Raw genomic sequence first — 144,179 nt, forward strand, 5'->3', positions numbered from 1 at the left:
CAATTCTTTTCAGTCAGTAAAGAAAATAATCATAACCATATCTAGGATTTTTGGCATAGCAGTGTTTTATTCATGAAAAGTCACAATTATACCCCCTCCCCTATTCTGGTTTTTATTGTGATTTGGTGATTGACCTATTCTAGCAGCCTCCTGCACAAAACATGGCCTACATGAGACCAATTTTAGAGCACCTCAGATATTTATCATTCTTGCCCACTTGGATCATTTCATCATATAACGTGACAGATCTGGGATTTCAGGCCAGCTCAGTAGGATACAACATTGGGGAATTCCTGAGGTAAATTTGTTCATTCTGGTCCCATTTTCCTTTCCAAACTTCTTTTCCATGAGAAAAGGATTTCACTGGATTTCTACTATAAAAAACAAATGTAATTTCTTTCTTGGAGCAAGATGTAGGAAAGGCCACCAATTTGGGTGGCTTTAAAAGGGGATTGGATAAGTTTTACTAGTCCTGATGGTTATATGCTACCTCCAGTATCACAGGCAATATGCCTTTGTATGCCAGTTGCTTAGCAACACAAGCAGGAGGGTGCTATTGCACAGCCCTCATATCCTTATTGTGGGTTTTTGACAGGCATCTATTTTGCCACTGTGAGAATAGAGTGCTGGAACAGATGGAATCTTGGTTTGTTCCAGTATGATGCTACTTGTATTCACATGGGTTGCAGCAGTTGTTCTTCAGCTTGTCATTCATGCCCATTCCAAGTAACCAGGAAGCTGGAGGACTGTGGAGATGCTAGCACTGTGGCTCAAGAGCTCATCAAATTCAGACACAGTCTTCCTCCCCTGTATTATTTACCTGGGAAGTGCTGCTCACTTCTTCCTCAAACAACACAATTCTTCCATTGACCCAAGAATGGCAGTTGCTGTATTCTGCTGGAATCAGCTAGCTGCCATGGGTAGTGAGACACTGAATTAGGCCTCCTCCCCTTGCAGATCTTAAATACATGTGGCCTTATTTTAAATCCATCTCTGTGTCTCGTCTCATTATTCCACCCTCCATTTCCACAATGGTGGTTGTTGTATTCTGCTGGGATCTGTGAACAGCTAGCTGCCATGAGTAGTGAGACACTGAACTGTAAGTGTCAGTGTGATAAAAAAAAAAGCAGGCAAATGGAATGTTGACCAGGGGAGAGTCAAGGCAACAATTGCTGTGGGAAATGGAAGGTGGGGAGAAGAGGCGTTAAGAGAAGGGGCCGTTGTAAAAGGGCGTGGGAGAGAAAAAGAAAAGGAAGAAGGTGGTTTTGGGAAGAGGGGAGATTAATGAATGACTGAGTGGGGAACTGAGAGAAGGATCACCAAGGGACAGAATGGCTGTGAGAGGTAGGGAGAACCAGGGGGCCAGTTATGTGAAAGACAACTCAGAAGTATACAGTTGCCACAGAAATAGTTAAGAAACAGCAAATGAAGGGACAAAGAGTGATTCAGGCCCTTTCTACACCAAAGGATTATCCCAGGCAAATGAAAGGGTCGTCTCTGCTTGCTTCCGGGATCCCCTGTGTGTCATTTGGATGCACAGGGATGATCCCGGGACGATACCTGGAAAAAAGGCAGGTGTAGAAATGGCCTCAGGATTCGACCATTTTTGTCTGTCTCTTCTGCCAAGACTCTTGTTCACGCACTGGTTATCTCTCGGTTGGACTACTGCAACCTCCTTCTCTCTGGCCTCCCCTCATCTCACATCAGTCCGCTGGTCTCTGTCCACCACTCTGCCGCTAAGATCATCTTCCTGGCCCGCCGCTCTGACCATGTCACTCCGCTTCTGAAATCTCTTCATTGGCTCCAAATTCACTCCAGAATCTAATATAAACTTCTCCTGTTGACCTTCAAAGCTTTTCATGGTCTAGCTCCTGCCTATCTCTCCTCTCTCATCTCACGCTATTGCCCCGCTCGTGCTCTTCGCTCCTCTGATGCCATGCTTCTTGCCTGCCCAAGGGTCTCTACTTCCCTTGCTCGGCTTCGTCCATTTTCCTCTGCTGCCCCTCATGCCTGGAATGCTCTTCCAGAACACTTGAGAACTACCAACTCAATCACAACTTTTAAAACACAGCTAAAAACTTTTCTTTTCCCTATAGCTTTTAAACTTTGAGTTTGTTCTGACTCTATACTGTTAGCTTCACCCTTCCCGGTGCCTGTTTACACTTCCCTGTGCCTGTTTGCATTCTCTTTCCCCCCTTATTGTTTACTACAACTTTATTAGATTGTAAGCCTATGCGGCAGGGTCTTGCTATTTACTGTGTTATCTGTACAGCACCATGTACATCGATGGTGCTATATAAATAAATAATAATAAATAATAATAAAGGAAAATATATTGCTATTGATAGTTATTCGTTTGATACACCAAAAAACATTCTTGATATACCAATGTGTTTGTCTGAATCTTTCCTCACAGAGTGATTGAAATGCATGGGTTCATTCCAAACAGCCATAAGAAATCACTGAAAGAATTTAGGGACTATCTTCAGATCAAAATCCCTGCAAAAGATACACATTTGTTTTTCATAGAAAACACCTCCAAATCACAATACTTCCTTATAGAGTGTTTTAAGAGAACAACTCGTATGACCCCTAACATAGCAGTTTCTAGGGATCATCTCCAAATACACAAAGAAATCAGAATGCAATAATAATAATAATAATAATAATAATAATAATAATAATAATAATATCTTACATTGGACTCATACAAGCACACAAACCTGAAAAGAGCACGGCACTCAAAACTGCTCATATGGGAACAAAGTTAGTACCACCAGGAGAGGCTTAATCGTTTCCAGCCTTCCCTTCACTCTTCCCCACTGCAGTTAACTAAGCTTTCCCATCTTACTTTAATAGCTGTGAGGGGAGAGATTCAGGAGAGAAATGGCTGGAAAGGGAGGAATTCCACCTCCCCTTGCCATGCATCATGGTCTCGACTGCTTTCTTTGCTGAAAAGAAAAACAAGAAAGAGAGCTGCACGTTTCACAATTAATGTATAATTTTACTCTCAGGCTGCTGCCCACAACCCAGCCTTGACACAGAGCTTCTTCACATGAGCAATTTATTGCACACTCATGATTGATCACTAACGGAAATTTGCATGTCCTTTTCATGACATCGTCAACCTCCAATGCCTCTCTTGCCATTTTCAACCGGGAATCCACCATTCTATAAAACCCTTAAAATGGGATTATAAATTGAAATTGCACTATAAAGCAGAGCCATCTTCTGGCGGTAAAAATGAAACATATGGGAAGGCAAAAAGAAGGGGGGGAGCATGTGCATTGTGCTGATTGTTAAATGTAATAAATAAAAACCCATAAAGACTCCAAAAATCAAAGCCCCAGTAAGACTGTGGGATTTTTGTGAAATGTGGAGAAGCCTATAGACTTCCCAGTGATATTGCCTGAGGGAAGTGGGTGGATGCAAACTTTGCCTGGTTTGGTTTGTGAGATTTTCATTCTGAACCCTGTTGCTTTTCTCAATGGTGGAGTGCTTGCCCCTGCTCCCCCTTAGTGATTCTAATCACATTGGGGAGGGGGGTTGGATGCCCAAATAAGGCTTAAAGGTACATATGAAGCAAATTACAGTTTATCGGAATTTAGAGAGGGAGATTCTTCAGGCCTATACCACCACATGGCTAAAATAAGGTACAGTGAAAATGTCATTCATTTCTTCTTGAACAGGCATATGTGAATTTCTATTCCTCCTACGTATCTTTTCTAATCTTAGTGTTCTGATCCCCCAGGACAGTTAAGTCATCTCTTTTCTTCCCCCACTGCCTTTATCAGGCTCTTCTGTTCCACTGGGAGAAAAACTATTCCAAGTTGCCAATCGTTTTGATCTCTAGGAGGATTAATCAGTAGTCTAAAAGAAATTAGATGACTATTGATGAGCCCATCTCATAAAAGTGAGTGTCTATATTGAAAATGAAATCCTTTCCCCCTCTCCTGGGAGAATATGCCATTGTTCAAGCACTGTCCTACACCTCCAGTAGCTTTAAAACTGAACACAGTTTCAAAGTGCAATATTATAAATGACAGGGGATGAAGTTGTTGTGTGCTACTTTAAATTAGTAATTATTTCAGCTTGTGTGCTATATAGGAACAAAAAAATACAGGAAAAATTACTTTCATTTGCCTTGAATGTCACGGGAAGGTGGAATATAAGTTTACTTAATGCATCAAGCATTTGTGGGCCCTTTAAAAGGCTGTTTTATGGGTCTTCTAACATTGCTTGGACAGACTGCAGCAGCCAGGATACTGAGCGGAGTGCCTGGCTGTGCACATATTACACCGTTGTTGAAGCAACTGCACTTGCTAGCTATGAGCTACTGAGCCAAGTATAAGGCCTTGCTGTTGATGTATAAAGCCCTGAATAGGTTGGGATGAGGTTAACTTACAGATCACCTTTTCAAATACAGACCTGTATGATAATTAAATCAGGATGTTGGGGAAATCTGTCTGACAGATAGGATTTGGTGAATTTTCCTAGGTTCCTGCCCAGGCTTTTTTTTTCTTTTTTTTTTCTTTTTTTGCAGAACCTGATTTAATCTGCAGCAACTTGGACTAGTTCATGGATTATTTTGGCATTTTGTGCAATTGTTATGCAGGTTCCACAACAGTGCAAATCTTGGATCAATTTGCGCAAATTCGGCTGTAATGTGCACAGATTGTTCAGAAATGTGTGCAATTTGCTCATAAATTTGTGCAGATTGCAGAACCTGCAGGAAAAGGGCACATAAAAAGTTCCCAGAGTTTGGGGGAAAGTCCACAGCTCTGTTTGCAAATACAAATCGTGCTGTATGTACCACAGAACTCTTTCAAGGAAAAAAAGAACCAGATTCCCCAATGAAGGACATCTTATTCATTAAGATGTTTGGAGAAGGCCTTCCTGGTTGTACCGCAACATGCAAATTGTGATCTCATAGTAACCAGAAAGCAAGCCTTTTCTGAGGTGGCACCCACCTTATGGAATGACCTTCATAAGAAGCCACCCATAGCATGCTTTAGGTACCAATTAAAGACCCATTTCTTTACCAAGGACTTCCTGAGTGAGAGTGCAGCCCAATTTGTTTGCTTGTAATTATGGCATGGTATTTATTTTAATAGGGTTTAATGTTTTTATTAATGTTTTATATAAATGTTTTAGCAAATATTATGCATTTAATGTATTTTAATGTATATTTTAATGTGTTTCAATGCATTTAATTTTCTTGTAACTGCTTAGAGATATTTTTAGTTATGGTCAGCAATATATAAATCTATTAAACAAACAAATAAATAACTTAACATTTGTTACATAATTAATATCACAATTACTTGTTGTGCTATTTGTGTGACCATGTATGCTATTTACCATCTAAATTAAAGGTGTGCTAGAAATTGGCCATTGTTTTTGTGGGTCCATTCTCCACACACAAAAATGCAGGCCATTTTTTTGGCCTTTTCAATGGAGAGCAATAGAATTTCAGGCTGGATTGAGGGGGTTGTTGCTTATCTTACTTAATAACTGTATGAGGTGGCAGATAGTTTTTATTATTTTCTTCCCTTTAACATAACCCCCACACACACACCCACACACCCCTTCCAGAGCAGTATGTAGCCTCCGAGACCAGTGCATTACTTCCTAGAATGCCCCTGGGAGAACACTACAGCATGACTTCTACCCATGGGCATTCTAGGAAACACAGCCGGCCAAGGAAGCAGTGATATCCACAGAGAGGAATCACTAGACTAATGTAGCCCAAGACTCAGACCTTCTTCTGTCATAAAGCGAGGATGAGGACATAAAGAATAGGAACAACTGGGTGCACAAACCCTCCCTAGAAAAAGTCTCATAAGTCTGAATATCCAAGAACAAACCAATCCAGGAACTGAGCTTCTGAAGGGGAAAGGTGGTGGTGGTGGAATCTACTGTTTCTGAGGCACAAAAATCTACTGGGCCAAGCATTCAGCACTACCTGCCTGCAACTCCAGTGCAGTTACTGCTGAATGAATTCCTATGTCCAATTATCTAGTCAGAACATTTTTTTTTTAAATAAAGCTGTTTTTGTACTCTCTAAACCTTGCTTTTGTACTCTCTAAACCCCAATCCTGTTGATCCCTTCCTCTCTTGTGTATGGATTGTGCAGCTTTGGAGAGAGAGTTCAGTATTATTATATAGGATTATGTTGTAGTGTTGCTTTAATTTTATGATAGTTTATGAATGCCAGTGCTGTAGAAAATTACAAAAAATGGGGCAGATCACAAGGGAATCAGTAATTTAATTTTGCAGACTTTCTGATACACATAAATAAATATATAGTTTTATATGCCTGTTTATGTGCCAAAATGTTCAAGATCAATGAAATGTTCTTTCTAAAAAATAAGTGCACCAGCACATTTGAATATAATTTCTGCTAAACCCTATATTTCATGATTGTGATGTTACACGCTATTATTTGGAATGAAAGGAAATTTAATGCAAATTCTATATGCAAACCAAACTGGTGTTTTGTGATGTCAGCATGACACAACAGCCAACATCTTTTCTAAGCACTTATTTGTGTGCAAGGCAATTATGAAGAATGAGCTGCAGGAAAACCTATTTGTACTAGAGGATATTTTTATGAATTCATCCAGCCATATATCTCTGGGATTGAAACCTTTATGGACAAAATTCATTGAAGAAATTCCTGCTAGTCCTCTGCTAACATTACTTTTATGCTGTAGCTCATCATTGTTTAGAGCTAGTCACTAAGGGCACAGTCATATGCATGTTTAGATGTGGGGGGAAGTCTTACAACTCGCAGCATTCCTCAGTCACCATGGCTAGATGAGAATGTGAGAGTTGGGAGATATTTTTCTGTCTAAATTTGCATAGAATTGTGCTATAAATCTTTCTACCTCTAACATCCCTTCCTTGACATTATTTTCAGGGATCCACATATGGGAATGAAAATGGTCACATAATCCCTCCACTTCTCACATTTCCTTTAAATGAAACCTGAACACCCACACAAAGTACTCCAAAGAAAATGTCCAGCAAAAATGTAAGGTGATTTCGTGACTCCCTTTATCCCTGAAACTACTTACACATTTTTTGCTTTTCCCGTTTCTTCAACACTGCCTCGGTTTTGGTATGATAACAAAAGCAATGTTCTTCTTGGTAACTGCCAGTAGGCAGATACAGTCCTTTCAATGCAGCCTCTCTCTTCTAATGTGCTTCTGAGTTAGGGGTGCAAATCCTCAGGCCCGTGAGGCCAAATTTGCATTGCATTGCATTTTTGCATTTGTATCCCACTTTTTTTCCTCCAAGGAACTGAAAGCGGCATACATCCTCCTCCTCCTCCTCCTCCTCCTCCTCCTCCTCTCCATTTTATTTTATTGTGGTTTTAATTTTTGTGAACCGCCCAGAGAGCTTCGGCTATTGGGCGGTATAAAAATGTAATAAATAAAATAAATAAATAAAATTATTTTCACAACAACAACCCTGTGAGGTAGGTTGGGCTGAGAGTCTGTGACTGGCCCAAAGTCACCCAGTAGGTTTCCATGGCCAAGTGAGGACTAGAACCCAGATCTCCTCACACCCTGTCCAGCACTTTAGCCACTACACTACACTGGCTCTCCAAATTTGGCCTGCTTTAGGTCCCAATATGCTCCCTCCACATGTCCCTGCCTCTTTCACTAGACGCCCACTTCTTTTCCTCCAACCACTATTTGTTTAGCGGTTTTCCAACTTTTGTGCAGTACTAAAAAGTTGGAATGCCTCTCTTATACCTTAGTTACTGGCAAGAAGAGATTTAAACTAAAATAAGCTTATATTTTTGGTATTGTAGCCCCAGCCTTTTTGCCTTGCTTTGGTCAAACTCTTTTGCCTTTGGCATATTGGAATACAGTCTTGTGAGATTCCTCCAAATGGAATTTGGCCCTTGGGATGAAAGAGGTTCAGGGCTCCTGATCTGCATCATGATGATGTTGCATTATGCAAATGACTGGGCTGGTGGCTGCTGAGAGGAGCACTACTGCCACCATCTGCCCTATATTTTGAATTGGTTTTGTCCCACCCACTGTGAAATGCCCTCCCCCTATTTGAATAACAAGAGATTGCGTAGAACCTGTTCTAGGAGGCCTATCTGCTCCCGTACCAACACAACACAAATGCTATGGTGGGCCATGGGAGAGGGCTTTCTCTGTTGTGGCACCCTGACTGTGGAATGCCCTCCCTATGGAGGCCCGACTGGCACCTATGCTGATTTTATTCCAGCGCCAAGTAAAACCATGGCTTTTTAACAAAGCCTTTAATGGTTAAATTCACCAAGCTTGCACATTGTTTAACTGTTTTAATTGTTTTTACTGTTTTAAAATTATATACTGGTTTTAGCTTGATTAATGGTTTAATTTGTTTTTAGCTGTGTATATTTATTGTTTTATATTGTATAATTTTATCTGTATACTGCCCCGAGATCCTAGTGATATAGGGAAAGATACAAATGTTTTAAATAAATGAATAAATAATACCCCACAGGGCCATCCACCAATAACTGCCCTGTGCTAAGGATCAGAAGTGTGAGGAAGCAAGGCAAAGAGAGAGAGGGAGAGGAAGAGAGATGGAGAGGGAGAGAGAGAGAGAGAGAGAGAGAGCACAGCTTGCTCCATCTGGAGTGACCTGCTATGGAGGTCACTCCAGATGGCATGACCACCAACAGCACTGATGACTTGTTACATTTCAGTGCTGCATGATTGTGATGTTATTAATGTATTTTGGTGTTACTTGTAAGCTGTCTAAGAAGGAATGGTATCTTGAAAAATATACTCATTATAGTTTTGATATAAATTATTTCAAATAGTTATAATTTTCACCAGCTGTGAAAGCAGAGACAAATGGGGGCAGGGGGAGACAGATCTCATGCCAGCCCTATAGTTCTTTCTGGCAAAGTACTTGCAATTTGACTGTTTAAGGGAGGTGATCATCAATTCACTTCCTCCCTCATAATCAACTGACATATTACTTCCAAATTAACAATATGAGAAGAAAAACATGCAAAATGAACTCTAAGAAAATAATTGTATCAACTTAAATTAGAGAAAGGCAAAGTTAAAATATCTGCTATTTTTACAATGTGAAATGATTTTATTTCATAAAGAAATTCAGGGACATATCAATCAAAGCTTTTCCTCATATTCTATAAAAGGGATTAAATATAGTTTTGTAATTCTGAAGAATCCTACAGTGTCCTATGGATCCCACCCATATTTTTTGCTGCACAGTAAAGGAGGAAACTATGTTAAATGTACTACCATCTATCATCAACTTGATGTAATTTTCTTTTCTTTTTTGTTTGTTTGCCTGTTTGTCTTTATATTTGAAAAATTGATAAAATCTTTAAGAAAAATACAATTTGATTAGAGAGGTAGAGGGTTTCAACTGCACATCAAAGGTGATTTGGGATAAATGACATTGTTAAAGGCGCAAGCTAAAACATGATCCACTTACCACTCTTGTAAATTTGTATCTACTTACAAGAGAGGCAAGGCCTGATTAACATCCAGGAAACATTTTCTTCACTCTAGTGAACTAGACTGCATTACCATCAGTGATATCATCACTACATGATCCCTATTTGGCTAGAATCACTCAAGGAAGTGGAGATCAGAGGGATAATTGATAATGAAGCAGCCCCAGACCAAGGAACAATGGCTATCAGCACTGAAATATGGGAAAGCATAAAATGTGTACAGAAGCAAAATGTTCATTCTGGAAATGTTTGCCAGCAAACATCCCTAACCTTTGCAAATATGAACATTATAACATGGGTGCGAGTTTATTTATTTATTTATTTATTTAAGTATTTTTATGCCGCCATTCAGCCAAAAAAGGCTCTCATGGCGGCTTACAAAAGTATTTCTTCACAGTCCCTGCCCACAGGCTTACAATCTAAAAGACATGACACAAAAGGAAAGGGGATTGGGAGGGAGGAGGAGGAGGGGGAAAAGGAAAGCAAATTCAGGCACTACAATCTTAGTTGGAAAGTTCAGCAGTTACAGGGGACAGCAGGAGGGAGGGGGCTCTCAGCTGGAGCTGGACCCAGGCACGGTGGAGAGGTGCCTGGCTGCTGCTTCCTCCCTCACTGGTGGCCTCTGCAGTGACAGTTGGTAGCAGGAGGGAGGGGGCTCTCAGCTGGAGCTGGACCCAGGCACGGTGGAGAGGTGCCCGGCTGCTGCTTCCTCCCTCACTGGTGGCCTCTGCAGAGACAGCTGACAGCAGGAGGGAGGGGGCTCTCAGCTGGAGCTGGACCCAGGCACGGTGGAGAGGTGCCTGGCTGCTGCTTCCTCCCTCACTGGTGGCCTCTGCAGTGACAGTTGGTAGCAGGAGGGAGGGGGCTCTCAGCTGGAGCTGGACCCAGGCACGGTGGAGAGGTGCCCGGCTGCTGCTTCCTCCCTCACTGGTGGCCTCTGCAGAGACAGCTGACAGCAGGAGGGAGGGGGCTCTCAGCTGGAGCTGGACCCAGGCATGGTGGAGAGGTGCCTGGCTGCTACTTCCTCCCTCACTGGTGGCCTCTGCAGAGACAGCTGACAGCAGGAGGGAGGGGGCTCTCAGCTGGAGCTGGACCCAGGCACGGTGGAGAGGTGCCTGGCTGCTGCTTCCTCCCTCACTGGTGGCACTCTGCAAGTGCGGCCTAGACTTCCTGGTTGAGCCGCGAGCTCAATTGAAGAAGCTGAGGGACCGTGGGCGGATGCAGGTAAGGGAGAGGGGGGAGGGGTTTTACTGGGCCCTGCCGCTGTCGCCACATGGGCGACAGCGACAGTGGCAGGGCCCGGTAAACCCTACTTACCTTTCTTGCGGAGCTCCGGATCGAGGCGAAGGATCCGCCTTCACCTCGATCCTCTTCGCAACGCTCTGCCGGCTCCCCAATCCTCTTCGCCTCTGCTTTAAGGGGAGGCGAAGCACCCCACTCCACTTCTAATTCGCCAGTCCGATTAGAAGCGGAGCACATCCCTATCAGAAAGGCTATATTCTTTGTGGGGTTGGTAAGATAAGCTAACACATTCAGGGGATGCATACATGTGTCGCATGGGCGACAGCGGCATGGCCCGGTAAACCCCACTTACCTTTCTTGCAGAGCTCCGGGTCGAGGTGAAGGATCCACCTTCACCTCGATCCTCTTCGCAATGCTCCACCGGCTCCCCAATCCTCTTTGCCTCCGCTTTAAGAGGAGGCGAAGCACCCCGCTCCGCTTCTAATTCGCCAGTCCGATTAGAAGTGGAGCACATCCCTATCACAAACGCTATATTCTTTGTGGGGTTGGTCAGATAAGCTAACACATTCAGGGGATGCATACATGTGTTATGTATTCCACTTCTGTTCCTAACATGCCGGCTTCTCTAGCAACATATAGAAGTTGCAAGTTTTTACATGTGTTCCTGCCATCACACAATTACCAACCACTCAAATCAGGCCAGTACAAATTAACGTAACACAACTCTGGGTTTAGTTGTGTTTAAAGCACAAAGACAGACGTAGAAGTGTGTTACAAAGTTAACCCATAAAGGACTTGGTGGGAAAACGTTAGGGTGAGAGGTAGGGAGGAATGTGGCTTCATAGAGTATATGACCAGTTTGTTCAAGATTTACAGAGATGAATATTATTCTTTTCACTTATTTGTAGGGGAATAGTGCACATACAGATTTGTACTTGTAAGGAAATTAGATAAAGTGAGGAAATTAAAAGAGAAAGGAAGACAGGCTTCACTTCCTGAAGTTCACAATCATTTTGTAACTACTGGTCATGAATTCACAATGGAGTAATCAACCCAGTCTACATTGAATAGGAAACCACTGTGCACGCTAATATAGGCAATGATGAGGAACTAATGGCAGCTGGAGCCATATTTAGGAATCCTTGAGCTCTTGTGGTTGGAATGTATTTGCAAAAACAAAATATAGGTTGGAAAGCAGTGAAGAAATGCCCTCTCTTTGAAATCTGGGGGAGGCCTGCACCTGTCCTTCTGATATTTTGCAGGTTTCCCACCTAGGGACATTTTTATACAAACTGCATTACACACATACACACACACACACACACACACACACACAGAGAGAGAGAGAGAGAGAGAGAGAGAGAGAGAGAGAGAGAGAGAGAGAGAGAGAGGGTGGAGGGGAAATGAATCACTCTCCAGCTCACCCCCAAATTTGTAGACTTCCCATCCACAAAAAAATGCTGCACCTACCATTCTGAAATTTTGCTGGTTTCTTAACTAAGGTCACCTCTATGCTTTATGCCATTTCTGTAACAATTGCAAATTGGGCTGTTTTCTGAATCACAGTCTGAACCAACCCTTGTGGTCAGTTTACACCACTAATTATAACCAGTAACAGATAATTCACTGCATTTGTGTCAATTTTTTTAACATTTAATCTGAATTGAAGTACAGCAGGATTAGTATCAAAGGATAAGACAGATGACTGACAAATTTTGCTTAGCATAGAAAGTCTGTCTCATTACTCTTACCTGCATTTTCAAAAGGCCTTGAGAATTTGGATTATTAGGAGCATTAGAAATGTTCCTGGATTCATCTAAGTTATCATAATTAGAAGAAGAATAAGGACAAAACTATGATGAACCACAAAGCAGGAGAAGTATTTTTCATAACATTTCATTTCATTGGCACATCAAAACAATATTAAAGGATTAAAGGTCTGTAATTTGCTTTTTCATACCTTCCCCACCATATATACTAGTTTGCCAAACATTTTCTGCTAACTAGCTCCTGCCACATCTGTAAGTTTTCTGTCACAGTATTAAGAAAGGAACTTGAAAGTCTACTGTTAGGGCTCATCAGACAACTCTCCCCTCAACACTATCAGTGAATGCATCACTTGGAAGCAGAAACCGATCTTCCAGCCATGGCCGCCAATGTGCCTGATGTTACACCTGCCCAGAAACTGCACAGTTGCCATTTAGTGTGAGAGGCTGACAATGCATATGACTGAGAACCTTGATTAGCCAGTCAAGGTTAGGGTTAGCTGTTGTGATTCCATTAACCTTCATGTGTGGTTGAGGGGTAAAGAGATATGATGTTTCCTCCATTTGTAAGGATTCCCATTGACACCTTTTTTTCTTTTTAATTCTCTTCCTACTAACCTTTTCTGTGATCTAGCCTAGGTCTGAAACCTAGGCTATATCTGCACTACTACTTTCAATTGGTATTAAAGTGCACTGATAACTGTTAGGGCACATTACACATTCCATATACCACTTTTATAGTGTTATTTCCTGCTTTTTATTCCACATTATCCAAAATAACATAACAAATGTCATTAGCAGGATCTACACTTCTGCTATAAAATGGTTTATAACAGTATTGACAACTGTTGGTTGTTTTATTATGGTTTTAATTTTTGTGAACCACCCAGAGAGCTTCGGCTATTGGGCGGTATAAAAATATAATAAATAAATAAATAAATAAATAAATAAATAAATAAATAAATGTTGGGGCCCAGGACACACTCCATATACAGTTTTCAAACTGTTTTCAAAGTGTCATATCCTGCTTGGTATAGATCTGACCATTGCATGTCTTACGAGGTATAAATCCTTAAGAGTTATATAGCGTTACCATGATGGGATTGTAATGATTTTACACAGTGTATAGATCTGCCCGTAATCTGCTGCAGCTCAAGAGAAGTACTTATTCTTTCTGCTTTATGTCTCTATCGATGCACTCAAACTCAAGCCTTATTCTTACATGTCTTGCTTTTCCTAAACTGCACTGAGGTCTAATTTAAATATTATATGCCCCTAACCCCACATAGGAGATGCTGCAAGGATATTCCCAGTGGCAGTATATCATGTGATGATTTGAGCACAAGATTTTAAGGCCACTTAGGGTTACAACCTGTGCTTGTCTAGAGAAAAAGCAGCCCTACAACTCTCAGCATTTTTCAGACAGCCATGCTGGCTGGTGAATTCTGGGAGCTGTAGGACCTTTTCCCCAATTGCCCAAATTGGTTCAGCACCTTGGGTAGCTGTTTTAGGGTTCTGACTGAAGCCCAGAATAGATTCACAGTCCCCCTGACATTGGAACCACCAGTTTCCACTGCTGCAGACACTGAAAACTATTAGGGATAGGCAAATGGTAAAAGGATTTTTTTAAAAAAATGTTTGTCCACATTACGCACCCCATCCCACAGAGACAGTTTTTTTTTTCTATATCCATTGTCAGAACGAGGGAGCAATAATGCTCAAAATGACCTGTTCCAAAGCTTGACAGTTTGACAACAGTATATTTCATTAACTGAATTGAAAGAAGAATTGAATTTAAACATCAATTTGAAGCAGGAAAAAATTGAATGCAGAGGAGACCCTATGGTGTTTTGTCGTTGACCGGACATGTAACCTCAGGCACATCCCTTAACCTCAGTGTAGAGGAATGAACTGAAGCAAACAAGTGCTTTGTGAGGCTGAAATTAATATTTGAAGAGGACTTTGATTTATTCCCACATGAAAGGAGCTACAGAAGTGCAAAGCAGTATTTAAATATGCATGACATATTGAATTTAAGAAAAACAGGGCCTGGCCACAAAAAAACCCCAAGTATCTTTGCCTCTGTCCCAATCAAAGCTCTCATTCTACTTGGATAATAGTGCAGTATAAAGGTTTTGTTTTTTGTTTTGTTTTTAAACTTATTCTCTATGCACAGGCCTAGCATACGTTTCCACATACTTTACATTCTATGCATGTCGACTCAGATGTAAGTCCCACTGAGTTCAACTGAGTTCAGCAGAGTTTACTGCCAGTTACGTGTGTATAAGATTGTAGCCTTGGTATACATTTAGAACAATACAGAGCATGAATAAAATTCATTTGCAATTTTCGCTTTCAGTCTTTGCCAGTGTGAAATGGAATAAATACCTAAGCACAAGATGTATAATCTGATAAGCACCTTGTTTGTTTATAATTTCTATATGCCACCTTTCTTCTAAATGACACATAATGCAGCTAACAAAAAATATTTATAGAAGAACCATACAATCTAGAAATTATTAGAATATCACAAAAAATACATTAAAATTAACTAAACACACACACATAGACAGGTGCAGGCTTAATTTAAGGCACCAATGTTTCTAAACTGCACTTCTGAACAGGATGACGTAAACCTCTTTCCAAACACAGAGGGAGAAGGAGATAATTGAAGCTTTGAGCCAGTATATCTGAAGAAGCACCTCTCCCTGCATAAACTGACCCTTAATTTGCAATGATCGTTGGAATCCCTGTTATATGACCCACCACTTAGAGAGTCTATGTAGGCAGGCACTCAAGACAGGGTCTTTTCCATAGTGGCATCTCTTATTATGGAACTTCCTCCTTAGGGGTGCTAAATTGGCATCCTCTTTACTGTGCCTTAGATGGGCAGTGAAGACAGTTTTGTACCATCATATTTGAATGGTGTTTAAGTTGCTCTCTGATTTTAATGTAATTCTGTAAATTTTTTACATTAATTTTATGGTGAAGGGTTTTTTTTTTTGTTCCAGTGATTTTGTGATGTTTTGAGTCTTTTTATTCTTTTATTTGAAATGTATAGAGCCTTGAGTGCTTATGAGACAGAAGGCTGATTCCTCAAACCACTGAAGAAAAGTCCCAAGCCTTAGGAAGTACTAACCTAATCTCAGATCATGGTGGTATATGGTGAAGGTTTTTTTGGTTTGTTTTTTGTTCTAGCGGTTTTGTGAAGGTTTGAGTCTTATAGTTTTGTTTGGCTTGTATATAGCGTTGAGTGCTTGTGAGATAGATTCATCAAGCCACCGAAGAAAAAAACTTAGCCTTAATAAATACCTACCAAATCTCAGATCATGTTGGAATATGGATCAAGGCCAGATAATGATCAAATGGCCAGGTTCATATGAGTCAGTATCCCAAGGAAGAGGAAGTCCAAGAAACTACAGTTCCCAAAGATATTAGCAGAAAAGGCTTTGAGGCCCAAGTAAGGCTGAAGAAGCATTCTTTTTCCTCCCCAAAACCAATGTCCCTGCTGTTGAGAGATACATTTAAGGGGAAAGGATAAGGTCAGTGAAGGGTTTTTTTAGAAAAGCACTCAGAATGGGCCATTTCTTTCTGAGAAAAATTAAGAGTTTTGTCCAAGAATTCATTGAAAAACATAGAAAGCTTAGAAAAAAATGCAGCCACTTCAAGTTGAGACAGAGCAATTTCACAAACTCTCATCTTAATTCATTAGACTTTTCACTTATCCTGAATAATAAATATGGCATTCAAAACGAAGGGTGGAATCCTAAACATGTTGAGATAGAAGTCCTACAATTTACAGCATGGTCCAGCTGGACTTCTTTCTGCCCACACTTGCATAGGATTGCACCCTAAAGCACCCCTACCACCACAGTGTGTTCTTCTCCCAATTGTTTGGAATCTTAATGTATCTCACTTTTTTTACTTCCTCTGCATAGCCCTGCTCCTGTCAACGCTTCTTCATTTCACATACACACACAATAATTCTCTTTCTATGGATAGTTGGTGGGAAGGACCGGAAAAAGGTCAATTCAGACTGCTAGGCAAACTTTTCCTGAGCTTTTCTTCTTCAAACCTCTGGACATTTTGCTGCAGACTTCCTGCTCCCAGCCATAAATTGGAGTGCTGCTAATCAAGTGGTTGGAATTCAGCCTGCAGAAACATTCTCAGTAGGTGGAATGCATCCTTTGACCTTCCTCTACCCTCCACCGACACATAGTACAAGCGTGATTTTCATTGACGAAAGCTGCAAATTATTTTATCTGAGCACATCTCACCAACTTTTACCAAAAAGGACAAGATTCTCCTGAGAATAGCCATCTATGCCTGTGCAGGACTCCTGCCCCATTTGCATATCACCCCATATATTAAGAAAACTCAGCTAGCAACATTATATATGAGATGAAAGGAAAATCACAGTGGCTGTGTTAGAAGCAAAAAGAGAAATCTAGCTGATTATTAATCAAAGACATTTCCTCTCATTCAGTTTATGCTAGTTAAAGGCAGATGCATCTGAGAAATGATTATCATTGAGAATCAAACCCTCAAAGTAGAGAGAATGACTGGGTGGTATAAAATTAAAGTCACAGCAAAGCAGAATCTGATATCAATCCATTCCAGTGTCTGTTGTTCTTACAATAGGAGCATTTTAAGGAGATTCAAAATGCCACCTACTCCCATGGAGTGTTTCTTTCCCAATCATTCAGTCTACAATTCCTATAGCTAAATGACTTCATCTCTGAGAGCAAGATAAACTTTAAGTTGATTGCAACCATAAATGTGTCAAAAATCAATAGGTATTCAGGATCATTAAATATCATGTACAAAGATCTTTACTTGAATTCGAGATGCTCTGCAAATATTGACAAAGTGTCATCTCAGGTATTTTAAATATCCCAATCACAGAATGTTCACTTGATAAAAACAAGCAGACTGAGAGTGGAGGACAGGCTGTGTAAATACCATATTTGCATTTCTGGGCCAAGGCCATGAGATAACAGATCCTACCTCTGTCCCAACCCTTCTGCAATTTTAATTAATAGCGTACATATCTGGTGCCATTCCTAACAAACTAAAAGGTATTGGAAAAGACCAAACACTGGCCAGTGTTAAAATAATTAATTTGTAAAAGGAAGAAAAAAGAAGACCACTATTTTTGAAATTGATTTCAAAGCTTGAATGCCAAATGAGTTAAGAACATAACAACATAAGAAATACCGTGCTGGGTCAGACTGAGGGTCCATCTAGTCCAGCACTCTGTTCACACTGTGGCCATCCAGCTGTTGACCAGGGACCAACAAAGCAGGACATGGTGCATCAGCACCCTCTCACCCACATTCCTTAGCAACTGGTGCACCCAAGCTTACTGACTCAGATACTGGAAGTAGCACATAACCTTCAGGGCTAGTAGCCATTGAAAGCCTTCTCCTCCAGGAATTGATCCAACCCCCTTTTAGAGTCATCCAAATTGGTGGCTATCACTACATCTTGTGGTAGTGAATCCCACAATTTAACTATGTGCTGTGTGACGAAGTACTTCCATCTCTCTATAGGTTGAGCTAGAGTGGATCATGATAATCGTGATAAGGGACACTCTTAAAAGTCTTTTCTCTGAAGGTTCAGCCTGACAACTGTTAGCATTAGCTAAACAACACACATGTACCCACTCCAGATCACGGCCTTGATTAAAAAATTATCAGGGGACCAGGTTCATGGATGAGAGAACCAGCTATCTGCTTTGTCCTAAAAGTATCCTTCCTGGAAATGCACATACATCATGCTTCCAAATAAATGTTCTTAACACTGCAGCCTAAACCATATTTCTATTGTGCAAGTTGTAGCAGAAATAAAGAGAACAGACTACTGTGTTAGATGGGAAATGACCACATTTATTTAATGATTAACTAAGATCTGCAAAGGGATGAAGGATAGTGGTTTTGAGACATTAACTTACTCATGAGAGGTCAGGTAACAGCCTATGAGCATTGTAGTGGGAAATAATGAAGTGTGGGAAATAATGAAGTGGACACAAGATTGGAATTTAAACAGGGCCACATTTATTAATAGATCTGCAGAAAGGGAAAACCTAAGCAGCCATCTTCTCTAATCCAGCCTCACGCCATTGTTTTATCAGGCGAAACATTCACAGTCTAAGAGTGGTGCCTCAATGTTCACCATCTCCCTGGCTTCCCCCCTTTGGGGTAGGGAGACCTTCCATGTCACCCCTTTGTCCCATGGGGGTCTGAGTGAGTCAGAAAGGTTGGCCTCAAAGGTAACACTTATCTCCACCAGCTGGGCCACGGGGCTCGCAGCTGGGGAGCCTCAGGCATTACCGATCATTGCAACCTGCGTCTGAATGCTCACCGACCCTAACCTGCTCAAGATGCCCGCACATACCTGCCTATCAGCAAATGTGACCAAATTGTTAAAATACCAAATTTCTCCCTGCCTGTCTTACGGTGTGAAGTGAGTGAAAAAGCTCATAACCAATGAAAGATTATGAGCAAAAAAAATCCTACTTGGCCCCCGTAAAGGACTACCAGCAAGCCCACATTGCCTACAGGGAGGGAGGGAGCCGTGCTTCCAAGAGGCGGAAGAGGGGAGAGGTGTGAGCCAATTTATGGGCTCGGATTCCACCTCCCCCCTCCGTTGGCACCATGGGGAGGCTGCCAATGGTATGCCTCCATGCCTCGTCTCCCACCCCCACCCACAATAGCCTCCCCACGGCCAGGCTGCGCCAGGCATGGAGGTCAGGCATTTTAGGGAAATCTACCTCCATATTCAGTGGAAATAACCCTATTCTCCACTGAAACAAACTAATGACCACTCTTAACTGTTCTTGTCATTCCTTTTGTGGGTTAAATCCAGATTGTTACAGTGATTTTACTGCAGGTTCTTTCCCCCATTTCACATAAGTAAGGATGTTCAAGTCCCATAGCTTAACTGCATAATTCAATTTAAATTTGCATCGAGTATAAGGCTTTGAAACTACAATAGCTTTGGATTTGAATTAGCATGATCCAAGATATCTGCTCTGAAGACATTTTTCATGGGTACTCGGAAGATTCAGTAAATATATATAATCCCAGCGCAACTTAAATTGCAAAGCCAAGTTTATTTTATACTATGCATTTTATCTGCAAAACCTCTGTGTTTATAATGTATTATTCTTTTAGCTAAAATGCCTGTATTTTCTGTGGATATGTCTATGCATGTTTCTTTTATGATTGTACAATATTTATTTTTAAAATCCATAAGAGGTTTCCTATAGCAAACACTGAAAAACCAGAACACCAAGCAGTAAGTATTGAACCAACAGAGCTACAGCTCTGGCAAATATTTATTTATTTATTTATTGCATTTTTATTTACATACAAGGAGTATTTTGCAGATATAATGCCATGTTTTGTGGCATTGTATCAGCAGCTTGCAACAAATAGGATATTTCACCAACATTGCAGTATCTACTGATAGTCACCATAGTCAGATACATCACAACAGTAGATGCTCCAGAGAAATGAAAACAGATGATGTGTGGCAGAAGCAGGAGTGTGACAGTAAAGGAAACATTTCACTTAAATGACACCCTGAAGATTTTGGATACTCCGGAGTGAGCTCTTTATTGCAACCATATGTACGATACGTGTCACACCACACCCTACTCATAGGTGAAAATGAAAACTAGCATCATATGTCAGGGCTGTAAAACCTCAGCCCACGGACAGAATCCAGCCCACCTGGGCTCCCAATCCAATCTTTTGGAATTGCTCTAGCCATGGAAGCCCTCTGGTTGACTTTGGGTCAGTCACAGACTCTCAGCCCAGCCTACCTCACAGTGTTGTTGTTGTGAGGATAAAATGGAGGAGAAGGAGGATTATGTGTGCCACCTTGGGTTCCTTGGAGAAAAAAGGTGGGATATAAATGCAATAATAGAAATAAAATAAAAATAATTTATTTATTTATTTATTTATTTATTTATTTATTTATGTATAACTTTAATATGCCACTCCATGACTAGGCAAATTCCAGAATGATGAACAATAAAAACAACAACAATAAAACACCATATTAATTTAAAACAGAGTGCCAATAAAAACAATGGTCAATTAAGGAAGGCTCCTTGAAATAAAGATGTTTTCAGGAGGAACCGACAACAGGACGCTGTTGGTTCCTGCCTGAACTCCTGAGGGAGAGAGTTCCAGAGAAAGTGGGTGTGCTATTCGGGAGGCCTGATGTATTCAGGACGCAGTCAAAGCAGATTCTTTGGATTGCCAAAGTGAAACTAGACCACTTGTGAAAGGAATGACAGTTTATTGATAGAAAATGGATACAGAATAACAATGCAAAGAAAGCTCACACGTCTCTTCAGCCTATGGAGCTGGCAACTCCCAGAGAGTGGGCATTTGCTGCGGCCCCAAATCAACAACAAACAGAGATCATCCCTTTGAACCCCAAATTCTCCAAGTTGGTGTCCACGTTCTCCATGGAGCGAAGCCAAATTGGTCCTATTTTGGCATTCCACCCCTATTATTGAAAGTCCAAATTTGCCACTTGTTAATGGAGTGGCAAATTCTGGGAGACATTTTCACTCTGCCCAAGCTCCAGCAATGACAGTCATATCAAACAGTGATAATGGTTTATAATAACCAATAGCGTGGCATGAGTTTCCCACTCGGTCTGAACTTATATTATTATTATTATTATTATTATTATTATTATTATTATTATTATTATTTAATTTATTTATTTATATAGCACCATCAATGTACATATAGGGCATCCAGTCTTTTAGCCTGGATGAAATCTGCAAAGGTTTCCATTTCAATCCATGAAAAAACATAGTGCCATTTATGTGTGTCCCTAGGCAGAAAAAAATTTGAACCAGGAGTCAAGACTGTGTGTGCCCAGTCCTACCAAGTCTTACTTAAGAGGGAAAAGGGAACAGATTGCTTCTCCCCCGCCCTAGACTTTAGTAGCCCTTTTATGCAAATTTAAACTGCTATGTACCAAACAAATCACTACTAATATTGGTGATGACAATATCCATACACTTGCATCCATACACTCTCAGCTTCTGGATTGGGTTTTTCAGCCTCCTTCTCCTCCTCCTCCTCCTCCTCCTCCTTCTCCTCCTCCCTTTTCTTTTCTCCTGTTGAATCATGCCATTTAAATGCAAGAATAAAAAGTTAGGACAATGACAGATGATGTTGCCATTTCTCATTTTGAATTATCCTTTACTTCAAGCACACTTGAAAAGATTGGCATTCTAAAGATAAACCAGGACATCCTGAGTTAACATTTTACAAACAAAATATTAGAAGGGATAATAAATCTCGTATTTCAGAGTTGGAGCACAGACTATATTTTTAGTTTGCTTATTTCTTTCCCTATACTGTGGGTGGGCAACTTGTTGCTATCCAGATGTTCTGACTTACAACTCTCATGATCCTTCACCATTAGCTAGGCTGGCTAGGACTGATGGCAGCTGTAGGACAAAACATCTGGAGGAACACAAGTTACTCACCCCTGCCCAGTACTATGGCGTACCTGCAAGCAGGCCTAATGAGAAGAACATACAGGTGAACATACAGTATAAGGGAGCCCTGGATCTAAGTCTCTAGCCCTCATGGGACAAGAGATGGGAAGCAAAATGTGCACTATTATAAATTATCAAAATGAGACTTGTCCCACTTTTCAGTGGTTATAGCTGGAGTCACACACGCCTAGAAAATAAAGGACATCTGGGTTGGTTTTATATTTAGGGTATCCCTGCAATAGAGAAAAGCTGGAGTCACACATCTGGAGAATGGAGGATTTCTGGGTTCATTTTGAAGTGATAGTTGCCCAGAGAAAATCATCTAGAATTTTATTACAAAAGGAATCAGCATGGAGGGACATGGTGTTTTGTTTGAGAGTTATGTCAATCCTAAGTATAGCCCACTCTTATTCAGAGGGTATGAGAGAGTAGTGATAAGTTGCCCAGCATTTAGTCCAGTGTTGTTTTCCAGTCTCTTGCTGTGTTGGGTTTTTTTCTAGGGAAATTAAATTGGCAGGGCTGTTAAGGTAATTAATTGTTTTTCTACCCATGGGGAAGGAATAGGGAGATTGCTGTGGCAGGATCTACACCATGGGTGGGAGGGTGCTGTTGCACCATGTCCTGCTTGTTGGTCCCTGGCCGATGGCTTGTTGGCTATTGTGTGAACAAAGTGCTAGACTAGATGGACCCATGGTCTGATCCAGCATGGCACTTATGTTCTTACTTCTTTAAAACAGTTTATAACAGAAATGACAATTGTTGGAGCCCAGGACATGCTACGTATACAATTTTCAAAGTGTCATAACCTGCTTGGTGTAGATCTGGCCTGTGTGAGAGTTGCTACTGCTAATATTTAAGGGTACAATAATATGCATGTTTAGACAGAAAAAAACCCCTACAACTCCCAATATCCTTCCAGCCAGCCATTCTGGCTGGGGCATGCTGGGAATTGTATGATTTTTTTCCATGTAATCATGCATAGGATTACACCATAAATTGATATAATTAGGTCAAAGGCTTGAATCTTTTTCACTTAATAAAGAAAAGTATGTCTGCTTTACTACTGCTGATAATAATTATAGCAATGTTATAAGACATAAATAAATAAAGACTACAAATGCTCTTAGAAACACATTGCTTGGTTATTGTTTTTAGCAATTTAATCTTTAATTTATTTGAACACAAACATTTACACTTTGGTTGTTTTAAATCTCAGATCTCTCTTTGATACTGCACGGTCTTACACTTCCTAGCCTTAGATCAATCAACAAAAGACCTAAAGGAACACAACTGGTATACAGCTCATGAAACCCAAGTTCTTTGCATGGTTTAGGGTTGCCTTTGGGGAATCGTTGGGTTCTTGTGCTTTTAACAGCTGTGTGACAGACAGAAATTCAACAGGTTAAGTCTTTTCTACCATGGAAATATAATTATAAGGAAAACTTTTACTTGTTGACATCTTACTTTTTATATATATAAAATAAAGATGGTTACCACTTCAGCCTTATTATACTTACCAAAGCAAAGAGGTGGTGACCTGACCCAGTCTTCCCTGCTATTGCATCATATATCTATTTAAATTATGGTAATTCTTTCTAATTTTGCACCTATATACAATTATTATTATTATTATTATTATTATTATTATTATTATTATTAATAATAATAATAATAATAATCTCAGGTGCCATCTCTGCCATCTTTTGAGGGTGAGGCAGCCCAGAAAATCCTCCTGACACCCTTGTCAATAGGAGTTACCTAGACTTATTTGCTCAACAGAAATCTTCTGTGCTATTGCTGACAATCTGCTTACGACACCTGGTGGTCTACATTGGGTTGGATGATACATTGTGGAGGGTTTGACGAGGAGGAGGAGGAGGAGGAGATTTATTTCTTTATAAAAGAACAACACTCAAAGCAACTAATGTCTACATTGGAAATGCCACCTGGTCCCCCACCTACCCCAGAATGGCACATGTTATTATACACCAGTTTGAAATGACAGTCCAATATGATTTCAACAGAATTGGATGGTAAATATTGATTTTGCTGCATGCATCCCTCTTCATATACACAAAAGAGGCACAAAAAAGTATTTCAATGCATAATAATAAACATTTGTAAAGAGCTGATAATAGTTGTAGCTTAACAGATATTTACAGCTCTACTGAAGGGGGGATAATAATAAAAATGGATGACTTGTTTTGACTACTTAAAAATATCTTCTGTTTACAGCCCATTGTATTATTTCTTTAGCATGTGGCAAAGAGAATCCATGAGATGACAAAGTGTTGTGCAACTCCTTGCACTTAAATAAAGATGAGATAGTAGGTGCAAATGCAGTAATTATAAGTACTGCATTCTTGCGACAGCCTGATGTACTCAATCCCTGTGTAGCCATCCCTCTTGGGCAGCCTAATCCTTTGGATTTCATGAAGCTGAAGCAGTTTAATTCCATGCTTAGCATCTGGAGTAGAGATAATGAGATCTGCCCTACTTAAGGAAGCAGCTTCTATCGCCTGCCTCCTCTGACCAGAAGTATCCACAGTGTGTTGCACAAGGGATCATCCATTTCCCCCATGCCCTCTCCTTGTCCTATCATAGAAGCATTTCATTTATTACTTAACTGGAGCATTTCTTTATCCCACTCTTCAGCCAAAAAGACTCAATTTAGAAACACAACAAAACAAGGCAGCCCTTGCCTATAAGTTGAGAACAGGGTTGGGCAACCTGAGGCTTTAGTGCTGCATTTTGCCCTCAGCCTGTGGCCCACAAAACCTATCTGCATGCTATCAGTTCAGACCTCTGGCAAGAGCTGTCTGTCGCTTCCCAGTCAGCCCACTGCATGGGAAGAGAAAGAAATGCAATGGGGTAACAAGAAAAGAGAGAAAGGGGTGACAGTGGTGGGGAGGCCTGGGCCTCCCCACCACTGTTTCGGCCCCCCACACAAGGAATATCTAGTCCCCGACAGTTTACCCATGAAGAAATGTGTCCCCCCAACAGAAAAAAGCAGCCCTCGGCAGAAAACCAAACCAAACCAAACCCAGGTTTAGAATCTAGAACACACTGTAGAGAAGAGAGACGGCATGAGGAGGGAAGAGGGAAGTAAGCCAATGTCCTTGGCTTGGTGGTAGAAACAGATGATGTTATAAATATCTTACTCCTGGATAGAAAATGATTAGTCCCAGACTTGGAAAGATTTGAAAGGAACTCCCCATACCCTAATCTAGGGATGTCAGAAGAATCCATTCCGGGAGAGGGGTAAATTTGCTTTCAGGAGCTTGCCCTCCCCCCTCGAAGACTCTGATCCACTTACCTGAGACCTGGCCTGTCTCAAACTGAATTGAGTCAAGTCAGCTTGAAGATTTTTGGGTTTGTTTTTTTTTTGCCATTACAGTTTTAAAAGATGTGATTTACAAAAATTCTGGCTGTAATTAGCATAAATTGCAGCCATAAATATGTTTAATTTGCACAAATTAAAGTTGCAATTTGTGCAAAATCAAGCATATTAACAGGTGTAATTTGTGAAAATCACAGTCACAATTTGCATGAATTAGGTAAATTGCAGCTGGAATTTGAAAAAAAAAAATTAAAAAAAAATCCAAGAAAATTCCTGGATTTTTTTTTGAGGGGGGGGGGGGGGACTGAAGCTTGGATTGCAAATGTAAGCCATGTTGGGGACTCTGAGGAATCCAGTTAGACCAAAAAGGGCTAGATTTTCCTATGATAGCCATCCCTACGCAACTCTTGAATATTTCATGAATATTTTTCTCCTCTTGTAAACTTAGAGTAAAGTTATTTGTTCACCACAACCTTCTCCTAAATTCTTCTGCATAAAAACAATCTTTCATTGAAATGTGTTTAGTTTATAAGCTCTTAGCATTTATTCCATTAAAAAAATTACCATAAAAGGCAAAAAATAATGTGAAGTTAGTTTTCCATATGTACTGAAAAAACTTGGATTGTCCTTGTTCTGGGCTTCTGAACCTGGCAGAGATTTACTCAATAGACTAAATCGCCAGAGAAATGCCTGGCTCCAGGGCCAGGCCAGGTTGCTGTGCCCGCCTGCTGCACCCGGCTGGCCAACGCACCACCTGTCCCAGAAGCCTCCAGTCTCGTGAGACTTCTGAGATGAGTTCCCAGAAGTCTTGTGAGACTTGAGACCTCTGGGACAGGTGGCACACTGGCTGACTGGGTGGCAGGCAGGTATGTTGGTGGCTGCGGTGGGTAGCCTGACCTGGCCTGGCCGTGGAGCCACGGCAGCATTGCTTGGCCTTGGAGCCCTGGCCTGGCTCTGGACTGTGGCGGTGGCCGCGCCCAGCCCTGGAGACACAGCCTGGCCCTGGAACCACGGTTGTACCAGCAGCAGCAATGGCTCAGCTACTTTTCCAGGGGATAAGTAATTCTTCCTCCGCTTCTTTACCTGGACTTTGTGTGTGGGTAAAAATGTAAGCCTGCAATCCACTACAGACTTACCCCGGAGTAAAGTTCCATTGAACATCATCATCATCGTCGTCATCATCATCATCGCCTTGGTTCAGACAACATGCTAATCCATGCTGCTTAACCACAAAATGGTTAATGGAATGCATTAAGGTCAATGTATTCCGTTAACCATTTTGTGGTTAAGCAACATGGTTTAGCGCAATGGTTCCCAAACTTTTTCAGGTAAATGCCCCCTTGGTTCCACAAACTCATGGCCAGTGCCCCCTACCCTACACTATAAAAATCATTATTCAGAATAACGGTTTTCAACGACCCACTAAGGAAGATAATAACAATAAAATTCAAAACAGTAACAATTAATTGAATACTTTATTCAAAATCCAATTGGTGTGCCCCGCCACGCTGGTTGCAAGCAGAGGCATTCTCTCTCTTTTCCCTCCCTCCCTCAGCAAGCCTGGGGTGGGTGCTTCCCATTTAGAGGGGATTCAAGGAGCTGAAGGACTTTTTTCTGTCTAAACATGCATAAAATTGTGCCTTTAACTTTTCATGTCACACTAGCATGAATACAGGAATCAAATAGGATTTCCTTCTTCAGTGGAACACACTTACTTAGGAGTAAGCACCATTTTGTTATAGGAAAAGATAATGTATTTTAAATAAAATTTAAAAATAATGATCTGCCACCTGGTACAGAGTTTTCCTATGGAAAACCTGGCTGGGGCTGAAGTAGAGGGGCACTAATTTTACTGTACTTATTGTCTTTAAATATGGTTAAACCTTGCTATTCTATTTCTACAATTCATATTCTCCTGTCTTTTCTTCACCCTCTCTTCATTTTCAGGCTGAATCCTATGCACATTTACCTCAGAGTAAGTTCTATTGATCTCAGTGGGGCTTACTTCTGAGTAGACATACTTAGGATTGTGCTGCAGGCTGCAGCTCTGTTTTTATGGTGACACAAGATACATGCATACCATGTTTACCAAAAGCACACTTGAAAAAAGGGGGTTGGACACCCTGAAATAAGCAAGGGCAGATAGGAATTGTTTCAGCAAGCATTCTGAAAAAAGGTGCTGCTGAATCTTCTTTAGCCAGGAAGGATCTGGGGAATTGCAATTCTCACTCCCTCCCCCTTTTCTTTTCTCTCCCAATCCTGTTGTAGTCCAGATTTTTTTGGGGGTGGGAGCACACAGAGAGACTCACAGCATCTCTCTCTCCCTCTCTCTCTCTCCAACCCCCCTCCCCACAAGCCTCACAATAGCTGCCGGCTAATTAGGACAGGAGGGCAGCAGCTCAGAGGGGAGATGGCCCCAACTTGCAACTCCTGATGGGGGAAGGGAGTCTGGTGATCCCTTGCAGCAGCACAAGTAGTCCTGCTCCCCAGCCAGCCAGCCAGCCACTGTTCTTGGCAACTGCTCTGCCGCCTCCACGTGCTCCTTCCTTTTCCCTGCAGGGCTGCTGCTCCAGCCTTGTGCAGCAACTATCGTGAGAGGTCTGCCGGGGCAGCTTGTAGGAGGGAGCAGCTCTAGCCGAGGGAGGGAGAGAGCAAGCGAGCAGGCGGCAGTGGCTCCAGCAGGAAAGAAGCCCTAGGCCCTCCTAGGCAGGAGAAGAGTGGGCAGAGCAACTGAATTCGCTGCTGATTCGCTGTGGGCTTGAGATAGGAGGAGAGAGCGGCTGCGTGAGTGAGAAAGTCCTTCCTGAGCAGGAGCGGTGTGGGGAGAGCAGCTGACTTTGCCAGTCTTTCTTTCTGGAGAGACCACCTTGAGTGCCCCCCTGCCGCTTCTTTGCCTGTTAGTGCCCCCTTGCCGTCCCTTTGCCTCTTAACGCCCCCCCCCCTATGCAATACCACCACACCCAAGGGGGCGGTACCACCCACTTTGGGAACCACTGGTTTAGCGTGTTGTCTGAACCAGGCCATAATTTCTTACCCACCTCTCCCTCTGGATCAAGGCTGGGAACTACATCAAATATAAAAATACTATAAAATATATAAAGCTGATTAAAAACATATAAAAGATACTACATTATTAAAATAACAACCAGACATTTTAAAATTTGACTGGGTAGGCCTGCCGGAAGACATCAAATGTAATAGCACTTACATCTGAGTAGACATATATATATAGGACTTCACTGAATGAGTTCTAGGTGAAACTAATTTTATTTATTTATTTATTTATTTATTTATTTATTACATTTCTATACCGCCCAATAGCTGGAGCTCTCTGGGCGGTTCACAAAAAAATAATTGCCTGCGTTTATATTTGTGCTGTGCCTGGTGGCTCAGATAAAAATGCATTCACCTTTTTCTAAAGGCCTAGTAATAAATTAAAGATTTTTTAGTTGAGTAAATCATCTGCCCCTTTACTGGTTATATATATTTGCATATTACTGAAACCTCACTATAAGCGATTCTTTTAGATATTGAAGAAAGCATGAGAAAATGTTAATAAACAAAAGTACCCATCTGTTGGACAGAAAGGCCATCTTTTAAAGTTTCTTTTTACAGTAATACACCAGAAGCAAGAGGTTTTATTTTTTTAAAAAAAGCTATCCCTTAATTACAATGCTTCATCACTGTTGTGATGAAACAGGAATTTCACCAGGTGCTGCATATATACAAATGACACCTGCTGAAATTTCTATGCAACTGTTAAAGATACAAGAGCCCTGTCTTTTTCATATGGTCACCCTATTCAGCCAGTAACCAAAATGTGTATTTTCCCTTCTTCCCTTACCTGTAGGCAATCCAAAATCAACATCCTAGATGGCCTTAACAAAATAAGAGAGTAGCCCATTCAAACTGAGCACTTGTACCAATAACTCTAGACATTCCAAACAGGATAGTGGCTAATAGTTTATTCTTAACTGTAAAAATCTTATCTAAGGAAAAGTATATATACAGCGGCTATTTTCTTTCACCAGGAAAATATTTAACACTGGTGATGTAAGACTTTCACTGCACCCTAGACCAGAGGAAAACATTATGAAGTTCACACATGTAGTCACAATGTAAAATCTTCAAGAATATTATTATTATTATTATTATTATTATTATTATTATTATTATTATTATTTAAAAAACAGTTGTATTTTGCCTTTTTGTCTTTAAAAAATGTCCTCATAAATCTAAAATCATTACAAAGGGATAAACAGGCTGGGTCCCTGAAAAACAACCACAACCCAAAGCCTATATAAAATATGTATGGTGATGGGGTGTGGTGTGGGGGCATTTGTGCCACTAGAAGCAGGCCACACAGATTCACATACAAAAAGCCAAAATATGTCTCAAATGTTACTCAACAGAGATAATCCTGTGCATGAACTGTACCTGAATTGTCGTTACTGTCATTTGCATTAGCAGTGATTCACCTGCTTCTCATGTCCCTGTGAAATCTTTGAAAACGCTGGGCCCTTCATCTTTCTGTCAGAGGCTGTAAAGATTAGTTAAAGTTTCTCTTTAAAAATGAGCCCTATTTCCATATGCCAATTCATGAATTGCATGATGGGTTATTCAAATTCATAGAAGCACTACTGGCTCACAGATATGAAGCAGTCGGTTTCTGACTTTTGGGTGGCTGTTTGTCTATGCCATCCAAACCTGGGTTACTACCAGCAGCACTATTAAAAATGCTGTTAAAATACTGTATTGTGCATTCTTCATCTGGAAAAAAGTCCATATTTTCAATAAAATCTGGGGGTAAGCTATATACATATTAAAAGAAACAGAGGGCAAAGTTTCATTCACTGACCTGATGACACACCCATTTTATTCGACTGAATATTTATTTATTTATTTATTTATTTAGAATATTTATATACCGCTCCCCATTGAAAAATTTCAAAGCGGTGTACAAGGTAAAATGAAAATAAAAACAGAATAAAACAGTTAAAACAAAATTTTAAAAGGAGCAAAAAACAACAACACAGAAATCCAAGGCTGCATGTTAAAGAAAGGCTTCTTGGAATAAAGATGTTTTCAGGAGGCGCCGAAAGGAGTACAAGGTTGGAGCCTGCCTGACCTCCAGAGGCAGGGAGTTCCACAGGAGGGGCGCCACCACGCTGAAGGCTCTTCCCCTGGTGGATTCCAATCGGAGGATGGATCTAAGTGGAACCACCAGGAGCAGGCCCTCGGATGACCTCAGTGACCGGGCAGGTTGGTAAGGGAGAAGGCGCTCTCTCAGGTATCCTGGTCCCAAGTTGTTTAGGGCTTTGTACACAAGTACAAGAACCTTAAACCTGGCCCGGTAGCGAATAGGCAGCCAGTGCAGTTCCCTCAGCAGAGGAGTTACATGCTGGAAAGGGGCAGCTCCAGACAACAGCCGAGCTGCAGCATTCTGCACTAGCTCCAGCTTCCGGAGCAGCTTCAAGGGCAGCCCCACATAGAGCGCATTGCAGTCATCCAATCTTGAGGTTACCAATGCCTGTACCACCGTGGTCAAGCTATCCCTGTCCAGGAGAGGCCGTAGTTGGCGAACCAACCGAAGATGGTAAAAGGCACTCCGAGCCGTGGCAGCTACTTGAGCCTCCAATGACAGAAATGGGTCTAAGAGTACCCCCAAATTACGAACCTGTTCTTTCAGAGGCAGAGCAACCCCATCCAGAACAGGCAATGAGCCTGTCTCCCGGACTTGGGAACCACTCACCCACAGGGCTTCCATCTTGCTGGGATTCAGTCTCAGTTTATTTGCCCTCATCCAGCCCATTACTGAGTCTAGGCACTGGTCCAGGACTTGCACAGCCTCACCTGATTCAGTTGTCACAGGGAGATAGAGCTGAGTGTCATCAGCGTATTGATGGCATTTAGCTCCAAATCCCCCAATGACCGCTCCCAACGGCTTTCCACTATACTCTGAATCTAGGTCAATATTTTTGAATTATTGTTGCCCTTGGTAGAAACATAGATGTAAAATAAAAAATAAAAATGATGTTTTATGCCAACAGAAAAATGAGATTTTCTATAGGGAACTGAATTTCCATATGAAGGACATCATTGCAGCAAAAAAGGGACAAAGATGCTGGTTACAGTCAGGTTATTTCACATAGTGAAGGATAATAGTTTGGACTTCCCTATGACTTGTTTAAACATCTGCTAATGTAGTGTTGCTGCAGGCTTAGAGATCACACTTCTTGGAAAGTAACACCGGAATCCATGTGCTTGTGGATTGATTGTGGGTGCTACTCCCCTGCATCCTGCCACTCAGCGTAAAGGCAATTTGTACTGATGATACATAGCAAAGAGAGCCAGTGTGGTGTAATGGCTAAGAGTGTTGGACTAAGAGTTGGGAGATCCAGGTTCTAGTCCCCACTCAGCCATGGAAACCCACTGGGTGTCTTTGGGCCAGTCACAGACTCTCAGCCCAACCTACCTCACAGAGTTGTTTTTTGTGAGGATAAATGGAGATGAGGAGGATTATGTCTGCCACCTTGGGTTCCTTGTATGAAAAATTGTGAGATATAAATGTAATAATAAATTAAAAAAAATAAAGTGCTATGTAATCATCATCATTAATAGGACAATTTCGTTGACTATGGCTCTTTGCACTCTTTAAGTTTTGTGAACTGCCCAGAGAGCTTCGGCTGTGGGGTGGTATATAAATGTAATCAATCAATCAATAAATAAATACTTTTTTAGTGTAGGACAGGTGGAATTGGGGGATAATATGGACTCTAGAATATCATTTGAGGATGTGAAGAGTGAGAAATGATAAAATGAGACACAGAAATAGGATTAAATATGGGCCACATGTATTTAAAGATCTGCAAAAGAGGGGGAAGGCCTAAGCGGGCATCATCTCTTACCCAATCCACAGGCCATTGTTAGCATCAGGCAAGCCATTCACAGCCTGAAAAGTGGAGCCTGGTGATTTGCTACCTCATGGGCTTCCCCCTCTTGGGGTAGGGAGGCCTTCCAGTGTCACCACCACCCTCATGCTGCAGGGTTGGTGGATGAGTAAATCATAATGACAATTAATAAGGGTAGGAGATGGAATTTATAGGGGATCATTTTAGAATGCTATGCAGTTGTCCAAAATGCTGACCTCTGGTAACCTATGACTGCGAGAGCTGGACCATAAGGAAAGCTGAGCGAAGCAAGATAGATGCTTTTGAACTGTGGTGTTGGAGGAAAATTCTGAGAGTGCCTTGGATTGCAAGAAGATCAAACCAGTCCATACTCCAGGAAATAAAGCCAGACTGCTCACTTGAAGGAATGGTATTAAAGGCAAAACTGAAGTACTTTGGCCACATAATGAGAAGACAGGATACCCTGGAGAAGAGGCTGATGTTAGGGAAAGTGGAAGGCAGAAGGAAGATAGGCCGACCAAGGGCAAGATGGATGGATGATATTCTGGAGGTGACAGACTTGACCTTGGGGGAGCTAGGGGTGGCAACGGCCGACAGAAAGCTCTGGCGTGGGCTGGTCCATGAAGTCACGAAGAGTCGGAAATGACTGAACGAATAAACAACATATGTCCTCCATGTCATGAGTTTACCTGGGCTTCTGTAGTTGTCAGGAAGTTGAGTTATTCAGGAATTTCTGCTTCTTCATATTGAGAAGCACCTGAATTTTACATCATATCTATATTTAAATTTATTAGAACAAGTCATAATTTCTAAACATATCCTTCTTAAGTCCTTCTCTCTTCAGTTTAAAGAAGCATTTGCAGTAGAATAATGAAAAGAATAATGAATATGAATTATACAGGGACATTTTTAAAAGTAACTTCTTTTGAATACTTAAAACCTTCTAAAAAGTTGGGTTTGAAAGACATTATCATCCAAAGAGCTTCATTTCTTTTCATAATAAGGGAAATCATTGAAAAATTGTAGAAAAGAAATGTGTCAGTTATATTACTCTAGGCACTGTCACTCTCTTCATAGATACATTTTAAATGTAAAGGCTCCAATTCCTATGCAGCTCATAATATGAAAACTAAAGTAATTATAAGTTTGTGTCTGATAAGTGACTTAGAACTAAGTTGGATCAAGTTAGAAAGTGAACTACTTGATCTGTAAAGCTTCATGTCTCAAATATATCTAAAAGTAGCATCAGGGTGAAGAAAATGGACGGCCTGCTCTGACACTTAGTTTGAGAAACGGTTGACCAGACATACATGGAAAAATGCAGGCATTTAATATTTCCCCTCCCCCCCTTTATTATGAATTTAACAAAGCAGAACAAAAAATAAATCATGTAAATGGAAAAAAACTACATAATTTTTTTCATCAGATATACCATTCATAAAAACAAAGAAGAGAGTTTTGCATAGGTTTCAAGAGAAGCAGGCTAAAGATCCATGTACACTCACAAGTGGCATCTATATCATACCCATTCAAATGTTGATAGCATTGTTAAGTCCTTAGTCCATTGCATTATGGGAAGTGAGAATTTATCCTTCCAATGTAATAGTATAAGTCTTTTAGCTGTCATAAGGGCGCTAAAAATCCATTTGCGCTGATCATGTGTTAACTTCCAAGAAGCTGTTAGGTAGTTTAGGAGGACATGCACATCATTCCATATTAAAGATTGCTTCAGTACAAAGTTTATCCTTATTATGACCTCCTCCCAAAAGGGGAAACTATTGGGCACTGCCAAAACATGTGAATTAAAGAAGCATTCAGTGCATAACATCTCCAACAATTATGCAAGTTAGACAAACCCTTAAGCAAAAGTTGTTGTGGAGTCCAATAAACCCGAAACATTTGTGATTTTTTTTGCTGATCAAAAGAAGCTTCAGATACATTCCTGTTGTATACCATGGGTATCATATTGATTTACTAATACTAAATGCTATGGATCATAGGTTGACATGCCTATTCAGCTGCTATAAGTGTTTCTAACAATAATGGAAGATCTGAAGCAGTAAAACTGGCCAGATCAAACCTGGATTCCAGCAAGAGTTGCAATTCCAAGTATTGCTATTCTGCCATAGTAGGTAAATTATGTATAACACATAAATCAGGACCAAAGTAAACACCATTTTATCCATCCATGTTAAGAACATAAGAAGTGCCATGCTGGATCAGACCAAGGTTCCAAGGTGAGATCTGCTTTCTCTGGATAACTCTGATAAGGTATGTCTCTAGACACAGAAACTACTGTGGAGGAGATATTGGCTTTAACCTTTAAAATGATCAAAGGTTTGTCTCCTTGGACTGAACTCTCTGTGTTGTTGTATATAAGGATATAAGAAGTATCATGCTGGATCAGATCAAGGGATCCATCTAGTCCAGCACTCTGTTCACACAGTGGCCAACTAGCTGTCCAGCGGGGACCAACGAAGCAAGACATGGTGTATCAGCACCCTCCCACTCACATTCCCCAGCAACTGGTGCACACAGGCTTACTGCCTCAGATACTGGAGATAGTACACAACCATCAGGGCTAGTGGCCATTGATAGCCTTCTCCTCCAGGAATTCATCCAACCCACTTTTAAAGCCATCCAAATTGGTGGCCATAACTGCAATTAGTTGTAGTGAGTTCCATAACTTTACTATGCACTGGGTGAAGAAGTATTTCCTTTTATTTGTCCTGAATCCCCCCCCCAGTTCTAGTATTTTGAGAGAGGAAGAAAAATGTCTCCCTATCCACATTCTCCATGCCATGCATAATTTTCTACACCTCTATCATGTCTCCCCTTAGCCTCCTTCTCCAAGCTAAACAATCCCAGTTGTTATAACCTTCCTTCATAGGGGAGATGCCCCAGCCCCTTAATTATTTTAGGTGCCCTTTTCTGCATTTTTTCCAGCTCTATAATATCCTTTTTTAGGTGTGGGGACCATGTTCTCCAAAAGAACACTTTCTTTCCAATTCTTAAATCTGGATTTTCCCATAAAGTCAATTTTGCATGAGAGAATGGATCAAATTGTAGTTGATGTGATGCTATACACTACACTGCTCTAGTGGCCAAGAACTGAGTGCCATCCATTTGGGAAGAGGATCTAAACATAAGGATTCCAGAACTGACCAGGGTGGAAAACCTAATTGAACTGGAAAGGTGTGGTTAACCAAACCCACCTTCTTTAAGATGTGCATAACAAAGAGCATTCATTACTCCCTTCCACCCATTCAGTCTAGCCCTCAAAAACCTCTGTAGTGTACAGCCATCTACTCTTTTATTTTACTGCATTCCCCCCCTACAGGATATGTCTGTAGAAAGGTGGAACATGAATAAATGAAGATCATAATCTGAGGTCCTTCTCGAAATGCTATCTCCAAACTAGGCAAAGCAGGTGGAAATAAGAAAAATGACTTTTTCTGTAGCAGCCCCTCAATTGTGGAATGTGCTTTCTGGAGAGACCTGGCAGGTGCCTTCTTAAATGACCTTTCAGTACCAGGCAAAGTAGGAATATTCATTACTGGGAAATCCATTTCATGTTCCCCAGCATGCCCAATTCAATTCATATTTGCTGGGCAAGCCACAGTTTTTTTCCTGAACTCCTGGAACGTTTCCATATTTTTTATCTGCAAAAAAAAGAGTAAAAGCTGTGAACTGGCCCAACTCCATACAGCACTTGCTAGGGGCAATAAATGAAACAAATAGCATAGTGCAGGGCAGGCAATTGGAGGAGTCCAAATATGTGTTTATAAAGCAGCTCACCTCACCTCACAAAACTCTGTCAGCAACTGCAGAATGCCTATTTAGGCTATGCATGCGCTAGCGGTTGCTGTTTGAAGCTAATAAATAAATTTTGGCCTTAGAGATGGATTTTTTTAAAAACCTACTGTGTACTGCAGAGAGTTCATTATCTTAAGATTCATTCTGTAAAGGATTGACTGCTGTGTCTGATTTGCTTATATCATAAATCATGTGCACAGTGGATCTCTACTACATCACTACCAATATTTGGAATTTTAAAATTCAGGGAAAACAAGAATGGTGAGAATTTCACAAGCATCCTGGAATCAGATGCAATCAGCATGGTGACATCATTCTGTTCTAGTGGTCAGGTTCATAGGAGTAATCCAGGAAGAAGAAAGAAGCAGTAACTTGAAGTAAACATGCTGCACATTTCAGGTGCTTTCCAGAAAAGAAATAGAAGATACTTTACTACATCTAAATTATTAAGGGTTAAATAGTCTGGAACAAAACCTGTTAAGAAAAGGCACTCTGACTTTATACCCCATGCTTCCCCAGGATTAGAAGCTAATTGTCTAGTGATAGCAAGTACCAATGCTTTCTGTTTTGGATGGGCAAACTTACCTGCACTCACCTTGGTGGGCACTTACCCCACCAACACTGCCTCCCGCAAATCTCTTCTGAGATTCAGCTTGGCCTGGCAAGCATTCGGCATGCACTTGGCATCCGCCTGCCCATATGCCAAAATTGCACACATCCCCTTCCTGCATCAATGGCAGCCACATTTCCTGAATGCATCAATGGGGCCTTTAAGGCCCTTATTGGCTGGGGGAAAGTGAGTAATTTACAGAAGCTCCCAAAATTGCACAATTCCCCTGTTGCATCAATGGCTGCTGCCATTGATGCAGGAAGGGGCAGTGCAGGCATCCACACTCATGCCAGGAGTGCCCAACTGGACCCAAGGGACCGGATGTGGGGTGTTTGTGTGTTGGACTTCCAAATCCAGTTGGGCCCTCACAGCATCCCTATTGTGAGATAACTCAATGTGTTGAACTGTGTCGATTTCATACTCAATGTAAACCCAACACCCATAGGAACTCGAAAGCCAATTGCATTTTATCCAGCTATTTCTTCAGCATGAAGTTCTTCATTCTTCACCTAGACTCACCACTACTAGAAATACTGTGATACCACTAAGGTCCCATTTCCCTCAATTTTGCCTGTATCTTTGCATTACTGCAGCTAGGGGACAGATCCAGATTTGGTTTCTTCTACTTCAAAGCTGACCCAGTCAATCACAGTCTGACTCCATAAAACAAAATGTTTGAGAAAATTGACAAAAGAAGGCACTATTTGCACATGCACCTATTTTTTTAATGTTAATTTGCAGAACATGGAACAAAGGTATACATAGGCGGTTTACTCCTTTTCCCCCTTGGGCTGTAAGGCTATATTATTGCAGAGAACATTTGAAAAACTGTCTTAATGCACAGATAAAAATGACACACCTCCCAAAAGAATACGAAGTACAGGAATACAAAGTACAGTGAAGTCCCCTCCCATCTCTCTCTATATATACACACACACTTTCAAAGTCCTCCTGGCTCTGAGACCTGAATCTACCTTAATCTTCAACACACTTTGAGCTCTGAGGAAAAGTCAAGTTTACATCGACTTTGACAGGAGCTTTCATCTTGTCAGACTTTGCTGCTTTTGTTCAAGTTGAGATCCTTCGAACTACAAATGAATTCAAATTTGGTTCAATGAAAATCATGGCATTAGAAATAACCATTTTATTTTTTATCATCTATATCTACATAAAGATGATATAGATATATCAATATAGATGTGTTTGCACCTATGTGTCAAAAATCGTGTCTATGGAGTTTAAAATGTTATTTAATTGGGTATGTGACAAACTTTGGTAAGCAAGGTTTAATTCCTACATTTAAAAAATTAGTTGTGAAGATTAAAATCTGATATCTTACATACTCAGGAGACGTCCATATGCACCTTTGTGTGTAAATGTACTTACATATTTTGATTATTCATAACAAATATAAGATTTAAATAGGATTATGGTGAGGATCCAAACAAAACATGTTTTATTTGCATAAAATTCTTATCATAGAAAAGTCTGCTGTAGTATATTTCCATTTTATCTAGGGCATTATTTCAGTTTGTTTGTTTGTTGTTGTTTTGTTTCTAAAGATATATACTGACAAGCTCATCAAAGGCTAGTCAAAAGGCCCAAACAATTATAAGCAGTAGGTGTGTTCTATAACTCAGCGATAAGCAAGAAGACAGCTGTAGGGTTATCAACACTATGTGCCTATGAAAATCTCTAAATAGTAAGCACCTTTGCTGATAGAAAAAAGTGCCTCCTTCGAGATCCAGCATCTGATATTTTATTATAATAAATATGCAGCCTGGGTATTTCTTTCCCAGAAAAAGAGAGCAGGAGAGAGAGAAAAAACCAATTCAGCACAGCTTATAAATATTATTCATCACTAAGAAATTAGAAGCAGCTTGTATCAAGTTCACCTTTCAAATGCAGATCCATCATTTGTGATAAATAAAAATGCCATTTCCTTTGGAGACAGATGCATGGCATTGGCTGCTGTGACTATCATGAGAAAAACAACAATGCACAGAGCCTTTTGATAATTTTGTTTTCCTTGCTGTTTCTGTAAATGTGAAAAGCAAGTGTTAAACCTTGTTCAATGTATCAAATATGTATTGGCACCCCACACTTCCTTTACTGACATGTTGTCCAAAATCCTAAAAGGAAACAAGGTACAGCAGAATTATTTTTCATAACAAGGCAATGGGAAGATGTGTTATATCCATGGAAAAAAATAAAATCTTTTAAAAAGGAAGAAAAGGATAGTGGGGAAAGGTATTAGGTATTCTAAAACTTAAAATGATCACTTTATTTATTTCATTTCAGTGCAGCCCAATAGTCAAAGCTCTCTGGGCCATTCACAAAAAAATAAAACCATAAGTACAGCATAAAATATAATATGAAAACTTAAAACCACAATATAAAACCATGATTGCATCAGGATTTCTAGTAGCCTAAATATTCATCCCCTAGGCTCTCAGCTTCAGCATGGACCCAATATTATAGCTATATGGGGTGCAGCTGGGGGTGAAGGGAAATGATATTAATAGGTAGCATGTGAGTACTTTCTAGATATGAAAATGCTTTGTGTCTTAAAGAACTTTGGCAGTCTACGATGGCATAGGAATTGGTGAACTCCGCCAATGAGCATGGGCGGGGTTAATGTGTAGGTTTAAGAATACCTAATACCTTTCCCCACTACCTTTTTGTGGAGGCCCCAGAAAGCATGATTTTCCATCCCACCCCCTGTACCAATCTTAATGCAAGGTACCTTGCACTAAGAGGGCCTTTAAGGCCTTGATTGGCATGGGGATGGGTGGGAAGGGAAAAACACGAGATGTCTCCAAGGCTGGGGAAATTGCCTACTTCCTCCCTCTACTCTAATGGTGGCCACCATTACAGTAGAGGAAGAAAATATGTGATTACTCCAGCCTTGGAGAAATCCCATGTTTCTATCTCCTTGTGCCACCAATAGTGGCCTTAAAGGCCCTGATCGGCATGGGGGAGAGAAACACATGATTTCCCCAAGCCTGGGGGAAATTTCGTATTTTCTCCCTCCACTCTAATGAGCCTTGTTTTACATCTTTACATTTTTGAAATGGCAAAAAATATTTATTTTGTAGGAGAAATTCTGGTGGTCTTTTAAAGAAGTACTGAACATAGGCGCAGGTTCCTGCAATACCTTGCAACAGTACTCCTTAAATTAACCCACTATAGTAGGTGTAAAGAAGATCAGGAGATAGACATTAAGAATGATTGACTTCACCGAGACTCACAAACACAATGAAACTGTTATAACTTTAAAAACATTTATTAAAACAGTTTAAGAAAGTTAAAGTCAGATTCACAAACCTCCATTCAGCAAAGCAAATTAAAATAACATACTCACAAGTCTGGCAGATTTGGAGAACAAGACAAACACAAACAAAAACAGACAAACACAGACTCTGTGAAGGAGCTCTTCTCCATAGAGGAACTCCCATCTCTTCCAGACAAGAACAAACCATGCCTGAGGGAAAGGGAAGACACCTTTGTCTTGTGTATCCAAACTTAAATACTCTTTTCAAAGACAAAGATCTCCCTCCTAATGCATATTAATTTATTCTGAAATGGCTAAATCTATTGGTCCACGCCATTAATTTAGACCATCCTCTCCTGAAAACCTCCTCCTCTTTATCGGTTAGTTGTTTATGACAATGAAAGGTCAAGTTCCCTGTTCTTGTGGTTGTGTGGCTCTTATTTTTCCAACCACAACCCCATCCCCACCTTTCTTTCACCCTGGACTCTTCCCCTAGTTACAGTTAGTACATGTCACAAGTTCTTATGACTAACATCTTTTGAGCAATACCAAGTTGCAAGTTCTCTTGAGTTATGTCATTGAACAATATTAAATCATATTTCCAAATCATTTTCTATCAGGCCTTATCCAAACTAAAGCATCCAAACCCTGATACAGTGTTCTATGTGTGTATGCCTACTTGCCCATTTAATATCAAAGCATTACCCTATCACATATACACCCATTTAAACCCATTCCATGCCCCAAAAAGCTTCTTTCTCTATGCTATGCCAACAAACTTTTGTAACCCTAATCTTACACATATTTAGTAAAATCTCAAATGAAGAAATAATTTTACACTTTATTACATTCCTATACTTTCCAATAGCTGAAGCTTTCTGCCTGGTTCACAGCGTTGAATGCTGGTCAAGCAGTGCACGGAAAGTTGAATGCAAGTCTCCAGAAAACTGTAGTTATCTCTCCTTCAAGAAGAGGTAGATCTCGGTACTACTACCTCAAAGCATCTCTCCACTCAGGGACATGGAGAGTATGTAGTATCTTCATACAATATTGTGAGCCTCTGTGCATGGATCCATATCCCCATGTGTTACCAGCCATGTGTGATGTCTCATATTGCATTCAGCTATCCCTGGAGAATATTTTTTTTCTGGAACTGCAGACAATTTCTTGAATTGGATAACTTTATGTTTGATAGAACATGCATGGAAGAACTCCGTACATAGGCATTAGTTCAAGTTTACTTGTACATGTCTTTCACCGAAGAACTGTGGGAGACAGAATTTGGGATGAAAATAATAATAATAGCAAAGCAAGAAGGACCAAGGCAAAGTCATAAAATATGGACAGACTTTTCTTAAATCATGGAAGACAGGAAAATTTGAAAGACTGATAACCCTCAGAGAACTACAAATCATATTTTCTACCTACCCACCTCAGCCTATCAATCTATATTGTTAGCAGAAGAAGGATCATTTATGACATTCTGTTGCCCTTAGCAACAAGTCATCCTTGGGTATTTTCTTTCATTATAAGTAAAGAGCAATATCAGCTTTTGCTTCACTGGTATAAAGTATAATTTAAAAGTCATTGAGACTGTAGTGAGATACTGTTTCCTTTAACAGGGGTGTCAATAATTTAAAAACCTAATTTACTTTGTTTTTAGAAATGGCAAGCATTTTTGCCTGCACATTATGGCAACCTTTAGAAAATGTAACCAAAACATTCAGCTAAGGCCTATAGCTTTCTCTGTATACTCACTGGTGCTACAGGTGCACTTTAAATGTCTTTAAGAATAGAGGAACATTATATACAAAAAGTACTATGCCCTGGGTCAAGGGAGCAACATAGAATTGTAGTCTGATTCTATAGCCAACTATGGATCCACCTAATAGTTGTTCCATCTAGCCCATTTTTAGCTAGTTTGCTAATCAGAATGAAGTGCCATGCTGGATCAGATCAAGTCCAGCACTCTGTTCACACAGTGGCCAACCACCCATCGGCCAGGGATGAACAAGCAGGACATAGTGCAACATCACCTTCTCACCCATGTTCCCCAGCAACTGGTGCACACAGGCTTGCTGTCTTGAATACTGGAGGTAGCACATAACCATCAGGGCTAGTAGCCATTGACAGCCTTCACCTCAGCACTAGTTATTTCCACCCAGCACTAGTTATTTATTACAGTAACCAAATTGTAGAATGAGATGGGACAAAGGAAGACCAAAGAAGGTTACAGTAGTCAAGGTGGGAGATATTTTAAATCAAGAAGAAGGATAGGAAGGTTTGAATTTCCACAATTGTGTGTAGGGCAAAGTGAAAATTAGGGGTGTGCACGGACCCCCCGCTCCACCCCGCGCCGCTCCGCCCCGCGCCGCTCCGCCCCGCGCCGCTCCGCCCCGCGCCGCTCCGCCCATAGTCCACTCCACTTCGCCGCGGAGCTCCAGCTCCGAATCGGAGCTCCGCTGTGGAGGAGTGTGGCGCCAGGTACGGCCCCCCTCCCTCCTCTCCCTTACCTGCAGAGCCCAGTAAGGGACCAAGGGGGAGGGGGGACTTACCTGCGTCCGTCCGCGGTCCCTCGGCTTCTTCAATTGAGCCCATGGCTCAACCAGGAAGTCTGGGCCGCAAGTGTGACCTAGACTTCCTGGTTGAGCCGCGGGCTCAATTGAAGAAGCCGAGGGACCGCGGACGGACACAGGTAAGGGAGAGGAGGGAGGGGGGGTTTACCAGGCCCTGCCGCTGTCGCCGCATGGGCGACAGCGGCAGGGCCCGGTAAACCCCACTTACCTTTCTTGCGGAGCTCCGGATCAAGGCGAAGGATCCGCCTTCACCTCGATCATCTTCGCAACGTTCCGCCGGCCCCCCAATCCTCTTCGCCTCCACTTTAAGGTAAGGCAAAGCACCCCGCTCCGCTTCTAATTCACCGGTCCGGTTAGAAGCGGAGCACATCTCTAGTGAAAATCCCAAATTGCATTAATGAATAGATACTTCCTCTGATGATCCTAGGTTGCTCAATGTTCTTTTCAATTAAACATAATAGTAATTATTATGACCTCTTCAAGTTCTGGCATTTTAGTACCTTCTTACACTCACATGTGCATGCAAACACACACAAACAAACAAATTCTATTAGAGCTGAGACTTTTTTCTACAAACTTTGCTTTAATTCAAGCTGGATACCAGCCAGAAAGAAAGAAAGCATAAATAGTCCTGGCACTTTTTTTACTTCAAGTTTGCCTTCCTTCTTTGCTTTCTGGCTGAGCAAACCAGCAACTCTTTAAAGAAGGCTGACTTTTTACAAAATAGAAACAGGAGGGAGAAGGGAGCATTTACTTCTTTCACCTTTAGCTGTTCTTCAGCTGCCACCACTTTCAAGCTTAAAAGTTCTTGGTTTTTTACTTTACCAAATACTTCTGCAAATGTGTTGCTTTAATTTGTGAACAAGAATGCAATAAGCTATCAATGATAATGTCTCTCAGAATTACTTTAGTTTCTCTAAACGCTTTGAGAGTAGGCAGAAAATAAGCCCTACAAGCCTCAGCATTCCCTAGCTACCGTATTGGCTGGGGAATATTGTGAATTGTAGGACCTTTTTCTGTATACATATGCATAGGATTGCACCCTGAGAAAAGTCAATATTTTCCAGCATGGCCTTAAATAAGAGATAGCTGGCTCATGAAGCATTTCTTATATATTGTCCCACAATCAATTAGTCCATCACAATTTCTTATGAACTCCTACAGTCCTTCAAAATAAAACTTATCTCCTACAGTGTTCATACACAGGATTCCTTGTCTTCTTTGTCTATTACCACTTTCCTTCTGTCTTTGGAGTATTTCTATGTTTCCTTATTCAGCTTGGGCTCTTTTGGGAATGCCACAATTACTTTCAGGTGCGGTAACAAGGCTAGCCAAATCTCCACACACACACACAAGCTCCATCACACCAGCATTATAGTCTGCTGTCACGGTGAATTACATACAAAGGACCCAGATGATGCTGACCAAGTCCTGGTGTGATTGCAGTCCCCCTCCCTCTTAGCGACATATTTTGGCGTGTGGAAAGTCTGGTTCTTCTGGTAATGCAAAAGCACACCGCTAAAACTTCAGTGTGTATTTTCATCCATTGTTTCCCATTCGATATTATGTGGGCATGTTTTCAAGGGGCGGTATTGCTGACAAAAGAGAGGGGTGTGCCTTTTCTCCCGTGGGCTGCGTAGCTTCTCTCTTCTGTTTTCCCTCTCTCCTTTTCAATCGCTTCTCGGCGTTTTGGCTAAGATCAAGTGTAATAAAAGGGAGTTTTAGTTGATTGATGGATTAAATTTGCAAGTGGGTTATAAGCAGTCCCTGTGGAGCAAGAAGAGGTCCCATTGAACTCTATGTTCTTACTCCTAAGTAGGCATTTTCACTTTAAAAGGAATGTGGAAAATGTACCCCACTTGCCAGCAGTGCCCCCATTTTTAAAGATAAAGAGAACCAAATTGGCAAACTGATAGCTCTTAAGGCAGGCTTTCAGCATGCCCAATTTGAATCTGATTGGATCATCCCTTGATTTTAAGGGATTTTAAAAATGGAATTAAACAAATGCTTACATCTGCATAAGTTTTAAAGATAAAGAGTTTCAAATTGGCACAGTGATAGCTTTTAAGGAGGGCTTTCAGCATACCAAATTTGAATCAGATTCGGGCATCACTTGATTTTTATGATCTCTTTTAAAAAAATCTCCCCTTAAATTCGTTCCCTATGTTTTGCAACAGTGTGAAGGATTGTAGGATCGCTCTTCCATTCCTTTGATCATGTGAAGCTGTGCATCTTCAAGTTTATAAACTACATATCTGCTGGTTCCCTTACTCAAAAGTAAATCCCATTAATTCAACTGCTAAAGTCACCTTTGAGTAAACCCCATGAAACAGAGAAAGTCGTACTTCTGAGTAAACACATATTCCAGTTTTGGGGAGTCCATCAATAAATTTGAAGATGGTGGCACCTAACTGTGTTGAGAGAGAGAGAGAGAGAGAGAGAGAGAGAGAGAGAGAGAGAGAGAACACAACACAACACAACATGCCCTTTAGGGTTCACATACTGTATCTCCTTTGTTTATAGTGTTTCAGGCTTGATAAGAATTTTGCTTCCATTCATTTAAGACCAGAACATTTAGGACTTGTTGGCACCTATGAATGCAACTGGGGGACTGCCCAAATGTGGGGAAAACACTTAGACATAGGTGCAGGTTCACAGCCACCACTGGGCAACCCCATGATGCTGTATTTTCAAAGGGAATGAGGTCACTGTGTGGCCAATCCAGGCCACTCCAGGGGTGGAGCCTAGTGGAAGGTGACCAGCGATTGGTTGACTTCCACCAGGAAGAGAGTGGGGGCAGCTCCGGGATCTGGATGGGTGCCCAGAAACCCCACACTCCCTCCATGGCATTGGGATTATCCGACACTGCCCCAGGAGAGGGAAAGCATGGAGTTAAGGAGGAAGGCGGTGCCAACCCAGTGCTGTGAAGACAGACCCTGGGAATTCCTTTTCTGGGCAACATTCCTGAACTTGTGGTATTCGTTTTTTAAAAATGTGTGCTTTAGAAAACCATGCTGTGACGTCTGCAATGGCACTGGACCCTTCTGGATCCCACCTGTAACGACCACCCTCCACTGGGTTTACTTCTGGATCAATTTACTTCTTTATTGACTCCAAAGGACCTAGCTCATGTGCACTCCTCGGAGCTAGAGATAGCAACTCTGTCCCTGTAGCTCGCCTACTTCTGCTTAGGCCCCACAGCAGCACAGATCAGCACCCTTGACCCAACTTTCTCCCGTCCGTTGCCACCATATGATCACCTGTACCCTTCCCCAAGTACTCCAATGTCCACACCAGGATAAAGTAAATGTTATTTATTTAACAAGATGATTATGCAGGTTCAAAGCATATTGGTTTCTCTCAGTGACAAGCATATGGTTTCAGAGCACAAAGCATAATGCTTTCATAGGTTAACTCACTTTACAGTTTCTCAGAATGTAACTTCAAGTACTCCTACCATCTCTACCCCTCTCTAAACGACTCTGTTCTCATTCCCACATTCTAATAAATAAAATTATCTTAATCACCCACATGTTTAGTTTTTTAACAGTTTTTAATGCTTTGTGTGTGTATGTTCTGTGTTTTAGAATTTTAAATTTTGTATATGTGTTTTTATCTCAATTTTAGAATTTCTGTAAACCGCCCAGAGAGCCCTGGCTATGGGAGTGGTATATAAGGCAGGATCTACACTATTCATTACACCGTTGTTTAAGTGCATTGTTGCGTCCTCCCTTGCTACGTTACAAAATGCAACTTGAGCCCAGTCAATCGAAATACCTTTCTTCTATCGTTTTACCCGGGCACACTCTTCTTTAGAACGTTCTTCATTATGCTCATACCGGCTCTGAAGTAAACCTCCTTCTTCCGGTGACTCTGAGCTAGACCTGCCGGGATAAGCCGGCAGGGAGGCGGTAGGGACGAGGGAAGCCCTGCAGCGTCTTAAAGGGGCCACGTGCGCCCCGAAAGATAAGCGGTTTTTTTAAAAAATTAAGCCTCTGTCCCCTCTTTCACCGCCCTCCCTCCCCCTCCCCTCCCCCTCGTCGTGTTGTGCCAGCTCTCCCTCCCCTAGAAAAGCCCTCACGTCCTAATCAGGAAGCAAAGACCATGGTCACGAGACATGACTTTGAAAGACGGCATTGAATACAACGAAAGGTTGGGGCACATTGTTAGTTTTAAAACGATTTTAACAGAAAGTGGAACAGTTTTAAAAGTCAGAAGAAACGTAACAACAACAGCATCACGTGACTGCTGACATCATCTCTGCCAACTTGTTACGTTTCATCTAGACAAGTGTAGACAGGCTCCAAGTTAAATAAATAAATAAATAAATAATCCACCAAAACAAAAATCAAACAGACCCTTCCTATCTCTAACCCAAAGCATTCAATGCCTTTTCTCCTCAGAAGCAGCCTATTTATTTTCTACAGCCTTCCAACTCCTCCCCTTCTCACACAGCCAATCCAGGCACTCTACACAAACATCCAATCAGCACTCACCGTCTATCCAACACTCATTAACCCTTTTATGACCCATACTCGCCAATCTGCAACAAACACACAGTGGCAGGATCTACACTACTGCTTATAACGGTTTATAATGGTTATGACAACTGTTCAGGCCCAGGACACATTACAAATACTGTTTTCATACCATTTTTAAAGTGTTATATCCTGCTTGGTGTGAGTACTTCCTTTTAACTCTGCAAACCCTAATACTTTATACTTAACAACACTGGCATAAGCAGTAAAACATCACACATGCTCTTTAAAGTTTTTTTTTTAATGTTTTAGTCAATAGAGGAAAAGGATGCATCTGGGTGCACACTTTGAAACCCCCCACCCCCCAAAAAAGTGTACTCTTCCCATTTAAATGAGTGGATAGAAGCTCACAATTGGGAACAGGAATAATGCAGAGCGAGCTTTGCGGTGGAACTCAGACAACCTGGACAAGCATGAGTCATGTGGGATTCTCCTCTCCCAAGCCTACACCATACTGCTTTGTTCTCGGACACTTCCTTGGTTGTAGACAGGGATGATCTGTGCCCATTTTTTTCTGCTTAGCAAAGGCATTAGTACTATGGAGGATGAGCCATGCCTCTGTTCCACATTCCCTCTGGCAGCTATTGGGGTGCACCTAGTCACATGATGGTAAGAGGGAGGTGCATGATCTAAGCCTGTAAGCCAGGGGTGCAGAACGTCTTTGAGCCCCAGGGCCAAATTCCATTTTGAAATTCTCGGGGGCCATATTTCAGTGGTGGACCAAAGGCAAAAGAGGTGAGCGAAAAACCAAAAATACCAGCCTACTTCAGCTTAAAGGTCTTTCTGACAGTAACCAAGGTCTAGGAGGGACATTTCAACATTTAGGAATGGGGGGAGCTGGAAAATGCTGGGAAACCACCAATGGATGGGGCCAGAGAAGGGTGTGTGCCATTCTGGAGAAAACCCAGAGGCCTGGATTTGGTCACAGGACCTGTGTTTTAGCACCAGTGCTGTAATATATGGGGGATGGTGGGAGAAAATGCCTTAGGGATGAAACGTTTGTTGGAATCCTGATGTGACAAGTATCAATGCACTGACTGATAACCTCCACAAATGCAATTTATCCTATCATCAACAAATATAACTTAAGAATCACGAATCTGACATTGCATGATGATTTCTTAAAGTTTGTAAAATTTATCTAGGTATCAAATCACTACTCAATGCCTTGGTTCTAATTTTTCAAGGAAGAAAGCTAAAAGTAGTTCATCACCAGCAACTTATTTCAATAAGTTTCAGGAAACCTGTTTAAAGATCTTCATCGCTTTGAGTTATAGTACTTCTTATTCACTCTTTTTTTCCATATGCAGAGATTCAGAAATCTTTTCTTCCTCCTTAGATTGAGCATGTCAGCCCCAGCCTGCTCCATTACACAGAATACATCTAGATACTTGGTTACTTGAAAGACTTTGATACATCTCTGCTATTCCTTGCTTGCTGACATATGTCTACTAGCGAGAGGAGGAAGAAAATTCAAGGATGAGCTCCAATCTTTTCAGTAATTGGTATTCATGCCTGCTGGTTCAGATGGATTATTGTTAGTGTGATAGGCAGCTAACACGAATGTCAAATTAACATAAAATATAAGCATCACAACATGCTGGAGTTTGTACAATATATAACAGAATTCAAAAGAAAGCTGAAACAGATCCAGATAGTAATAAATCAACTCACTGTAACATACTTTGGGGTCTTTATTAAATATCAAGCTCATTTTTTCCTAATAATTATGATAAAAATGAGAAATATGTAGTTATTATCAAGAGAACTTCTTTCCAGGCCCAAATGTTCCTTCCAGGCCCAGATTTTACAATACGCATGTAGGCTTCCCCATATATAAGAACTTCTCTGCTTCCTCTTATACAGGCAATGGCTTTGTGCTATCAAAAGCATGGAGGTGTAGAATAAGCGTAAGTGTTTACAGGTTTTTTTCTAGACATGTATGGAGGCATTGAGCCTGCATCTATGACAGCTAAAAGAACAAGGAATGCAAGTCCCACTCGTAATGTCCTTAGCCTGCCCTCTCTTTTATGGACATAGGAGACTTGGAATGAGTAAGACCATCGGTCCATCTAGCTCAGTATTGTCAACATTGACTAGCAGCAGTTCTCCAGGGTTTCAGCAGCTGTTTTTCCTACCTTGGCAAAACAGGCTTCATTCCGAGGATCAAAACAGGTTTGATCCTGGGAATCAAACCTGGGAGCTTCTATGTGCAAACCATGTGTTTGTGACCTAGGTTGATTGAGCAGCAAGGCCTGAAGGTTTGTTGTGTGTTTTTATGCAATATGTATATCAAATTGTAAGGTTTAGAACTATTGCAATAGTTCTGCAATAGTAGTTAAAAATACCAGCAATATACTCATGAACAACTGCATACATTTTATTTAATTATTTAATTATTTGAGTGTATGTGTGTGTGTGTGTTTGTGTGTGTGTGTTTTAATCACCTTTCAGGTTAGATTATCCCTTCAAGGCATTTTACAATAGTTAATAAAACATCATAATGAAATCATATGAAACATCAACATATTAAAGCATAAAATGGTCACACAATAAAATGCACAACCTAAAGCCAATAGTTCAGATAAAACAACCCAATAAAATAATGGCACCAAATAAAAACAACATTAAAATAATTGCAACCAATAAAACAGTTCACAACCATTCAATAGCTGACTGGATCATAAGAAGGCCTAAAAAGGAAAAAGCCAAATGTCATTTCCCTGGGAAGGGCGTTCCAGAAATGTGAGGCCATCACAGATAAGGCACTTTCCCTGGTATGTGCCAATCTAAAGCTTTTTGCTGAGGTTCCAGACAGCAGGGCTCCAGAAACCCATTTTAAGTCTCAGGTAGATACATGTGTGCACACATGGCCCTTCAAATAGCCTGGTCCCAAATCATTTAGAAATTTAAAGGCTAATACCAGAACCTTAAATTCAGCACAAAAAGGAAATTGGCAGCCAATGTAACCAGTTCAAAATATGTGCAATGCAATTAGAATGCATCGTTGCTACAAGCATTTGTGCGGCTGCATTCTGAACCACTTTAAGGACAGCCCCACAAACAGTGCACTACAGTAATCCAGGTTAGATGTAACAAAAGTACATGTCACCAAGGTGAGATCTGCTTTCTCTGGATAACTCTGATAAGGTATGTCTCTAGACACAGAAATTACTGTGGAGGAGATATTGGCTTTTGTGTTACTACACTTAACCTTTAAAATGATCAAAAGTTTGTCTCCTTGGACTGAACTCTCTGTATTGCTGTATATAAGGATATAAGAAGTGTCATGATGCATCAGATCAAGGGATCCACCTAGTCCAGCACTCGTTCACACAGTGGCCAACCAGCATCGAGCAGGGACCAACGAAGCAGGACATGGTGCATCAGCACCCTCCCACTCACATTCCCCAGCAACTGGTGCACACAGGCTTACTGTCTTGGATGCTGCAGGTACCACATAACCATCAGGGCTAGTAGCCAATTCTCCTCCAGGAATTTATCCAATCTCCTTTTAAAGCCATTCAACTTGGTGGCCATCACTACATCTTGTGGTATTGAATTCCATAATTTCACTATGCACTGTGTGAAGAAGTATTTCCTTTTATTTGTCCTGAATCTCCCACCAATCAGCTTCATGGGATGACCGCAGGCTCTAGTATTTTGAGAAAGGAAGAAAAATGTCTCCCTATCCACATTCTCCATACCATGCATAATTTTGTACGCCTCTGTCATGTCTCCCCTTAGTCTCCTTTTTTCCAAGCTAAACAATCCCAGTTGATGTAACCTTCCCTCATAGGGGAGATGCTCCAGCCCCTTAATCACTTTAGTTGCCCTTTTCTGCCCCTTTTCCCACTCTGTAACATCTTTTTTTAGGTGTGGTGAGCAGAAATGTACACAGTATTCGAAGTGTGATCACACCATAGATTTGTATAAAGGCAGCATGTACCTATTAGAAGAACTCAGCTTCTGATTTTTGTTCTCATTTTGATTATTACAACAAATGTCATCTTTGAAGAACTGATATTTGGTAGAAATAAATAAACTTCTACTGGGAATACTGTTGAATTTTAAAATAAAATTGGTGTGGTTCCAACTGTAAATTAAACATTGGATACATCTTGCCAGAATGCCAGAAGGAAGAATTCACAAATTAATTACTTGAGATTAATTTTATGCATTCATAAGTGAAATATATATATATATATATATATATATATCTCATAACACAGAGAGAGAGAGAGGGAGAGAGGGAGAAGGGAATGAATCACTCTCCATCTCACCTCCCAAATCTAACAAGAAAACTGAATCAAAGAGTCTCTCATATTTGCTTCCCTCCTTCTTGATAGCCTTGAATTAATATGCTTGTAATAACATTAGGGAAAGGATAATGGCATGCTATTTGTTTTGCAATACGATAATACAATGGTGTCTGTATAATTCAGGAACTATTCTATTACTGGACAAAGTGTGGCAGCTGAGGTCAGTTGTCATGAAAGGTAGGGCTGTGCATGGTCCCCCTGATTTGCCTCAGAGGCCATTGCAGAGCACCTGAAATAGCCCTGATTTGCTGAGACAAGATTCAAAGGCCCCCAGGTGACTTTGCCTTGCAGGTCCCTGGGTGCTGGCCGTGCAGCCAGCACCCAGGAAAGCCAGAAACAAGTCTGGGTAGTAGTCCATTGGGATCCTGACTCTGTGCTCCCTCCCTTGCCCCCTCATCACCCCAACCCAGAGCTGCTAGGACTTACCCACTCACCTGCTGCTGCCATGCCACTGCTGCATTGCCACCACTGCATTTCCCCGTTGCTTCCACCATTGACCCATCACTACCACAACAAGGAAATGTGTTGTCCTCCTGAGAGCCTGGCCACGATTTCAATATATCACGGGGCCTCTGTTTTAGTACATCTATGGCCACAAACAACGGTGGCCACAAAGGGGCATTTTCCCTTTATGGCTGCCATAGTTTGCGGTCCAGAGACCCCATGATATCTTGAAATTGTGGCCTGGCTCTGTTTTCCTGGTCGTGGTATGATGTGACGGCAACAGTGATGCAGCAGCGGTGGCAGGTGAGTGGGGAGAGGGAGGTGAGTCCAGCACTGTCTGAAGTCTCCCAAAGTGTCCCGGAGTGTTGGTACCAATCCGCTTCAGTCTCGGGCCACCCCAGAACCAACTCGGAACCTAATCAGCCTGCTTCGCCTCAGTTTTGGGGATTCATCAAAAGGCAGTGCACAGCCCTAATGAAAGCACCGTGAAGTGGTTACTTGATTCATTATGGTATGTTTAGTAAGAGGAGGGGTCAGATGCTTCTAGAATGGTCTGCATTAGGATGCAAAATAGCTTGACTAGCCTTGGATACCATGCATCCTGACTAAGGGGAAGGGGTACCATTTGCTGTTCTGTAGGGTGACCATATTTTGGAAACCAAAAAGGAGGACAACATGGTCGCCCCCAAGGAGGCGTGTCCAGTACCAAGGGGGCGTGCCCACCTGAACATAGCCTTGGTCACATGTCTGATTTTACAGCACACATTTAAGACAAATCTGTTCTACATAACATCTTAATGTTAAAATCACTGAAATAAAGAAAAAGTGAGAGATTCAATGTATCTGAAATTAACTTCATTCACTCCTACTTTTGTAGGTTTTGCTGTATTTTGAAGCTTTTGCTATACTTTGTGTGTTACATTCTCCCCTTCCCTCAAATATCTTTTCTGACTGTATCTTCACTCATTGCAAGCTGCTGTTGTTGTTAACAGGGTTTGCTACTGGCCCCAGATCTGTTTCAAATTTGGTATGGCTAAAGCTCTACTTACAAGCTATCATGGTGCCAACTTTCAGCTCTTTATCTTTAAAAATGACCGTTTAAAAATAATAATTTTAAAACCTAATTTTTTAAAAAATTCCTAAAAAATCAATGGATGAACAGATCTGTTTCAAATTCGGTGTGGCTAAAGCTCTACCTAAATCCTATTATGGTACAAAGTTTCATCTCTTTATATTTAAAAATGACAATTTTGAAAATAATAATTTTAAAACATCAATTTTTAAAAAATTCCTACGAAATCAATGGATGAATAGATCTGTTTCAAATTTGGTATGACTAAAGTCCTTCCTAAGAGTTACCATTTTGCCAAGTTTCATGTCTTTAGCTTAACAAATGATGGAGTTATAAGCACTTTTGTTAATTCCCATTAGAGCTGCTCTTTGGGGGGAGAAATCCAGATTTTCCCTCCCCCTCCCAGATTTGCCATCAAAAATCTGGACAAATCCGGACATGTGGCCACCCTACTGTTCTGCCTCAGGCAGTAAAATATTTCAAGGCAGTCCTGATACAATTTGAGTAATTCTAACAGCCAAATAAAGAATGATTAAATATTTTAGGTACGGCAAGAAAAATGCTGCAACAGGAAAATCTGAAAGAAATTGAGTCTTCAAATTCAAATGTTATACAATAATTTAAAATCACTTTACATCCACATATTTGGAATAAAGAGGTGAGGCACAGGTTTGGAGTAAAACTAGGGCCACAGATCATTTAAATCTTTCCAATAACAGGTATGCAGTGTTGTCTCCAAAACTGCCCTTTCATCTCTCCTAAGCCCTGCCTGACAGGATGGGAGAAATGACAGAGGCCTTGTAGCATCCCATTCCTCCTTTCTCATCAGCCCACCTCCTTTTCTATCATCCCCAACCTCTTCTCTGGTCACAGCAGCAGCCTGAGAGGAGCAGCCACTGCAGAGCTTTCCACAATGGCTGGGAAAGGTTGGAGGGCAGGGGCAGAAGCACAACTGAATCTTCTCCTCAGTGATTGTAGCTCTGTCTATGGTGGTGGTGGTGGTGGAGATCTGCAGCATTCTTTGGCTCCCAGATACCAGGCATGATCCGCAAGGTTGCTCTCTTGGTGCTCTCTTATATATTTCAATAACAGCATTAAAATCTGTATCTGCAAAGACAGAGCTAAATAGAATTGAGAAGGTGTGAGGAAATGCCATGTATATAGCTGTTGTTCTGCAATGTTTACTTCGTGTGGTTGTGTGACTATATTTGGCTTGGGTGGAGATTTAGGGAATTTGGCCTGAGGTAAAATAAGTCATTAGAGACTTGTAGCAGCAACAGTGTCTCTTGAGTCAACTCCCTCTCCAAAGAAAACAACCAATCAGATGACAACATTCAAACAGTTCAACATTCTAACTCACTGTTTGGCCTGGAGGCTTGCAAACCATGGCTGCCTTCAAAGGCTTCTGGGTGAATGACTGCTTCTGCTTCTAAGCTATTGCCTTCTGTACCAGTCAGCAACATTCCTTTGTGTTATGGGAAAGATCGGTCAAAAGCACAATTACAGTGATCTCATGAGAACAGCAAGTGTCTTCTCTATGTAGCCTGGTACTGTATCTGGAGGCTCTAACGAGCTGACATTCCAGTCTCTCCATCCAATTAGTAAGCTTCTGCTATGGGACGGTATACAAATGCAATAATAAAGAAATAAAATAAATAAGTGCACCTGGGTGAAGGGGATGCTTATGTGTGCCAAAGAAATGCCAGGTAGTGCCTTGTTTCTAGACTTAAGCTATAGATTCTTATGATGAGAAGAGCTGCGTTGTTATTTAACAACATGCAATTAATCACCTAAGCTTAACTTGGCAGCAATGCCAAGTTCAGTTATGCTATAATTGTTCTTGTGCCCTGGGGTGAGGGTCCAGACTGCTCGAAGGGTCTTCTGTGCAGAGAGCTTTCACAGTCTGGTCCACTTTATTGGGATATGCTTGAATATGCTGGAATATGCCAATAAATTAGTCTCCTTGTAAGCAAACCTGTGATTCTGGCTACTTTTGTCTTCTTGGTAACCCTGATAACAACCTAAAGCTCATGGCCAGAGCAAAAAGAATTGGAACACACCCACTCCCCCCTACTTACCATTTCCTGTAATAAAAAGAATTGGCCAAAGCAAATCAAGCCCTGAACCAACCTTTCAAAATTATACATATAAACAACAACAAAAAATATCATTTCATCACAAACACATAACTATAACTAAAATTATTAATATAGTGAAAGTGCTAAGCATTGCTGTTTATGAAAGGGGTGGGGAAGATATCAAAATGGCAGATGAATTATACTAAAGAAAAGCCAAGATAGACCTATTAAGTGCAATTGCTTTCATTGGCACGTTGCAATCAGTATTGGCTAAGAAATCACTAAAGATGTCATCAAGCCAACCCCATCCAAAAGACCTATTATACAGATCTGAAAATTAAAAATCAGAATCTGGGCTGTAGCACTGCAATTACTTAACTAAGTGATCTTAATCACTTTCAACTAGATTTTTTGGCTTCTGCAGACAGACTTCCTTTGAGACTATTTCTGTAATAATGTGGGCCAATCAAAGAAATTCAAGCAGGAGACATTTGTGGTAAAAAAAACCCCCCACAACAACACCAGAAACTCACCAAAGGTGTGTTTACTCAGTAGTATAAAGGCAGGTCTTTTTAAGAACATACAGGAGCAGCTTTTACATCAAGTTCCAGAAAGGTCATAATAATCTGATCATATGAAAATATGATGGCCCTATAAAAGGAATCCTCTGAAACTGCAGCTGGGCATGTAATGACAATAAAGTCCTAGAATACGAGGCTATGAATCAGTGAATTGCAAAATGAAAAACCATCTAAATTCAGCCTTATCTGCATGTCTGTACAATATTACTGGCGATACTACCAAAGCTTGATGTGCAGCAAAGCGAGCCTTCTGGAAAGGAGGTAACAATGGTGGACACACTGTCAAACAACATTTATTGTCAAGGTATCACTTAGGATGAACCATCACTAACATGACACATCTCCTTAATTCAGTTGTTTTTGAAGTAAAATTGAGACCTCTTATTCCTCAATGTGGAACATTACTGTGTAATATGAACAATGATGATGTACAAAGCAATAATTATAAGCTTCCCAACAGCTGAGAGAAAGATATAAAGAAAGGCATACCTTTAGTGCAGTCAGGGAAGAAAAATAGTTAACACAGATTCTGAACAGCAATCTGAAGCACTTGAGTGAACCCCAAGTCCTATAAAGGTGTTACTCATGTGTAACTGGAGAGGTGGAGCCCTGTGCATGAACTACCCATGACTCCATGCCCCTGGGCTAGTTCTGATATGGTCATCTTTTAGCATGGAGATTTGAATAGAAAGTTCTACTGGTGAGCAGCCCTTTGGGCACTGGGGCTCCTCACAGTTTGGACATTTCTGGGCTCCTACCTGGGAAACACAAATGTCTGAAGCCCATCCAGCACGGTTCACACAATGCTAAACAATGCCAGTGAGATTTATGTATTAAAAGCAAACTTAGAAAGTTCCACATTTTCCATACTAGCTCTTAACATATACATTTCCCTCCTCCATCTCCCTATTTTCCGTTCATTTTATTCTTTTCTATGACGCTATCTCATAGTTTTTCAAATTCTTCAAAGGCCAATTTTTGGATTTTGGACACAGTGAAGTCAGCACATTAACACAGCCCTTGATTTGAGGTGAGCTTTTCCACAATTATATAGCTCAGTAGTCTACTTGAAAAATAGGGCCAATTCAAACTGTGTTAAGGCTGATAAGCCAATGATTTACAATATGGAATATATTCAAAGACGAATTTCAATTATAAAACTTCCACACACAAAAATCAGCTCTGTGTGGTTACTCTGGCTGCATTATTTTGTTGGCAAGCTTACTAAATAAGTTTTATAACAAAGGCTTATGTTGACTTGTCTTGAAACTGAACATAACAAAGAAGACAAGCACTATACACTGCTGGTAATTTTAGAGAGAGATTCCTTACTGAATATGCAAAACTCCCATTAAATGGTAGAAATTATGAAATGCAATTTTGCATAAGCATATTTCTACTTAAACTACTTGCATAAGCATAAGATATACTTCTGAGGGAAATATAGTCAGCAATATTCTTCTAATGTCTTAGATGCTTATATTTTCATCTAAACGACATTGGGTGGGATTCATAAGAAGAAATTGCTGGTTGTTTAACTCTGGGTGTCTTTTCCTTTGGGAGAACTTTTTCTGCTTCCCTTTAAATCGAATGTACTTCAACAAAAATGAAAGAACTCAAAACATTTTGATCAATTTAACATTGATATATGCATTCAGTACTAGGGAAAATACTTCTAAGGAAAGGTAAGCACCTATTATCGAAAAGGATTAGTCTTTCCTACCAGGTGATGAAAAATTAGTGCTGTGCCAAAAAATTCTCCTATATTGTCCATTATGGAGGATGCAAAATGGAGGCCAGGCTGCCACCACAATTGATGTTGTTGCCACTTAGGGCTTCTCCACATGGAACATTTATCAAGTGACTGAGATTGGTTACTCACAGATGTTTGTGGGTCCTCTCCATAAGGTCATCAGCCTCCAATGCCTCTCCTGGGTTTTTTTCAAGCATTTCCATGGCTTAATTTCAAATGGAAATAATGAGCTAACCAAAAGATCCATTGTGACTTGTACATGAAAAGAGGATGTGGTGTTATATATACAACCACTACATGGCACTGCTGTTAAAAAAATATAGATCTTGCAGATAAAGGGGGAGAAAATGAGGTAAGGAAGCTAGTAAAGGATGGAACTTATTTATTTATTTATTTATTTATTTATTTATTTATTTATATGAATGAATGAATGAATGAATGAATGAATAGTTTATTTGTTTGTAGCACAAAGACCATTACAAAATACAGAATTGCTCACATATAGCAACACACATTATTTGAAATATTCAAAATATTCGAGGATGCATCACAAGTTGGGCAATTGGAATTTCCCTTCTGGAGAATTGCCCAGACCCATCAAAAATTATTTTGGTCTTTCTGGTTTTTCTTTTTGTATATGTATGAGTATTGGGCAGAGTGAAGACAAGACCAAGCAAGGCTCAGAATTCAGGTAGCTCTCGTTCTTTCCCCCATCTGCAAGTTGCTTCGGTGAGTTACTCAGAATTCTGATAAGGAAGGTATTATTATTATTATTATTAATAATAATAATAATAATAATAATAATTTATTTATATAGCACCATCAATGTACATGGTGCTGTACATAGTAAAACAATAAAATAGCAACACCTTGCCACATAGGATTACATTCTAATAGAATCATAATAAAACAACAAGGAATGGAAGGGAATGCACCAAACAGGCACAGGGGACAATAAAACTAACAATAAAACTTATCTCGCAAAGAATCCGTAAGCAAAAGCCCCAGTAAAATTGAGGGACAAAAAGCCTTACTGTAGAGAAGCTCTTATAGAGCCAGTGTGGTGTAGTGGTTAGAGTGTTGGACTGGGAGAACTGGGTTCTAGCCACGACTCAGCCATGGACACCCATTGGGTGACTTTGGGCCATTCAGACTCTCAACTCAACCTACCTCACAGGGTTGTTGTTGTGAGGATAAAATGGAGAGGAGAAGGATTAGGTACGCTGCCTTGGATTCCTTGGAGGAAAAAAGATGGGATATAAATGTAATAATATTAATAATAATAATAATAATAATAAACATCATCATCATCATCATCCTTAGGAAGAAAATAGCCAAGCTATGCTACAACCCTGCAAATGGTGAATCCTACCTATGAGAAACTTTTGGAGAATTTCTCCTCTTCCCCAGAGAAATTCAGTGAAATTGTCCCCCCAATTTCTCTGCAAAGAAAAAGGCTGGTCCATTTTGAAAGGCTCTGCTAAAAAAAGAAAGAAAAAAAGTTGCTTCCACCTAGTGGGTTTAGTACAAAGCCCATGAGACTACAAAGTGTTTTGTAATAATTCAGCATATGTTTAACAGCATCTGAGTGCCCAGAATATAAAAATAAAAGTTTTACCGACTCATGCCTGAAATTCTAAAACATCTCTTGTAGTTTTCCAGGCAATCAGACACATACAATATTAAAGGGAGAAAATGGAGATTGTGAGAAGCTGTAGGCTGCTAAAAATGCAAAGCAGAAAAGCCTGGATGAAAACAACAATGAAAGCTGTTAATATGCAGATTAAATTCAGAATGAGAAATCAGTGTCTTCCTCTTCCCCCTCCCTAACTCCCTCTCCTTCATAGCCTTTTTGCTTGGGATTATTTTTTTTCAGAGTTTTAAAAATAATAATCTTTTATTGCAGTACTACAGCACTGTAGACTGCTCCTACCAACATAAACAGTAGAAAAACACCAGTATTGCTGAATGCAAATACTTGATTCCTTATCTGTTGAGTTGCTCGAAGTGATTTGATCAGAGAAAGAGAACACAAATATGTAGGGATGGATAAATCTGTTGATTTCGGTTGTGCTCAGATTCTCATTTTTTCAATCTTAAATTTGGTTTGAGCCAAAATTTAAGAAACTTTTTAAAAGTTTGCATGAAAATTTGTACACATTTTCTGCATGTATTTTCCCTAATACATGCGTATCTCCATGTAATTTTGCTTCAAATACACTTTTTTTGGAAGCAATTTTCCTAAAATAACGCCATTTTAACATTACTTTCAGTAATATGTGCATTTTTGTGTGTGCTTTCCTCTAGTACATGCTTTTCTGTACACAGAACAGCAAAAGTCAGAGAAGTGTGAATTCCAAAGGACAACTGAGTCTCCATTCATGTCTTAGTTCAAAATGGTGAAATTAGGTAAGTTTGCATTAAAATGCCGACTGAACAAATTTCTCCTCCATCCCTGCTAATATGTGAGCACCTTTGCTTGACTCACAGTGACCCCAGTGTAGGAAGCACACAACATCCTGCAGATGCCATTCTCCAAGCCATACCCACTCCCCCAAACCTGAAAATCCTTATCGTGGGGGAGTGAGTGGAGGTAGCAGGCAACGTGACTAGATACAACCTCCAGCAGAAAATGATGCTTTGCTTTGTACAACTTTTCCTCCATGGAGGAAGCCACATAGGGTGACTCCTGTGTCAAGCGAGCATGCCACCACTTCTTTTTCCCTTCCCCAAGGCTAGGATCTTTGGGCTTGGGAAGGAGAAAAGGTGGCAGGATTTCCTCAGCACGGGACAAATTCTGTGGTGCTTCTTCCTTGGAGGTGAGTGATGTGCGGACTCTCCTGTCCTGCCAGGCATCATGGGATTTGTGCAAGGCTAGATCTACACTACTGCTTTATAGTGGTATTCAAGCATACTAATAACTGTTCGGCCCCTTTACACGTTCTATACCTCTATTGTAGTGTTATTTCCTGCTTTTTATTCCACATTATCCAAAATACCTCAACAGTTGTTATTGTTCATCCTACGAGGTATAAATGAGAAGGGAGACATAGTGCTACTATGAGGGGATCATAATGATATGACATGAGGTGCAGATCTGGCCTTAGTCAAGCCTCATGAGCTGTAGTGAGAAATATTGACCACGTTCAGACAACACACTAAGCCACAGTGGTTATGCATTTTGAGCTAAACATTATGGCTTAGCATGTTTTGTGAACCATTCCTAACAATGGTATCCACAGAACCACAAATTAAACATGCTCAATTACTATGTGCTGCAAAAGGTCTAGCAGCCTAACCATGGCTTAGCATGTTGTCTGTACAGGCCCAATGTCATGTTGGAATAAAATAACATTTTTTTTTAATTAGGATACTGATTTATTTGCATTAGCCCCCAGTCATTACTAGTACGGAAAACAGATAGCTTTAAATTCTCTGCTGTATTTGGGTCAATGCATCAGAAAAATGGGATTCTTCTGTGCTCATCCCAGCCTTCTTCATGAGTTACATGTGCGAAGGGATCCTATTTGATGACCAGGGCACACGCCTCACCTCTAGCACTGGGCACAATACTGGCACCACCCACTGGACATCTACCTGCTAATATTTGCATTTCAAAATGCTGTTAAAACCATAGCCATGGTTGTTGCTAGCTGAAAACATAGCAACTACACACCACAGTATACATTTGCCAGTTAAGAACTAGTTAGGAAGTGTACCAGTGAAGGATTTTCTGGTCAACTTATTATCTTTTTAAAATCCCAATTTCAGCAAAGAGAGTGTTGCAACCCATGCAAGATCCCAACCATGTATACAAACATGGGGAAGAAATCAAACACTCCTACAGAGTTTTCAACAACAAAAATGAAAAAGAGAGCCCAAAACCTTGAAAGCAATCTCAGCAAGGCAACTAGAGTGAAAGGCTTTGAGGCAATATGAAGGAGTTTGAGTAATGAGTAGCATAGAAAGAAAGCAATCCTGGTGGGTGATCAAGAAGGTGGAGATTTGAAGTTGGAGTCATTTGCACCTCAATGACAACAGCTGGAGGCGATTGTAAATAATTTGTTACTGATGGTTCCAAAGCTACCAGCTGAAAGTTGTGGGAGTCATCACCCTGTTTTATTTGAAGAGAGCATGATCACTTCAAGGGCTGCCAAAAAGCAAATTGGGCAGTATCAACCAAATATGCTTTGGGCAGTCTTTGTTAAGATTCAGAATTGATTTGGGGATACAATGTACTTGGATCACATTAATTTGAGAAAGCAATGTTTTTTAAAAATAATTGGTGTGAATCATATAGCTCTAACATTCAGAGAGCTGAAATTAATCTTCTTAAAGGAGACTGAAGATTAGAAATAGGGAATAGGAAGTAGATATAGAAATTTCTATCTATGGTAGGGGACTTTAAGGATACAGTTTTACTTAAAATTTAAGTAGATCTAAGTAAGTTCTGAAAAGCATCTTCTAAAAGCATATTTAGAAACCTTACTGCTCTCACTCTCCTTCCCACTCATCATCATCATTAAACTGGAAGGAAGTGGAATCCCAATATCTTTTTATTTGAATTTCAAAGAAATTATTAGACTCTAATCATTAGAGTGAGTGTTGGGTTCTAGAAACATTACAACTATTGAAGTAATAGCAGGTAGACTCTTCACAATAGACAACACTATATATCACAACACAAAGTGCTGTAATGTATTGATATTATGGAGTCAGGTATACAAAATTGTATCTGCAGAAGAACTGGTCCTCCTATGAAGAAGGGTGAATCCCACTGAGATGACCATCAGGCGGCAGATTGGAGAGGTGATGGATCCTATGTGCCCTTCTGCCAGGAGGCCATGGGTTACAATGCCACAATCCTCTGCTGTGGCGAATGCTGCTGCCTGCCCTCTGCCTAACTCTGAGTAAGGCATAGGCAGTGGCCACTCTGCAGAGCTGCATTGGCTATTCCACTGCTGCAGCAAAGTCTACAATAAGACTGTGCCCAATTCTGCCAACCTGATGCCTTGCCCTGAGGACTCCTTAGAACAAGGCATTGGGTGAGTAGGCTTTCTAGGGAGTCACACCAGCAGCTTCCAGTGTGCCTCTCCATTTACTCATTTACCTCATCCTGAAGGGCCCTTACCATGGTAGCACAGTCAGTTTCCAGGACCACCTCCATGTCAATGCTTGGCAGAAAGGACCACCAAAGAAAGCTATTGAGGGGAAAGTGGATGGTGGGGGAAGGGGGAAGAAAGGCAGGGTGGCTGTAGTGGCTTACACTCTTTCCTCTCATCAGTAGTGGTGGCCCCTTTAGGTTTCCCCCTCTGGCAATGGCTCTTCCTCATACCCCACCCCTCTGTCAGAGAAACAGACAAGAGAATTCAAACCCAGATATTTAAGAGCAAATCACTCAAAGCTTTGGATGTGGATGGGCATATCTGTCATTTTTAGTTTCTCCCACTTTCATTATATATAATTCTTTTTCTCCTGAATATGGTGAACTTTGGTAAATTCATACCAAATCCAAACTGAAACAAAATCCTCAGTCATTGCTACTTCCAACCTCTCTAAAAACATTAGGGTTGTTGTATCTTCTGCCCATCCTCCCCATGGCTGCAGGGCACAGGATGGACTGTTTCCTTGTTCAAAGGCCTGGACGAAATGTGTCCAGCTTGAGTATAAGAAGGAGATGGTCTGTTATTTACCCCAGAGTAATGGAACAGTGCCAGGTTTTTAAGACAAGAAGAACCACAAGTTCTCCTCTCACTGCCAGCCATTCATTTTTTCTACCATCTCCACCACCATTTCCATGTACACATACCTCCTTGCCAAATCAAGTTAACAAAAGTCAGTCGTCCCCACCCAAAGTATATGGGATTTACTGAAAACCTTCTCAGTAAATACATAACATTTTACTTGGCACCAATACATTCAGAGATACTCAATCTTTCAAAGATTCTGTGCTCCTTCCCCAACTGGACTCTGATCATGTCAGTTTCCAATTTCTCTTTTGACCTTGATTCTAATAATTCTCCTTCTTCCTGTCATGCAGGATAAGAAAGCTAAGATTTCCAGCAGTTTGACATCCCAAGTGCCCAATGTATTTATTCTCTCTCTCTTCATTTTCCAGTAACCGTGGCCTACTGCAGCAATTTCTTTCTTCTAGCCATGCCTCTTTAGTATCTCATCCCAATTGCTGACATTATGGTTTTGGCAACTTGCAAGTTTGTATTTTTTGAAAAACAGCAGCAACAACAACAACATATATTTGGGGCATTATCTGCCCCAAACAATTAAAAAAAATGCCCACAACCCAAACAACCTCTTGGCTCTTGAACAAACATGCTCAACCAGAAGAAATAGTGTGTGATTTTTATCATCAGTTACTGGCATATTATGAGTGAATATATGCCACTTCAAAGAACAAGAAAAAAGCTGCTTTGATTCCTTTCATGTGCATCCATATAATACAAGTAACGTCTAGGGATGGTGCTTGAACCCAATAGTCACCCCCTGAAAGAAAAACTGTATCTTCAAGTATGCATGTCGATCAGTTGCAAAGCTTTGAAGGACATTTTTGAGTGATTGACACACATTACAAAAAGCCATTATTTTATTTTGCTAACAGTGCCCTTTGCCTGCTTCCTCCACCCCTCTTCCCAAGCTGAAAGAGAAAGAAAGGAAGGAAGGAAGGAAGGAAGGGAAGGGAAGAGAAAGAAGGTAGCAAGTGACTGAGGGCTTTCTCATGCAGAAGAGGCCCCATCGGTCCTCTCAAAAGAACTTAAGAAGAGCCATGCTGGATCAGACCAAAGGTCCATCTAATCCAGCACTCTGTTCACAGTGGCCAACTAGCTGCCCACTAGGAATTCACAAGCAGGACATGGGTGCAACAGCACCCTCCTGCCCATTTTCCTCAGGAATTGTTGTACTGCCTCCAATAATGGAGGTAGAGATTGATAGCCTTCTCTTCCAGGAATTTATCCACCCCACTTCTAATGCCATCAAAATTGGTGGCATCACTCCTTCTCGTATTAATGAATTCCATACCTTAACTATGCACTGTGTGAAGAACTACTTCCTAATATCTGCCCTGAACCTTCTAGCAATCAGCTTCGTGGGATGATCCAAGGTTCCAGTATTATGAGAGAGAGAGAGAAATGTCTCCCTATACACATTCTCAACACCCTGCATAATTTTGTACATCTCTATTATGTCCTTCCTTACCCTCCATTTTCCAAGCTAAACAGTCCCAGCTGCTGTAACCTTTCCTCATAGGGGAGATGCTCCATCCTCCTGGTCATTTTCTGCACTTTTTCCAGCTGTACAATAACCTTTTTAGGTGTGGTGACCAGAACTATAAGTGTGGTCACACCATAGATTTATACAAGGGAAGTGTGATATTGGCAGCTTTATTCTCAATTCCTTTTCTAATTATGCTTAAAAGGCAGTTTGCCTTCTTTACAGTGGCCACACTGGGTTGACATTTTCATCAAATTGTCCACCACAACCCCAAGATCTATTTCTTGGTTGGTCACCGCTAGCTCAAATCCCATCAGTTTATCCCTGAAGTTTGGATTTTCTCTCTCTCCCTACATGCATCACTTAGCGGTAACTGCTGGGAGAAGTTTCCATCAAAAAAATCAGGCCAGAAGTGACCAGAATGGCAATAGCCATTCTCTGCCCTTCCATTTCCTTCCATTCTCTATACTTCATCAATGTTTAATAATTTAGAACACACAACAAAGGTATACATTTGTCTTACAAAAATAGGCCAGACAGACTTTTTAATCTCGTTCAGCAGTGTACACAGTAGAGTGAGTCATCAAAATGATATGTATTTGAGATGCAAATTAATGAAGGGTTTGCCGCTTTGAAATCCATTTTTGTTTATGCTTTGTTCCCTAAATGTTAAAATATCAATATAAAAAGGTAGTCCCAAAGTTTTACAAAGCTTGATAAAAGCAATCTGCCAGTCGCTTTAATTTCTAACCACACAAGTGAATGTAGCATTATTCTTAGAGCTTTTAAGCATTGCCTCAAGAATCTGAAACCTTCATTTATGAATTGGGGAAATGGAAAACAGATTCCATAAGGGGGAAAAAAGTGACCTAATAGGCTGCCATAGAATGTAGGTTTCTTCATGTCAAAATATAATTAAATTATAGGGAGGCACATGTTGGTGTCTTCCAGTAATGTGGCTGACATGCTAAGATGCAGAGCAAGTGAGATGAATATATCTTGTTATAAGGTGTTAGGAATTATGATCAGACAAGGTTCACTAACTTGACCTTTTCTTAAACATAATGTTACTCGAAGCTAAAGCTGAGACAAAATATCTCAGAAAACTTTTTTTTTTGGTGGTAGGGGGGGAACAGCACTGGGTCTAGTCCATTGTGGAACTCAGAATTTCTATTTCAGATTTCATGGTTACTAGTCATGATGTCTATATATTACTTCCTGTTTAAAGCAATATGGCTTATAATACTTGTTGCTGGGTATTACCATGATTATTATCGCATTCATGTCCTACTTGTGAGCTTCCCATAGCATCTGTTCCCACTATGTAGTGATGGCCACCAATTTGGATGGCTTTAAAAGGGGGTGGATAAATTCCTGGAGGAGAAGGCTATCAATAGCTACTAGCCCTGGTTATGTGCTACCTCCAGTATCTGAGGAAGTAAGTCTGTGTGTGCCAGTTGCTGGGGAACATGGGTGGGAGGGTGTTGTTGCACGATGTCCTGCTTTGTTGGTCCCTGGCTGATGGCTGGTTGGCCACTGGTCTGATCCAGCATGGCAATTCTTATATTCTTATGACATTCTGTTTAGCAAACTAGCTAAAAGTGGGCTAGATAGAACAACTATTAGGTGGATCCATAGTTGGCTACAATTTGCACCACAAGATGTAGTGATGACCACCGATTTGGATGACTTTAAAAGGGTAGTAGACAAATTTGTGGAGGAGTAGGATATCAGTGACTATGGCCTCATCTATGCCAAGCAGAATATTGCACTATGAAAGTGGTATGTAAAAGGCAGGAGGCACACTACTGCTTTATAGTGATATTGAACTGCACTGACAACTGTTGGGGCCCATAACACATACCATATACCGCTTTCATACCACTTTCATAGTGTTATGCTGCTTGGTGTAGATGAGCCCTACTAGTCCTGATGGCTCTTTGCTACCTCCAGTGTCAGAGGCAGTAACCCTATGTACACCAATTGCTGGGAAACATGGGTAGGAGGGTGCTGTTGCATTCATTCCCTGTTTGTGTATTCCTGGTTCACAGCTGGTCAGCCATTATGGGAACCGTTGGTCTGATCCAGCATGGCTCTTCTTATGTTTTTAAAACCAAAACTGCCTCTCTCGGTTTTCAGACAGTCTGCAGGCAGCAGCACAGGAAAGCCCCAAAGGGGGAACTCCTGGTTAAGTCCCCAACAAGGCTTTCTAAGAAGTTCAAGTAGCCATACAGGCTGCAAGCTCAGAATGGGGGAAATGGTAAAAGAAAGAGCATACATACCTCATTGCCACCTCCTTACAGGAAGGTAAGCACTGGAGCCCTACACCCTGAGAAATGTCTCCAAAATTCTCACCCCTTACCACAATTTTCAGGTACAATTTCTTTTCGCCCCTTCCCCCAAACTCTAAACAGCTTGAGGCCAGGTTATCTGAAGGAAATCTCCTCCGATATGTACCTGCCTGGACCCTAAGATCATATTTGGGGTTCTTCTTTGTGAGCACCTGCCAAAGGAAGTGAGGCAGGCGGCTACCAGAAGGAGGGCCTTCTCTGCTGTGGCACCGCAGCTTTGGAATGAGCTCCCTAGAGAGATTTGCCTTGCAAATATGTTATACTCTTCTCAATTTTCAATAAAGCCCTTTTTATTTTCCCAGTATTTTAACAGTTTATCACCCTAGCCGTTTTGCCTTGCTGTTTTAAATCTGTATTTTAAAATCTCTATAATTCTGCATCGCTTCTCGGTTTTATCTTGGTTGTGTACTTTTATATTGTGTTTTTATACTGTTGCTTGTTTTATACTTTGAATTGTGCTTCACAGTTTTAATTTTTGTGAACCGCCCAGACAGCTTCAGCTATTGGATGGTATAGAAATGCAATAAAAAAATAAATCCCAACAAAAGAGACAGAAAAATGACTGCCCATTTCACAGGGAGACAAAGGGAGATTTCAGAAGAGCAGGTGGGGTTTTGACACAGCACTTCCCCCTATGCTATCAGAGACACAACAAGTGGAACAGCAGTCAAATATGGGTGCCCCAATTCTGGTAAAGGCATAGAAGCTTGTAACTGGGAACATGTGTTTTAAATTGCTTTTCATAATGTGTATTTAGGCTCCTGCATGACTTCACACTTGTGAGTAGTCTTATGAATAGGCCTCAGCCTCAGGAGTTTAGTCAGTAGCATAAAGTTGTGTACACTAGGAATTTGGGGGAAGGTTGGGTTTCTCTGGTTTCATGTATATTTAAAATGTATTATGGTTTGATTAATTTTCTATTTATTTTTAAATTATTTATTACTCAGGCTCATAAAGCACACTAAATAAAATTAGCAGCATCATTAGCAGCATTATTACAGTCTATAGAATACATAAGAGACCCCCTTTGTACGTTTGCTCTGCTGCAGTTCTCTCATAACAATATCAGCATGTCTCCATAGTACTGTAGAAATTGTTATTATCCTATCATGCAGAGGTTTATGACTCCAGGTGGGAGCAATCAGGAGAATGAGATGAGCATTTAGGAGTTAATTTACAAAGCCTTGCATAAGGTTATAATGAAATGTAAGAGTCATTGTGACACTCGTGGTTCAGTCCCACAGAATCATGTTATTGCCATGGAGAAGTTAAAAAACCAACATTTTATTTAATAACAACTATGCTGTATCATTTTCCTTTAATTCAGGAAACTATGCTTTGTATTCAGGTAGCTATGTAAATTTATTTGTGTCACGTATAGATACAAGGCCAGCCTTGTACCTAGTGGGTAGGAAATGTTATTAGGAAATGTTTTGAGAATGTCAGATGTTTCTGCAAGCTTATATCTGAAAGAAGTTCCCATGGGAGTAGCCTTGAAGCTGCTGGTTCTCTGGGAACTTTAGAGTGTTTCGGAAAAGGTGGGGGCTGCTTTTCAAAGTGGGTTGTAACATCCCACCCTCTTGGCACGTGGGCATGGTTTACAGGTCAGAGGACCTGTCTGTCAAATGGCTTTGAATAGGCCTTAAATGCTGGTGCAAAGCTGAAAAAGGATTGCCAGTCCTCTATTTCATTCCTCCACTTTCTGTATGAGAGAGTTATCAGCCACATATGTCAGAAATTTCTTGGAGGAGCCACATTTGGCAGAATTTGTCTCACAACAGATATCAGGGTAATTGAAGTCCCCCATTACTACTACATCACACCTCCTTGAAACATTGGCAATTTGCATTTAAAAAATGTCATCCTCGTCTTCTTCTTGGTTGGCTGGTTGGTAGTAGACTCTGACTACCATGTTCCTTTTAGACCTTGCCCCATTTATTTTAATCCAGATGCTCTCAATGGGGCTACCAGACTCCTGTTCTGTGCAGGGATTTAACTACATTTAACATATAGTGAGAGACTGCTTCTCTTTCTCTTTCTCCTGTTCTTTTTTGAACAAGGAAAGAAGAAGCCACACTGGTAAGGGTAATTATGTAAATCTGACCAGCATGTGCAGGTTAGTTAACAAGCCACTGTAGCTTATTAACGACCTTGCAATTGTATGATCTGCCCTTTGACTCTAACTGCTGTTTGTCTTCACATGCAGATACCCAAATGACATCATCCTTAATTGGAATAGAAAGTATGCTCTTTTCAGGTATTGACCACTATTGAGAGCAGTCTGGCAATCTCCATAACATTAGAAAGTACTTGACAAATATGCTTGGCCAAATGTACTAAGGCCACTCTTCATTTCTGCTGAGTTTCTCTTGAGCACCTGTCCTCCCGAACTTACAAAAGGATACACAATGACTGGGTTTGGATAGTCACAACAGAGAAGAAGCCATTGTGGTTGCTCCCCCTGCACGTGCCATGCATATCACTGCTATTTGCATTATTCTCTGCACTGCAGCCCAGACTGGCATGTTGTCCAAACCCATCATGCAGCTTGGCAGGCGAGGGCACCATACCTACCCTATAAACCACCACAGGCAGTACAGGTTATAGGGTGCATATGTCACCTGCCTTCCTCACCATGCTGTGCATCTGGTTCAGATGACAAACCAACCCATGCAGCAGCACAGGGAATAATGCAAATGGTGGTCATGCACATGGCACACAAGGGGACAAGGATAGCAGCCATGATGGCTTCTTGCTCCACTGCAATCATCCAAATGTGCCCAATAAGTTGGATCCAAGAGTTAAAACTATTGGAAAATGCAAGACAGTTACACTGTTGATACATAATTTTAAAAACACGTGTATTTTTTTTAAGTCTAAGCACTCATGGCAGATACTAGACCAGCCTTCCCCAACCTGATTCCTTCCAGATGTTTTGAACTTCATCTACCCCAGCCAGCATGGCTAATGGTCAGGAATTCTGGAACTTGTAGTCCAAAACTTAGGAGGGCACATAGTTAGGGAAGGCTGCTCTATACCATCAAGCTGGAAGTGTACTAATTTTATTGCAAGTTCTTAAAGTCCCTGTGCCTAATGCATCCCTAATGCAACCTATATAAACTTTTATTTAAAACTCAGTGAAGATTCCAGTGCTAACTACTATTGTCCTTATACGTTATATCCTACGGGGAGTATTTTATGCCCAGAAAATATTCCTGCAAAAACATAGAGAGACATAACAGAACTGTTGAGAACCCCATTACTATGCAGGCGTTATGAGACAGAATCATTGAGTAATTAATCTTTCAAAATATTTTGTTACATTTTTCTTTTTATCATATTTTACAATTCAGCAGAACATTCATCTCTTAAATGTATTACCATTCTTAATCTCTAGATAATTCTCTCATTAGTCTGCTTAATATGCTCACCATCACAAAGTAGGCCACATATTAAGCATTCATACTTTTAATAAAAAATCATAATTTCAAAGTTTCAATTTGACACAAATCAATTAATCACACATTTTGTTATCAGACCTTCCATTTTATTACTTCCCCCCTCATTTCTAGCTTCTGATGAAGTTATGGCATTCAGCAATGTATGAGAGGTATGTTGGAGGTTACATTAATTCCTTAGTGAGCTGGATAACCAATTGAAAAATTAAGATTTTCTCTGGAGATGATCCAAAAGACATATTGCCACAAAATTGACATCTCCCCAATAGGTACAAAGATCCTTACTTCAATCCACTTTCAGAGTGTGAAAGAGAATAATTCCAGGTGGTAGAAACAAAGTAATACTTGACATTCCCATGTATTTAAAACTGGGAAATGGAAGAGAGAGGGGGAAAGGTTGAGGTGTAGGAGGGAGTTCTGATATTTTTCAGATATCTCTGTATGTATGTGGGTGTGGGTTTGTGTATGAGAGAGAGGAGGAGTTGAGCATTCCTGAAGCATAGCTAAGTAAGTAAGAAAGAAAGAAAGAAAGAAAGAAAGAAAGAAAGAAAGAAAGAAAGAAAGAAAGCAGATCATATTGTATTAGATGGAGGAAGAGAGAAAGGGAAGGAGAACTGAAGGTCTCCTCTCATGTTGGGTGGAGGTGGATATGTATGTGGAGAAGAAAAGATTGGAAGTAGAGTTTATGCCAGAGGTGGGCAGAAGATTGATTGGGATCTACTTGTAGTTCTCAGGGAGGTTTGCAATAGATGGCAGTGAATATCACTCTTGTTTTTTTAAAAAAAAAAAAAAAAAAAACCAGTAGCAACAATAACATGACATCTTACACCAAAATTAGGCTGCTGAAAAGAAGAAAACCTGTTTTGTGAAAAGACTATGCTCAGTTTAGTTTTGGTGTTGAAAACAAATTCCTAGGCTCAGAATGTATTGTCAACTTTATTACTTTTGCATCTGATTCTGGATGGTGGATCTGAGGATGATAGTAAAAACAGAATTGATTTGACAAGCCTGAAGTCCATCTACCCCTGAAAATAATTTACATCTGACTGCCATAGCCTTCTTATACGTTCATGAAATATACTCTGGCTCTACTGTAGTTTTGGGCACTAGCAAGAAATCCTTTCCACTGAAAATACCACTGCCTTTTTCTGTCTTCATAACTAAGACTTTCACCGAACCATGGTGTGTAGCCACACATCACACCCTCTGCCACCCATTTATTGGTTAACAAAATGTGCATTCTATTTCACCCATAAAAGGATTGAATGAAGTTTTTCTAAAAAATAATAATAGTAATAATAATGCTACAGTGATGTTGCATATGCTCCTCAAAAGCTTTTGGAATAAAGTTTAGAGAGAGATACAGTTCCATATAATTGTTGGTTGTTATTTTTAACTGCACACACACACACACACTGGTATATTCAATTGTGTTGGAATTGGCACTTTTAACTCTGACTATATTCTCTTGGCAGGAAGGGAGGGATACCTGAGCAAAGGGTTGGGGTCTCCTTAGAATGGTTTTCTAAAGACAGAACGTTTTCCGAATTCAACCATGTTCCTTTCATGCTGAAAGTATTCATCACAGCATATTAGTTTACCAGTAAAAATGGTTGTTTGAACATTGGTATTATAAGAATTCTTAAATAAGGAATTGCTTAGCATTTCATAACAATTCCACGCAAAACCATTTTCTAGCTTACACAATACATTATACATAGCCGTTGGCTATACTATTCAACTTACACAAATGTAATTACTTCAGGGGGAGGGAGTAGATGCACCTAATTGATGCTTAACATTTAAGAAAGGCAACACAATTTTCAGGCACTGTGAAAACATCAAAAGTAATTTATCGATGTTATATATATACATACACAATCTGACTGTTCGCAGAATCAAGGAACATTTCTAATTTGGAACTTATACTACGACTACTACTACAACAACAACCCTGAGCTTTGCCCCCTATTTTCTCTTGCTATACCAAAAGCAAAATCCTATTCATTGTTTCTCAAAAGTAAGTTCTATTGAGACTTGGGCAATGGCTAGATGAGGGGGTTAGAAGGCAATGATCTCACAATTTTATGATCATGAGATCATCGCCCTAGTTTACATGCGGTGCGCAACATTGTGGCAGCTATTTTTTTAAAGGAGAAGGAGCGCACGAGCGCTCATCTGAAAACCAGTGAGTTTTTTTAAAAAACCTCCCCCTCCCCCACCCCACTACCAATGAGCACAGTGCTCCCTGCTGGCATCAAATCAATCCAATATACGAATTCCAGAGTTGGAAGACAGTAGTCTCTTCTGGTAGGCCTATTGTCAGGATCTGTCCTGCAGCACCATCTGGCGGCAACATGGCATATAACCAGCCACAGGGTTTTGCAGGATATGAGTCCTGCCTGGTAAAGCCTTGCAGGGTTCAGGCCTGGACAGGCAGGCACTCCCAGGTGGGCTCATATGGAACAGCTGGAAGCTGCTTGGAAAGGCCTATATTAGAGCCGTATTTCACCTTTGGCCTTTGCCACAGCAACATGGTCTCTTGTGCTAGATGGTTCCTGATAATTTGCTACCACAAATCTTGCCTCACCTCACTGGACCTCTTGCTCATCTTGACCATGCCTCTGGGCCCTTCACTACCTGGTACGTGCCTGAACCTTGCTTTGCCTTTGAACATCGACATTTGCCTCTGGCCCTTGTTTGGATTCTGTTCCTCCTGGATTCTGCTTCTTGCCTTGATCCCTGCCTGGACCTTGCCTGCTTGTTGAATGGACTTATCTTATGTCTCTGGCATGATAGGTTAGCTGCTTGATCCAAGACACATGAACCGTCTATGTAGCCCATCACAGTCAACCCCAACTAATAGAAGGTGTCTAGTGTTTAATGCAGACAACCTACCCAACTCTGTAACGTGAGAATCTTTTATTGGAAGTGTGGGGACTGAAAGTTGGGTCTCATGTGGGTGAAGTTTTTGAGATTATATTAAACTATAGCCTGGAATGTGCCCCCATTCTTTTGAACAGTTAATGTAGATCTACTAAGGAGCACCCTTAGAATTATTGCATAAATCTTTTGAAGACTTTGAATTTAAAATAGTATTACATCATAATCACATGTTTGAAAAATTAATCAGAACACCACAGTTTATTCATCCACATTTTAAAGCTCTTTGTTTTTTATTATTTTTATCGCATGCCAAGCAGTGTTAGTATTACTTTTACCTCAAACTAATTTTGGAAGGAAATTAGTTTAATGCTACAGTAAGTCTATATTAATGGATTATAGTAGGAGCAGGGTAAGTGGGGGAGGGAGGCTTTTTGCTGCTTTTGTCACCAACTTTCATGACAAACGTTTAGGAAGGAACAATAATGGAAAAAGAAAAATTAAGTGACCATAGTTATTAGTAATGATGGATGAATCTGTCAATTTTGATTTCTCTGTTTGTCATTTTTACATTGTCATTGTAAGTTTGGTTCATCTTGAACTTTGAAAATTTCTCCAGATATATGTTCTGTTCATCCAAACATTTTTTAAAACTCTGTGCATGTTTTTCTTAATGTATTCATTTTGTATGCAATTTGGCAGATGTTTTTCTGCATATAATGCATACTTGAACTTTATTTCCTCTGAGATTTTGTATGACTTTTTGATTAGTGAAATCCACTGGAAAATTTAGAAAAGTGCAAATTTTGAAGGATTACTGAATTTTGGTTCACATGATGGTTTGAAACCTTTCCTTACTCATTAGCTTGGTTCTTACACCAGTGCTGAATAATTTGTGAATAATAAACAAAGGCAGAAGTTTTAATTGAATTTGCAGACAGACAAGGGATGAAACATATACTCGGGGTTTTACATAAGAAAATATGCCCTGTGTCTCTTGAACCCACAGTGAGTCACTTACATCTGTCTTGATAGTATGATAACACTTGCATACCTTGAAAATCTTGATTTACAGAGACTCTGAAAAAGCTATCACCTCAACCTTCATTCATATACATTATGTGGGAGGACCAGAAAGAAAGAAAGAAAAAACCCATTGGTTTGAAATGTAATTATAGTTTGCAAAGGAGTGGGAAGAATATGTTACATTTTGCTTAAGCTTCTACCAAATAGACATAAATGTTGTAAAAGCTACTTGACAACAAGACAACTTAAACCTTTTGTACTTTCTGTGCTAAACTATCAGTTACAGTTATTGTTCTCGTTCTCCATGTAATTTCTGTTGTTACTATGTAACTTTAGAAAATGCAACATGATTTCACTTCGTGTCTGTTTCCTTCTATCCTTTGGGGGGGGGGTTCCACCCACAACCTGTGTGAAAGAAACAACTTGATCATAGTTTGTTTTAAACCAACATGAAACAACTTGGAGACGATGTTTTGTGGTCTAGTTATATTCAGTGAAATCAAAGTAGTTCAGTGCAGAAATGAAACACACAATCTTTTAAAAGCTCATTGGCACTGACTGACTACGAAATCCAGAAACTCTTGCTGTCAACATGGGAGGCACAATTCATAGCCTTTAGTGTAGTGGCCCCTTCTCTGTGGAACTCTCTGCCCCTGGAGGTCAGGCAGGAACTAACACTAAACCTTCTTCTACTGACCAGCCAACTGTTTTTCTGGTTCCTTTGTTTTTAGATTGAAAAGTTTTAATTTCCTGTTTTACTCTTCTTTCTTTTACTGTTTATACCTATGTTCACTGCTCTGGAATCTGTGTTAGATAATTGAGCTGTATATAAATATTGATGATTTTAATAATAATAATAATAATAATAATAATAATAATAATAGAGAATTTCACCACTAATTTCTATGAAAATCCTTCAATGCTGAGCAAGAGATCCAGTGTATCTGTGGCCTTCCTTTTGCTTCCTACCTCCCTTAGACACGTACATCTAGAATTACTTGATACTTGTAATGCATCCCTTTATTTTGCTGATACTGCCCAACACTGTTCTGTTTAGACCCTTGATTCTCAGGTTATGCAGAAGCGTACTCATATTTTGTGTGACTTCAAGCCTGCAGCTTTAAACATGGAGTATGAATTTGAAGATGTGTGAGGGAGCCTTCTCCTTTACCAAACTGCTCAGTCATTGAGGTCATTAGAGGACATGCACCTGGTGGTTCCACATGGACCTACAGCCTGATTGGCAGCTGTCATTGGTGCAAATGGGGGAAATGCATGATTTCTGGAGGGTCCAGAAGTAGCACTTTTCTCCCCCTCCGTGCTAGTGTGCCATTACCATGCAGGGAGAGAAATGCACAATTTCTGGACTCAGAAATTATGTGTTTCCCCCTCCCCTGCACCAATAGGAATGCATTAGGAATTCTCTGTTGTACTAATTTTTATTAATACACTGCACTGTGCATGCATACTTTACTTGCAGTACATCTGAGAAGAAATTTGAATGAGGAGAACTGTACTGTAGGTGTAAAACAATAGGATTGTGCTCATGTAGTAAACATGTCTCTTTTTTTACACAAACGGCACAGCCCTTTACATGTCGAAGCCCAACTGATTTCAGTAGGACTTACTTCCAGGTAAGTGTGCATAGGGTTACAGTCTTAATTGCCAAACAAAAGAAAATATGACCCAAAATCCTGATGAATGATCCTAAAATGGATCTACTGAAAATAATGGTAACTTAGCTCAGAGAATTGAGCCTTACAAGTCAATTTCATATATCAGATGCCCGGAGCTTTAAGTACTGCATTAATGCCTGTGGGGGTATTTCCAACTAAGTGCCGCTGATAAAGTCTGTCTCTTAAATCTATTTGAAATCCATATTTTTTAATGCCACTTGACCTTGAAAGATGTGGCTTTAGTACTTTACTCTTGAGTCACCTAAATTCATTGCCCTACAGCCATATCCTATCTTTTTAAAAGTCATATCCTCAAAACATTTCTGTAAATGCCAAGAACATTTGCAGTAAACTCTCAGTATGCCAGATACTGGATAATCTTGCACAACTTCACTTCAGAAAGATTGAAAGCAAATTCTAAGAATATGGCAATATATTTTAAAGAACAAACAAAAGACCAATGAAAACTGTGTTTTGATTTTTGGTGTTGTTGTTTTTTTTAAGAAAAATAAGGAACACATGATGTAATGGAAAATAAGGGATGTAACCCCAGCTCCCCAAGTTAATTACTCTAAAGTACATCTGCTGAAGCCTCTAGGACTTCTCTCAATAAATGGTTTAATAAACTGTCAGCCCTAGCCAGCATAACTAGTGGTGAGGGATGATTGGAATTGTAGGCCAAAACATATGGAGGGCCACAGGTTGTCCTCCACTAGTTTAATTATTCCAGTTGATGTAGGGTGGGCCCATTTCAGTCTGGTTTCAGGCCAGGATATGGCACTGAAACAGCCTTGGTTGCTCTGACTGATGACCTACTCTGGGTGAAAGACAGGGGGACTGCTACCCGGTTGATCTTCCTGGATCTCTTGGTGACTTTTGATACCATTGATCTTACTAGATCAGCTCTGCAAGATGGGAGTAGGAGGCACTGTGTTACAGTGGTTCTACTCCTACTTGCAGGGCTGCTTCCAGAGAGTGGTATTTAGCGAATCTTGTTCCACCCCATAGCTATTGAGCTGTGGGGTGCTACATGATTCTATTCTATCCCCCATGCTATTCAGCATCTATATGAAGCTGCTGAGAGAGGTCATTAGAGGTTTTGGGGTTGGGTGCCATTAGTATGCTGATGATACTCAGCTCTATTTTTCCTTGTCCTCAGAGCCAGCTGTGGCAGTGAAAGAGCTAGACCAGTGACTGGAGGCTATAATGGGCTAGATGATGGCTAACAAACTGAAGCTGAATCCTGATAAGATGGGAGCTCTGTTGGTTGGTGGTTCCCGAGTCTGGGAACTGGGTAAGCGACCTGTTCTGGATGGGGTTGCACTCCCTCTGAAGGAGCAAATCCATAGCTTGGGAACACTTCTAGATCCATCCTTGTCACTGGAGGCCCAGGTAGACTCTATGGTCCGGAGTACTTGTGGTCAGCTTTGGCTGATCCACCAGCTATGGCTTTTCCTGGACAGGAATAACCTAGCCATAGTAATACATGCACTGGTAACTTCCTGATTAGTCTACTGCAATGCTCTCTACATGGGGCTGCCCTTGAAGATGACTCGGAAGTTGCAGCTAGTGCAAAATGCAGCAACTAGACTACAGACTGGAACATCTTATAGAGACCATATAATACCGATCTTAAAGGAATTGCATTGGCTGTGAATACATTTCCGGTCAGAATTCAACGTGTTGGTAATGACGTTTAAAGCCCTAAATGGCTTGGGGCATTGATACTTGAAAGAGCACCTCTCCCTATATCTGCCTGCCTGAGACCTGAGATCTGTTGGAGGAGCCCTTCTCCATACCCCACCAATGTGAGCTATATGCTATGCTGGGACATGGAAGAGGGCTTTCTCTGTTGTGGCATCCCGGCTGTGGAATGCCCTCCCCTGGATTGGTGCCAGCACTGACTTCATTTTGGTGCCAGGTTAAGACATGGCTTTTAAGCAAATCCTTTGATGGCTAAATCTACCACCCTGCACCGTCTTGTTTTAAGGGATTTTACTGTTTAAAAAAATTCATATTGGTTTTAATGTATTAATGGCTTAATTTGTTTTAGAATTGTATATTTATTCTGCCCTTGTTTGTATCTGGAATATTATACAAATCTAGTCATAGAAAAATATGAAAAATAAAACAAACATCCCTGGATTTTTGGTGCAGAATGCATACCCCTAGATAAAGCTGCAGGAGTACTTGGCAGTAGTCTTATGTTTTTTGCTGCAGGTGCTTGACTACATCCAGGGGCAGGCAGACACAGGGAGATCCATTGGCCTCCTGGACCCAATCAGATGCTTGTGATGACCCTACTTGACCATTGGCCACATTGGTTGTGACTGATGTGCCATTGGCGTCTAACAACATCTGGAGAGCCAGTTGGCAAAGGAGCTAGATTAGATCCCAGTCACTAAGTGGTCCAGCAATCTGGGACCTCTTGAACCAGAGCTCCAGGAGATGCCTGGATGAATGGCGTTCAGAGATGCATAGACTTAGGGCCTTGCTAGACCAGGCCTTAGCGTGCCTTCCAACCCGGTTTCCTTGCTGTGCATCCAGATGACGCACAGGGGAATCCGGCGGCAGGCCGCAGTGAGGCCTGGTCTAGCGCGCCATAAGCTAAGTCGCTTATGGCGCGCTCGGGCAAGCGCCGCTTGGCTGCTTGCTCGGGCGGCGGCGGCGCGATCGCACCCGCCCTCCCCCCGTGCCACCCACCCTCCCATACTTCGCCCCCCCCTGTTTTAAAAATAAAAATAAAAAAGCCACTTACCTTCCCGGAGTCTTCAGGCCACCTTTAAACAAACAAACAAACAAAAATGGCGGACGCCGCAGGGCTTGCGTCCTCCCTGCGGCTCCGCCGTCTGGAAGCGTGGGGGAGGCGCACTAACGTTAGCGTGCCTTGGCCCCGCCTCCCTGCCGGCGTAAGCCGGCAGGTCTAGGAAGGCCCTTACTGAACTTTCCTAAGTATACAGTCTCCATCTTCTGGTATATCATTTACCCACTTGCACCTCATTGCTGTACAAAATTACATATAAAACTGGAGAGAGCTGCCTGAGGCAATGCTTTCAAATACATTTTTTTATAGTGAACATCAAGAGGCATAACATAATTGGATACTAAACCAGGACTTCCTAGCTTACTGGGCTGATATCTATTCTATTGCAGTTGTCTCCCATAATATCAGATTGTCTTTACTCTTTGAAAATAAGTTACTTGCCATGTCAATGAAAAAAAAAAGCAAGCTTCTGCTTAATCGGCCCTAAATGTATTGAATAGTAATATTGTAGGGATAGAGAGAAGGAACAAGGGATTTAAGACCATCTCCAGAAATATCTACTTTACTGAGCAGGCATGAAAGCCTTTCCATACATGCTCAGTTAGATATTTCTGGAGGAGGGCTGTGCACCAAAGAAACCAGCAATTTCATGCCAGTATAACGCAGGAGAAAGCACGGGCATAACGCAGATAATAACAGCCTGCATTAACTCTACAGCTGTATGATGGAAGAGTGGAGGAGTCATACAAATTGAGTTGTTTAAAACTTGCATATAATTCAGTAAACAAACTGAAGACAAATTGGCAGTAGTATTATGAATTATTCATGTTATAATTTTCTCAGAGGCCCCAATCAGACAGAGAGCCTATTGTGCCAGGCATTGTGTAAAAACCCAGTAAGAGGGCAACCCTTTCTCCAAAGAGTGCAGGATAAAGTGGTATATATTCAAACGCACTGCTAGAGCTTTGCAGAGTAAGGGCAATGGAAATAAAACCTCTCTCATAAATTCCTCTCAATTTATCAGTTTAGAAAACAAGTACGACAAAGTAGGTTTGGATTACAAACCATCCCCATTTCCCCTCTCTTAGCCCCAACCCTTTTTCATGGCCTGAGCATGAAGGGTACACACACAACTTCAAAATATTATTAGACATCATAAAATAAAACAGATAAGCACATTTTAAAAAGCAGAAAACTTATATCTATGTGTATATAAATCATTATACAAAACACTTCTTAAACAATAATGATACAAAACACACAAATTCACTCAACTGACACCACTCAACTGGCATGGTCCAAGTGGTACCTAGAGCATGTATATCTCCAAGAATCCACTCCAAACACTTCTAATTTTCCTTTCGTCACATATACCAACTCCTCTGAGGCTGCTTGCATTAGTATGTCATCAACCTACCTCAAATGGTTCAGAGGAGACACTTCCAGTGATAAAGAAGCATTTGACAATTAAAAATATCTGTATTAGCCATGTCTTCTGGTTAGGCATTTTGGTCCAGGAGATTGCAAAAATGTATCCATAATACTTTTTAGATTAAATTTTCTTCTGCTTTTGAGATTTGATATGGAGATTCTTTTCTCCGCTTACACTGATCATTGGGGGGAAATGCAATGTGTATTTTCAGCTATCTATAAGAAGATTCAATAAACAAAAAACCTACGGTTTACAAAACAACGTTTAAGGCTCTACAGTTTTCAACCAAACTCCAAAAAGCAGGGAAATTGAGAGTTAAGGCTCACAGGCCTATAACGCCACATCCTCCCTAAGGAGGCAGAAAGTGCCAGTGAAATTCTCATTCTCCCAAAGCAGATATAAACCATGAGGACAGGATGGAGAATAGGATATGCAGAGGTGACTGTGGGGCCCAGACTTCCTGGTTGAACCGTGGGCTCAATTGAAGACGCCGACGGACCGCGGACGGAGGCAGGTAAGGGAGAGGAGGGCGGGGGGGGTACCGGGCCCTGCCGCCGTCGCCGCCCATGGGGACCAAGGGACCAAGGGAGAGGGGGGCCTTACCTGCCTCCATCCTCGGTCCGTCAGCATCTTCAATTGAGCCCACGGTTCAACCAGGAAGTCTGGGCCGCAGGCGGCCCAGACTTCCTGGTTGAACCGCGGGCTCAATTGAAGATACCGATGGACTGCGGACGGAGGCAGGTAAGGGAGAGGAGGGCGGGGGGGTTACCGGGCCCTGCCGTTGTCGCCGCATGGGTGACAGCGGCAGGGCCCGGAAAAACCCACTTACCTTTCCGGCAGAGCTCCGGATCGAGGTGAAGGATCCGCCTTCACCTCGATCCTCTTCGCCACGCTCCGCCGGCCCCCCAATCCTCTTTGCCTCCGCCTTAAGGGCAGGCGAAGCCCCCCACTCCGCTTCTAATTCGCTGGTCCGATTAGAAGCGGAGCACATCCCTACTTCTTCGGAGGAGAGCAATGACAAATCTTGATAAAATAGTTAAGAGCAGAGACACCACACTGACAACAAAGGTCCGCATAGTTAAAGCAATGGTATTCCCCGTAGTAACCTATGGCTGCGAGAGCTGAACCATAAGGAAAGCTGAGCGAAGGAAGATAGATGCTTTTGAACTGTGGTGTTGGAGGAAAATTCTGAGAGTGCCTTGGACTGCAAGAAGATCAAACCAGTCCATACTCCAGGAAATAAAGCAAGACTGCTCACTTGAGGGAATGGTATTAAAGGCAAAACTGAAGTACTTTGGCCACATAATGAGAAGACAGGATACCTTGGAGAAGAGGCTGATGCTAGGGAAAGTGGAAGGCAAAAGGAAGAGGGGCCGACCAAGGGCAAGATGGATGGATGATATTCTGGAGGTGACAGACTTGACCTTGGGGGAGCTGGGGGTGGCAACGGCCGACAGAAAGCTCTGGCGTGAGCTGGTCCATGAAGTCACGAAGAGTCAGAAACGACTGAATGAATAAACAACAATCAGGAAAAACTTCCTGACTGTTAGAGCAGTATGACAAAGGAACCAATTACCTAGGGAGGTTGTGGGCTCTCCCACACTAGAGGCATTCAAGAGGCAGCTGGACAACCATCTGTCAAGTATGCTGTAGGGTGGATTCCTGCATTGAGCAGGGGGTTGGACTCAATGGCCTTTTAGGCCCCTTCCAATTCTACTATTCTATGATTCTAAGTGTGGTAGGCAACAGAGGGTAGAATCCCACATGAGTCCTATGTAGTGCAGACTCATTGACATGAATGAGACTTATGTAAGTTTTGACTAAGTTAAGTTCCATTCATTTCAATGGGTCTACTCTAAGTAGGATTTACCTTGGATTTTACCCTCAATATATATTTTGGACTACAACTCATTAGCTGTGTTGGTGAGGGCTTATGGGAATTGTAGTCCAAAACATGAGAAGCCAGGATCTAATTTGCAGTAGACCTAGAATCCAGTTTTAAAATCAGCAGGAAGCCTAAGCAGTCTCCCCCCGCCCCCACGCTTTTAACAGGGCAATCCTGTGCAGGTCTGTATGAGGCTCTTTTACAGAGAGGCATGCCCAAGATTGCAGCCCCAGGATTGCAGGAGGCGGCAGCAACAACAACAACAAGCAGCAGCAGCAGGTTTGCTCGGCAAGGGAAAAAAGCCCTGCAACTCCCAGGGAGCTGCTAGACCAGTCTAAGGCTTGGAGATGCTGGGAGTTGTAGGACTTTTCCCTTCCGAACACGAGAAGGGCCAGGAGGTGAGCTGGATCCAGGCACTCACCGGAGGAGAACTTTTTTTAAAGTAAGCACCCTGGAGACCTCCTGGCGCGCCGATCTCTCTCCCTCCTGCTCCCTCGTGCCAAGGCCCTGCATGGGTGCCTGTTTCCCTGGGAGAGCAGCCACGAGGAGGCGGGGCAGCCGCTCGTGTTGTTGTCGTTGGGTTGCTGCTGCTGCTCCGGCTGGTTGTTGTTGGGTTGCTGCTGCTCTGGCTCTGCCTCTGGTCCTGCTGCTCCGCTTCCGCCTGGCTCCCCCTTCCACTCCCCAGCCGGCCGGGGCTTCTCAGGTGTTGCTAGGCTGCTGCTGCTGCAAGGCCTGCGCTGCCATCTTGGGGCAACTGCCGGGTCGCACTGACAGGGAAGGAGGGGCAGCGGCAGCAGCCACATTTTGTGTGTGCTGGACTGGGCAGCGAGCCCCCGGGCTGGCTCCTACCCTCGATAGCCCTCAAGACAGGAGGGAGGGGGGAGAGCGCTGCTACTGTGCATGCGATGTGCTATGAGGCCTCCATTGACTTTAATGGGGCAATTTTTTAATTATTAAAACTCAACGGAAGTGAATTAAAAAAAAAGAAAGGCCATTTCATCAACGAGAAGGACTGGGGAACACGATCCCACCAATGGATTGGAGGGTAAGGGTCCCAATTCGGAGCTTTTCCTGCACAAAAAAAAAAAAGTCACCAACCCTAGTTTTCAGTTTCACTTTTGAGTCAGAGAGGATTTTTTTTACTTTCGTCCTTTCAACTACCCCCCCCCCTCAATATTTCACCAATCTTCTTGAAATTGCCAGGCTATGTAAAACCAACATTTCTTTCTGGCAGGTCATATTTTCAGAAAGATTGGTGAAACATTTTCCATTTTATGAACACTAGAATGACCCACCCCCCAATTTACAGGGTAACATGGTGGAATGCTCTTTTTACTGATCGCCTATAACACAGGGAACACGGCCGTGTTCCCTGTAATAAAACAAAGGTAGAAATGCTAATGTGGTCAAGAACAGATAGCTACAGATTTCTCTCCATGAGCGAGTACAAACCAAAACAAATGACAGAATGTAACTGTATTTTTAAAGCTGACACTATTTGGAAGTATTTGAAAACCACAACAAGGGAAATCAGAAAAACCCAACACTAGTTCAAACACTGTTGATTATATTTGCAGGCATTAAAAGAATTTATTACAGAATATATACTTCACCAAAATGCTGACTCTCCATAGAAACTGTATTGCAACAAAAGTGCTGACAAAATCAACATTTCATATTATTGAAAAAAAAATATTCTGAGGCTGCTCTGTGACAAAACGTGATTGATGAATACTTATATTGAACATTTTTCTTTCAGTCAAATCATTTATTATGAAACACACACTTTCATTTCTCTGTTACTCTTTATTAAGGTTAAAAATTAAAGCAGTCAGTTTGTGACTCACATCACAATAAATTGGTTTTTTCCTCTATCTTGGGTCAGATAATATAAAAATTTGTCATCTTCCCCATAATTTAGAAAGCTTGCATTTTGTGGTTTTGGCCCCCTTGCAGATCGATGGATATAAAGCAAATGGGGGTTTGAAAGCCATTGCCATTTATTTGGTAAAACCCCATACTCCAGAAGCCTACCTTTCTTCCTCAAAGATCAACTCTATAGGTCTGGAGGAGGAGCTATAAGCCTCAGTTCCAGTATTTTGCAATGCACCAGTTGATCTTCACACATATTATACATCTTCCAATCTGAGGATTGTTAAAGTATGTGAAAGAAGAATCCCTCCATTCCCTCATGATGACCAAAGGGTAGAGATATTTCTGAGTGTCACTGCACATATCCTGTAGTTGAAGAGGTATTCCCATATCCATTCTGTGAACATCAGCTAGACACTTGTTGCATACCCAATTGCCATTCCCATTTGTGTTGTCCAGTCGCTTTGCTTAAATAGGAAATTTGCACTAATCAAGCAGTGATCAAATATGAAATTTGCACAACTTCCCATTTGGTTTGCACAAATTTCGTAATTTGGGCAAATTTCTTCCATAAACTAAAGCAAGACCTTTTCAGCCTATGGGGGATATGTCAGCTGTCGTAAATCACTGGTGTTAGTGAGATAAGCAAGCTGGAAATGTCAATAAACAGTTTGTGGTCAAAAGCCATAAGTATCCATCAGAAGCAGGGTCAAACAATATTGGGTTCAGGAATGTGCCAAAGAGTAGTCAGGGTCCAGTCCAAGGTCAGGTTATGTTCAGGCAAGATCAAGGAGCTGGTATGCAAACAATGAAGACAAACAGCCAAGAACAACAATAGCTTCCAGAAGCACACAGGGGGTTCTGCCATGTCTTATATTGGGATGGCGATGATTAGGAATTGCTGTCAGCTGGCTTGGCCTGCAGCTGGCTTTTGCCTGTTCCTGTGAAGGGCCACTCCCCACACACTCCCAGGCTCAGCTGTTCCTCCTTCCTGCTCTATCCGAAGCTGAGGCACAACATCAACTCACTGGTGATGGGCTTGCTCTGTGAAGGGCTGCTGTGATCAGGGCCAGACTTCCCATGAGGCAGACTGAGGCTATTGTCTCAGGCACATCTTGGGGGAAGGAGCAGATCCACCCAGCACAGCCACTTGACTCATATCAGATCCTGGCTGCTTGCTACCCTCTTGCCTGGCTCACATCTCCTCCAGACTACCTCCTGCTTGCCACACTGACACTTGTATTAGCAACATTAGCAACCACTGCTTTGATTGTATGTGGCACTGCTTACTCCCAATGCTTGCCTCTTAGACTAGCTAACTGTCTACAGCCTCCCCCTGCCTTATCTATCTGCTCCCTGTCTACCTGCTCCCTGAGAAAACTGAGTGGTGGTGACTCTTCTCTATCAGCAGGTGCCATTTTTAGACTTTTCTATACATGGATGAGCATGATGTTTACTTTGCTGAGTCACACATAGAGCAGGTCCAATCTAAAGAAAGGGGTTCTTTCCCACAGTAGTTAAGAACTGCATACTGGATTATCTGGAAGTTCTGATTGCAGCATCTGCGTTCCTAATTTCCCATGCTATTTGCTGAATTAATTCCTTTTTGAAGTCCTTTATATGAGTTATTTGTCTGTCGAAGAGCAAGCTAGAAAAGATATCCTACCTTGAATATTTGTCTCTATAGATTCTGATGCAGAGTACAATTTATGAATGCAAAAATCCTCCTTCAAAGATATTACTTCCACTAATATACTTTACATGCTTGGAACAACATACATCAAAACACAGAGCCAAGGAGAAAAAGACCTTCTGATTTACAAACCACATACATTCAGAAGGTAGATCTTTCTAGACTGGTTAATTATAGGAAGTGCAATAAAACTCTTAGTTTGAAATATCAAATAGGTTGCAAGAATGTTAATACAAGATTTATGCATATATTATGAGGAATAGTAGAACTACTTCTAATTAGACCAGACGGATGAAGAGAGCAAATCAAAATGAAATTTTCTATAAAAGGTATTTGCTTTGTTCAGTAGAACACCTCTCTCTCTCTCTCTCTCTCTCTCTCTCTCTCTCTCTCTCTCTCTCTCTCTCTCCAATGATTCAGCATAGTACTGAATCAGTGTGTGTGTGTCTGTATCTCTGTCTATCATCTTTGTCCAAACTCCCCAAAGCTAGGAAATTGGTCACCCTGAGCAGATTGCCACTTCAGCACCTCCATGACCAACAATCCTCATGGCTTCAGAGTTATGGAGTGGCAAGGGAAATGAAGGCGCTGCCCGTAGGCTACCAGGGTGAAGGAGGCAGTGGCGATGGCAACATCCCTTCTCTCTGCCTGGGAAATACAGCAGTTTTTCCCCACCCCCACCCCAATATTCTAATCAGCTGTGAGGTGGCAGGAGAGAGAGATTCCATCTGCAGTTCCATGTTATTATGAGAGTTGCATATAATGTCATTACATGTTTAAAAGGCTATTTTAAAAAAATGAAACACGAAATAACATTCCACCAACTACAATATAAAAGCAATAGGAAAGCATAATTTATTTATTTATTTTAGTTAAGAACCCTTTGGTTGTTTTTAGAAATTGTGAGCAAAATACATCACTTATTAATTTCTCAGAGTCACTTTTGACTAGAGATGTTGCAGGAGTTCTGGAGGGAGTGAAGTCCAATGGACTCCCATCCCCCACTCAGCCTCCCAGACCTTGCTTGCCATGCCGCACCATTCACCATATCCATTTACCAGGCTCTCACACAGGCTGCAAGTGCCTCCCAGCCTCCTGTTTCCTTAGTGAGCTGCCATTTTGTGGGGAAATGGCAGATTAGGGGAATTTTGGGAATTCCCTATTACATTTATATACCACCCCACAGCTGATGTTTTAATTAGGGGTGTGCACGGACCCCCCGCTCCGCTTCACTTGCAGATCCGCCATTTTTCGGAGCGGGTCGCTCCGCCCCGCCCCCGCTCCGCCCACTTCCGCTCCGCTCCGCTCGGAGCTCCGGATCGGATCCGGAGCTCCGTTTTTGCCCCCCCATAGGCTTGCATTGAAAGCTAAAAAAGTAAACAACTTTTTTTCCGTTGAAGTTAGAAACCTCACGTTTGGCACCATGACACCTCATGGGCGTATACACACACACGCCAAGTTTCAAGGCAATCCCATCATCCCCTGATTTTTGGCGAATTTTTGAAAATCGGGCACCCCATTCACACCCCTTGGGATAGCTCCGTCAATTTGCATGTTACAAACCTCAAACTCGGCACCAGGGCAGCTTATCCATGTGTCCACATGCACGCCAAGTTGCAAGCAAATCCCATCATCCCCTGATTTTTGGCGCGGCTCTACCCTCTAACGCACCTCCCATAACCCTAATTCACACCCCTTTAGATAGCTCCGTCAATTTGCACGTTAGAAACCTCAAACTCAGCACCATGATAGCTTATCCACGTGTCCACATGCACGCCAAGTTTCAAGGCAATCCCATCATCCCCTGATTTTTGGGGAATTTATGAAAATCGGGCACCCCATTCACACCCCTTGGGATAGCTCCGTCAATTTGCATGTTAGAAACCTCAAACTCGGCACCAGGAGAGCTTATCCATGTGTCCACATGCACGCCAAGTTGCAAGCAAATCCCATCATCCCCTGATTTTTGGCATGGCTTAACTCACCCCAAATTGTCCCATTCTACAACTACGTCAATTTGCACGTTAGAAACCTCAAACTCAGCACCATGATAGCTTATCCACGTGTCCACATGCACGCCAAGTTTCAAGGCAATCCCATCATCCCCTGATTTTTGGGGAATTTATGAAAATCGGGCACCCCATTCACACCCCTTGGGATAGCTCCGTCAATTTGCATGTTAGAAACCTCAAACTCGGCACCAGGAGAGCTTATCCATGTGTCCACATGCACGCCAAGTTGCAAGCAAATCCCATCATCCCCTGATTTTTGGCGCGGCTTAAACTTTTTAACTCACCCCAAATCAAGTCCCATTCTACAACTACGTCAATTTGCACGTTAGAAACCTATCCTTTGGTCCCATGACAGCTTACCCATGTGTCCCCATGGACACCAAGTTTCAAGGCAATCCCATCATCCCCTGATGTTAGGGGAACTTTTGAAATTTGAACACTCCAGTATGTCAGGGATTTAAAGTTGCAATTGCAGACAGCTCAATGGGGCCAGTTCCAAGGCAATCCCAACATGCCACGAGATAACCCTAAATCTTCTGGCACATTTGAAAAAGGGATTATTGAATTTGATAAAGTCTAAGTGAGCGCAGGAAGGACTTCTCCCCTGAGTCAAAGCAAGACACATACACCATCGCTGCAAGGCGGGAAGGGGAGAATTATTATTATTATTATTATTTATTTATATAGCACCATCAATGGAAAGCAGGCAGGCAGCATGCATTGTAGTGCCGCAAGGATGGCTTGAGCACTAACGCATAGCAAACCAACCCATAAGTGGGCGCAAAGTGAGGCAAAGATGGCTGGTTGTTTCTTTCTAAGCCAGCAGTTACGCCTTGAGGGGCACAGAGGAGGACGATTGGGAGCAAACCAGGCACCAGGCGGGCAGAGAGGCAGGCAGAGTAGGCGAGGAGTCAGTCCTGGCAGATGCCCCACCACAGCAGCACCCCGGGGGAGGCGGGCAGGCAGGCAGGCAGGCTGCGGGCATTTCTGGGGGCACAAGGAAGTGATGGCTGGTTTCTAAGCCAGCATTGCAGTTAGTCACGCATTGCAAACGCAAACCATCCCAGCGAGTCGGTCACCGAGGAGGACAGGCTAGCAGAGGGGCAGGCAGAGTGACATGTCATAGATCTAGTATTGGGGAGGAGTCAGTCCCGGCAGATGCCCCAACACAGTAGCACCCTGGGTGGGCATTGGAAAACGCCATCTTGTGGGTCAATACTTCCCCCACCCCATGTCCTGCAGGGTTGCCTGCCTAACCCTTGTGGGGATGGGAGATGGAGAGCTTAGAGTGGCAGTGCCAGCAGCAGCCTTCGGCTTTCCCCTGGAACCAGTCGCCTTGCCCGCCTCTTTCCCCAGCAAGATCGCCTGGTGCTGCCTATGAAGATGCATCTTCATGCTGCTGGTTCCATAATGCCCTGTCGATGAACCCCTGCTTAGGCTGAGTTTGCAGTGGCGACAGACAGCAAAGCGGGGATCCGCTCCCAACTCAAAGTGGTCCCACACGATGCTTGTCTTTCGTTTCTGTGGTGACACCACCAATTGCCCGCCTGAGCTCTCTGGTGTTGCCACAGAAACAGGGGTGTGGGATGAGACTGGGGAGAGAGCCTCGGCCTGCTGCTGCTCCTCCTCAGCCCCCACATCCTGGAGGCCCACCGCCTCCTCCTCCTCCCCCCCCTCCACTGTGCTGAGGACCTCGTCTAGGTCCATCAGCGGGCTCGTGGGCTGAAAGGAGAATGAAGGAGTTGGGGATACTCCTCCTCCTCTAATGGCACTGCTGCCACGTGCCTCTTGCAAACGGGCACTTTTCCCATTCCCACCCTCAAAAAGAGAACGCCGGGCACAAGTTGCAGAAGAGAGTGGCTCTGCCTGCTGCTTGTCCTGCTTCTGTTTTGGAGCAGTCAGCCAAGGAGTTGCCCGTTTGAGTTTCACAGGAGGAGAGGAAGCCCTGCTGGCAGACTGAGCCTTGCTGCTTTCAGCACGCCTGCTTTCTCTTTTCATGATGACTAACAAAATATTAATACTACTAATACTATGTATAAGGTACTACTAAGAATATGTATAAGAAGAATATAATATGTTTAAATGTAGGGAAATGGGACAAGAACAATAAAATATACTACTACTAATATGTATGAGAATATACTACTAAGAATATCTACAAGAATATAATAATATGTTTTAGAATATTACTAATAAATGTAGGGAAATGGGACAAGAAATGGGACAACCACTACTATAAGAAGAACAAAATATGAATACTACTACTAATATGTATGAGAATGTATACTAATAGACTACTAAGACTATGTCAAAGAATATAATAATAATATGTTTAAGAATAGGGAAATGGTGTGCGTATGCTTTCCCCAAAATGCTCAATCTGTGGCTGCCTGTTGAACTTGACAAAAGCAGCCCACTCCGTCGAAGTTACACAGAGAAGAAAAAGAGAATCCAATTTTTTTGGTATATTTGGTATATAGAAGATAGAAGGAAACACAATCAGGATTTAAGAGAGGGGAGGGGGAAAAAGAACCAACCACTACTATAAGAAGAACAAAATATGAATACTAATATAATATGTATGAGAATATATACTAATGGACTATGTGAAAGAATATAATAAAATATGTTTAAGAATATAAATGTAGGGAAATGGGACAAAAAGTGTGTGTATGCTTTCAAAAGAAAGCTTTCACAAAAGCAGAACAGTCAGGCTTTAATACAGGGAAGGGGGGGGCAACCAACCCAACCACACACTCCAAAATTCAAAAATAAAGTTTATATTAAATCAAAGTAAGGGGAAAACACAGGGCAAACTAAGCTACAAGTCAGAAAGAAGCAAACAAACACACACACGCGCCAAACTAAACCTATATTAAATTAATCTATCTCCAAAGCAGGAGCACTAGCTAAGTAAGTGTTCCCTCCACGAACGCCAACCCACAAAGAGACACAAAACAGAAAGTTCTCAGGGTGGGTCTGCCTTAGTCCCCCCTCCAACGCTGGGATTGGAGGAGGATGCTTTCTGAGGAGATGAATTCTCATCAGGATTGGGAGTTGAATGTGCCTGTCATCGCTTCCAAAATAATAATAATAAAAAAAAAAAAAAACCCAAACCCCGATTTTTAAAAAAATATTGCACGTGAACCACAGCACGCAGAAAGTTGAGAGTGGTCTCAAAATGACCCCCATCCACGACTCTCTGTGCACAAGAATTTTCAGAACGATAGCTTAAACCCCCCCCCAGTTATCCCCGATTCTTTCCCTCAATGCAATCCTATGGGCGAAAAGCCGAAACGCCGTTTGAGCCCTGCGGTTGACCCGATTTTTAAAAAAATATTGCACGTGAACCACAGCACGCAGAAAGTTGAGAGTGGTCTCAAAATGACCCCCATCCACGACTCTCTGTGCACAAGAATTTTCAGAACGATAGCTTAAACCCCCCCCCAGTTATCCCCGATTCTTTCCCTCAATGCAATCCTATGGGCGAAAAGCCGAAACGCAGTTTGAGCCCCGCGGTTGACCCGATTTTTAAAAAAATATTGCACGTGAACCACAGCACGCAGAGAGGTGAGAGTGGTCTCAAAATGACCCCCATCCACGACTCTCTGTGCACAAGAATTTCCAGAACGATAGCTTCAAAAACAACGTAGTTATGCGCGATTATTTGCCGCAATGCAATCCTATGGCGAAATGTTTTCAAGATGGCGACCGGAGCGCTCCGACTGAACTCGGAGCTCCGAAAAATGGTCGCTTCTCTTCGCCTTGCTTCTAGGGGGTCCGCGGTCCGCTCCTACTCCGCCTCTGGGTAAGGCGGAGCAGGCCAATCCGCTACTGCTTCTACGCTCCTAATCGGAGCGGAGCACATCCCTAGTTTTAATAATGTATACTATGTTTTAAATTCAGTTTTATGTATTTTATACTCATTGTTGTTACCCGCCTCGATCCAAATGGAGATGCGGGTAAGAAATAAATTATTATTATTATTATTATTATTATTATTATTAATAATAATAATAATATCATGCTGTGTTTTTGTTTTTTAACTAATGGACCTCAACGAAGGAGATACCACTGTGTCTTCTTTAACACACACACACACACAAATCTCATAAACTAGAAAATGACAAACCTGGACAGGATCCTAATCTATTAGAATTAATGATATAAATAGATATGATTATATTATATGAATATCTATGTTATGAGCTTCGGCTATGGGGTGGTATATAAATGCAATAAATCAAATCAAATAGTATTTTTCTTTTCAAGGCAATACCATTTACCTTTCAAACTGTGCAGGCCTCTTATACCCAAAATAATGGTGACTAATGTTATCATAAACAAGAATAACATCCTTCTCTTACAGACGCACACACACACACACACACACACTTGTTTCCTTTTATTCTATAGAAATCTCTGGAGTGGCATTCTGACTATGTACCATTAAAAAAACTTAGCATGAATATTCAGAGTTTAAGGAAACTGGTACGTCCACACATGCCAGTCAATCACTGAAGCTTCTTTCAAATGTGCATAGGATGGAGGGTGGCATTGCAGCAGCATGTTCCATTCACACACCCTGCATGAATCCTGATGCACATCTGCAATGGGTGCACATGCATTTAGGTCTTGCAGTGGAAGAGGTCAATAGGTACACTATGGCCTATTGGAATGCATGAGGTTGGAGGGAGACGGGGATGGACCCTCCTGCTGTACGTGTTCCCTGAATTCCATCCACAGTTCTGCAAGGGGCTATCATCTTTTACATATCCAAACAGTGGATGAGGACAGTTTGGTGATTAGTGCATAATATGCAGTAGACTTTACCCTGCTTGTAGTACCCTAATGGCATTATATTGACTTCCAACAGCGTGGCAAACATAAATAGGATTTCATCTCTGTGTGTATAAGGGCCAGACCAGTCATACTCAGGGCCTTGCTAGACGTGCCGGGATAAGCCGGTAGGGAGGTGGGGCGACGGCGCGCTAACTTTAGAGCGCGCCGCCCTGCCTCCTAGATGGCCGACGTGCAGGGACTACGGAAGCCCTGCAGCGTCGGCCATATTTTTTATTTTGTTAAAGGGGCCACGTGCGCCCCGAAGACTCCGGAGAAGGTAAGAGCCTTTTTTAAAAAATTAAGCCCCCCACCCTTTTTTAAATTAAGCCCCCTGCCCCCTCTTTCCCCGCCCTCCCTCCCCATCTCCTGTGCTACCCTGTGCTCTCCCTCCCTCCCCGTCTCCTGTGCCACCCTGCGCTCTCCCTCCCTCCCCATCTCCTGTGCCACCCTGCGCTCTCCCTCCCTCCCCGTCTCCTGTGCCACCCTGCACTCTCCCTCCCTCCTCGTCTCCTTGCCACCCTGCACTCTCCCTCCCTCCCCGTCTCCTGTGCCACCCTGCGCCCGCCCTCCCCGTCTCCCGTGTCGCCCTGCGCCATCCCCCTCTCCTGCCGGTCGGTCCGGCCTTCCCCCCCCATGTCCCCCCCGGGATCCCCCCCTGGCCCGATGGGCACAGCGCTGAGCGCTGTGCCCAGTCTGTGGCTTTCCCCGGCTACTCACGAGAAAGCGAGTAGCCGCAAAAAGCCACGGAAGTCGCTAGACGTTCCACAGCCCCGGCCTGAGGCCAGGGCTGCGGAAAAGGCGCGCCATAAGTGACTTCGCTTATGGCGTGTTAAGGGAGGCTTTAGTGCGGCCTGGGGCCAGATTCCCCTGTGCGTCATGTGGACGCACAGCAGGGAAACCGGGCCTCAAAGCATGCTAATGCCTCGTCTAGCAAGGCCCTCAGTCTCAAAGTCAACCCATTGAAATCCATAGGACTTCATTCATGAGTAATTAAAGTCCCATGAATTTTAATGAGTCATCTTGACCAAATATGTATCCAAGTTGTGATGGAGAAGAGCACTGTGTCATATAAGGGGTTGTTGTTGTTGTTGTTGTTGTTTTAACATAATAACAGCCTGATAAGGGGCCCACGCACTTACTTGAAAGTTAAAAGAGAGAGAGAGAGAGAGAGAGATTTAATGTATCATAGAATTTAGGGTAAAGTTTCAACCCTGTCCATTTGTTAGAGGCTTGCTTCATTGTCCTTTTTAAAAGCATACTCAGAGGAACTGAATTTTTCTCCCTGTACATACTTTATGGGCATTTTTGATCATTTTTGATCATCATCATCATAGAATCATAGAATTGTAGAGTTGGAAGGGGCCTATAAGGCCATTGAGTCTAACCCCCCGCTCAATGCAGGAATCCACCCTAAAGCATACCTGACAGATGGTTGTCCAGCTGCCTCTTGAATGCCTCTAGTGTGGGAGAGCCCACAACCTCCCTAGGTAACTGATTCCATTGTCGTACTGCTCTAACAGTCAGGAAGTTTTTCCTGATGTCCAGCCAGAATCTGGCTTCCTTTAACTTGAGCCCATTATTCCATGTTCTGCACTCTGAAAGGATCGAGAAGAGATCATAGAATCTTAGAATCATAGAATAGCAGAGTTGGAAGGGGCCTACAAATCCACCCTAAAGCATCCCCGACAGATGCTTGTCCTGGCCCTCCTCTGTGTAACAACCTTTCAAGTATTTGAAGAGTGCTATCAGGTCTTCCCTCAATCTTCTCTTCTCCAGGCTAAACATGCTCAGTTCTTTCAGTCTCTCTTCATAGGGCTTTGTTTCCAGACCCCTAATTATCCTGGTTGCCCTCCTCTAACACACTCCATCATTATCATCTCTCTTTATATTCTCAGTGAAGATGATGTGTATAAAAATATTGCCTTTTAAAATGCTTATTGTTCTAAAGAGTGTCCTCAAATATCATCAAATATGCTTACTTTGTGTCTAATAGACCCATCATTATTGAAACAATAGCTTTCTAACAATGCAATTCTTTGCAGGTCTAGTCAGAAGTAAGTCCCATTGAGTTCAATGGGGCTTACTCCCTGGTAATTGTGTATAGGATTGCAGCCTCAGTTGATTAAATGCATGTTTTTCCTGCTCCTATCCACTTGTGGCTTGACCCCACTCCATCAGCATGAAGTGACATTTCTTTGTAATTCTTCCTTGGTTGCTTGTCATCATGTTTTGCTAATCCAAATGATGGGCATGTCTACCAGGTCATTATGAAGTTTGATGATATCTCATTCTTGATATAGAAATGTCATCTTATGGAAGCCCTGCTCATGTCTAAGCCATTCTAAGTGGATAAGGGGCAAGATTTAGAAGCATTTTCTATATAATGTATATTTTACTGTCCAATCTAGATACTGTAATGGAAGTCAGGGTCCACCTGACGTCCCTGCAAGGTAGGCTCCTGAACCAAGCATCCTAAACTCCCAGGCAACCTGCCTCCCTAGCCCTGTCTGGAACCGGAACGAGCCAGATGTCCCGAGAATAAAGCACAAACACGCATTAGGGACCAAAGCAGGTTTATTAACACCACTAAGACTAACATGTAAGGCCTTGGTCGGTAAAAGCTAAGCAGAAGGGAAAGGGATGGTTAGAGGAAGGAGGTGAGGGGAAAGGAGTGAGGAAAGAGACTGAAGGAAAAAGGCTAGCAATTACCCCAATAAAACCATCAGTCATTCCACCACCCGGCCGCAACGGCGGCTGACCTTGTCCACAACTCCCAACACATTAAACATAAGAAAAGCCTATCTAACCCCGAGCAGCCCCCCTTGACTGCTTGGACCTGATCTTCCCCTTGACACGCATGTCATCCAGCAAAGTAAGATGAAGACTCCCTGACACTGGCATCTTTATCCTTTTTTCAGCGGCCTCGCCCCATGACCCACACCAACCAACCGATGCCCTTCCCGGGCTTCTGGCGACCCCTCCCAACAGGAGCAAGACCCACATCTTGACAACATTCTTTCCCACAGCTGAAATGAGTTTACTTCTAAGCACCCCTGATAACCACCAACAGTGGGAGTTGGAAGTACCAGGCGCAGACGACCTTGGCAGGTGCTCCCAGCTCTTTCCCTCCCACCTGAGCCCGGGACAGCAGAACTTGAAGCCCAATGAAATACACATTCTGGTAGACACAAAAGGCAACATTAAATCAGAACAGAACCGAAACCATTTCAGACCCTTTGTCCTTCACAGTTACTATGTTATAAATCAGGGGTAGGCAACTTGTGGCCCTCCAGAGGTTTTGGCTTACAACTCCCATGATCTCTCACCACTGTCTATGCTGATGGGAGTTGTAGGCCAAAACACATTGCCCACCCCTTCTATTTTGGTTGTCCCGTGATATACATACCTTAACCTTGAAAAATGGAGGAAATAATAAGTTATAGTATTTTTATTTATTTATTTATTTGTTAAAAACACAAATACAAAATACAATATAAAAAGCACAACCAGGATAAAACCATGCAGCAAAATTGATATAAGGTTAAAATACAGAGTTAAAACAGTATAATTTAAATTTAAGTTAAAATTAAGTGTTAAAATACTGAGTGAATAAAAAGGTCTTCAGCTGGCGATGAAAGGAGTACAGTGTAGGCGCCAGGCGGACCTCTCTGGGGAGCTCATTCCACAACCGGGGTGCCACAGCGGAGAAAGCCCTCCTCCTAGTAGTTACCTGCCTCACTTCCTTTGGCAGGGGCTCACGGAGAAGGGCCCCTGTAGATGATCTTAAGGTCCGGGTAGGTACATATGGGAGGAGGCATTCCTTCAAATAACCTGGCCCCAAACCGTTTAGGGCTTTAAATGTCAATACCAGCACTTTGAATCGGGCCCGGACCTGGACTGGCAGCCAATGAAGTTGTAAAAGGACTGGCGTAATGTGATCTCGCCAGCCAGTCCCTGTTAGTAAACGGGCTGCCCTGTTTTGTACCAGCTGAAGCTTCCGGACCATTTTCAAAGGCAAATACTCTTCACTCTTGTAGTTTCATATTGCTTAAAATTCATCCTTCACTCACAAATTCTCTGCATAGTTTGTGTTTCTACCTCCCACAGATACTAAATAGCAACATTAGCAACTGCTAAATCAAGCCAAGCTAGCACTACGGCTTTTATACTGACCTTGGACAATCAGCATATCTGACTGATGTGCATTCAATATGGTTAGGAATGGATGTTATTTTCCAAAACATTGATGAGGTCGCTGCTGTGATTGGTTGCTGGCATTCAAATCTGATGAAGTTGGAGAGCTTTTCAGGAACTGCTGGCAGTAGAAATGAAAGCCTGACACTGAGAAAATTGTCATCTTCACTTTGCTGGGCTCCGGTGCAGTAACAGGAAATAGTAAAATTCACAATGCAAACAAAATACCAAACGCCTCGAAAGGACACCATGTAATTGAACATGTGAACAAAACAGCTATAACCTGGAATGCTCTAGACATGACACTATTCCATCTGTCATACAGAATTTTCTAAGCTTGTGCATGGCCTTGTGGATGAGCTCCATAGTTTATGCTGGTTTGTAATTTGTGAAAAATTACCACTGGTACCATCAGCTTCCAGATCAATACTAAACAAGTTTGATCACATTTTATACACCTGGCATATGATGTGCCTGTGTGTTTTTGTCTTCTCAGCTCAGGTCACAAACTGCATCCTTCCATATGCAAATCATATGAAATATTAACTATTTTTGCCAGGAATAGTGGCTTTTCTTAATATTCAGAAGGCAACAGTGTGGGATTATTCTATGTTCCATCTGTTCAATTTCTCCAATAGCAACTTCAAAGCAGTTTTTGCATTATTGAGTGCTTGCTATGGAAGGCGAGCACAATAGTCCTCCCTTGGAGACAAAATCCAAAGGGTTCAAAAGTGAAAGAAACATGGTCTCTCAGTTGGCTATTTAATCCAATATTTAATTGTATATGTATTTATTTCTATTGATTTTTTTTTACAGTTGATGGATGAAAATAAACTCACAGCCTTCTTAACGCAGGAACAATTACAGCAGGAGCTGCTATTCTTTGCTGAATGAACAATACTATTCATAAATGGCAGAAATTTCAAAGACTTGTTTCCTGCTGCTAATTTTGCTAGTGCACTGAATTAGTATGGCACTGCTGGGAACAGCAGGAGATCTTTATGATACATTAGCAGAAAGGAACAGATCTGATGAACAGTGTTAATCATTAAAAACCTCAGCTATTGTAGGTATCAAAAACACACACAACCTGAAGTAAAATTCATCCCCCCGGCAACTACGCCCTCAACACTTTTGCTCAAGGTAGCTAGGGAACTTGTCCTTGCTTACTGGTTAAATGTTTTATCTAAGACGTCGTTATTCACATGGGGGCATACCTTCCGGCATTTGTCAATAAGAAGCAAGTAGATTCAGTGAATAGAGTTTAATCGTAGCATGGCGAGCAACCTGCTCAATGGGACCTAGTGGCACAGTCCACAAAGACATATGACACACATTTGCTGCAGGATGTAGACTTCTCAACATTTTCATCTATAGGTGTCAACAGTTTGCACATTTTAATGCCATGTCCCATTCTCAATAAACTGATATTTCAGAATTGCAAAATTCAGTGCATACAAATAAACCTGTGAAAGTTACACTGCAATGTTATATGCACCTACATGGTAGTAAGCCTCATTGAATTCACTGGGGCTTACTGCTGAGTACAATTTCTAGAAATTTTTGAGACCATGGGGGGAAAGCCGTGGGTATTACGGTGTGTGTGTGGAATTTGTTTTGGAAAAATAAGCAATTCTCATTTTTTGTGTTCTTTACAGGTCTAATGTCACTTTGTTGCTTTAAGACAGCCTTTTCCTATCTGGTGCCCTCCAGATATTTTGGACTTCAATTCCATCAGTCTCAGCCAAAGATCAAGAATGCTGGGCACTGTAGTCCAGAACATCTGGAGGGCACCAGGTTGGAGAAGGCTGCTTTATGGATGTGAAACAGCCTTTCTGTTCCCCAATGTTGTTTTTTTTTATGGATAACTTAGTTTGCTCATAAAAAATATAATTATATTTTTAAAAATATTAAAGTAATCTCAATAAATTTGTAATTATTAACTGAATAAATTAGAACTACACTAAATGACTGCTACAGCATTAGAACACAGGACTCTACAGAAAAGAACCCAAACTATCAAGAATGCACATTTAGACCATCATCACACAGGGGAAAATCATGTTTCCATACCCTCATTTCTCCACCCCTGCATTTGCCCTCATTACTTCCTTTTTTGCCCAGAGGGGAAAGAAGAAGTAAACAAACACCACTTGGCCCATTCTGGGGCCATTTTAATCATGCTGCTTTTCCTGCACAGACTAGGAGATTGTGGCACATTTTGTGTTTTTTTTAAAAAAAGAAGTTGGATTAAAAGTGGTCTATTTTGTGATGGAAAAATGAGCGGAAGAAGCAGGAGGTGCACAGGGGGCAGATGATGTCATCTAAAGGATGCACACACATCCATAAGTGGGTAGTAGCGAGTGTGCAATAAAACACTCATTTGATGGACCTCTTACTGACAGGAAACTCAGCATGAATGACTATCAGTAAAATATACTTTAAATCAATAATTTTAATAAGGAATGAAAGAACGAACTCTGCTGGGAATCTTACAGCAAGGATTTTTGTTAAAAAAAATTCCCCCATGGCTTCATTATTTTACATCTTTAGTCTTTCTATAAAAGTGTTCTTATTACATAGCTTTTAGAAATCCTTTTGCAGGGAGTACAGGCTGGGTAAAATTGTATAAATACCTTGTCTTAAATTCTAAAGCAAAATATTTCATAATCAAGCTGTTCAATTTTTCCATTTTTTTTGTTGGGGGGGGAACAAAAATAGTTCTTGGGGGTAGGTTGGTGGGAAACAAACATTTCCCCCATTTTTCTGCCCCCCCCAATCATCACAACTACTTCTGAGTTTGCACTGTCAGTTTTCAAGATGGCAGTGAAACAAACACCTTGTAAGGGGGTGGAATCAACAGTACTTAAGAATTCAATAAATATAAACTTTTCCACCTAGTAAAAAATACACTTATACTTATTATAAAAACCTATAAATATTACTGTTGTTATAAAATCCCTATGAATACACACACACACACACACACACACACACACACACACACACACATCATATATAGAGAAAGTAATTTGTTTTAGTTGGACCTCTGTACCCATTGGCATTCAAGGAGCATATGTATTGAGGTGTAACTCTTATTGACCTGACTGGGCATATATTTGTGCTTATATCTGAGCGTAGGATTGAAGTCTAAGCATGGTGAAGAATGAAATTATGGACACACAGTTAAGTACTGAGTCCTGTATGATTTCAATGCGATTCATGTGCACCAAACATTTTCCGGATTGTGCCGATAAATTTTATTCTCCTGCCCCACTTCACTTTTTCCTTTACATCCATTAGTTAAGTCACATCCACTATGACCCTTTCAGTTTTTTAATCAGGCTGATTAGAAGAATTAATAAGAAAATCTGCAGATTTCAGTCTACAGTGGGAAAATGTTTAATCTTGCTTGACAGTTTAAACATGCTCTCTTCCAAACACTGTTAAGGAGCTTAGCTCAGAACAGTAATTTGTGAGTCTACTAAAACTTTTTTTAAATTTAAGTAACCCAATTTCCTACCTTGACATAACCACTATATTCCTTAATTCAGATTCAGAATAATGAGTAGTGTTCCCACCCACTTTGGAAAAGTAATATGGGTCAATATACCATTGGGTGGACAGGAGTGAAAACCCAGAACAAGAATATTGTTAAGATTAATTTAAAATATTGCAGTGGAGACATTTCTCCCTTGAAATAATTAGTAGTAAATCTGGTGGGGCCACATGTAACCTGCATTGTGTTGTGCTATCTGATCCTTTGAAAGTAATTGAGAAGGGGAGGGAGCAGCCCCATACCCACATATCAATTCACAATATTTTAACAATTTGTTAAAATACAATATGCCTAGGATCAGGCTGGTAGGAATATTACAACCTCATCTGCAAGTTCCAGAGAGGAGGCAGTTTGGCAGTTAGCTAGTTAAATGCATGGAATTTGGGGTGTAGCTTGCCTTAGGATCTCCATAGCCTACAGTGTGTGGTTTCCTCCTTCCTGTTCCTCATTTTCCTTTCATCTCTCTGCCTTCTTCCATTGCTAAGAGGACATGTGCTTGCTCTCTTGCTCTTGCTGTCTCGAACTGGGACCTGCAGCAGCCATTTGGGGAGTCGGTCTTTGGCTCCCATCCCATTACAAGCCATCACCACTGGGTAAGCTCATCAGCGAGCATGAGGTAGGACAGGTATCAGTCTCCTGTTCCTGTTCAGAAGAGGTCTTACCCAGTTCTGACTAAGCCCCATCACAAGTGTATCAGGTAATGGATTGCAGCTATAGTTGTGCTGCCAGTGAAGCTCATATATGATGGTGCTGAGCATTGGCATGGTGTCAACCCTGGATGGCCAGTTGCTGACATGAGAACTGCTTTCACCAAACACCCATTCTGGCACTACTACTGGATCTTGGTGCTTGCTGAGGCATAGATAGGCACATGTGAGTCCTAACTCTGCCTCGTGCTCACCTCCAGCTCCATTCTCATTAGCATTCTAATCAGTCACACTCTGTGATTTTGGTGCAAATTGAACAGAAAACAAGATAATTCTCTCTTTAAGCCTCAAGAGAAGGCAAAATGTCCCTTATTTATTGGTGAGACCTTTTGTGAGACAATAATTACTTGAAAAGTGGGATAAAAATGCAAATACTCATCATCATCATCATCATCATCATCATCATCATCATCATCTTTATTCACAGTCCCTGCACTCAATCTTATGAAATTTTGCAAGGAAATTACCTAGGAGCACCTTGGTTGTATGTCATGTTCGTGCATGTTGCCCACAAAACCACAGGGAAGGAATAATAATTAACAACAACAACAACAACAACAACAACAACAACACTTTCAAACCTCAAAGATGCCCAATAAAAAATGCACCTATTTTCCTGTAATGTTAGAAGGGGTAGAAGAATGTTATAGTTGTTGTTGTTGTTGTTGTTGTTTCATTGCAGTCAATGGGAAAGTCATCTGGCTACAGTGGTGATCCAAGTTGAACCAGAATAACATCCCAAGCTGCCCAGCTAAGGTGGGCCACTATCTCAACCAATGAGGTGCCTCAAGGTTAAAAAGTAAATAAATCTGTGCACAGCCCTACACATTTTACATCATGCCAGTTGACTAGATAAAATGTCAGGTGAAAACTATCAACTTGGGATCATTTAGTGAGTGCTGTGATGGCTGCAGATGCATGAAGAGGCAGAGATCTGTAGCCGCTGGCTGTGCATAAAGCCAAGAAGTATTATTTATTTATCTATTCATTCATTCATTCAGGCAATTTATACTTGCTCTTCATATAGTCTCTCATATTGGCCAATTAAAACATAATAAAATAATTAGTTAAAATTAGAAAATGATTAATTAAAATGATAATGTAATAAAAAGTGTGTTTTTGCCATGCCTCACATAGCCTGGGCATGGAGAGGCTTTTGTGGGGGGGGGAGGGGGCGAGATGTGCCAGCCTTCCATAGGCCAGGCACTGAATGGCACCAATGGGCTGGGAGGGGAATCAAAGCATTTATATTGTAGCTTACCTCTCCCAGCCACCTCTTTGCTTGCGCAGCTCCCTCCCTCCCTGTAGGCAGCGTAAGCTTGCTGGTTGCCATCTGGGGCTGAGTAGGAATTTTTTTACTCATGTTCTAAGTTCATGAGATTTTTTTTTGCCTACTCCACACTGCAAAACAGCTTGGGAGTATGAAATAGGTTGATTTGGTTGGTCTATAATTTGGTCACATTTTTTGGTAGGAACAGGCATCCAGAGTGGGAATTTGAATGGTGAGCATTCATAGGCACTGTTGCGGTGACTGGTAATACCTGAGGCTCCCAGCTTTGAACCCCACGGCCTAGCTGGGAGATAAGGGTTACATTTGAGGCCAACCCTTCTCACCCACTCAGAGCCCTGCAGACTGGTGTGTGTGTGTGAAACCAGAAAGACTCCCTACCCTGAAAGGGACAGGCCAGTGAGGAGGGCAAATTGCACAGCACCAACCCACGTGCCAAGAATTGCTTGCCCAACTCAGAAAGGCCTGTAAACAGGTCGTACTGGATGCCCTCTAGGATTTCCCCCTTTACAAATTTTGAATAAAATGTGGCCCTATTTAAATCCAACTTTACATGTCTGGTCTCATTATTTGTCAACCTCTACTCTGCAATAATTAGTATCACTTGATTTAAAATGATAATTTTTAAAAGTTTAAATTAAAAAAAACCAGAATTACATATAAATGCAACTTAAGTGAAGCAACTTTTAATAGCCAGATTCAAACAGTGCACCATGGCTCATAAACAAAAAGGCTAGGGTGAATAAAGAGAACAGGTTACTAAAAAAATATTTAGGGCTTGGTCCCAGCTGAATCTCCCTGTGGATAGCATTCCAAACTGGGGTCCCCATCTGGAAATGCCTCATCACAGGTTACCACCTTCCTAACTTCCAAAGGCAGGGGGACTCAGAGAAAAGTCACTGAAAAAGATCTTAATATCTAGGCACATTCACATGGTATATAGGAGGACTTAAAGTCTTCTGCTCCCCAGACATTTAGAGCTTTGAAGATTACAACCAGCACCTGGAATTGAGCCTAGGTATTGACCAGGGGTATGTCTAGATGAGGGGGTTGGAGGGGTATGATCTCACAATTTTATGATTGTGTGATTGTCCCCCTTGTCTACATGCAGCACACAATGTCCCAGTAAGAAGAGGATGTTGCGGCCACCATTTTTTAAAAAGCATTCCAGTGCTCCAGTGCAAAGGTTAGTTGTTGTTTTTAAAAAGCCCCAACCCCACTCCCCCCCACCCCAAATGGGCACATAGCACTTGCAGAGCTCCATGCCTGGGTTCCCAGTCCTTGCATTTACTCATGAGGAGCCGGGACAGAACAGGAACGGCGGGCCACACATCCCGAGACCGTGGGAAAATTCAAAATGAATGGGTAGGGTGATATCCCACGGAAAGGGAGGAATTATCCCTCCCTGCTCCCAGGATGCCCTGTGTGTCATGTGGATGCACAGGGACGATCCTGGGACAATCTCTGGGATATTGCCCCATCTTGCCATGTCCCAGGAGTGAGTGCAATTGTCTTAAGACTACTGATACAAATTATCTTTGCCCAGTCCCATTTAGCAATCTAGCTGCTGCATTTTGTACTAACCACAGTGTCTGGGATGTCTTCAAAGGCTGCCCCATGTACAATGATTTGTCCAGAAGCCTGGAGTAGTGTGAAGAGTAGGGGTGTGCACAGACCCCCCGCTCTGCTTCACTTGCAGATTCTCCATTTTCGGAGCGGGCCGCTTCACCCCACCCCCGCTCCATCCACTTCCGCTCCGCTCCGCTCGGAGCTCCGGATCCGGATCGGAGCTCCATTTCCCCCCCATAGGGTTGCATTGAAAGCTAAAAAATTATACAACGTTTTTTCTGTTCAAGTTAGAAACCTCAAACTCGGCACCATGAAAGCTTATCCACGTGTCCACATGCACGCCAAGTTTCAAGCAAATCCCATCATCCCCTGATTTTTGGCAAATTTTTGAAAATCGGGCACCCCATTCAGACCCCTTGGGATAGCTCCGTCAATTTGCACGTTAGAAACCTCAAACTCGGCACCAGGACAGCTTATCCATGTGTCCACATGGACGCCCAGACTCAAGGCAGTCCCATCATCCCCTGATTTTTGGCGCGGCTCTAACCTCTAACGCACCACCCATAACCCTAATTCACACCCCTTTCGATAGCTCCGTCAATTTGCATGTTAGAAACCTCAAACTCGGCACCATGATAGCTTATCCATGTGTCCATGTATAAGAATATAATAATATGTTTAAGAATATTACTAAATGTAGGGAAATGGGACAAGAAGTGTGCGTATGCTTTCCCCAAAATGCTCAATCTGTGGCTGTTGCACTTCACAAAAGCAGTGCATGCAATCAGGCTTTAAGAGAGGGGAGGGGGGAAATGAACCAACCAAACAAACACACACTCCAAAATTTTAAAATAAAGTTTATATTAAATCAAAGTAAGGGAAAAACAGAGCAAACTAAGCAAAAAGTCAGAAAGAAGCAAACAAACACACGTGCCAAGCTAAAATCCTAATCTATCTCCAAAGTACACAGCAGCAGTTAGCTAAGTAGACCCTCTCCCAACGAACACTAAACCCACAAGACGCTGAGAGCTCAAAGATCTCAGGATGACTCTGCCTTAGTCCCCCCCCCCTCGAACGCTGGGATTGGAGGATGCTTCATGAGGAGATCAATTCTCATCAGGATTGGGAGTTGAATGTGCCTGTCATCGCTTCAAAAATAATAAAAAAAACCAAACCGTTTGTTGACCCGATTTTTAAAAAATTCTAGCATGCAACCCGCACGACGTAGAGAGGTGAGAGTAGTCTCAAAATGACCCCCATCCACGACTCTCTGTGCACAAGAATTTTCAGAATGATAGCTTAAAAAAACAACCCAGTTATCCCCGATTATTTCCCACAATACAATCCTATGGGCGAAAAGCCGAAAACCGCCGTTTGAGCCGCGCTGTCCCTGTTTGTTGACCCGATTTTTTAAAAAATATAGCACGCGACCCGCATGACGCAGAGAGGTGAGAGTAGTCTCAAAATGACCCCCATCCACGACTCTCTGTGCACAAGAATTTCCAGCACGATAGCTTCAAAAACAACCCAGTTATCCGCGATTATTTCCCGCAATGCAATCCTATGGCGAAATGTTTTCAAGATGGCGATCGGAGCGCTCCGCCTGAAATAGGAGCTCCGAAAAATGGCCGCTTCTCTTCGCCTTGCTTCTAGGGGTCCGCGGTCCGCTTTTACTCCGCCTCTGGGTAAGGCGGAGCAGGCCAATCCACTACTGCTTCTCCGCTCCTAATCGGAGCGGAGCACATGCCTAGTGAAGAGTCTTCACACCATTGCAGTCAACACACAACAGAACAGAACACACACTCTGAGATTGTGAGCTGCTTCATATTCGTCACACCATCCCTAAATATTCCCAATTACAATGATGCCTATTCTGTCAAAAACGCTCCTAAGTGGTTAGTACAGAATGCAGCAGCTAGATTGCTAAATGGGACTCGGCATAGAGAATTTATATCAGTAGTCTTAAAACAACTGCACTCACTCCTGGGACATGGCTAGATGGGGCGATATCCTAAGTACCAAACAATAGATTACATAAAACATGTGAAATAGGGGTACACACGTCTATAAAACTTGGGCAGATGATTTGGTTAATGTGGTCACGACCTGCAGCACCAAAGTTGCTGTGTGTGGTCCAATAATGGTAGCCTACCTGCCCAGTAGCTGGAGAGGAGGATGCCATGTCATGTACATAACTCCATAGTAGTGGGGGATGTTCTTCCAGATGCAATTTCAAAATACCTTCAATAATGTAACATTGACTGGAATTTCATCTTGAGTTGCTTTCGTGGTACAGCTGCCATAGACAGACAATTTTCACATCCATTTAATCTATGCTGGCTGCCCATGGAGATACCACTCCAAAAAACTTGTGAATTGTCCCCATGCTGCTGCCCAAATCCCTGATGGCAGTGTGCAGTGGCATGAGAGAAGCCATGTGTTGGGTGCCAATCTACACAGATTGCCAGTAAAAACAAACTGACTTGCCAAGTAGAGCAGCCACCACACTACCCAAAAAGCGGTCGCCACATGGTGGGCATACTGACAGAATTCAACTTTGGCTAGCATTAGCTCGGTGAAGATATGTTTGAAACTGTGCAGTTGCAAATAGTCTGCCTATTCTTGCCTTTCACTCTGAGTTATGGTAAGTGATGCCTGTATCCCTTAGGCGATTTTCAGATGATTAGGGACTGACAAGTAAGCCTGACTGCTGACCTGTTCCTATATTCTTCTAATTACTTCTGACAAGAAAATCATGATGCCATCATACCATTGTGCAACTCACTTTCCCCCCAAAGCTTTATACCCTGTAATCTGCTGTATGTTTTGCCATAACCAACTGCTGATACTTCCAATTGCTGGGAGTGCACTACAGCATTGGAACGCTTCATGATAAGAATAGTGAGAAATCTTTGGCATGAAGTAAAAAAAAAATAAGCTACAGTTTTGTTGCTGCTGTTGCTTTCATGGCGCTGTGTGGGTGCTTGCGATCCTAGGAATAATCATTGTAGCAACTGATGCACTTCCGCTTACTGGCTTACTTGGCAGAAAGAGTCACCATTTTGATTTCTCACAATACCTCCATTGTATTGAGACTATAGCTCAGTTGTAGATGCACCTGTTTTTCATGCAAAACTCCCTCGGTTAATCCCCAGCATTTTCAGGTAAAATGATCAGGTAGGACATGCCTGGAAAGACCCTGCCTGAGACCTTGGAAAGCAGCTGCTCGTCAGTGTAGAAAATACAGGGCTGGATGGACAAATAGTCCAACCTGGTATAAAGCAGCTTCCTATGTTCCTATATAACCTTGGGGCATTCTGAGAAATGCCAGGGGCCCATTTGCTTTTCAGTTGGATGCAGATATTTTTCACTAGTTGGTCCTATTATGGTGCTGCAGCCCTGTCCACTGCCCAAGGATTCCTGCTCTTCCTATCTCTCCTCTCTCTTCCTATCTCTCCTCTCTCATCTCACACTATCGCCCCGCTCGTGCTCTTCGCTCCTCTGATGCCATGTTTCTCGCCTGACCAAGGGTCTCTACTTCCCTTGCTCGGTTTCGTTCATTTTCTTCTGCTGCCCCTTATGCCTGGAACGCTCTTCCAGAACATTTGAGAACTACAAGTTCAACCGCAGCTTTTAAAGCTCAGCTAAAAACTTTTCTTTTTCCTAAAGCTTTTAAAACTTGATTTTGTCCTGACTTTATACTGTTAGTTTTACCCTACCCAGTGCCTGTTTACCCTACCCTGTGCCTGTTTGCATTCTCTTCCCCTCCTTATTGTTTTATCATGATTTTATTAGAATGTAAGCCTATGCAGCAGGGTCTTGCTATTTACTGTTTTACTCTGTACAGCACCATGTACATTGATGGTGCTATATAAATAATAATAATAATAATAATAATAATAATAATAATAATAATAAGTCAAAGAACTTGTCTTGAGTTGCCTCCCTTGTGTTCAATTTAACCATGAAAGCCAAACATAGGACAAAAGAAAGACAAGACATTAAATGCTTACGGGTGCATAGGATTGTACCCTAAATGCCCTCAGCTAGTATGTTTTCACCCTTTAATAGTGTTTGCCTTCATTTGGGATAGAGGAGGAAGGCTGAACAGCTAAGCCTGAGAGTGTTTGGGGAGGGGCCCTTCACATGAGCAGACAGAAGCTAGCTGCAGCCCAATGCAGCTGGTCTCACTCCATCATCAGCATCCCAATATAAGGCAAGCCAGAGATGTTGTTTGACTGCTGGAAGCAATTGTCGTGTTTGGTGTTCTGTTCCAGTCACTTCCCTACCAGCTCTTTATTTATTTATTTATTTATTTATTTATTTATTACATTTTAATACCGCCCAATAACCAAAGCTCTCTGGGCATTTCACAAAAATTAAAATCATGAAGAGCATAAAAACAACCAACAGTCTAAAAACACAAATACAAAATACAATATAAAAAGCACAACCAGGATAAAACCACACAGCAAAAATTGATATAGGTTAAAATATGGCATTAAAACAGCCAAGTTTAAATTTAAGTTAATAGGTGTTAAAATTCTGAGAAAATGAAAAGGTCTTCAGCTGGCGACGGAAGGAATACAGCGTAGGCGCCAGCCAAACCTCTCTGGGGAGCTCGTTCCACAGCTGGGGTGCCACAGCAGAGAAAGCCCTCCTCCTAGTAGCCTTGACTTTACTTGAACGATATCTGACCCTGGAAAGACCTTGATTGCTCTTCTGCACATTCCTGAAACTTGTATTGTTTGCCTTGGCTTCTGACGGATACTTCTGGCATACCACCCTTGGACTGATGATTCTAGCTTCCGCTTGCAACTCCTGCGATTTATGACAAATAGCACCTGCAGGATCCCTGAGCAGTAACAGGAGTAACATGGTTCAGAAGGAGGGGTTTTAAATCTTTCCCTCAATGTTTAGGTCTCACTGAAAATCACCCCATCTCTAAAACTGGTGTTAATGCTGCAGGAGACACATCTATTGACATCAGTGGAAGTGTAACTTGTGTGGTGGGGGTAAATTTTGGTGGGACTGCAGCTGAGCAAGAAAGAGTGTCATGTGTGCCAGGGTCCCTTTTCCTATTCCAGGAACTCTGCAAATGTTAAAAGGAGGGTGAAAGGCGCAGTGCATGTATTCAGCCATTTAATATTGTGTCACATCTGTTTAGGCCCACAGAGCTGCCACTCCTCAGTTTTCCCAGTGGTTCTTTTTCCAGTGGTTTGACAAAAACTATTTTGAAATGAGACAAGATATTTCTTCTATGGTTCTTTTCTTGAAGTTATCATTAAATTATATGTTAATGTGCGTGTGTTGAATATAACTTGCAGTATTTAAATGACACCAGTCTTTGGTTTTACATTCCATTGTATTTGTGGATTATATAAATAATGGTGTGTGAGAGAGAGTATGTGTGCATGCACACATGTGTTCAGGGCCTCCAGAGCAAGAGCCACAAGCAAGAGAAATGCCTCACTTTAAACCCTCTTCTGGCATTTGAATTCATGAACTCAAGCGTAGTAAAGGAAAAGAGTTAGATGTCTTTATCCAAACTTGACAGAAGGAATGGGTTACGCAAAAGGGAGCATACATTAAAACAAATATGGAATAGGAGATATGGAACACACACAAAGGCAATAGCAAAATAGTAGTTTTTAGGGCAGATGAGGACCACTGGACAAAGATAATTAAAAACAAAGGCTGTGGATATTGTCTTCTGATGTTGGCAATCTTTAAGAAGTTCTAATTGTATAAATCATATCAAGCATACTATTCAAATGAGCCACAATCTTCTGCTACTGATCAGTTTCTAATGATGTTCTTGAAATAGCCCATTCTTGTCATAATAAATAAGAAGAAGGATGCCATCTTCATTTTTCTTACCCCAGGCTTCACTGAAAATATGGAAAATGGGGACATCACTCTACTACTGAGCAATTACCTGAAGGTATAGAAAGAGCATTAGGTTAGTACATATGGGGATTCTGGAAGAGAGGGAATATCACAAAGGCTACAAGGCTCTTCATTATCTTTTTAGAGAAAACTTACAGAAGCTAGAAATGATCTTCCTCTAGGCTGTAGATCTATGTGTTTCTTGGAGAGCAATTTGAAAGCACGAAACAAAAATTGCAATGTATATTTTATTTCAGTGTTTTAAACTTCAAAGTTATGTGCTCATTATCTCTTTTCTATACTCAAAACAATTTGTACCTTACTTCCAGTATTATCCCTCCTATCCCTCAGACTTTAATGCATTTTCCCCATTAGAGCTTTTCAACATGTACATCACAAAACACTCAGCAGGAAAACATATAAAATCATGATGATATAATCTCATTATGAGATCAGATCACATTCAATTTGATTGATTCTCTTATTATTGAAGAGGTTACAGTTGGATAACTCCAAATGTACATAAAACAATCCAGGGTGATGTAAACCTACCAGCATTATTTAGGAGAGCTTGCAAAATATTCTATTAATTTTATATGATCCTGTAAAGTAAATTCATAGGAAAAGGACACCATCTAATCTTGCGGTATATTGCTTACAGGCACATGAAGATGCACCATATCACTATACGTGTATTTTTGTACTATGTCTTTACTTATTTATTATACTCATAGCCAAATTTCTAAGATAAATAGTATACTATTATTTCTGTACAAACAGTTTAGCTTAATCCAAACTCTTCAGGAACTCTAATTTTCTCATAATGGGACCCAAAGAGATAATTAGGAGCAAGAAAAAACACTCCTTCCCAATTTCCATTCTCCTCAAGTATTTTTTAATAGTAAAACTACTCTAGATTCCTCAAAGATCGTCTAGATGTCTTCAACCTATCCAGAGATAAAGAGGCTCTCTTCTTCAGGCACTTGCCCTCCACAGGTAGAGGGTGACATAGAAGACAAGAGAAAGGTGGGTCTGGAGGGCTGCCTCTTCTCAAGCATTGATTAGACCATTAAGACAAATGTGCAGAATCAAGGACTTGAGGGCCAACTCCAGCCCTCCCACTGTTCGAATCTGGCCTGACAGAACCAAGATGGTCACATGCCTTCTTCTGACCGCCCTGCCCCCTCTTTCCCCAGTTGACAACCATTGGGTGATTTCCTGAGTTTTCTGCAGTGTTTCCCCATTCTAAAAAGGTGAATGTCTGTCCTGATAGTTTAGTTACTGGTAGTAACAGCTGTAAGCTAAACTATACATTATTATTATTATTATTATTATTATTATTATTATTATTATTATTATTATTTTGTCCCTGCCTTCTGCTCCACCCACCACTGCAATATGCCCCCTGCTAGCCCTATTCAGCCCTTACACTGGGAAAGTTCAATACCCCTGCAATAATAGAATGTCTGAATAGGACTGAATAGAATTCCCTCTCTCATCCATCTTTGCCCTCTTTGATTCCACAGTATAAACTGTATAAAATGATGCAACTGTAAGCCTCATCAAGGCCACAGGTGCCTCTGTACCTGTCAAAATTTGTCAGTTTCATCCTCCACTTTGATGTCCGTCCCCCCATCTTCTTCTGGGCTAAAAACCAAGTGGAAAGAATGATGAGGATATTCACAAGAGGGGAATTTGCCTCTTCAGCTCTACATAGCTAAGAAATGGACATCCCTAGATTAGTTCAGACAACACTCTAAACCACACATGTTGATTAAGCATTTTGGGCTAAACATTATGGCTTAGTGAACATTCCTAACCATGTTGGCTACATAACCACAGTTGAAACACACTCACTAACCATTTGCTGCAAAACGGTTAGCTCCCTAAGCATGGCTTAGTGTGAACAGGCCCATTATAGAATCCTAGAATAGTACAGTTGGAAGGGGCCTAAAAGGCCATCGAGTCCAACCCCCCCCTGCTCAATGCAGGAATCCACCCTATGGCATACTTGGCATATGGTTGTCCAGCTGCCTCTTGAATGCCTCTAGTGTGGAAGAGCCCACAACCTCCCTAGATAACTGGTTCCATTGTCATGCTGCTCTAACAGGAAGTTTTTCCTGATATCCAGCCAGAATCTGACTTCCTGTAACTTGAGCCCGTTATTCTGTGTTCTGCACTCTGGGAGGATCGAGAAGAGATCCTGGCCCTCCTCTGTGTGACAACCTTTTAAGTATTTGAAGAGTGCTATCATGTCTCCCCTCAATCTTCTCTTCTCCAGGCTAAACATGCCCAGTTCTTTCAGTCTCTCTTCATAGGGCTTTGTTTCCAGACCCCTGATCATCCTGGTTGCCCTCCTCTGAACCCGCTCCAGCTTGTCTGCATCCTTCTTGAATTGTGGAGCCCAGAACTGGATGCAATATTCTAGATGAGGCCTAACCAGGGCCGAATAGAGAGGAACCAGTACCTCACACGATTTGGAAGCTATACTTCTATTAATGCAGCCCAAAATAGCATTTGCTTTTCTTGCAGCCATATCACACTGTTGGCTCAGATTCAGCTTGTGATTTACAACAATTCCAAGATCCTTCTCATTTTTAGTATTGCTGAGCCAAGTATCCCCCATCTTGTAACTGTGCCTTTGGTTTCTATTTCCTAGATGTAGAACTTGGCATTTATCCCTATTAAATTTCATTCTGTTGTTTTCAGCCCAGCACTCCAGTCTTCACTTTGAAGTTTATTTCTGTCTCCCAGGGTATTAGCTATCCCACCCAATTTTGTGTCATCTGCAAATCTGATAAGTGTTCCTTGCACCTCCTCATCCAAATCATTAATAAAAATGTTGAAGAGCACTGGGCCCAGGACTGAGCCCTGTGGTACCCCACTCGTTACCTTCCCACAGTTTGAGAAGGTTCCATTGATAAGTACTCGTTGAGTCCGATTCTGTAGCCAACTGTGAATCCACCTAATAGTCGTTCCATCTAGCCCACTTTTAGCTAGTTTGTTAATCAGAATATCATGGGGCACTTTGTCAAAAGCTTCACTGAAGTCAAGATATATGACGTCCACAGCATTCCCACAGTCCACAAGGGAGGTTACCTGATCAAATTAGTTTGACAGGACTTGTTCATGACAAATCCATGTTGGCTTCTAGTAATCACTGCATTGATTTCAAGGTGTTTACACATTGACTTCTTTATAATCTGCTCCAGAATTTTCCCAGGAATAGATGTCAGACTGACTGGTCTGTAGTTCCCAAGTTCCTCCTTTTTGCCCTTTTTGAAGATAGGGACAACGTTAACCCTCCTCCAGTTGTCCAGCACCTCACCTGTCTTCCATGATTTCGCAAGGATAATTGACAGCGGTTCTGAGAGTTCTTCTGCTAGCTCCTTCATTACTCTAGGATGCAGTTCATCGGGCTATGGAGATTTGAACTCATTCAAAGAAATTAGTTGTTCCTTGAACATTTGTTTATCAATCTCAAACTGCAATCCTGCCCCCTCAACTTCTGCTTCACTTTTTCCAGGAAGGTCATAAACCCGCTTTTGGGAGAAGACTGAGCCAAAGTAGGAATTGAGCACTTCAGCCTTTTCTTTGTCATCTGTTATCAATTTGCCATCCTTATTAAGCAGTTGAAGCACCATTTCTTTCCACTGTCTTTTACTACTCACGTATCTGAAGAAGGCCTTTTTATTGCTTTTAGCATCCTTCGCTAATCTCAGCTCATTCTCAGCTTTAGCCTTCCTGACACCATTTCAGCACTTCTGTGCCTCCTGTCTGTACTCTTCTTTTGTAGACTGACCTTCCTTCCACTTCCTATATGTATCCTTTTTTGTTTTCAGGTCATCTCTAAGCTTTTTGTGGAGCCACATTGGTTTCTTCTGTTGTCGTCTATCTTTTTTCCTTGTTGGAATTGTTTGTAATTGTGCCTTTAAAATTTCCTTTTTTAAATACTCCCACCCATCTTGCACTCCTTTTCTCATTAGGCTCACTTGCCATGGGACCTTACTTATCATAGTTCTGAGTTTATTAAAATCAGCTTTCCTAAAATCCAGAGTATGTGTATGGCTACACTCAGCTTTTGCTTCCTTTATAATCAAGAATTCAAGTATGACGTGGTCACTTTCCCCCAGAGTTCCCGTAACTGCCGTTTTATCCACTAAGTCATCCCTATTGGTCAATATCAAGTCAAGGATTGCTGATCCTCTAGTTCCTTCCACCACTTTCTGTAGGAGAAAGTTATCACCCATACATGTCAGGAATTTCTTGGAAGGTCCACTTTTGCAGTATTTGTCTGCCAACAGATATCAGGGTAATTGAAGTCCTCCATCACTACTACATCAGTCTTCCTTGAAACACTGGCAATTTGTTGTTTCACTTCCAAACGGATAGGAATTCAACTACTGGAGTTATATTATTCTACATTCTCCAGATCAACTCCCACTCCCCCCACCCCTAAATTGGACTAAATGAAACATCTGAAGTGTGAGAAAGGCCACTGCCAGTTATTTTTTAATTATCCTCATTATTCATATAGCACCATCAATTTACATTTCACTTTGCAGTTTCATGAATGAAGTGTCTGCCCTCAGAGAACTTAAAGTTTGAAATGGAAAAGGGTGGAGGAATCAGGGATAGGAATTATGAATATGAGCACTCAGGCTTGGTTATAACTGAAAATAAGAATTAAGCGGATAAGTCATAAACTTAATGGAAAAGATAATCAATTGCAGTGTTTTTCTAGGTCATGTAAATAAAAAAATAGGTGTTTGTTTCCTGTTTGAGTGAATTTTAAGAGATGTCACCGAGGCTTTGGTATCCATTTAGCCGGCATATGCTATTAGCATAGCCAATAAAAATGCAGCCTTCAACAGGCCGGTCAAAAACTAGTGAAGATTTTGATGTGTGTGGGTTTTAAATAATCAAGGTGTGTTCTGTTGTTGATTATATTTAAAAGCAGAACCTGCAATAAAATATTGCAGTGTGGAATGCTCCTGTCTGGTTCATGCTTCTACCAGTCAGCTAGGCCTTACCCTAGATGTCCCATTCCATGCCTGCTTCCCTGTGGTTTAACATTTGTTTTTCCTAACAGACAGCATTCTGTGCCTACTGAGTATGCTTAGTCTACATTTAGCTGTTTTCAGGTTCTCTCCCTACTTAGGAATTTGCCTCTCTAAAGATTTGTTGTTGTTGTAATTCAGTGTACCTCTGGGCTCCCTTGAACTTGCTGATACCTCCCTCTTGTTTGTGGATGGAGCCCTTGTGACAATACAAGGATTGGCACTCAGAGAACAAGTCTGCTATTATTACACAGGCTATTGGTACCTTTCCTTTCAACCCTTCTGAATTGAGATACCTATCAATTGATGCATCTGATGTAAAAGGGCAGTGCTTGGAAAGGCCATCAGACAAAAACAAATCTGCTGCTAGACTGCTGAGCTGTCAGAGCACTGGCCTTTGATTCCTATGAACTGGGAGGGCTATTCTTCAGGGTTTTGGTTCATAGATCTTAAAGAGGTATTGATTGGTTGGTTGATTGATTATAATGTTTACATGTCATCCTGGGGGGGGGGGAACATTCTCAGACTGCTCACACAATAACACAATTCTAAATTAAAACAAACACCCAGCATGTTATTAAAGAGCAACAAATATGAATCTAACCAATTTTTAAAAGACATTTTACTCTTCAAGGTACAAAAATGTTAAGCTATACTGTATTCCAGGAATTATAGTTCCTTTTCCATTATAGAAACTAGCTCTTGGTAGTGACAGAGTTATCTGACTCCCAGACAAAAAGTCTCTGGTTTGACTTCCATGACTAGCCAACTGAAAGAACCATCTGCTTCCCTTCAGTTTTCCCAGTTGAGGCTTTATTACTCAGCTTAACACACTCTCAGATGGTGCTAATTATCCTGTGCTTGGATGACTGACATCCCAAGAGTCATTTTGCTTACAAACCCTCCCTTTGAGAATATCTGAAACATTCACTTTGATATATGATGATTTCTCTCACTATATAAAGACATGTTCTAGATTCAGCAAATGAAAACAAATGAACTTGTCTTAAGATATTCTTATATTCATTCTATATTTTCATAGTTGTGTTTCCTTTATGAATTCTTTTTAGTGCATATTCACCAGGATTGGTATAAGTAGACCAAAGGCCACCAAGGACACGTGTTTTGCAAACTGGAACGTTATTGGGTGCTTAAATAAATGGAAGTCTGACATTGTGCATTCAGATAGTGACAGATTGTTTGGGAGTAGAGCTGAGCCAAATGTTTGTGGGAAATATTTTCAGCAAGGAAGATATCTCTGAGGAGAGAGAGACAATGCTATCCAAGATATCTCATAAAACCGTGCTTTTCCAAACATTCCTCTGTTCACTGCTCCTCTTGCTAACTTCTTTGGCATTTTTTTTCTAAAGATGTTGGTTCTTGCTGACTACTTGAGCTAGACAATCAGGGATCTTGGAGCTAGCATGACAACATCACATCACCATATTAGCTAATCGGATTCTGCTACATAATGACATTACTAGGTCAAATCAGAGTGAGCAATGCTCCCTGCTTTCTCTAAATAGGAGCACATGTTTAGCCCTTTAATCTATCAGTGAAACAAATGCATTCACAGGGATTACTTTTTCGTGTCATATTGCACCTTTTAGCTCACCCTACTTGAGAGGTCTCCACCACAACACACACACACACACACACACTTAGAACTTTACAAACTGTCATTTATAACATCAAAACATTAACCAATCCTTTAGAGTTAGCTAAGATAGAACTATGTCCAGTGTTAAACTGTCAGTCAAGCACCTTTTATTAAATTTTTATGCAATATCTCCTGATTAAAAAGGTGGATAGAGTTAGCATTTGCTAACATACATAGGCTTAATTTTGGATCAGTAACAGTTTCTTATGCCAAATATAAATGCATTGCCTGTGAGGTAGTCAACACGGCCTGGATGAACCATTGATATAGTTTATGGATGTACCATGAACCATATCAATAATATACTTGCCAATATCATACAAATCAATGGTGTGACCACACTTGGAATACTGTGTACAATTCTGATCACCGTACTTCTGATCACCAAATATATTGTAGAGCTGGAAAAGGTGCAGAAAAGAGCAACTAAAATGATCAAGGGGATAGAGTGTCTCCCCTATGAGGGAAGGTTACAGCAGTTGGGATTGTTTAGCTTGGAAAAAAGGAGGGTAAGGGGGACATAATAGGTGTGTACAAAATTATGCATGGTGTAGAGAATGTGTATAGGGAGACATTTTTCTCCATCACAATACTAGAACCTGCAGTCATGACATTAAGTTGATTGGTGGAAGATTCTGGAAAGATAATAGGAAGTACTTCTTAATAAAGCACGTAGTTAAATTATGAAATTCACTACCACAAGATGTAATGATGGTCACCAATTTGGAGGCCTTTAAATGGTGATAAGATAAAAAAGTGGAGAAGGGTATCAATGGCTACTAGTCCCAATAACTATGTGCTCCCTCCAGGAGCAGAGGCAGTAAGCCTGTGTACACCAGTTGCTGAGGAACATGAGTGGGAGGGTGCTATTGCACCTGTGCCCTCCTTGTGGGTTTCTGGTCATCAGCTGGTTGGCACATTGTCAACAGAATGCTGGACTAGATGGACCCTTGGTCAGATCCAGCACGGCTGCTCTTATGTTCTTATGACTGTAGATGTTAATCCAGTTTCTCTGAAAAAAATGGAATGGCATTATTAACAGTTTACACTGTATTTTAACAACATGTCTATGATCATATAGTGTAGAAATTTCAAGGAAGAAATAAAAATTACAACCCAAAACATGAAAATAAACTGTCCCTTGCCCTTTTGAGTATTTCAAGTTTTTGAAGACTCCACAGGTCCCTGATATTGGCAGGGTAGTTAAGAGTTCCTTTTTTAAGGGTTAATGGATAAGATTTTTTTCCCTTTTTTAATGTCTTGTCCTATGAAGTTATTGACAGCAACATTCTCCTTTTGGTATCAAGCTGACAACTATCTTAAAAAAATTGTCCAAGTGCTTAGTAGAATTAATGAAACCAATATCGTTCTTTAAAAAAGAAAAAAGAATATAATCTACCATCGCAGAAGTATGTTACTTGTGATGCATGTATGGGGAATGAGCTAGGAAGATTTATGGGAAACATACCTACTTTTGCCAATAAACTGCTAATAGAAAGCTGGTTTACAAGTTAAGAAGATCATGATGCCAGCATAAAAATTAAAGTTAATAGTTTTATAGGCCAAATGACTAGCAGGGCACCCTTATCTGTGAATAGGATTATGTCTGCAAACATTCTCCTAAAATAGAATTAAATTGTCAGACTTGCTTGCTTGTAGAATACACAACACGTTCATGAGGGAAACTGGTGTATTGCTCTGCTAGAGCGTTACATGTTTTACATGTTAAAATAGAAACATCATTATATTTTAAAGATCACTGAACTAAGGTCAAGTTCAGGAAAACTAGTACTTTCTGTTGTCTCTGCTAATGATGATTCTGTCCGCACGGCCCAATATCATATGAACTCAAGGACAGAAGAAGTGCCCAATATCCTGTTTCCTGCATAAAGGCCATAGCCGTCCTCCACTGTGCCTTCCAGTATCTGAGATTTTGAAGTATTCTGTATCTGAACATGGAGATTCAATCTAGCTACCATGACAAATAGCCATTAATAAACTTGTCCTCCATGAAGTTATCTCATCCCCTTTTAAATCCATCTAAGGCAGTGACTATCACCACATCTCTATATTCATGTTCTCCACACCATGGTGTTAGCACGGATTGGATACTAATGTTGCTACTGTAAATACAATGGATGTTACCATTATCTCCTCCAATTACTTTGTGTGAGCAGCAGTGTATAGCACCACTGTGGATCTATGATGTGTGTATCAGACCTTAAGGGAAGGTTATCCCAATCCCAAAATTATTCAGAATCTGGATCAACAAATTGGATATCTTGGAGACATCTGAAAAACACACAAATAAAACAAATAATGCAGCATGTCCTAATTATTTCTATACAAGAACAGGCAGGATTCGATCATCACTAGAGTTTCCCCCCTTCATACAGAATGTTATCTTGTCAGTTACTACATTCTTACTTTTCAATGTCTACAGAGAAAGATTGCAACTTCTTTCACATTTATGCATTACATATATTTGCATTTTCCCTGGAATTCAACACTGAGGTTAGACTGAAGACAAAATATAATTTACCAGGAAATGATTCTGTATTTTTGCAGAGCATCTTTTTAAATGTTCAACACATGGAACTGCCTTAGCCAATGTGGCTGGGAGCATTTCTTGAATATGGTTGGTTACTGGGTACATTTCTGTATTCCCTTTTATACTTAGCAGATCTGGGAAATGAGCATGTGGCACAACTGCACAACTGCATGCTTGCACCTCTCTTGAGCATTAAAGGCTATACTAGCCATCGGCAATACTGATCATGTGCCAGAGATACTTAAGCTAACTGATGGATGAATTGACAGAACACAAACAAGCCAGCCAACCAAGCAACTAACTACTGTTGTTTGTGCTCTCAGCTGAATGGCAGTGCATGGCGAGCACATACAAATGAGCCTAACTTGGACCCACTTCAGAAAATAAAATTAAAAAATAATCAGTTAGTATAATCTTATACAGCTCTACTTCTCTGTCCTATTAAGTTTAATGGGGCTTAATCCTAGGTGTGTGAATATAGGGTCACAGTCTGCCAATTGCCCCAGATTGGACAGGACCTTTATGCATCATATGTAGGCAGCCAGTCATAGAGAAGCATGTTCTTTTGTAGCCTCTGCAAGGCTGGAGAAGCCTTCTTTGCCTTGGTAGAGGATCCCTGGCGTGGCTCCTCTTTTGGCTTACCCATTCTTCAGTTGCCTTGTTTTAAATGGCTTACTTTAGACTGTGGCCTTAGCTAGACCTAAGGATTATCCGAGGCAAATAGAGAGGTCGTCCCTGCCTGCTCCCAGGATCCCCTGTGTGTCATTTGGATGCACAGGGATGATCCCAGGACAATCCCGGGATATAGGCCTGGTCTAGCCATGGCCTGTGTTTCTATACATACATACTTACCTTGGAGTAAGTAGATATGCATAGGACTACACTATTAGAGACCACCAAAAAAAAAATGCTACAGGAAATCTAATATTGACAAATGGAATCTGCAAGAAAATGTTGCAGCGTGGAGTGCTCATGTTCACTGTTCCAGTCAGCCCCACTCATGCGACCTGCCATGATGCTCCATTCCTTTCCCCCTCTAACCTCTTTCTCCTCCCCCCTCAATAAGCAGTAAACATTCTGTGGTCAATTAACCTGCTCAGTCTTCATGGACATGTTTTTGGGATCACCCTTCTTTTGGTTCCCCCACTCTAAACACAGGTTCCCCAGTCCATCTGATACCTCTGTCATGGACATGGGTAGCACTGTTTTGCCTACATGAGGCTGGACACTCTGAGAATTAGTGAACACCAGAAATAAAAGGAACAAGTGGGACCTGCAATAAAATGTTGCAGTGTGGAATGTTCAGTGCCCATTCCATTACCTCTCCCTACCCTACAGTCCTTATTAAGCTGTTTTGCAGTATTCTCTCCCTTAGATGTTCTGTTCTAAAGTTTGCTTGATCTCCTGCAAAATTTGGGGTTCCCCAAAACCTCCTGATGCCACCTTCATGTGTGCCATTTGGGCTGCTTACAGTGTTCAGAATATTTTAGTGCTATGTTGACATTTTCAGCCTCAAGTTTTTCACCCATTCAATGGAAGGGAAAGGCAAATAGGGGAGAATTTTGATGAAATTCTCTGTGATGGGTAGTTTTGTGCTTACCTTATGATGAGCTGTTGGGGACAGGTGAGAGGTGTGTGTGTGTCTGTGTGTGTTCTTTGTTTATCCAACTTATCCACCAGTCCCAAGCCTCCAGGGCAGCCATGTTTGCTATCTGCACATGCACTTCCTTGGCCACTGTGTGAACAGAACGCTGGACTAGATGGAGTTTGGTCTGATTCATCACAGCTGTTCTTACGTTCTTATGAGGAAGGGCAAATTAATTTCTCATCTCTGGCACAAATAAAGACCCTTCTATCCCAGTGTTTTGTTTTTATAATTCATTACCATGACAAGGGTCTAGAGATGTCTGGAGCAGAGCTGGATGTCATAGCTGTGAATGTAGTTGGAAGGTGTCTGCAGTGGACAGAAAGTTACAGAGCCAAAGAAGAATCCATATTGTCCCGAGGATTGTGCTCCAAGCTAGGAAGAGGACAGCTATCTTTTCCTGAAAATTTCAGACTACATGCAATAACAGTATGAACTAGTTCTATTCAGAAGGCAATCCTGTTCAGTTGGGATTACTCCAGTTGGGCATAGGTTTGCAGCCTCATACTCCTAGAGATAACCTTGATTAGGGAGTGATGAATGCCTGATACCAGTGGTACACACAGCCTAACATGAGAGCTTCCTTTACTTCTTATAACATAATTTGAAAGTTTCCCTTTGTTTGTTGTGCATACTGAAGTAGCAAAAATAATCTACTATTTTAGTAATATTTCCAGATCATTTTAAATATTATATTGTATATTTAGCACTCAGTCACCAATGTTACAGATCTAATGCAATGTGTTCAGTGACATTTGGACTTGAAGTTATTTGTGGGAGAACCAAGGTGACTGAATTTTATAAATACTCCTTTGACTAATAACCAGATTAACTTGCTAAAGTATTTGGAGGGAATAAAATGTGCCCTGCATCTTATATGTTTTCTAAACATTTTCATTACATTCAGGAGTAAAAATGAACTAATTGATATAGATTGGGAGAGCTTCCTGTTACAGTTAGAAGATCTAAACACAATCTTAGATAGCAGATTGAATGTTCTTCTTCCTCTGTCTCTTTCTCCCTCTCCCTCTTTCTTTCCATTAGGAGAAAGCTAGTGGAAGGATAAAACCCATACAGAATATAAATTAAAATGTAAGAACTTGTGGAGTGGTTAGACAACTGTACAAGATACAACCTTGAAATGTATTCAATAAAGCTATAAAGCAAAATTGATGAAATAACTGTAAATGTCCAGTTGGTTTACTTATGATGCACCTAATAAGCAACCAATAGATGCTGCTGTCTCTTGCCCCTCTCCACATCAACTGGGAGCAATTTTCAGACTTAGCATTCATTGATGCCATTACACATTGGTAACTAAAGGCCACAGGAAAAACTGAGATTGGGAGGAGCCATTGTTTAGCGAGAAACATTGTCTAGTGCTACACCTGTCTTCAGTGTTCCCTTTCCCCCTTGCTATTGGCAAGGATGGTACACAATGGGGTTCCCTGCCACAGAATTGTGCAACAGGCTGTTCTGTGCTTTCACAACTGACCTGAGCTTGTAACCATATAAACAATTTATGTTTTTGAGCAAGCTACCTATTGTTTCCACATTTTATTGCCAGGTTGATATGGAGACATGGAGTTTGAGGTGCTGCAACTGCTTGAGCTTCTGGCAATCAGCTATAGCAATACATCAAACACTAATTAAACATTCATTCTGTTACTAATCAAATGGAGAACATACATATTTATTTTGTATTGCCTTATATTATTAGATTTGTGTTTTACATCCTTTAAAATGTTGGGGTTTTCCTAATGTTTCACTCTGATCAGCCAAACAACTCACAGACTAGCAGAAATGTGCATTATTATACTTTTCCCATGTTCCTTTATGTTTTTATCAATGCCTGCTGAAAAGAGAGTCTATATGCAACAGATTGGTGTGACAACCTTCAATTATTTGCAATTCAGTTCTCACTCTTCCTAGCTTTAAAGTGACTGGCACTAACATATCAATGATCATACTAGCCATTTTCTTGGCCAGTGTGAATGAGAGCCTAATGGTGATTTATAAAACTCTTCAATGTTTTTACCCCAACTACATCTAACAACAGGAACCTGGAGGTACCCTAATGGTATGAGTTTGGATGGTCAAGATCTATTCCGTCAAAGTTCTTATTTTTTGAGTACCTAGCTTGTTCTGTCCTGTTGTACACATTTGTTAATTGTATGCATACTGTTGAACACATTTCATCTTGGTCTGCAAATTATACTGCAAGCTCGGAGATGAACAGATTTTGACCACAGGTTGTGTCCAAGTTGATGTTTGGTCTAAATCCTGATCAAAAACAAACGGAAACAAATTTCTTATGCATCCCTGTTTCTACCACTCCAAGTTTATTAGTTTTTCAAATTTTGAGATTGTTATCTCAAGATGATTTCATGACTTAAGGTTTGTAAAAGTTGCCATAACTGAAACTCAAAATAGTACTCATCACCACAAAAGTAGCACATCTGAACTAGGCAAGCTATGGACCTTTACGGTATTTCTAAAGCAACCATTTATTTCTCTGTATTTATTTTCATAATTGCACCACAAATAACATATGCAGTCTGCAGAAAATATTTAGAGAGCCAAAGACAGATACTGAGTCACAAACAGAAATGAAAGGAAGGGTAAAACAAATGCAAAAAAGAAAAGAAAAAGTGAAATCTAGGTCACAAGACACAAAATGAATAGTTATTGCAATAGAGCGAGATCAGTAATAATGATCTGTTATGCTTAAAGAAAGAAACATTGATAAAGAAAAGGAAGTAAAACTGTGAAAGGTAACAAAGTATAAATGACTTTGTTCCGCTTTGCCATGAAGTGGAACAATTATGCAAAACTAAACTGAAGATAATCCCAGTGATTATTGGAGCACTTGAGACCATCATTTAAATATAAATAAGCAGTTCAAGCTGAACTCAGAATGAAAGACATTATCCTTGGTAAAAGACATTGATTCTTAGGAATGCAAGGAAATAAGAAAATTTAAATGTAGTCAATAGAAATTCACATAAATGATGCATTGTGTAAATGTGAGGCCAGCTACACATAAGGTACAGCACTGGGTAGTGTTGGTTGAGACTTTAGTTTCAGTTTCATTTTTAGTAAAAAAAAATTACCAAAATTTGTAAATTATTTTATCTTCACAATGACAAAAATTTGACATTTTAAAATGTTGACTGTGGGGAGAAAAAACAGACAGATTTGTGCATCCAGTGGAGAGTGCAAATAAGTGAATGTTTCATTTTAGCTCAGTTTTCACAGGAATTTACCAAAATCCACAGATTTATTCATATTTGGCCGGAAAGAATTTTCAAAATACAATTAAAAATCCAAATTCATGAGAAAGTGAAACCAACAAATCCATTCATTCCTAGCACTTGTCCAACGTCACTGTACCTGTTGAATTTGGCCAGTTGAGGTTAGTGTGAATTTCATTCCATGTTGTTTTTGAGAAGAACTTACCAAAATGCACTCAGGATGGGGGGGGGGGGAGAGGAGAAAGTGAAACTGTTAGATTTATCCTTCCTTAGAAAAGACCCCTTTCTTCAGTATCACTGCTTCAATCAAATTTGAAGACCTGCTATTTGAAGGAAAAATGAAAATGTCAGAAAATCTGATGAGAGGTCTCCCATAGTGTCATGGCCCTTCCTGAAGAGTCTTCTTCTGAGGAGGAATCTGACTTACCTGAGTTTGTGGACTCTCCTTCCCCTGAGGATATTCCAGAGGCAGCATTGCAGGAAGAAAAAGGACATGCTACTGAAGAGATGCAGCCCCCTTGGGAGAGCCCAGTGAAGGCCAACCTCCTCCACCTCCTCCGGTCTCTGATGATGCAGATTCTGAGCCAGGAGTGAGACATCCACCAACCCTTGGGAAAGATGGTGATTGAAGCACAGAGAACAAACCCAACCTGTGAGGAAAAGTCCTCGACTGCAAGCCAGAAACTCAGCTCTCCGAACGCCATTCTTTTATAGCTGGCTGAGATGAAAGTTCATTAATGAGCCACAGCTGGAGATCAGTGGGTCCAAGTTAAGGTCGGCACAAGGAATCACACAGCACAGGCAACAACCATTGTGACTGTTGTTGGTTATGGTGATTACTCTGCGTTTCCTGCCTTCTTGACCTTGAATAGGATTTCTTGTGAATTGGACCTCGGACAAGACTTCAGATTTTGCCTCTTCATCTCTGCTGCTTGGAATCTGTGAACTGGCCTGTGAATTTGCTTCTCTCTACTCATTACTCCTAACAACCTAGGAGCATCATTGCTAGCTGGATTCCCAGGCAAAGAAAACCGATAAGACTGAAACACAATACATAGACCATAACAGTTGCCCCAAAGATATTTATTGGTCTTAACAAGCATCAAATGGAGAGCAGTGGACAATATACTGTCACTTTTGTTCTCCTGCTCACCATCAGTGTCATTGAGACCAGAAGTAAACCAATGGCTTGGGCATGGAAAAGTGTTGCATGCAGAATGAAATGTGTTGTTTAGTAAAGTCGGGACTGGAGAAATCACATGGAGGATGCATCAACAGTTGGGCAATTGGAATTTCCCTTCTGGAGAATTGCCCAGCCCCATCAGAAATGATTTTGGTCTTAAAGGTTTTTCTTTTTGTGTATGTCTGAGTATCGGGTAGAGTGAAGACAAAACCAAGCAAGGCTCAGAATTCAGGTAGCTCTCGTTCTTGCCCCCACCTGCAAGTTGCTCTTAGGATCCTGATAAGGGAGGTTTGTTTATTTATTTATTTATTTATTTATTTATTTATTATTTATATAGCACCATCAATGTACATGGTGCTGTACAGAGTAAAACAATAAAACAGCAAAACCCTGCCCCATAGGCTTACATTCTAATAGAACCATAATAAAACAATAAGAAGGGGAAGAGAATGCACCAAACAGGCACAGCGTAGAGTAAAACCAACATATTAGTAAAACTAACATATTAATGAGCTAGTTTTAATGTTTCATTTTATTTTAAATTCAATGGAGTCCCTCTGAATATTTCTCTGCTTGGATCTTTAATAAATATATTGAGTTGGAAACCGGATTTGATTTGATTCTATTGTCTAGTCTGAATGGTGCCTTCTCCCTGAGCCTTCATCTCCTCAGAAAGGGTAAATTTCCTCCATTCTGTCATAAATAAATAAATAAATAAATAAATATTGCCATTTGTTGGTTTCCAGTGATGGTGTGGCATGAAGCGTCAGATCTATAAAGAGAGATTCTGATTTGTTCCTCAAACAAATTGGGCAGCCTCCAAAGCAGTCCGAGATTGTTTTCCAGATCTCTGAACATTATCGGAGGGGGAGGGGCGAACCACAGTTCCCTACTGTTGCTTCTACACCCCCTCTCCTGACCCACACTACTTCCACTTTCTTCCTGGAGAAGAAAGAGGAAGTAAGCAAAGACAATATGGCCCATTCAGGGGCTATTTTTATAGCACCACTTTTCCTGCACACAGCAGGAGATTGCAGCACATTCCATTTCCAAAAAAAAGTTGGATTAAAAGGGGTCCATTTTGTGATAGAAAAAAAGCAAGAAGGAGTGGGAAGTGCATGGGAGGCGGACGGGAGCATCTAAAGGTCATAAAAAAACAAACACTATGAGTGGGCAGTAGCGAACACATGATAAAACGCCCGTCTGATGAACCCCTGAATCTTGTGGTCATTGAAGAACCGTAATAAGTGCAAAAGAAATAAGGTAGCTAAATTGAAAAAGAGAGATGCTTCATATGTGCATTAGGAAAACATGAGATGATCCTTTTCTTTTTCTGTATTCTGGTTCCCATTCACACATGAAGACCGAGAGATGAGAAGATTGTAATCACGGGTGTTAGAACTCAAAGACAGATGCAACTGAAGTTCTCTCGAGCTATACTAAGTAGTTGGGAACTTCATGACACTCTTTTGTACCTGAGTCTTTTCCCTGATATTTTATTTCCAGAGTTTGCTTCTCTGAGGATGCAGGTTCACTTCCTAGACCCTGACAGGAGGACACCCCTCTACACTGGGAAATGCAGATGTAAAGGCAGACATTGTTCCTTTGTTTATATGTTATTTCTGACTACATATGCATTTCACTGAGGACTTTGAGATTGCTTATATATACAACAAACTTCCTTATGTTGTCTCATTCAATATTTGGTTTATAAACATAGTTCTTAGGGACTCATGTTCTTAGGGAATCCTTGTCACAGCATTCTCTGGAGCAGTGAAGGTCAGTGGAACTTTTACAGGAGGAAAAATAGGCCGGGGATTGTAGCCATAAGTATTTCATCCCAGGAGGTTTTGATAACAATTTAAACTTTCAGCAACATTCACAAACTAATGAAGCCTTAAGATAACTTTGCCATTCCACAGTTTAGTTTACTATTCAGAAACCTTAATTGAAAGCACTCCACACAATCCTAAGATGATGATTATTATTAAAAAGCATTTTTATACTGCAGTACAATTACACAACACACTCAGAACACTCTCCTCATTTTAAAAGATGCTGAACAGCCACATTTCATCTACAGCCACACTGAACATCCTTTGCTCTAAAATGCTTACGGGCTAAACAAGAGAAGTCCAAATGGCAAGATATGGAGTACAGATCATTAGGTAAGCAACTCACAGAATCTTAGATACTTTCACACTTCACAAAAACCTGACTACTCACACTCAACAAAGAACTGCACTGAAATGATTTTGCAATTTATTTTATGAGTTGCATTTATATGCTACATTTTTGCCTATGGAGAAGGCTATAGTTCAGTAGTAGAATGTATGTTTTAAATGTAGAAACCCCAGGTTCAATCTTGGAGATCTCCAGGTGAGGCTGGAAAAAGATACTTCTTTGAAACCCAGGAGTTCTGCTTGCCTGTTAGTGTGGAAAATATAGAGCTGGATGAACCAACGGACCCCCCCCCCCCCCACACACACACAATTTTTTGAAGAGCCCTCAAAGAGTTATATAAAAATATAAACATCTGTGTGGGGGTTTAGAAATCCTTAAGTCCTGCAGCCTCATGACTAACTTCATATACAATCTAAGTCTTCCCCCTTCTATGTCGAAACACTGGATTTTTCATAACATAACAAGATCTAAAAAGTAATACAAGGCAAATGCTAACTGAGTCTAAGAGCGCAATCATATCCATGTTTATTCACAAGTAAGTACTACTGTGATCAGTGGGACTTACTCCCAGGTAAAAGTCCATAGGATTACAGCCTTCATGAATTAAAATTTAAAAACAAAAACTAGTGATGCTGCCAAATTCCATAATTATTCAGCTCACTGGTTGAAACTTGCCCATTTGTAATGCTCTGGATTTATGTATTATGAGTTCACTGTGAAGTTCAGAATCCATTGCAAGCTTTGGAGCATGCACAATCTGCATCTAAACAACACTATTTGTGTCTCTGCACTGGGTTAGTTTAATCCTTCTCTGTCTTAAGATAATATGATGATGTCACATTATTTATGGTTGTCCTACTACCTAGACTTGCAAAAACATACTTAAAGCCATATGGGTGTTCAAGCAAGGGATCCATTGCTGCTTCTTTAACTGCAGCCACAACTCTGTGTGGAGAATTCAGCAGCTCCATTCTTGTCTTTGCCTCCACTATTGCAATGGTGAGAAACATTATGTAGAAATGCCATGCAAAAACAATCAAACATGATGCATGATATCATGCTGCACTATGCAGTTCTATTTACACAGAATGAGATCTTGCCTTAAAAACCCCCAAACATCTCTTGTCTTCGCTCTCATGAATTAATTCTCACTGAGGGTAGGTTCCCCCACCACTATCATAGGTGTGTGGGGGGGGGGGTATACTGGGTGTGCCCAGGCACACCCTAATGTCTCTGGAGCCTCCGGAAAGCACATATCCCCCCCCCCTGCTAATAGAAGCTGCTATTAGTGTGGTGGGGAAAATACACACTTTCTGGAAGACTGAGAAAGAGTGCTTCCCCACCCACCCCAAGGGTTTTCCCCCTGGGTACACACCCTAATAAAATGCCCATGACCACAATTAATAATAATAATAATCCATTGGTTCCAATATTTGCATTTATTCCAATGGCTATGGGTTTTTTTTAAAAAAAATTAACACCTCCTTTCCATGGAGAGAGTGGAAACATGCATAACTCTACTAAATGCATAGTTTGGCCCTCACTTGGAGCAGAAGATGGAGAAGGTAATGAAGACAATGTGGGGGAAGCTCCTTTACAGATTACCTTTTCCTATCAAGGAGGGAAATGGGGCTACGAGTCCAAGCATGATTGATGGGAACATGACATAATTTGCATTGATTTCCACTAACACAGACCATCCAGGGACACTAAGATTTTGTTGTCCTTAGCACAGATGGAGTGCTTATGCACTGCCTATACCATCTTCCCCTTTTCCTTCCCCATTTAAGGTCGAAAGGTCCTTGGGGCAGTGGAGGAAGTGAGAAGCAAGGGCAGTGGGCACTTGGAATACTGCTATGTGTTTTGAGTGCACTTCTTTGGATCATCAATCCTTTGCACACCCTCAGATTACACACAAGGCCTTTACCCTTTGACATGGGAAGATGAATCCTCCTGCACCCCTAACGGAGGCAATGGGAATCTACAACTGACTTTAAAAAGAGCTGGAAGTAGGGAAGATGGGGTAAAGGGAATAAAACTCAAGATATTTCCCATGGAAATAACATTGTGCACAAACATCGGAAGCAGGTACAGGAACTAAAAATGAAGAAACGTGAGTAGTGCAAGAAAACGAAACCAATGCCTTGTCTTGGAACCAGGCACTACCCATTATGCTGTCATGCTTCTATGGCTAAATGAATCTGATGACTACTTAAGCTTCCTTCATTTTCTAAATGAAGATACTACTTTATGGATGGTTGAGGAAATTGATCTTTGTGAATTCTGATAACAAGAGATCAAATCAAACAAATGTTTAGATTACTTATTAAAGGCTTTTGCACTTCCCAAAGGTTCCAATGCAGTGGTCTCCTCCACAAAGTCTCAAAGGGCATTTTAAAGTATATTTCAAGAGAAAATGCTATTTAAAATGCTTGGTGTAAGAGAAAATAGGATGTATGTATGTATGTATGTTGTATGTACGTGTTAAGTTTGATCCTCCCTTTCCACCAAACGTTGCTCTAGTATTGTGTCCAGGTCTGGGCACCACACTTCAAGAAGGATGCAGACAAGCTGGAGCACATTCAGAGGAGGGCAAAGCAGATGATCATGGGTCTGGAAACAAAGGCTTATGAGGAGAGACTGAAAGAACTGGGCATGTTTAGCCTGGAGAAGAGAAGAATGAGGGGAGACATGATATCACTCTTCAACTACTTGAAAGGTTGTCAAGCAGAGGAGGGGCAGAATCTCTTCTCAATCATCCCAGAGTGCAGGACACAGAATAATGGGCTCAAGTTACAGGAAGCCAGATTCTGGTTAGGCATCAGAAAAAACTTCCTGACAGTATGACAATGGAACCAATTACCGAGGGAGATCATGGGCTCTCCCATACTACAGGCATTCAACAGGCAGCTGGACAGCCATCTGTCAGGGAAGCATTAAGGTGGATTCCTGCATTGAGCACGGGGCTGGACTCGATGGCTTAATAGGCCCCTTCCGATTCTGCTATTATATGATTCTACGATTCTGGTAAGGACTGTGCTGAAATTCTCCATCAAACATTTCTAGCACATCCAAGGTATGTGAAAATCTTCTCCTGAAGATTGGGAGAAGGAATGAAAGGTCTAGGTGTGTGACAAAACTCTTCAAAGTGTATTCTTCAACTTACAATTAAACTGAGTGAGTGTCCTTCCCTTTAAAACACATGTTAAAGTGGAAAGTGGCTTGGCTCCAGCCCACCTGGTTGCCACACACTTTGAAAATGATTGAATAAATACGCTCCTCTCTGGAAATAATGTTATGTGATGACAGTGGGTCATTGCCAGGGCACTGGTGGATTAACTCACCCAGGTCTGACTTGGCGGATGCTCACCCTGTCGCTCCTGCTGTGTGAGCTGCTTTTGAGGCTCAGCCTGGCCTGATGAGCACTTGGCAGCCACCCACCCGCAGTGCTGAAATTGCACACTTATCCCTGCTGTGTCAAGGAGCCTAACAACAGTAAAATACAAAGTAAAATATGAAATAACAATAAAGAAAGAGGTAGGTAAACATCAATGAAATCAACTTAGCTGCTAAAAACAACAACTAGTTGACTAAACTGCAACAGCTACAGTGTGCATAACATTCAAGTTATGATGCCCAAAGGCCTTTCGAAGTTAAAAGAAATGTATCTTTTCCTGCTTGCAGAAGAGAAGGGGCTGCATCCCCATCCCCACCCCTTGGCAAGGAGTTAAAGATCCTGGTAGCAGCCACTGAGAGGTTTCTACCAAATGGGCTTCAGATCTTGGTTTGGCCAGACAGAAGTATCTCTCCTGAAGAACTGAAAATCCAGGCACGCTTTCAGGAGAGAATATAGTCTCTCAGGTAAATTGGTTCTAAATCATATTGGGCTTTATAGGTCACTAGCTGATATGCCTGGCATTGCTCAGGTCCATGAATAATGGTTATAACATTTATTTGATATATAATAAATTTCTATGCAACTTATTCATCTTTAGATTGGTTGGGTTTTTTTTAGTTTGGTTGAGTTAGTAAATTGTTTTGTTAGAATAAATGGGAACTTGTGTTAATAAGAACTTTATTTTAAATTAGAGCTTTGTGATAAAGCACATTTTTTGTTTTACCTGAAAAGCCTACACCTTCCATCATGCCTTGGCTGGAGCAGCCATCTAAACTTCAAAAACAGTCAGGACACACAACACCCTTTCTACCAACTAAAAAAGAGGCAAACCTAAAAATATGTTTTCAAAATATGCCTGAAATTGCCCAGGTATCTGAATAACCGATAGTAGGGAAGCAGATCCATCATCTTAAAGTAGCAGGCCAGTGCTAGGCCTGTGAGTTAACCTTTAAACAAATTAAATTCATTTTCCCCCTCTCTTACTCTCACGACAACCCTGGAAGGTAGGCCTGTCCTAGGCCTGTGAGGTAACTTTAAAACAAATTAAATTAGTCTCTTTCCTCTCTCTCTCTCTCACCCTCAAAACCTGGCCAGGACTGCCTTGAAGCTGTCATCATGATTTTCCTTGTCTCCACAGAAAACAAAAACTACAACTCCCAGCATGCCTTCTGCCTAGAGCTGCGACCTCCTTCCCTTCTGCTCCTGATGGGACCTAGTAGCTGAGGCAGCCAACCCTGGTGCTCCCCCTTCAGACCCAGGATGACAAGCCACTTCCAGATGATGGCTGCCACAGCCTGATAAATCTTCCCCCCAAGGCTATTGAAACAGAAGAGTGAATGGAGGAATGACTGAGAGCTGAGGCTAGAATGGAATGGTGGGTGGAGTTAGTGGCAGTTGGGGAAAGTCAGTTAGTGGGGGCCTAGTTAGGACTGAGAGACAGTGATGCCAGTACTAAATCTTCCAGCGTGCCTTTGGCGGCCCTCAGGTGTCCATGTCCTCTGAGAGGCACTTTCCTCCTCTCATGGCTGATGCTGCTCCTTGACACAGCATTGAGGAGTAGCATTGCCAAAGAGTGGAAGTAAGTGGCTGTCAGTGGACACGCACAACTCTGGTAAAGTCCTGCTGGGACTGCCTCAGCCCACACTTCTCACCCATGAAGTGCTCCATCAGGAGCGTGTACTGAAGGGCCAGGACTAGGCCGGGCACTTGTCAAGCCTGTTTCTGGGCATGTTCAGGGTGCTTCCCTTTCTTCCTTTCCTCCTTCCCTCCCTCCCTCTTAAGGATGACGGCTGTGTGTGTGCTTCCCTCAGTTTCTGAGAAAACCAATATCAGGACGGGGTGCTTTTGAGCACATCCAGAGTTCAGTTTCTCAAAGACATGCTGTTGTATCTATTTATGATTTTAAGATCACACATGGCAGGTGGGAGGAGGAACCACAAATGGATGCAGCCCATTTATGTGGTTGTTTCTTTTATGTGGAATTTGGTTGATGGCTTGAGACTGAGCTTAAGAATCACAATGGTCACCAAAGGCCAGTAAGTCTGGCCTCCCACTCAAGGTATGCTGGGAATTGTAGGCATAAACCTTGGTTTTTTTAAATTAAATCCTTTAAATTAAATTAAATACTTAAAACCCCAAAATTCATGTTTTTAGATTTTTTTTCTGATCCATGTACATGAAGACCTGTCTGGGTAAACAGCATTAAGGCAGTACCATATGTAGAAGTGGGTAAACATTTCAGGACATACGTGACACACACATACTTTCCACTTTATAGGTAGAGATAACCAGTAAATTGTGCCTAGAAACAAACCTGAAGCCAGTAAAGGTGTTGTAACATGGAAATTTATACAAATCATTGTAACACTCAATCAAGTTAATAGATACAATTAACACACAATCATTACAACATGCTTCCTATAACCAGGTGCGATCAAAACTCCTAGCTGAAATATTCTGAAACTTTGAAAGTCTCTGAACACTCCTTTAAAGGCAGCCCCATGGTGTGTTAAACTAGTCCACCTGAGATGTAACTAAGGCATGTGCACTATAGTCAAATCTAACATTTCCAGTGGGTTGCTTTGAATACCAGTCCAAGTCACTGCCAAGAGATGAGCATACAGGTCAATGTTTGAATCCCAATGTACACCCAAACTGAAAAATGAGTCTTCAAAGTGAGTGCAACCTCATCCAAAGCAAGTTGAATCACTTTTCCTGATCTGCTTTTCTAATGCCAAGGAGCACCTCTTTCTTCTCTGCATTACATACCTTCCGGCCCATCAGCTCTTCCAGTCCATTACTGAAATCAGACACTGATTGAGAACCTAATCAGTTTCCTTGGAATTAGATGTCTTGTCTATGACTGAGTTGAACATTTGACCCTCTGGGATTTCTCCACATTTGGCTGGCTTGGAGAGTGGGAAAGTCTTCCCAAAGATTGGGAGGGGGGTGGACCGTTCAGTGGGAGGGAGCAATACCTACAGTTTTAATTACAAATTGGCTCAAGGGCTTTTAACGTTTTTTGTTTGTTTTTCATTTTAAATATAAAGCTGTGGGTTGACAAAGCATCTGGCATGATAGTTGCTAAGTACTTTGAAATAGGGCCTCATTTGAAGAGGGAAGGCTTCAGATTAATATGAAGCTGGACAAAACAGAACACATACAAAATTGACCTGAATACACCCATACATCCTTATACTACTCCAAATACCCTCTTTGAATAAAAGGGATTCTCTAGAAAGTTGAATTCATCAGGTAGTAAATTACTTTTTTTCTTTTGCGGGAAGCGGGGGGGTATATTAAAATATATTTCTAAAGGGATATGAGGCTATGGGGTCCTAGATTCAGACACAAGCATCCTGAAGAGCTGAAGGAAGCCAAAATACTAGGTGTCCACATCATGCAATGAAATTTTATGAATTCTTTTCTGTAACTCAGTTATGTAGATATTTGTAATATAAATGTTCATCCGCATCTGAACTCTTGAAGTACTCAATACATTGTGCTGCACTGGATGCATGTTGTTCCTGAAGGAACTGAATGCAAGCATAGGAAAAGCAGCCACCAGTTTTATAAACCTCCAAAGCACACCTGTAATAATAACAAAATAATAACAAATAATAACACTACGACCAAAGTGAATCTGTACTAGGCCAGTGTTATTATTAGCAGCCTGCCATATTGTAGTGAGATTAACACTACTCTTCTCAAAGAAGGCAATTCAACAGCTTCCATCTTCATTATTTGTGCATCATTCTGCCAATATAAGATCATCTGTATGGATGTCTTTGCTCTGGCCAAGCTACTAAGCTTTCCAGCTTTTCTTAAATAGAAATAGCTGCTTGGACTGGTTATATTCCAAGGGTACCAGATGGACACAATCCATACAAAAGATTTTCTGTTGAAATTACCAATGCTTAGAAATCCAACAGTTGCCTGAAGCTCCAGTATAAGCACGTCCATAAATATGACTTCAGAGACTTTGGCACCACCATATGAGAAACTGAACAATTGGTAGGAACATTGATGGCAAAGATGAAAGGCTGGCAGAAAAAAAAAAAGAAACAAGATGGCTTCTACAGCTTCAGAGCAAGGGGGATGTGAAGCAAAATGTCAGCCACTGAAGTGACACCTGCAGCACATCCAGGATTGGTTTCCTCAGCTAACCAGAGCAAATATAATTATAATTCATCTAAGCCATCCAAAGGGACACTACATGTTCTTTGTCTTATGGAGATGGACGACTGCCATGTGCATCATTATTACCCCCACTACAAGCAGCAGTAGTGTAACAAATCTCACATAACTTGTGTAGCATTTTCATGTGTGAGAGGAATGATAAAAGAAAGCACAGAGAAAAGATTAGACATTTATCAGTGATGCACAGCACTTTTCACTGTTCTCAACTGAAAAGACGTTTGCTAAAATCAGCCAAAGAACCATGCTGACACCTAGTGGCGAAGCCACCACAGATCTCCATTGCCTTCAGATTCAAGTAATGTATATTTCCATTTCTTGTGTAGCCAAAGATCCCTTATAGGTTTTACCTTTTTTAAAAAAAAACCCTCAGCAAAAACAAACAAGCAAGCAAAAAAAACACCAACCAACATAAATTTTAGTCTGTAATATTACATTCCAACATACATTTTTGTGTGTGTGTTATTGTACTAAAGATGAGATGCACTGGAAGAGGGGGAACGTAATCCATACAAATATTTCATTTGTGGAAGTGCTTAGTGAGAATTCCAAACATGAATGCTTCTGATCTCATTGTTCAGGTGCTTCACTACAGAAGTGTGAGTGGGCTGGGAATCGCCCTTAATGGACCTTGGTCTATCCTAGGCTGACATGGCTGGTAGTTTCTCTGATCTTTCTTAAAAGGCAATTTGTAGTCTATAAACATAGCCCATGTGAATTTGAAATTGACAGTCCACTGAGTGTATTCCAAGTATGCCAAGAATTTTCCCATTGTAATTGTTACAGTTGACTCTTATTTTACTTGAACAGAATAAGCCAATGTGGTTCATATAATATATACCTGCTATTTTGCACCACCATCAACTGAGCATACTATCTTATTATATGGCAATTGTCTCACTTATTTCAGTAATGACTTCTTTGACAGTGCATTATTTAGCTAGTCAAAACCAAACTCATTAAAAAAAAAACAGGATTAACTTATAGGAAAGATTTAAAAACTTAATTAGAAACCTTAAATAAAATCCAAGAAAAAAATAAATTATCTGAAATGTATTTTAAATGATATGAACTAGATTAAACTGCTCTTGTGTTTCCAGGTATGGTTATACAAAGCATGTGTGTTCATGGTGGCTAATTAAAAAGAAAGAAAGAAAAAGGTGAGAATTAAGCATGCCTGAAAGCCAAACACTTTGATCTTTGAAAACTGTCCACATCACAGATCTGTTGAGGTTACAATTAATTAACAGTGAGGTCAACAAACTCTGCATTTGTATAGAGACTCTTTACTAATTGCAATGGGGTATTTATTTATTTTTACTTCTTCATATTTTGTAGGTTGTAAACTGGTTCAATAGCTAAACTTTGATGCTCAGCTCAAACTAGGCTCTATAATCAAGTTAATGAAGCTCAAAAGGCAAACAGACCGATTGAATGAACCACTGAACAGATAGGGGAACTCATAAGAACATCAAGACCTGGGTCTTATCTGGCATCCCATTGGGTTATCTGTCCAGAAACTGTTGGAAAGACTGCACCTAACCTTATGAGCTATTCCATGATGTGATGTCAGCTAGGTAGAGCAGGATATCTTTCCTCAACTTACCAAGGAATGGATGCTACATTGCTACTTGATTTATCAGGGGATATGGCACAGGTAATATCCACAGTTACACTAGTGGAAAATGACAGGAGTTGTTGTTCCACTCGTGGATGTACAACCACTAGCAGGACAACTACCCCAAGCAACTCCTAACCTAATGAAGTCTTAATGAGTTATAAACTATGTCTTGCAAAAAGATTTGCAGAACCTTGTACAAGGTCTTGTGGGGATGGCTTACACAATAGCTTGCACAAGCAGAATCAAAGTATAGGATGTGACCATTATATGAGGTTGAAAATGGGATTACTGCAAGTTCATGGTATATAAGTATTAACCAAATGTGAGCCATGAGAGTGTATTATTAGAGTTTTATTTAATGTTGGGTTTATAGGAGTCAGGTGTAACTCAACCCTTTGTAGAAAATTGTAGAAGCAATTTATGACTGATGAAAGATCAATTTGCATGTTAACCCCTCCCCACAAATAAACCCCATTGTGATATTGCCTCCTTCTTATTTGTCTCACAAGATTGTGATGTCAATGAGGACATGGTCTTACTATTTCAAGAGCATCCTGGAAGATGTATAATTAATGAAACAGATGCTTTCAATAACAATTTCTCTTGAATTCCTGGAAATTTTTCTTCAGAGTTGACTATATAGCTACTTGCCAGAGACTGAGTCACTAGATGGCACAGTGGGTGAATGCATTAAGCTTTCGCCTCCAGAGACTTCATTTCAAATGTGTAACTTAAGAAGTATTGATGGACTCACCAGTTCTGACAGACAGCACTTTGCAGAAGCAGTGGCAGCAGACAAGAAAAATTCCCTCACCAGTATTATGGCATAGACTTTAAAAAAGGAAGAAGATAGTTCTTTGTCACAAAGCAAAATGAGTGCTACCGGGGCTCTTCCTATCACCCCTTGACTTGCATTACATACTTGCAATGAAGCAGTAGCTGTGGGTGTTTAAGACTGCATCTTTCTCTTGTACAACAGCTTAATCATGCTGTCAATAGAGGGTCATCAAAGAGACGGTGTGGCACAGCAACTCAACTGTTAGCTTTGTGCATATGGTTTAAACTCTAGTTTAAACCATCACTCAGTTATTAAGCTCATGACATAGGCTTGGTCATCCTAAGGGCCATATTCAGTAGGGGTGTGCACGGACCCCCCGCTCCGCTTCACTTGCAGATCCGCCATTTCCCGGATCGGGCCGCTCCGCCCCGCCCCCGCTCTGCCCACTTCTGCTCCGCTCCGCTCGGAGCTCCGGATCCGGATCGGAGCTCCGTTTTTTTCCCCCATAGGCTTGCATTGAAAGCTAAAAAATTATACAACTTTTTTTCTGTTCAAGTTAGAAACCTCACGTTTGGCACCATGACACCTCATGGGGGTATACACACGCATGCCAAGTTTCAAAGCAATCCCATCATCCCCTGATTTTTGGGGAATTTTTGAAAATCGGGCACCCCATTCACACCCCTTTCCATAGCTCCGTCAATTTGCACGTTAGAAACCTCAAACACGCCACCATGAAAGCTTATCCAGGGATACATACGCATGCCGAGACTCAAGGCAGTCCCATCATCCCCTGATTTTTGGGGAATTTATGAAAATCCAACACCTCTTTCCATAGCTCCGTCAATTTTGCACGTTAAAAAAAACCCTCAAACTCACCACCATGACAGCTTATCCAGGGATACATACGCCGCACGCTTAGACTCAAGGCAGTCCCATCATCCCCTGTTTTTTGGCGGGGCTTAAACCTGCAAAATTTGGAACTTCCAAAACTCCAAGTGAGCGCAGGAAGGACTTCTCCCCTGAGTCAAAGCCACACACACACAACATCCCTGCGAGGTGGGCAGGGGAGGAGGGAGGGAAGGCAGGCAGGCAGGCATGCAGCTGGCATTTCTGGGGGCATAAGGAAGTGAGCCAAGGATAAGCCAGTAATGCATATAAAATGGAATAAATCAATAAATAAACAAAGGAGGGGTGGAATTAAAAGCAGCAGTGTTGCTCAATAAACAGCAAGAAGAATTTTTTTAAAAAGGCTATATCTGTCTTTTACCAGCAATAGGGGGACGTGCCCGGGGAGGGGGAAGTAGCTGCCAGTTCAACTCAAGACAGCCATTGCTTCACCACGAGAGCTCTAAGAAGTAAACGCTCACTTCAACTCATAACAGGCATCGCTCCACCACTAAGAAATGAACGCTCACTTCGACTCATGACAGGCATTGCTCCACCGTTTTACTCTCTTTAGAAGGCTCTAATGGCCTTCCAGTGCAGGAGAGAGTGGGGGCACGTCCACGATGAGATGCCCTAGGGGAGCTCATCCCCTTGCACCACATCTTTTCAGTTGTTCCCCAAAGTTAGGGTGGGGAGCAGTACTGTGTTTCTATCTCTTATTCTTGGCTTAGTATATGATTTCAGGTTGTGTTTGTGCATTTGGTGGGGCTACTGTGTTAAAAAACACTGGGAAAAGTCCGTTCAGATGAAGAAAGAGAAGTTTCCCAGAATCCCAAGTTACCCATTTTGCCTATGCCCTCCTCTAACTTTGGGATCATGTGATCATGACCGGGAGCTGACTCTGCCCCTCAGCCCTTTGAAAAAGGTATTTTTCCCGCCGATTTTTTTAAAACTTCTAGCGCGCGACCCGCACGACGCAGAAAGTTGAGAGTAGTCTCAAAATGACCCCCATCCACGACTCTCTGTGCACAAGAATTTTCAGAACGATAGCTTAAAAACCAACCCAGTTATGCCCGAGTCTTTCCCGCAATGCAATCCTATGGGCGAAAAGCCGAAAACGCCGTTTGAGCCACGCGGTTGACCCGATTTTCAAAAAAATATAGCACGCGACCCGCACGACACAGAGAGGTGAGAGTGGTCTCAAAATGACCCCCATCCACAACTCTCTGAGCACAAGAATTTCCAGGACAATAGCTTCAAAAAGAATGTAGTTATCCGCGATTATTTGCCGCAATGCAATCCTATGGCGAAATGTTTTCAAGATGGCGATCGGAGCACTCCGCGGAAACCGGAGCGCTCCAAAAATGGCCGCTTCTCTTCGCCTTGCTTCTAGGGGTCCGCGGTCCGCTCCTACTCCGCCTCTGGGTAAGGCGGAGCAGGCCAATCCGCTACTGCTTCTACGCTCCTAATCGGAGCGGATCACACCCCTAATATTCAGTGGCAGAGCGCATGCTTTACATGCAAAAGGTTCCAGGTTCAATCCTTGTCATCTCCAGCTAAAAAGGATTAGCTATCACATGCTATGAATGAGTTCTTCCCAAGACTGTGAAAAGCCACTGTCAGACACAGTGAACAATAGAGGGCTAAATGGACCATTGTAAAACAGCTTCATATTGTCACCTTCCCTTAAGAACATAAGAAAAGTCATGCTGGATCAGACCAAGGGACCATCTAGCCAATAATAATAATAATAATAATAATAATAATAATAATAATAATAATAATAATAATTCTTACCTTCCTCTCCATTTTGATCGAGGCGGAGAACAACAATAAGTGATAAAATACATAAAACTGAATTAAAACATAATATACATTGTTAAAAACATCCTAAAACACATCCTAAAACATTCTAAAAACATCTTAAAATTCCACTGGATAGGCCTGCTTTCTATTCACACAGTAGCCAACCAGCTGTTGACCAGGGACCCACAAGTAGGACATGGTACAACAGCACCTTCCCACCCATGTTCCCCAGCAACTGGTATAAAAAGTAGGGATGTGCTCCGCTTCTAATCGGACCGGCGAATTAGAAGCGGAGCGGGGGGCTTCGCCTGCCCTTAAGGCGGAGGCGAAGAGGATTGGGGGGCCGGCGGAGCGTGGCGAAGAGGATCGAGATGAAGGCGGATCCTTCGCCTCGATCCGGAGCTCCGCCGGAAAGGTAAGTGGGGTTTACCGGGCCCTGCCGCTGTCGCTGTCGCCCATGCGGTGACAGCGGCAGGGCCCAGTCACCCCCCCACCCTCCTCTCCCTTACCTGCCTCCGTCTGCGGTCCATCTGCGTCTTCAATTGAGCCCGCGGTTCAACCAGGAAGTCTTGCGGCCCAGACTTCCTGGTTGAACCGCGGGCTCAATTGAAGATGCCGATGGACCGCGGACGGAGGCAGGTAAGGCCCCCCTCTCCCTTTAAAAGGATGTTAGACAAATTCCTGGAGAAGAAGGCTATCAGTGGCTTCTAGTCCTCATGGCTAAGTGCAACCCCCAGTACCAGAGGTAGTAAGCCTATGTACAGCAATTGCTGAAGAACATGGATGGCATGGTGTGGTTGCACTTATGCCCTGCTTGTGGTTTTCCTGTGGGAAGTTGGTTGGCCACTGTGGGAACAGGGCTGGACTAGATGGCTGATCCAATATGGCTCTTCTTATGTTCTCAATACCAAGAAGGTACATGTCCACATCATTCTATGCCTATCATTTAGAGAGCAGAACAGTCTGGTAAAGCACTGCAGGTGCAGAAAGCTGAGTGGATTACAGAAATCTTGAGGGTGGGAGAGAATTGGACATCCTTATTATATTTTTACCTATACATTACTTCCTCCAGGAAACTCAGGGTAGCATGTTTGCTTTAAATAACCCCACAAGGATGCTTAAAACATGGCTCACATTTTATTTACTTCCACATGTGATGAAAGGCAAGCAAAAAGTATAGAATACCAGTGACTTGTACTCCATACCTGATGCAGTGCATTTCCCTACCTTCCTTTATTTTTGGACTACCTGTGGTTTAGAATATTCATATAGCAGCATCACAATTAGGAAGAGCTCCATCAACTTCAACTTGGCTCCCTTACATCTGTGACCTTTTTCAAAGTCTTCATGAGGCTGAGCCAAATTCTAATAATATCTGAGCTAGCCTACAAGTGCTGAGAGAAAACTGTATAAAAGAGCAGAGAAAAACATGGTGCCACAGAAATGTTTCTCTAGTGCTATGGGTACACATGCTGGTGAAAAAAGCACATGCAGAGACATTATTCTCTATTGACATCCTAATACACTGCAACCCCAATAATAATAATAATAATAATAATAATAATAATAATAATAATAATTTCAGTGTAGGCTTAAAGTATATATTGGTGTAGACTGGGGGATCTAAAGAGGCATGTATCCTTGAAATTTAGTTGCCTCAAAATGAACAGTTCCCCAGTAACATAGCCAGAGCCTCTGTTTAGATCCCAGTGTTTTTAGCAGCTAGAGTTTCACATTATCTCCAAGCATTCTCCGTGATGCTCTCCAATGTGATTCAGTGCAAATCTAATTCTGAAATATGTGAACTCAGTGCAAATCATATTTTTGATGCAAGACAATGAATATTTTTAATTAAACTGGCACAGAAAACCTAAATATTTTAGCTCACAACACGCTCACACGAACGTTAGGGGAATTAAAACGTACATTCCTAATCTTTCATAATGATGAAATTCAAAGTGTTATTGTGTTTTTAAAGGATTCCCATTGTTAGGCAGCATATTCATTATGCTACAATGGCTGCACATCTAATTCCACAGCAGGGAATGTGTTCAAAATACAATATTGCATGCAGCAATAATAATAGATTAAAACACACAAAAATCCAATAAGATGAAATACAGTGCTGAATTCTAAAACCGGCACAGAAAGAAGAAATCACCACATAATGACATTTGTAATTATGATTGTTTTTCATTTCAGCCTACATCGTATGCTAATTGTTCTGATAATTAAGACAATCCTGGCATGTTAATTCACCACACTGCTGGTGGCATGAAGGAGTGCTTCTAGCCAAACTTTGTTTGCACCTAACACCCTGGACCATTGGGGTTGGATGAAAAGAGTCCTTGTTCTTATCATTCTTCCCTTGAAGCCAAAGGGCAAGCCATTAGCATCCTCATGCTGGAAGTGGCTTGAATCATGAAAAGCAACATGTAAGGTCTACGTACAAAATGAGCTGGTGCTAAAGAACAGCAAAAGACTAATCTGTGAACCAGGATGTCCCAGATTTAAATCTCACAAGGAACTCATTACCCCTGACATCAGTCCTACACAAACATACACACAGGTACAATATATAGCAGTGCCTGTGTATAGCTGTTGTTATTTCTTCACAAAAATACTGACATCGGGCAGTATCCAGCACTGCCACTGTGCTCGTTAGAATGACCACTAGTGCAATGGGAAGACAGCACTGGCTTACTCATTTAGGCAATACTGCTGCTTCTGGAATGGGCCATTCTCATGGAAGGGAGCTCAACAGAGTTGTCCCATTCTGGAACTGGCTATTTTTCTGGGTAGCACTAACAAGAGCTAGTTTCCATTGTCCCAAATATCATTCACCCTAGCACAACATGCTTAGCATTGGTGGATTGCCAGCATTTGATACTATAAATATAGAAAGCTATAAGTGATTTCATGTTGGTGCTGATTCCTTGCTAATAAGATGTGTTTGGTCTATTTCATAAGAGATGCTGGTTTTGTGAATTTCTTAAGTCCAGGTAGTGATGTCACACTAAGCTGCACTCTCCCAGTTAAGGTAAGAAAATAAGGAGAGCCTTGCTGGATTAGACCAAACACTGATCTGTTCCTAGAGGCCAGCAAGATGCCTTCAGGAAACCCACATGCAAGGTTTGTATATAGTTGCCCTGCCCACCTCCCTAGCAATTCATACAAAAATACCAATGTCTTACAGTACAAAAATCCTCATAGATACTTTGGGGAGAGGGGATGCTGTGAAGGAAAGGTTGGCAGTAAGAGGGATCCTCTTCATTTAAAAAGGCACTCTGTGGCTGTTGCATTCAGGGCTGGCCCTACCATTAGGCAGAGAGAAGCAGTCTCCACAGGCAGCGGATGCTGGGAGGCAGCAAGCAAGGTGTGGGAGGAGAGACCTGTGTGCTCGGTATCCTGCCCCATGCCATCTAAGTTAGCCCACTGCCTTCAGATGTACTGAAGGATGCTGTTCCATCATCAATGCTGATGACAGGTCCATCTGTTTGACTTCTGATGAGATGGGACAAGGTGCCCTCTTGTTCTTCACCCCAGGCAGTGAGATACCTTGGGCCATTCCTGGTTGCATTCAGGCTTCCCATTTACATTCATCGAAATAAGTGATCAGCTGAATAATTTGAAATGAACAAATTAACTTTTCAGCTCTTCAGTTGCAATCCTACACACTGATCTGAGAGTTAGAACCATTAAAGCACCAGTTGCTGGGGAACATGGGTTGCACCATGTCCTGCTTATGGGTCTTTGGTCAACAACTGATTGGCCACTGTGTGAACAGAGTGCTGGACTACATGAACCCTTGGTCTGATCCAGCATGGCTCTTCTTATGTTTCACTTTTTACTAAAGGGAACAATGGTAAGTCACTCCTTTTTAAGGGGTTTAGAAAGGCCTTGTGCCAATACTATTTATTCCAATCTGCATTTGATGAATTCCAGGAATATAATTTGATTAATTCCAGAAATGGGCATATCAGCCTAAATTGGTAACAGGTGCCTCTCACCATCACCTCCAACTGGGGTGCCAGGAACAGGATTGGGTCAAGAAGCCCCCCAAGCTATGAACTTGCTCTTTCACAGGGTGTGCAACCCCATCCAGAACTGGTTGACATCCTTCAGTACCTGAACTAAGACCCTAATACAGACTGCCCATCAGCAATGAGTTGGCCACATATATTGTGAAGGATGCATGTCAGATGAGAAAAGGACATTAATAACAAATACATGTACATGAGGTCATCTGAAGATGAAGGCTAAAGTCC

This window comes from Elgaria multicarinata, chromosome 10 (genome assembly GCF_023053635.1).
Source record: "Elgaria multicarinata webbii isolate HBS135686 ecotype San Diego chromosome 10, rElgMul1.1.pri, whole genome shotgun sequence".
Classification (NCBI taxonomy): Eukaryota; Metazoa; Chordata; class Lepidosauria; order Squamata; family Anguidae; genus Elgaria; species Elgaria multicarinata.